Source organism: Poeciliopsis prolifica, unplaced genomic scaffold (assembly GCF_027474105.1).
Source record: "Poeciliopsis prolifica strain line A6 unplaced genomic scaffold, Auburn_PproV2 SCAFFOLD030, whole genome shotgun sequence".
In the NCBI taxonomy this organism is placed as follows: domain Eukaryota; kingdom Metazoa; phylum Chordata; class Actinopteri; order Cyprinodontiformes; family Poeciliidae; genus Poeciliopsis; species Poeciliopsis prolifica.
The window spans coordinates 802592-915783 of record NW_026562405.1 but is presented as its reverse complement, the minus strand read 5'-3'; the positions used below and the strand labels follow the sequence as shown (position 1 = coordinate 915783).

The 113192-nt window shown below is 36.8% G+C and overlaps 7 protein-coding genes across 15 annotated transcripts in view; 1 reads left to right on the top strand and 6 right to left on the bottom strand.

The window, feature by feature from the left end:
- Nucleotides 1-9754, bottom strand: part of arhgef10la (Rho guanine nucleotide exchange factor (GEF) 10-like a) — a 119627-nt gene extending 109873 nt beyond the window's left edge. For all 3 annotated transcript variants that reach the window (XM_055050212.1, XM_055050214.1, XM_055050213.1), the window contains exons 1-2: nucleotides 9334-9754; nucleotides 855-1121 (exon numbers count right to left, since the gene is read on the bottom strand). In XM_055050212.1, coding sequence (XP_054906187.1) covers nucleotides 855-1119 — 265 coding nt within the window. In that variant the 5' untranslated portion in view covers nucleotides 1120-1121; nucleotides 9334-9754. The remainder of the gene's footprint in view (nucleotides 1-854; nucleotides 1122-9333) is intronic.
- A 1595-nt stretch (nucleotides 9755-11349) lies between these two features.
- Nucleotides 11350-54668, bottom strand: chd5 (chromodomain helicase DNA binding protein 5). Of its 2 annotated transcripts, none has more exons than XM_055050235.1 (40): nucleotides 54263-54668; nucleotides 44517-44668; nucleotides 39291-39509; nucleotides 38225-38343; nucleotides 37409-37650; nucleotides 36754-36866; nucleotides 36497-36620; nucleotides 35988-36154; nucleotides 34978-35196; nucleotides 33697-33903; nucleotides 33153-33364; nucleotides 32697-32828; nucleotides 32410-32518; nucleotides 30952-31143; nucleotides 30545-30745; nucleotides 30288-30425; nucleotides 30051-30172; nucleotides 29233-29406; nucleotides 28860-29001; nucleotides 28278-28409; nucleotides 28025-28142; nucleotides 27801-27925; nucleotides 27465-27711; nucleotides 26073-26245; nucleotides 25392-25566; nucleotides 24370-24456; nucleotides 24146-24234; nucleotides 23693-23826; nucleotides 23010-23154; nucleotides 21124-21283; nucleotides 20922-21001; nucleotides 20541-20739; nucleotides 20361-20450; nucleotides 20072-20215; nucleotides 18939-19047; nucleotides 18606-18738; nucleotides 18320-18515; nucleotides 16907-17070; nucleotides 15696-15822; nucleotides 11350-15304 (listed from the first exon to the last, which is right to left on the bottom strand). In XM_055050235.1, the coding sequence occupies exons 1-40, from the start codon at nucleotides 54327-54329 to the stop codon at nucleotides 15177-15179; spliced, it is 6006 nt and encodes a 2001-aa protein (XP_054906210.1). In that variant the 5' UTR covers nucleotides 54330-54668; the 3' UTR covers nucleotides 11350-15176. The 2 variants fall into 2 exon arrangements, with proteins under 2 accessions (XP_054906210.1, XP_054906211.1); XM_055050236.1 differs by having other exon boundaries at nucleotides 24370-24435.
- A 967-nt stretch (nucleotides 54669-55635) lies between these two features.
- LOC129372773 (60S ribosomal protein L22-like) lies at nucleotides 55636-58339 on the bottom strand. Its single transcript, XM_055050277.1, has 4 exons — nucleotides 58266-58339; nucleotides 57869-57979; nucleotides 57480-57604; nucleotides 55636-55816 (listed from the first exon to the last, which is right to left on the bottom strand). Exons 1-4 carry the CDS (start codon nucleotides 58275-58277, stop codon nucleotides 55675-55677), a joined length of 390 nt encoding a protein of 129 aa, XP_054906252.1. The 5' UTR covers nucleotides 58278-58339; the 3' UTR covers nucleotides 55636-55674.
- Nucleotides 58340-58966: 627 nt separating this feature from the next.
- On the top strand, nucleotides 58967-75878 carry rnf207a (ring finger protein 207a). Of its 3 annotated transcripts, none has more exons than XM_055050390.1 (19): nucleotides 58967-58998; nucleotides 59355-59545; nucleotides 64088-64220; nucleotides 64452-64596; nucleotides 64903-64984; nucleotides 65083-65158; nucleotides 65376-65501; nucleotides 66437-66483; nucleotides 67567-67639; nucleotides 67954-68022; nucleotides 68462-68530; nucleotides 69906-70012; nucleotides 70889-70933; nucleotides 72341-72518; nucleotides 73404-73589; nucleotides 74120-74171; nucleotides 74278-74395; nucleotides 74713-74805; nucleotides 75100-75878. In XM_055050390.1, exons 2-19 carry the CDS (start codon nucleotides 59355-59357, stop codon nucleotides 75248-75250), a joined length of 1941 nt encoding a protein of 646 aa, XP_054906365.1. In that variant the 5' UTR covers nucleotides 58967-58998; the 3' UTR covers nucleotides 75251-75878. The 3 variants fall into 3 exon arrangements, with proteins under 3 accessions (XP_054906365.1, XP_054906364.1, XP_054906366.1); XM_055050389.1 differs by having other exon boundaries at nucleotides 58998-59049; XM_055050391.1 differs by lacking the exon at nucleotides 70889-70933 and having other exon boundaries at nucleotides 58998-59049.
- On the bottom strand, nucleotides 61844-63551 carry zpr1 (ZPR1 zinc finger). Its single transcript, XM_055050392.1, has one exon. It carries the CDS (start codon nucleotides 63424-63426, stop codon nucleotides 62095-62097), a length of 1332 nt encoding a protein of 443 aa, XP_054906367.1. The 5' UTR covers nucleotides 63427-63551; the 3' UTR covers nucleotides 61844-62094.
- A 4079-nt stretch (nucleotides 75879-79957) lies between the features above and the next one.
- Nucleotides 79958-89930, bottom strand: agtrap (angiotensin II receptor-associated protein). 2 transcript variants are annotated; one of them, XR_008607266.1, is made up of 6 exons: nucleotides 89689-89930; nucleotides 89070-89104; nucleotides 88754-88862; nucleotides 87188-87383; nucleotides 83691-83834; nucleotides 82525-82610 (listed from the first exon to the last, which is right to left on the bottom strand). XR_008607266.1 is itself a non-coding variant. In XM_055050015.1 (5 exons), the coding sequence occupies exons 1-5, from the start codon at nucleotides 89713-89715 to the stop codon at nucleotides 82486-82488; spliced, it is 492 nt and encodes a 163-aa protein (XP_054905990.1). In that variant the 5' UTR covers nucleotides 89716-89930; the 3' UTR covers nucleotides 79958-82485. The 2 variants fall into 2 exon arrangements, 1 of the variants encoding a protein (XP_054905990.1); XM_055050015.1 differs by lacking the exon at nucleotides 83691-83834 and having other exon boundaries at nucleotides 79958-82610.
- A 3934-nt stretch (nucleotides 89931-93864) lies between these two features.
- On the bottom strand, nucleotides 93865-110641 carry draxina (dorsal inhibitory axon guidance protein a). Of its 3 annotated transcripts, none has more exons than XM_055050297.1 (7): nucleotides 110480-110641; nucleotides 99300-99823; nucleotides 98408-98610; nucleotides 96964-97078; nucleotides 96038-96130; nucleotides 95748-95837; nucleotides 93865-94926 (listed from the first exon to the last, which is right to left on the bottom strand). In XM_055050297.1, the coding sequence occupies exons 2-7, from the start codon at nucleotides 99796-99798 to the stop codon at nucleotides 94814-94816; spliced, it is 1113 nt and encodes a 370-aa protein (XP_054906272.1). In that variant the 5' UTR covers nucleotides 99799-99823; nucleotides 110480-110641; the 3' UTR covers nucleotides 93865-94813. The 3 variants fall into 3 exon arrangements, with proteins under 3 accessions (XP_054906272.1, XP_054906274.1, XP_054906273.1); XM_055050299.1 differs by having other exon boundaries at nucleotides 96964-97075; XM_055050298.1 differs by having other exon boundaries at nucleotides 99300-99820.
- Nucleotides 110642-113192: the final 2551 nt, after the last annotated feature.

Here is a 113192-nt window from a genome sequence, read left to right as displayed (position 1 = left end):
TTCAGAAAATTAATTCTTACACTGAGACAAATTTGCCAGACACAAATTTTTTAATGGGGATTCAGGTGCTGATTGAGATATCTCTAATTGACTCACAGAAGCTTATTTTGTCTGACATGAGCTCTGTCAGATGGTACAATAAAATCATTTGCGCAGTTAATTTCTATTGTCTTTTTTTTTTTTTTTTTTTGTTATTTTCAAGCTCCACTATTATATTTCACTTGCAACCATCATCTTAGTAATAGAAACCTAAACATTAGAAACATTAGATGAGGCGCCTTTTATCAGTGTATAAATAAAATTTCAAGAGATTTATTGTGCAAAAGTTATTTAGTCTTGGCACTGTTTTTAGATATATGCTAGTTAGTACAGCTGAATCTGAGGTAATCAGATTTACTGACAAAGAATGAAAATGGGGCTGACACATCAATGCTGAACAACAAGGTAAGGGAAAACATAACATAATGGATGCACACTACAACATCATGTAATTTCTATCTGCAAATTGGTAATTATGTCTTTTTTATTGTTGTCTTTTACTTTTAACAAACAATAGATGCATGTTGTGTGAAATTCAAAACCCAAAGGAGGTTCAGTAATAGCTTTGCAGTGCAGATTAACTCAGTAGTTTTTTAATACTTGTCGAATTGTGTGTGTAAAAGACCTCAACATTGAGACCAGCATGCACCATCAGCTACTTGTGCAGGTTCAGCAACTAACTTTTAAGATTAACCATACTGAAAAAGATTTATAATCTACTGCTACAGCAGACTAAGCATTTAATCACCTCTAATAACACGTGGTGAAGATTCATTTAGCTTCAGTTTAAATAGAACAGTCTAAAAATGAGTTACCAGTGGTGGGAATTGAAGCCACAATGCTCTCTGGTCCAGCAGGAGGTGGATGTTTAACAGGCTGTGTGCAGTCTGCAGCTACAGCACCTGATGCCTCGTTGCTGTCATTTTTTGGCACACAGACAGGTGTAATACATTTCGAGGTGATGTCTTCCTGAGCTTTTTCCTCATCTGTGCTGTCATCAAACATAAACTCTTCCCCTTGCTCTTCATCATCCTCCTCTTCATCATCTTTTGGTGGTTGGTGAGATATCGTAGACGACATTACTGTAGAGGGAGTCAATATCAAGTATGCCAAAAGTTAGTTAGCAGGTAGATCTTTTATATCATATTTACAGGAAAATTAAAATAATTGTAAAATAGCAACAAATGGACCATGTCAGCATACCATTTATATAAAAATATCACATAGTACATTATATTTTTAAATGAACATGTACCAATCTGCTAATATTTTTTATCTAAAATGTATGACAATATGTACAGTCACACTGATAGACAGTAAGTTCTTATCGGTACATTGGTAGATGTTGTTTTATTTATGAAGTTAAGTGTGACAAACACTAATAAAAGAAAAAGAAGTTGCAGGTAATTTGATGAACGAGTTTTAAAGTAAGCAGAAAATGAAGAGAATTATTCTAGGATGTGATATGATTTCCACTGAGCTTAAAACTCAAAACAAAGAATATTTATGTGCAAAATGTGTACAGCAAATATATGGGCACAAATTTCAGTCTTAAATATTTGGTATTTTAAAATCTGAATTATCTGTGATTTGAATTTTGTAAACTTAAAAACAAAATGGCTAGTAAATTGTATTTTTGTGCATCCATAAGGAGCATGTTTATACAATATCAACCTATTGTAAGGGAAGAAAAAGAAAATATTTTCTATACATACAAACATTTATATACTGCTTTTTTAGTTGCTTTTTTTAATATCTCATAACATTTTTATTTAATGTCTGTAAGCTGCTAGCATGTAAAACCTAAGTCAAATTCCTTGTTTGTGTATTCAAACATGGCCAATAAATCTGATTTCTGAAGGAGAAAAAAATATTAAGACCACATTATAACCTACAACCTGCAGATTCACCTAATGTGAATTAACATGGAGACATAAATTATGTACCCATAGCTCCCACTCGTGTTATTTAAGGCACAGTAAAAAGGTAAATAGTCTGGAAGACTGGAATGTGCTCTTATCTCTGTAAACATGCCAAAGCTGCTTAACTAAATAGCCGCATACAAAATAAATTAGAGATAAAAATAAATAAATAAAAAATCTGTTGTACAGAACAGCACTGAACCGAAATGTACTTTTAGCACTTGAGCTCCCCATAAAAAAAGGTCCTTCAGTTCATGCAGAACTGACTGTTAAAAAAAGAAAATATATAAACACGACTTTTTATTAATAAGTAGTAAAAGTAATTTACATTTCAAGCAAATGCATAAAAATAAGGAATGAATTAAAATTCAAGCAGAGTAGTAACATAAAGACATTTGAGAAACTGGCTGCTTAATTACAAAGTCAAGAAAAGGCAGAGCTATAGATTAATTAAGATATTTCCAACAACCAACACAAGTTCTCCAAAGTTGTAGACCCCAATTACCTTGGAGGGAGATTTTATCTTATCAGTGAAAACATGCCCCAAAACTTCCTTGATGTTTTGGAATTTCAGTTTAGCTACGATAAAAATGTATTAACCAAGATTCAACATTAAGTTGTTTTTGTTCCCGGATGTGGGGTGCCATGTTGGGGCTTTAAAACTAAGCAGTTCAGTGCAGAGTTTTTCACAATTTACACAGCTGATGTAGAATTCAAATAAATACTAAATACATAAAAGTCTTTGCTCCTTATTGCCAAGTGACATAAATACCTTTTATATGACATTTAAGTTTAATTTCAGCATTAGCAATTGAGGAACTATACCATACATAATAGTATGGATTTTATTCACATAATAAAGTGGAAAATTGCTCTTTAAAAGTGTTTTGTAATGAAAACTTGTTGGTTACAAGTGAATTTTCATTAATTGAAAGAACAACATAACAATGTTCACCACTGTTCTGTGAATCCTTTCAAATCTTAATCTTGAATTATTCTTTGTAGTTGTAGAAAGCAGTCCTTCTGCTTTAAATTAAAATAGGTATTTTTCATGGAGCAGATTTCCTGGAGGTGTTAAATCTTGACCAACAGTTCTTTTGTGATTTTTCAAAATGGCTTTTTACCACTTCAGAATGTAGCATCTGCTTTCCTTGCTGAGGAACATTAATTGACGTGGTCAGCACACTCTGTGCAATTTCAACAATCATAAAGAACTTGCACATGTCACATCGTTCAAGTTTTAGAAAATCTTAAAAGTAACTAATTTCTCTATGTCAGCTGGATGATTTAATGAGACGTCTGATTGAACGATTTCTTGTCTACACTTTTATTTTGGAATACCTATTTGGAGACAATTTGGAAATTAAAATCTAATGTTAATTTGTTGTGCTTCTGATTATTTGAAAGAAAAAAAACCCTCAAAAGTCTTATGACAGTAATATGCAATATTTGAAAGCAAATAGAAAAAGGAATTCTTGTTTGGGGAAAAAAAACAACATAAGGATATTGCATTAACAAGTGAGGTTGCTTGTCTACACACTTAGTGATTCTTTTGTGGCGGCATTTTACATTTTTCCACTTTTTTCATATTTTGCATATTCTTTTTTTCAGTTCTCTTTTCTCAGTGTTAACATGCTGCTACTAGTATAAACTTAGACCCCGAGGGATGAACAGAGGCAACACTTATTCAGATGTACTGGGTTTTAGCAGCAGAACAAGTTTTCCCTAACCCTGTTGCTTGAAGCCAGATCGTAACTGAAAATCTGAAAATCCAGTTTAATAAACTGCACCACATCACTTTAAAAACAGTCATTTCAAAACAAACCATGTTCTGCCAACATTTCCTTTCCAAAGATTGAGAATTAATATGGGAAAACAACTTCTGCGTTGAAATAGAAACATAAGCGAGAAAATGCCTTCTGTTTGTTTTTAGGGTGGAGGCGGCATTTTTAAGATGAGCAATTCATTCAGAAATCACTCATTTGTGTGCAACTCCAGGAGACCACTACAGCCTTAGGACCATTTTTCTTCTTCTGCATCACAAACAAAGCTATGTTGTTTATGCCACTCACTAGTCAAAATCACAATGATCCTTTTGTGGCTGGAAAACTTCTCTTCTGTTCTCAGAATTCATTGTTTCCGCATTTATCAGAGCAGCAGAGATTAGCAACAGGTCATTTTGGGTGGTCATAGCCTGTGTTATGGCTAATGAAGAACATAACTTTGAGTTACTTTTTTATTCAAAAACCAGCAATGCAAAGTTTAATTCAATTCAAAGCTACTATCCTCAGACTAAAGCTATGCTGACTGAGCAACCATTCTCAATTGTGCACTTGAGTGAGATGGAGTGAGCAAAACAAATGGACAATCTCGGGGTTGTAAAAAGCTGGTATCTTGAATTAAAGTTCTACCGGCTAATAGAAATCTGCAACCTTGAAGTCTTGCTTCCGGTGAGTTAAAACGACAGGTATCTTCGATGGCTTTTTTTTTCCTTGTTCTTTTAAGCGTATAGGTATTTGGACAGCACATCAAAAAGATTGCTGCTTAGAAAAATAAAGAGCCCCAAGAGTGGAGCTGTGTGAAAGCTATTCTTATAGGGAAAATAAGACACATCACAGAATAGAGATGAAACTACTGATACACACCCTGTCTCTGGCCTACATAGAACAAAGAAAACTCCCTCAGTGTGTTTTCAGTAATGAGTGGTGAGATGTCAGATATATGCACTGGTATAGATAGATATTGCTTCGATTTACATGGATAATGTATGGCCCTTTAGGACATTCGTATGCAGTGTAATTCAATACCATCTTGCTTTCTGTGAGATATTTCTCTGATTTGCATACAAAAGTACTTGGTACTCCTCCACCTTCTTTCCATCCAGCCTTTGATAACAGTGGTGCATCTGTTCCGTAGTTGGCAGCTGATTTATGTTGCCCAAGTCCTTCTCAGCTCCCTGTTGTATACAACTCCAGTTTAACAAGTAGCAATCCTAGGAAATCTTTATTTTTATTATAAACTTTATACCACAAACAACGTATAAGAAGTAAGTTGCATTTGAATCCCCGAATGATTTGCTGTGCTCTTTGTAGCTCTTGCAATAGTTTCACAAAGAATGTTTAACCAATAGAAAACATTTCCAAGAAGGACTAGTAAGAAACAGACGGGTATATGGATAGACAACAGCAGACAACAGCAGCTGGTGATGACTAAAAAAACACCATTGCAAAACCTAACATAAAGTTACTGCAAGCAGAAACGCTTTAAGGTTTTCCTTTTGAGAAAGTGGCACACAAACATTCCATGACAGACCACTGACAACAAAATGTACCAGGAAGAAGCGATTCTGCCTCCGGCTCTACTTCCTTCTTCAGCATCCCTGCAGACTTGCTATCAAGAGATTCTGATGTTACTTGGCCAATTTACAAACTGCAAACAGCTACTTGAGAACAGATGGAATGTCTTTTTTTTTTGCTGTCAAAAAGCATGACAATCTAAGTGGGAGGCTGTTCACAGGCATTTGTGGATTCCATGGATTCGTTTCAACACAAAATTACCCTAACGATATTTTTTTTGAACACACAGGCCCATAACTCTATGGAATAGCTCTTACAGATGGTACAGGTATTGTATGCTTAACATTAATTTAATTTCAGGTTGCCAGCTGACATTTTAAATGCAGTAATAATTTTCATACACTGTGTGATGGGGTTATTGACATGCCTTGGAGAGCCTTTACTCTTACTTTTTTCTCAGGTTTACTTTTATTTTGACAACTTCCAAGACATGCAAGAATATATTATGCATTCGGGAGTCAGTTTGGCCTTCATTTGCCCTCTGCAGAAGAGAGTCGCGTCAGTCCACAACAGCAGTGTGATGCTGAAGAAATCCCATTAATCAAGGACACAGTGAGAATAACCTCTACCTCCTATCTGCCAATTGTTCTCATCTCACAACTGTGAACTGAATGTTTTTGTGCTGTACTGTTCACATACTGAACAGAGACAACAACACACCTCTGTCAACTACAGCATTTTTATTCATCATGGAATGCATAAAAAGCTGAAAATAAAAAAAACAAACAAACAAAAAAACTATTGTGGCACAGCATCCTTAAATTTTCTTGTAAAAATAAAATGTATATAGGGAGGTTCTAAATCTAAAACAGATTTTAGATGACAAAATTTATGGATTTAAGACAATAGTCTTGTTCCTGTTGTGTATCTACATTTTAAATGGCATTTTGTTGAACCAGCACTCAAACAATAATTCATTTTAAATATGTCCATAACATGAAAAAGTATCATCAATGTTTGGAGTCTTGTGTTGAATAAGCTCCAAAAATTATTCTACAATATGCAAATATGCAAAGGTTTAAGATGCTAAAGTGAAATCTTGTTTTTTGTCTGCCCGTTTGACTGAGCTGACATCAGTTATATTAGCAAATCCATCAACATGAATTTTAGATACTGCACAAACCGAAGTGCTTAAGGATGATTCCCTTTATTGATTGTCAGACTGTTATATCCCTAAGGAAGTTGTAATTAAACCACTGTTTAAAGGCCTTGGCTGCATCTTAATATTTTTACCATCATCCTTTTCCCAACCTCTCCTTTATACAAAAAACAGTAGTTATGTTCTTATTTACAGGAATAAAGGTTTTGAAAAGCATTATGAGAATTCAAGCTTCATCATACAAACCCAGCTGAATAAAAAGGTCACCAAAGAACTACTGACTGCATCTGAGAAAGGTCTTAGATCATTCAACAACATTGAAAACGATTCTGCACACTTACATGAGACTACTGATATTTTGGAAATAGCTCTTTAGTGATTTATTTTCTTATTAATAAGGTGAGTCTTTTCAAGTTTTCTTTTTACAAATGTCACTCATGGAGTTCCTCTGGGTTCCTTTCGGGTTACTTCACTGACTTTTGTCATTTGGCTAAAATACAAGCTTGTCCAAAGGAGATGAAAACCTGAATGTTGTATTGAGAAAATTCTACACTGTATATTTTCCTTTAACAGATTTGGTGATAAAAAGAAGTAGAAGCCAACCATTTCCAGGCAAATGCACTATTGCTGCAAGAGAAATGGTATAAAACTGATATCTGATAGCAGCTAAGTCAATAAGTATAACTCCTGCATCTTCAGCAGTAAACCTCCCAAAAGATATAATCTAACAGTACCTGTTTCAATAACAGCTTTAAGAAAAGCCCGATAGCCGTGTTTTGTTAGTCTGAACTTCCCTGAGTTGTGCTTCCCATGTGCGAAGTTTTGCACCATGCAAAGCTCCATTCTAATATGGTATGAATTTGCACAAGAAAATGTTAATTAATATAAGGTGAACCCAGACTGAAGCTGACATTTTGAGCAGAAACAAGTAGGAGCCCTGCACGAACAAACCCTGCTGCTGTAGGTGATCACCAAATAGTTGATCGCCAAATAAAAATGCTAAAATTGCCAGAAAGACAGAAATTGTTCAGGATTGCTGCTGAATACATTTGCATGGAACATCCTTGTTTACAATATATCTGTATGCACAAGATCCATGTTCTCCGTCAGATTTATTTAGAAATCACATTTAGAAACAAGAAATAATTACTAGATTTCAAACTGTTTATTTTTTGCATGGAATCATCTTTTATTTGTCCGTTAGTAGTAAAATTTGTTTGCATCAACACAAGGCTGAGCGATAAATGGAAGAACACAAGATAAGCAATTATAATAGAATAAAAATAATTACAGGACTGAATTAAGAGGTACATACTTCAGTGAAAGTTCGTACCTCTGATTGTTTTCCCAATTAGAAAAGTTACACACTTCTCTAAACAAAGGCTGAATAGTCTTCTACTTATTGTTTTTGCCTGAATTAAGAAAGTTACAATATTATCATCTTGTAATTGAGTTGTATTTTCTTTGCCCTCTTAAATAAAAAGAAAAATAAATCTTGAGGTATCAAAAATGGCATTGAGAATCAAGTATTTTTTTATATATTCCAGTCAATGGAAAACATGGTAAGCTGCTTCTTTTAAAGCCCCAGTCAAATCAGATAATGTGTATAAAAATATACCAGAAAAAAAAAAGGCTGTTGATCTTCAGAAGATTTCATGCATCAATACAATAAAATCTTCCTCCAACTGTGTGGAAATCTAGAATGGAGACTAACAGAGCACATCTATAGGTAATGTGTGCTTGATCTGATTGGATCTTGGATTGTGTTATTTGGAGAGATTATAGGAAAAACTGTGATTTGTGCTTGAATAGAGAGGTGGGAGCTTTACATGGAATTTTTTTAGATAAACATCAAGAAGCATTCTTGAATTTCCTCCACAAGGTTAATGATCAGACATTCTCAGATGACTGTTATGGGGTTGTTGTGCATTACACAACTGAACATGTGGAAGGCGTGTCAGCACTATCAAATGACTCATTGTGCACTTGGGCATCAAGGCCTTGTAAATGATGGCGTGACAGGAAGTTTTATCTATTGAAAGAACAAGGCTTTCATTTGACAGAAGCCTTTGTAATAATTTCAACCCATATATGCTTGGATTGTGGATGTTTGTTGGGAGTTCTGGACTGTAACTAAGGGATGAAAGTCTTGAGAGTTTCTTACATCCGGAAAAGAAGGCTGGAACAGTGCTTTAGCCTCAAAATGCAAATTTCTTTGGTCAGAACACAGACTGTGTCAGAGGTCCCTTAGCTCCCTCCCTCTCACCCCTCTGCCCTCTGAATCCCCCCACTCTTATTCAGTAGAACGCTGCAGTTCTACTGAACTGCAGCGTGAAATCCATCCTGGGAGGGGCTTTTGTACTCCGGGAAGCAACCGTCAAAACTGGAATGGTGTAGGCCGGACCCCGGCCAGAGGATCTCTTTTTATGGCTAGAGGGACAAGAAGAGTTGTGTAGTGAAGCTGAAAAACAGCCGGCTATAGGTGTGGATTTTGGATGAGCTCAAAATCCCTCACTCATCCTGCCTGGAGTCTGTCACAGAAATTGTGGCTATCATAACAAGGCCTCCTGCTCTGTATCCCTGCTGGCTCTCTGAGGCAGGCTTAAGGTTTAATTGTCCATGATGTTGTGTAGTTTGCTAAAGGGCTTCAGTTTATCGGCCATTCCCATCCTCTGCTCTCCTCCTCCACATTTTCTTGTGCTCTCAGCTGCCCATATAGCTGTCAGGCTGCAACACAGACAGGCACAAACCAGCACACCCACCCCCAACTCCACTCCATCAATAGCCCCATTTGGACAAAGCTGCTGTCTTTGCAACATGCTAAACGACATGACAGAGGAAGGAAAGCTAGAAAAACGACAGGATGGGGTACATATACAGGCAGTGTTTCAAGGAAATAAGTAAATACACATCTCACCTTCTTGACAGCAACAGTAGACTATGTCCTCCAAGAAGCTTCAGGCACTCCCTGGTGACCCTTTAATCCTGAAAACATCCCATAAACAGTCAGCTGTTACCACAGCACACTCATCTTTACAGTGTCCTTTGAGGGCTGTGAGTGGTTGAACACAGATTTGAATTCTCCTGTGCTGTTTACTTTCCCACAACTTCTCCCCGGCACCGTGTGCACAAGCAGCTCTAGATGAGGTAACCTTCTTAGCTCCCTCCCCTTTCTGCCGCTTCCTCTTTTGCCTGTCTGGTTCTGTCCTACACTAAATCTTTCCTCTCTCAGATTATTCTTTTTACATACCCCCACCCTATGCCCCTTAGCCCATATAGTTCCAATCTGTCCTTTCTTCAGTTGTTTACCTCCTCCCACTTCACAGACCCCTGCTGCTATCCACAGAGCAGCACAAAGAAGGGCGAAGGATCGCAGTCACAGCCGGCCAATAGGAGACATGCAAGGCCATGCAACTGGCCTATAAGAACGCAAAGGCAAGGAGTTTGAACCAATCGCGAGATAAAGTGGGAAGGCCATAAGGAATTAGGGGCAATGCTGTTTCTCAGAACTTCCTGTGTAGGGTAAATGTGCTCATGGACAATGCTAGAGTAAGTTATTTTAATTTCCAGCTAATGGTTGAGATTTTTCTCCATTGGTTTTGTGTGGGAAAAAAAAATATCTGTGTGTAAATCTTTGGTAAGAGATTTAAATGTCCTTCATTTAGCTTGAAAGTACAAAGTACAAGGCATTATATCTTTATTATCCCCAAGAGACAATTTGATTTACAGCTGGCTGTCATATATGAGCATTAAAAAACATAAGCAACTGCATTCAAACTGCTCATAGGTTATAAGTCAGAGGGGTTCTCACTGAAATAACATCCCTTTTAATGTTGAACACCTTGGCAGGTTGTTTTTCATTTTAATTGAAGAAAATCAAATTTCCTCTTCAATTAATAATGTAAGTCAGCCATCTGATTTTTTTCCAGTCTCTTTGGAAATTCCCACATGACGGGAAATGCAAGAACAGGTTCAATAAATTATGATTAATTAGGGTTTCATAAAAATGATGTTAATATTTAAACTACAAACCTGGACACAAGACTGCTTGTGCTGATATTTTTGATGAGACCATTGATGTAGGTTTCTGTTTGCTTAGCATAATTATTTATAAGGAGGATTTTTTTTGTCTGTCCTATAGAAAGTACACCTAGCTCCATGCTCCCATGTTCAACTGTGACTGTTTCCTCAAAAAACTTTGGTTGCTGTTCAATTTTCCAATATCCAAGCTGCTATGAACCTTTTGTTTTACTTTGCCATCAAAGATGAGATGTGTGTGTGTGTTTTCTGTTATGAGATCAAGACTTTGCCTCTGGTCACAATCTTCTTCCTATTGAAAGGCTTATATTCTTCTTCCCTGTTGCCACATGCTTCCTATGGAGGAGGAATTACTTAAATCAATGACAAATGCAATTGTCTGAGTTAAATAAATAACTTTTTACTATTTTTATTTCATATTAATCTAATGGTAAGATTTAATTGGTTTGGAATGAATGTGCTTTTATCTGAATTTGGACAGATTTGTATTCTGTATACTCTATTGAACTGATTTATATTTGATGTAAAATGGTGCAAAATATATTCATTTCATTCTATGAAATACAAATGAACTGTTGGAGGAACAGCAGAAAACCAGTATTCCTGAAAATAAGCTTCAAATATGTGTATCTGTGTGGATTTCATGATTTTGTTTTGTTTTTCAGCTAAATCAATGCTGTATTTCTGCTGTGAAGAATAATTGCAGCCCTACAAGGCTTGAAGCAATAGATACGACCACAAGGGAAACAAGGTAATGTGTGAAGTTTAGTCAGAGTTTTTGATTGCTTTAATTAAATGAAAAGTCTTTCTCAACTCAAGCTCAATAATTCATGTACATGTCTTTACATTTTTCTGCCAGAAAAACTCCAAAGCAAGAAATGATCACACACTGAGCCATCTTGTCCAGAATATTTACTAAAACACATTGAACAAATACACAGAATACAAATAAAAAGATGACAATTTCACTTTTTGATTCAATTGCCATACAGCACAATTATCCATAACCATAACACTGCTTGGAGCTCATTGTCTGTAAAGACATGCTGCCACCCCTGGAAAGTGAACCGTCAGACGCTTCACATGCTGTGCATTTACTGCAACAAAGGTGCCTTTTATCAGGGTCTTTTATTAGCTTTTAAAGCCATCATAATAAGGAATACATACATTGTTTGTTAACATCTTTATATTAGACTGAAGCCTTTTAAACGGACAGTACATTCATACTGACTTCAGTTTGATTGCATTTCATTGAAATATTGTGTTTGATGTCACCACTCCAGAGGAAAAAGACTTAAATTTGATTGATGAGCACGTCGTGCACATAGCAGTTCTATGGTAACACGATTCAATGGACATTCATGTTTTTTTTTCTTCATATTTTTTACAAATAGAAAAAGAAATCTATATGATACGAGCTTCATTCTGAAAAATCGTTCAAGTATTTACAAGTTCTGAGGTCCTATCTGTTAATAGCCTAATACATGTCATGGTCAAGTATTTGATGGAATGAGCAAAAACACAGATGACAACAATAAGCACTTAGAAACATTCCACAGAAACCGATTAGATGCATTTCCAGATACATCATTGGATGGTGTCAAAATTATAATGTCTGCAAAATGAATTGAGTTTCCAGCCAAAGCAAGTTGAGAGATTTTTGGGTAAGGATGCTGAAGGTATACAATCTGACTGAAGAATGAGAAATAAGCATCCTAAGGCAATTATTAAATTTACCAATGGAGGATTAAAAATACTTGGGATCAAGTTCATCTGACAATCTTTTCACTGGCAGAAAGCCATTTAAGTTAGGAATTAGTGACAGAAACACAGATTTGCACTGCACTTTGGGAAAAGAAAAAAAATAGACAAACACAATGTTGTATAATAGTATTTGCCCCCATACAGCTTTCTTCAATATGTGTTTTTGAAATTTGTAACACTGGATTTCAGCAACACAAAAAAGTCAGCATACATATTTTTTATACTTACAAATTTTGAGCTTAAACCGCAGAGGAAAGTGTAGAAGACTTTTTGGAGGTTAGTGATTTCATCATCTATGGAGCAACATGGTACAAAAAAAGCAAACACATAGATTTGAAGTGCCACCAAAACAAGGCCAAAGTATAGTAATATGGCTGTGACATGTCAGCCAGGTTATTCTGAAATACTTTTCTTTAATTCTAATGTAAAGACAAAATTGATATGTAATTCAAAAACAAACATATCAATCAATTAATTTCACGTCTAGCTTAAAATGTAATTTTTAATCATCAAAGATGATTAAAGTCTTGAGAGTAGAAGAATTATTATCACCTATTTTACAACAACATGGCTTCAGACTCCAAGATTTTGTGTCCTAAAGTGGCCTGTATGAATCCAGCCTTAGATAAAATCTGATCACTTTCAATTATGAAATTACAGCAAACAAGAATTGTCATTAAAATGCTCCAACAACAGTGGCAAAAGAAGCTTTCATGAAGTGGTTTTGTAATACCAGTCTTTAAAGACCAGTGTGCTGTACATTTCAGATGTTTCTTTGGTTCAACAGTGGTGCCCCCAAAAGGTGGCCAGGGGGGCCTTGACTACCCCGGACAATTTCTTGCCACCCCACTGACTGCACCAGCAGAAACCTTCAACCTGTTTAATAAGTTATATTCAATTCAAAAAAGGGCAAACAGACATCTTCTTCTATCAATGCATAAAATTAAAATGAAATAAATAGATACATAAATGAGTTACATAAATGTAGGCAAATATTTTGGGGATGCCACTGTGGTTCAACCAGGGAAGTTATAAGTAAGTATGAGACCCTAAGCAGAGCTTTATTTGGGGTTCATCTCAACATTTTTTGGCTGGATTTTTAAGCCCACCGTCTTTGACATTACCACGGATTACCCGTAACAGTATTCAATCTTAATATTATTTTTTGCCACACTGCAGAGCAAAGGGCAAGTTCAATGTTGTATTCACAAGCAACCACAGAAAAAAGCCAGCTACTCTGTAATCTAGATACAATTAAAGTGTGCACAAAACATATACCCAGCCAAGACAAATTCAGCATATAATTCAATCATGGAAGTGTTGAAACTATGAAGGGGTCTTTCTTATTATGTGTTTAATTGGTGCAAGATATCTAATTTTCCTTAGTTTCTCAGGTAAGCAAGGGTCACTAAGCAGTTGCAAGCGTTAATATAGTCAGTTTATAATAAGATTAGTAACAAAAATCTCTGTCTTCTGTTAAATCCAATGCTCCAAACACATTTTACAAGTCAAATAAAAGGATAGCAACACAAACAGAACAAATAGTAAAAAAAAAACAAGCAAAAAAGCTGCACAGAGTAACAATGTGCAACCCTGGTCCTTTAAAATTGGAATGAAGACACATGCAACTTTAGATTGTGGCACCACCTCTTTTACAATCTGTGCCTCAGCAGAGAAAAGACACTGCATCAAAGAGTGGGTTATTCCCTTATAATGGCATCAAGTAAGTTTATGCATCTGATTTTACTACAACTTAAATATAGGGATACAAAAACTTAGATCCTAACATGAGCTGAATGGGACAATGAGACAAAAGCATGTATTTTTGTTAAAAAGGGAAGAAGGAAAGTTCTTGGACATAAAAGAGAAAATGAAACTTGTTAGTTCTTACTCTCACTTGGTCTGAAGAGAGGCCTAGCAAAAAAGTTCCAGTTTATGGTCCCACTGTGGTTTATGTGGGTGGAGCGCTACAAGCAACACTAACATGCAAACAAAAAGTCACAAACTGTTTCCAGTAAAAAACAATTTAAAATTAAAAATCTATAACTTACATTTTTTGGCTGGATTTTTATGAATGATGCTTCGACCTGGACATCTGCTTTAGCTGTTGTTGTCATTTTCACTTTCATTAGACCTTCGTGATGTAAAATAAATTCCAGTCTCCTAATATGTACAGTAGAAGATGCCACCCTTGAAAGGTGATGGAGCCAGATGTAGCGACATGTTCGGCAAGAACTACTTTCTCAACGTTACCAGTAGGTGGCAGTCTTTATAGGATTCAAACTGTTTTGCAAAAGCATACAGTACATGGTAAAGGTTTTGATTTCCTCGATAACCAATATTCTATAACACAAAGGATAAAAACACATGTTCATGTACAGTAACTTTGAAGATACTGATGTTCGAAAACTATCGACTCAAACAACTGAATTTCTCTCCTCTTCACATAGAACAAGCTTCAGAGCAGCACAGTCACAGTGTAAAGGGGTTGGCAAATCCAGAAAAGCAAGGGGTTGCAAGCAGATTTACAAAGTCACAGCTTGCAAAAATTAAATAAATAAAACTTACATTAAAAGATAAAGACGAGCTCCAATAAAGAGCATCTGACTCTTGACTTGATTGAGTTTTACTTTATAGTGCAGACCTTCCGAAGTCCTCTTCTAAAAAAAAACTGCTTCATCTTCCCTCCTGATTCTCAGTTTTTCTACAAATGAAGCAAATACCTACTGAAACACCTCTATAGGATCCTTGAAAGATAAAAGTGCAACTTTTTTGATAGATACATGTATACGGATGAAAAAGTTAATTGCTTTATCCACTCACAGCTGAGCTTCAGTTAGCAGATTATGAGATAGGAGGGAAAAAATGAAGGATGTAGCATAAGACAAGGGCAGCAGTCATCCATTCATATTCCATCCCTGGGAGTTTCTGACCTCAGGTCAATTATACAGAGCTGGTCTAGTCCTCAATACAGATGACATCACTTGATTTGCCTGACTTGAGTTCAGGCGTGGCCACGTCTCTGAATGAGTCAAGTGATTTCTTGTCCAAATGGCTTGTAGGAGGTGGGGGGCCATTAGATGACACTGAGGAAGGAAATACTTCAATCTTTAGTTACTTGCATTTAAAATTTAAAAAGATATCTTCTGCACAAAGAGTAAAAAAATAGCTTGGTTTCGGTTATCCATTGGATTTCTTGTTTAAACTGTAGAAGCTTCTGGGAACTAAAGTCAGACCCAGTAATTAATCAGATTAAGATGGACAAAAATGCCAAAACAATATAGACACTGAAAAGTGAGAAACAGGACTGTTTTGCATTTATGACACTTTTCTAATCTGTTAAAATTATTGCTTTCAACATCTGTTTCTTTATACAAGTGTTATCTTTCACAGTAAATTAGTTTGCATTGCTTGTCGCAGCAGCTATTTTCCTCTTGCACTATGTCACTATGAATTACAGCGAGTGTTGCCTGTTACCGCTGACGTAAGGTCCAAGGGGCATCTGGCTGTAGTTGACCATAGGCTGTCCGCCTGGACCTCTGAATCCCCCACCAAAACCGCTGCTGTACATCTGGGAGCAGCCGAAGCCTCCCTGGCTAAAAGGCTGAAAAAAACAAAACAAAAGAAAAATGGATTATCCCGCTGTAAGCTGCAAGGTTATATGAATGATTTATCAGAGAAAAACAAGAGGTCAATCATCTTTGCATGTTGAAGCTGCAAGTACACAGTATGAATAACTGCATCTCATCAGTGTTACCAGAACTGTATTTTTCTTTTGGATGAATTGACTTTCTGAAGGAGGAACGCACATTAATAAAAACTGCTAATAAGGTGTGTCAAAATGACAAAGAGAAAAATGGCAACAAAACAGCAGTGTCAGACAAGACAAGCTATTTTGTCCTACTTTACAAAATAACCCGTTAAATAACAGTGAATCAAAACAAACACTTAAACTCTGCTAAGATGAGACACTAGAGAAGAAAACAATGCGACAAATCAATTTTTATTTAATCCTTAGGGAGAAAAATGTTGAGCTTGGTGATTAAAGAAAACAACATGAGTGGATTTTTTTAAATTCCCTTTTTGTCATCAGATGAAGGATGTCGTGCTCAAACTTTGGCTATGTTCAACACTTGAATTGGTTTGAGCTCTGAATTGAGTTGTAGTTCCTGTCGTATTTTGGTCATCTGGTTTCTCTATTTCACTGTGTTCTATTGCCTTCTTGTTTTCTTGAGTTGATTGTGACTTTTTGACATTGGACCATAAAGCCACCTGAGATGAAACTCATCAGCAGCTGTTCCATATTTATTTAACAATTGCAGCTGTTTGCAGTCAACACCCAATGCTCCTGTTTTTACCCTATCTGGTACTGAGTCACTTTGTATAAGCTTTGGAGTCTTTATTTATTAAAACTACTTAATTAATTAATCTTAATTAATTAATTCTGTCAATTTTAACACCTTAAAATGTTAAAATTAAATAGCTTTTTTATTAGTTTTTTTTTTACATAATGCTATTTTTGTGCACTTATTATTTTTGGGTTCTCTAGTAATGAGTCTGATTAGACTTTAGTGTTTGAAATATATTAGAGTATTTAACAGTTAAGGGAAGCCAAGAAAGGTAGTCAATAGGAAGCAGTATCCATTTTTAAAGCAATCTGACAATTTTCTTTCAAACTGTCATCTCACCTGCTGTGGTGGAGGTTCGCTGCCTCTGCTGGTGAGGCGGCTCAGGATGCTCCTTTCCGACATTTGCAAACGAGCCGACACTGGTGGGATTCTGGACAGCATGTTGGGAAGTCGTGTCACATCTGCTTTCATGTCACTCAGAAGTTCCTCTAGCTGGTTCAGCACTGCAGCAGCATGACAATACACAGTAAGCTTTTTTTGTAATCGAGCCCCTTCTTACTTATCTCTGATATTTAACCATGGTCCACAGAAGAAATGTTCAGTTCAGAACTGATGTCACCTAGTCCAAGATCTGAACCTAAATCCTGTGGAGCGTTCTATCTAACAGGCACTAGAATCTTGAATAGTGTGCCATTAAATATTAACTCTGCACAAACACTGGACATTTTTAAATCTCTACTGAAGGCACATGTTTGGCTTTTACAAATGTTTACCTAGACATTTTAATTTTTAGTTGCTCTTTTTATTCTCCTATAGTTTTTTTTATCATTCTCTGATAAATCATTCATATAACCTTCTACTATAGTCAGGAATTTTAATTTTTCAAGTCGCATTATGGTGTGTAAAGCACTCTGTGCAGCATAAGTTATTGGTAAAGTGCAATATAAATAAACTTGACCTTGACTTTGGCCAGTGGGAGGTATGATTATTTAAATAAATTTTAAAAAGTCAGGCAGAAAGATTAATATAAAATCTTAGAAAAACATTATTCAATCTTTAGGTCCATAAAAAAAAAAACAATTAATTGCTTTACGCAGAATTTTGAACCATAAACCATCAAGAACTGAAAGTCCCATTAAATGGGCACATCCAATCAGCACCATGCAAGTATATTATTTTTCTGACAGATAAACCCATTAGTGTCATCGACACATAATTTTCAAACAAAACTGCCTTAATGCCTCACTTTGATTTAGTGTTTGGCCTTTCCCTAAACTTTCATCCCACTAATCACTGTGAGCTTTTTTCTATGCTAGTCAAAATAACATGAAGTGAAACCACTGTGTGAAACAGGATCTTTGCTGCCCGCCTGTTGGGTTTTTTTTAGAGAACAGAGATATGGAAACATCTGTGTGCACTTCCTTTGCCAGCCCGTTTTTCTGTCTGTCTGGATGGAAAAAATTAACCTGTTTTATTAATGTGAAATCAGCTCATTTTGAGTATTTTAATGCACTGTCCGCATTTTTACACAAAAACAGTTTCAAAAGGATTATGTTTCATTTGTTGTCAATAAGAAGGAGGATTCATTGTTAAATGTTTATGCTTTCAAATCTAAGTGATATAAAAATATTTTATATAATTTTGCCCCCCCAAAAAATATACAGAACTTGTTTGCTTTCTTATCAGTTTTCTATAATAAATAAAAGAATTCCCGAGTCACCAGTGTTGCTTTTTTGGAGGGGGAGCACAGACCTTTATGAAGCACAGCATTGGCAGGCTTGTTCCCAGCCAGAGACTCTTTGGAGAGGTGTTGGTGGGACTCGGCCAAACATTCCACCTCAGCAAAGCGCGTGTTGAGAGCCATGGCAGGGTGACTGGGGTCCTGGGTCATGTTGAGGTAAGCTGCCCGTCGCAACTGCTCCTCAATCACCAATGCCTGTTCCAACAACTGCAGAGAGAAAAACGGAGCACATAACAACAAGAAAAACCTTTGAAAAGTTTAGATTCTTTTTTTTTTTAAATAGAGGCTGTGAACTGCCTTAAAGCGGCGCGCCAGGAACTTGTTCTTCATCTCCAAGTAGTTCCCCTTGTGCATCTCTGTTTTGAATGGCTCATTCAGAATAGCATAACGGGGGTCATTCTGAATGTCTTGCCAGCGAGCATAGCCATGTCTGACAGAAAGTCCCAGTCAAGAAAAACAGGCAGGAACACTTCAAATAAAAACAAGTTCATGGCTGTGTGGAAAAACTTGCATATCACTCATAACAATCTGAAAATATCAGCCTTCTTCCAAGGCAGCTCCTTCCTGTCATAGGTAATTATGTTACTTTGCGAGATGCAGAGCTTTCGGCTCTGACATGCGAAAGGATACGTTACGATGCCAGCCAGCAGCCAGTAGTCATGGCGACGATGCCAGATGTCATGCATTTTTCCAGACGAAAGAGCCGCTCGCTCCTCAGTTTGCCACAGGGTGTGCAACTCTGACAGCATGACAGTAAAAACAGACATTTTCTTTCAGACAAACACAAACAAAGATTCAAACTGCTCACATCACTGGAAAAAAAAAAAATCTAGACTTAAAAAAGAATTAATAAGAAACCAATGTTTCTCCAGCATGTCATTTAAATGAAAACATCCGTTGAACATTAAGATGTAAAACTGGGGCATGTAAAGAAAATAAAGAAATATTTAGTCAAAGAAACTGATGTAAATTGTCTTGACTTTCAAAAGCAAAATAATGAAATGTGAGCGTAGAAAAAACAACTTTTAACACATCAGTATTGAACACCAATAGTTCACCAGCTGCCTAATAAGTCCTCAAATCTCTGAACCTAATAAGTGCCATTAGTGTTATTCAAAACAATGTAATTGTATAATAAAGTATTATCCTCATATTTTGCACTGCCTACCACCTAATGCATTGTTCTGCTTTTGTGTGTAAAACATACCAAGCTTTGTACTTTCTGCCATCTGTACAAAATGTCCCTGTTTAAGCATGGTCAGTACAAAAATGACACAAACTGCAAACGTAAGAAATGGCCAGCAATTAGTAAGTCAGTTTTATTGTGGAAACACATTTGATTCAGAAAACCATGTGAGTGCTAAGATTTTCTAGTTGGTGGTGTCTGCACCACAAGAAATGTATCCAGCCAATTTAAAAATACATTCAGATTTATTTCCAACTAACAGAAGGAGTGACAGGTATATTAATAGTTGCATATGATGTTTTACTAAAATTTGTGTAAACTTCTTAAATAAAGAAATTTATTGTTATTTGTGACTTATTATTTTGTTACTTCTATAAAAATTTGGAAATTATTTGACAGTTTAATCAATATTGTATTAGATTGTTGAAGTAAAATGTACTGTTGAAGTTGTGTTTATTTTTTATGAATAAAATCCAACATTTAAATATATAGTTTTTCAGAGGAAGATTCAACACAGACAAGCAAACTCAATCTGCAGACATTTTTACGCTTGACACAGTCTCGTGCAATTTCTTACCCGTAAAACCTCCATCTGCGATATTAAACATGAACTTGGCTTTGAATCCATTTTTGTCCTCTCTTCTGCGTTCATCCAGCTCATCCAGAGTATCTTTGTCTCCGTTCAATCGACCCTCTAATGCATCTTCACTCTTCACATCGTCTGCGATATTATACAAAAGACAGAATGTTTTCATAAGAGATATGTGACTACACGCACTACAAACAGACAGTTGTTTCCTAGAGGAGCCCTGCTGTTGTGTCTTTTGTACTTCTTTATTTGAAAATTCATCTCACACGCTGTGTACCTGGCTTATTTTCTTTGTCTTCGGTTTTTTCCCGAGGAGAACCAGCCTCTCCTTTTTCAGAGGACTTCTCGGCTTCTTTACAGGGGTCCGCTGAGGATATAAGAAACAAAAGATTAAACATACAAAGCACAGCCTTCGCAAATGAATAATTTCGCAGTGCATGAATCATGCACCACTCACTCTTAGGTGAGGTATGACTAGATGGCAGCTCTGCCGGCTTGAAAGCAGACTCTTTTGGGTAGGCAGGTGGCTCGGCCTTTGTCATGGGGGATTTGGTTCTGTTCCTCTCATCTCCTGTTTTCTCTTCTGAGGTTGCCTTTGTCTCGTCACTGTCAGCAGCCTTCTCAGGTACAGATGCTAGCTCTGCACTGGGAGCTTGCTGTGGGGGCAATAGATGCAATGGAAGGGGAATAAGGACAGTTGGCAGAGGGCAGACACAACTTCAAAGGTGCTTTGGAGTGAAAGAACAAAGTCCATAGGATGTTAAGATGACAAACAAAATGTAATAACTTTTAAGAATATAGACAATATAGCAGAAGAGTGGGAGAAAAGAAGACTCACTTCCTGCTCAGATAGTTTCTTTCCATCTGTCTCTGTCATCTCCTTATCTTCAGCATTTCGTACCAAAGACTCAGCTTTATCTACAGCCCCCCAAAAAAATCACATCATAGCTTTTTGTCATATAGTTTTGTTCTGTGTATAAGAACCGCAATCACACAGTCAATGAAAAATAAAACATGACCACTGTAGAGACTGTTCCAACCTGGTGGGACGGGGGTGCTGGGCTGTGTAGCAACAGGGCTGGCTGGCACTGGGGTGTTGGGATCTGAAGACACGCTTTCAGTCAGTTTCTTCAGCTCCATTCCAATGGGAATCAGATCTGGAGAGCTCAGCTTCCCATTTACATGTTCAAACTCCTGCACCTAAAGTTAAAAAAATAAATAACATTGCCTTAACGGTAATAATGAAAATTCGACAGTTCCAAGAGATGCCCTACTTTCTTCAAGTGAGGGATTAGGAGGAACTCCACTGAGTCCTACAGACTCACTGGTTTAATTTTGCCTGTAGACAGCTGCACCAGCCCCTCCTGAGTTCGAACCTACCCAGCAATAATTTTCTGTTACGAACATTCAAATAACGTTTTTAGGAAGATTATCCTTATCTGGTGAGCTGAAAAAAATCTGTATATTTACCAAACACCAAAGGCTTGTAACCACAGATATCAGAAAGTGCAGATGGCATGTTCTGCCTTGGAAATATCAGCTGTGGCTCTTCAGTACTTTTGCTTTACAGCAGTAAGCATAATTTATTTCAACATTTATGCATGCAGTTACTGAAGCAACACATTTGAGAAAGTTCTGCTCTCACTGTGACTGCAGAATTCTTACGTCATTCCTCATGTTTTGATATTTTGCCTTCGTGGTCCCAGACCTTTTTGCATTACTTTAAAGTGGTCTTGATTTGTATTTTGTCAGGCTTCTGAAGTTTTGTTTTGGCTGCATTTTAGTACTTTTCAGTTGTAAAATGTATGTTTTTTTGTTACTTTTGATATTATCACTCAATGTCTTCTTATACTTTTGAGTATAATATCATTAACATAGACTGACAGACAGACAGAGAGTAGTATTAAACAATGCCATGCAATTGTATCTTTGAGGTTGCTAGTGAGATCATTGCTGGGATTTTTCAAAGAGTATTCTGTTCCTCTCTTAGACATATTATAGCCCTACATTGCACCACTGACATAAAAGAATGGATCCAAACATTGTAAAAAAAAAAAAAGCTGAAGTCAAGAGAAATATTTTTGAAAGGTTGGAAAACCACTGATGAAAAACACATTAAAAGATTACAAAACAATCTGTTTGGCTCGTTGGAAGCCATTACAAGTTTAAAAATACATTCAAATACATTCAACTCTATAATTGAGAAAACGACAATTGATTTGTCCTATCTTTCTTAATATTTAAGCCAATCAAATACTGACAAGTTTCTTTTATTTAGATAGGACATAAGATCATCTACATCTTTACTAATCTTTGAAGTTAAAATTCCTGCCAGAAGTCACTGACGCTAATTAGTTTTAACTAAGCTAAAACATATAAATTAATAAAAATAATTTGCCCGCTGTTAAATCTAAAAATAACAGACCAAAAAGCATGATTTATTTTTCAAACTAAAATAAAACTTTTTTTACTGCAATGATCAAAAGAAAACGTTTTTCAGCAACAATTCCACATAGTTACATTTCAAAATTACAATTCTGAACTTAATAAAAATAAAGGCAGTTAATAATCAACAATTAAATTTATCAAATGCAATTAGTCAGTGAAAGATTACTTAATAGGTTTCTACACCTGAGATGCAGTCAATAAATGATGACAGCGCAGAAAAAAAGTGGTAGAAAAACCGTGTTTACCAGGACTTTACCCACAAAGCTACTCCCATCTCTCAAGTGTGAACATGGCAAACAAATCCAACAAAACTAACATCTTTCTTGCAGGGGAGAGTTTATACCCCAACAACCATTTTTTTTCTCTGTGCATTTTCTTCTGCATAAATATGCTGACCTACTTTCTTCTAATCCCACAGAGTTCCAACACAGGACTTGGTGTTCTACGGAGAAAATTTCTGGGGTTTAACAACCGGTACCTTTTTCCTGACAAGCGACATGACTCCGATCCTGGTGAGAACATGCTGTCGAGACAGGCCCTCACGGGGGACTCCATCCGCAAAGGTCTCCGCTCCGTCTGCACCTGGCTCACATAAATGTCTCATAAACAGAGACACATAGGCCCTGGTACACAGAGACACACACTTCAACTGTTAGCGGGAAGAGAGATAGCCACACAAACAGGTGGAATAGTTACAAAAAGCTGTGGTAGTACCAGGAGATGTAGTGTTGGAATAAGAATTAATAAATATATGACATATTTATCAGATTAAAATGGAAATAAATTACAAAAGTACATAACTTTTCTTAAACTTTAAGTCATGTAAAAGTTTGTGTTGGTCTATTACATAAAACTCCCACAAAAAAGATTGTGAGTTTAAAGTGATGTGTATACTATAATGGGTAAGAACACTTTTCCAGGTATTATAGATAGTCATACAAGCACTGCATCACTGCTACAAACAGTTGTAGTAAGATTTACTAAATCACAAACTCAATATAAACCTGAATTCAGCAGTAAAGGAAAAACATGCAGTGAAAAGAACAACCTACAATGGCCTCTTAAGTTTTCTAGAAATCCTCTCGAGCATGGGAGAGCTGTTTGTGAAAATACCTGTCCACTGCATGTCACAGACAGATACAGACAATTGTAGGGCATCACCTAAACTCGCGTTCACTCTTCCCTCTGAGGTCCCGGACCAGCCAGTGCGAGTTGAAAGCATCCTGAGGAGGCATGCCCCAGCGCATAATGGCATTGAGGAAAGCTTTCCTCTGGCGAGTGTTGAACCCAAGGACCTTGAGATGGCGATAAGGAGAAAATGGTGTAAACACATATTGGATGGAGAAAGACGCAGGGCATGGAGCTAAAAAGTCAGGAGAGCAGCCAGAGTTAGAGATATCGTCCCATGCACTCAGAGATACCCTGACCTTTATAACATGGTATGATATAGCACACTGCTTTATGTTACTGTGACTGTTTCATTCTCAGTGAAGAGGGAACCGATAAATCCCGAGGAGTTTCTCAAAACTCTCTGACTCCAAAAAACCCAAAATTGAACAGAAATGACTGAAATTCTGGATCAGAGCACAAATCAAAAGGGAACTAATGAAATACCTCTATACTGCCTCCAACTCGTGCCAGTAAGGGGGGTAGAGGTTTGTCTTTCTCATTCTTAAGTTGTCGACGAGACTGTCTGCGTCCACCTACAAATGATCAAAATTCTAAGTTAAAAAGCTGTATTCATATGCTTACAGATTTTGTAAGCATATGTGAATGATGCAGTGTTTCAAAGGGAGGGTAAGCAGAGAAAAAGCATAAAAGTTTGTGTGGCTGCTTGCCTTCGGGCCTCTCTTCAAAATCTTCATCCTCATCTTCGGACCCCACGGAATACTCCGATTGATTGTCTGAAAGATCATCCTGCCATTCTGAGCAACACATCAAAGAAAAACAGTACATTGCGTTCGCTTCTGTTGGTGGCCACCTGAGGGCGCCATGGCACTGCAGATTACTACAGACCACTCATTTACAGCTGGGCATACATGTACACAGCACAGCTGTACAGAATTTATTTAAGCTCAGACAGCACATTGCTGCAGCTGGTTTTGTAAATTGCACTCATAAAAATCTACAGGAACAATTGGAATTTTTTCAGAAAACACAAAATTCTGGGGTTTACTTTATTATTGTATAATGAGGCACAAGACAATAGTTCCAAATTGTGCCATAATTCTGTCAGATTTGGAAGTTAGCCTAAAATCCTAGTAAAAAATAAAGAAGGGTTTTCTGTGCCTGCAGAAGGGCTTTTCACTATCAAGCAGCATGAACTGACTTGAATTGACAGCAAAACAATAAAATCCAATGGAAAACATGATTCTTCCTGTGACTCAAATTAGGAAATGGTTTTTCTGCTTAGATGTCATTTGGATAACAATACAATAAAAATCTGATATCTTTATTTATTTTTGTAGAAAAAAATATATATTTCAATAGATAAAATACTTAACTAACATTTAATTGTTGACATTTTATTCAGGCAACCAACTGTTGCACCAATTGAAAATAAAACATTTGTCAGCTGGCTGGACTTATACTCCCTCTAGAGGCAGGAGGAAAATCTGTACACCCAAGATGAAAACACGAGCCCACTAGAGTTGCCCAGTGATTTTCAATTTGTTAGAATATACATTCTGATGAGGCTTGTTTGTCAGATTAAAATACTTTATAAAAGTAACTTTTAAGAGGTATTAAACATGTTTTTTTTTTTACATTATACTACCAGAAAATTGTTTTCTAAATTTTAATAAATTAACACATTTTAGCAGACATATGTTCTTGTATGTTTTCAGCTGGCGCAGCCTACCTTGGTCCTCCTGAGTCGCGTCGTTGTAGTTGACCTGCTTCCGAATGCGTTTGCCTTTTCCCAGATTTCGGGCCAGGTCCTCCTGCTGCTGCTCATAGTGATGGCGGAGGAGCTTTTCCCAATAGTCTGGGTCCACATTCTCTTCTTGCTTGATGATTTCTCGCTCTACTTCCTCCTGATTATTGATGGACACAAACATCAGCAAAGCAAATTAAATACTGGCCACTAAGTTGAATTCAAACAAGGATTTTCTGTGCTTGTATTGCTAGATATTCCAGATTTGTTGTTTCAATATGTAATTATAATTATGCAAACTGAAGAGTAAGTCAGCCTGTTTGCCCCTTTAGAAGCATGTAAAAAATTTCCTTTACCAACAACTGCTGATTATATTTTATGTTGCAGTTACATATTTTATAGTGTTGACAAAGAATCTTAAGCCAACACTTATTCTGCCATATCATCATCAAATACTACAAGTTGCTCCAGATGTAATAATACTTTTACAAAAGTTAAAAGTATTATTTTACTTTTACTGTGATAAAGATGACAGAACATCTTTATCACAAAGTTTTGCTTTGTCTTTATCTACTAAGCTTAAAGGTTACTACTGAACCTTTCTCATGGTCTTCCAAAGATTCCCAACAGGTATTGTGAGGATGAAGACTAAAGTTAGGTTCTCACCTCTTCATCTTCTTCTTTCACCACATACTGTGCCACCTTGAATGAGCTCAGGTACTCGTTCATGTTCTGTATCTCTGTGTCCTCGGTGGCATCTTGGCTGCGGTCCAGCAGCTTTGAAATGGCATCGTCATCGTAGTGAATGACGTTGCCCTCCTCACCATCTTTGTTATCTCCTGGCAAGGTGAAAATGTTTATTAGTTTTCAGAGGGGTCATTCTAAATGAGACAAAAATGTATCAACTATGTTTCAAATAAAAGTTTTTGAACACCAAGGAGAAAACTCTTAATAGACTTTTTATTGTGTTCTGTATATTTATTAATTTATTGAGATTTATGTAGATATTTCTCAACAGAAAAAACTAGTTTAGTGGTCTTATAACAGTACTTTGGTATGTCTGGATATATATACATAAAAATCTAGTGTCTCATTCAAAATGTTTTGTATCAGGCCCAAGTACCAGGTGTCGTTTTATAAAATGCTTTCACTTCTCAGAAGTTTTGCTGATCACGTAAATTGTTTACCTAAATACAGGTTTACAAAAATGCCTTTAAATAGATAAAGATAAAAAACAAAATAAGTGTAATTCAGTTTACATTTTTCTGAACTACTATTGACATTACCTACATGAAATTTGATTTGCTATAGTTTAAATAAAAATACAAGCAAAGTTATGAAAAAGAACTTTGAGAAAGATGCAATAATAATCTGCAAATCCTTAAACTGACTCTGTAGAAGATGCTTTTGTTTTTCATTATAGTTTTCAGTCTTCTTGCGTGCACGCCTTCTATCAATTATACTGAAACTGGTTAACCCAAAATAAAGTGAAACTGTCTTAGTAGTTTTACTTTATTTTATTGCAGTGATTATTGGACTCACTGCATTGTGAGTCCAATAATCGTATAATTTATATTATTCAACAGAAGATTGATTTCATGGGTGGAAAAGTAAGATTTTGGACTTATTTAACTATAGTTAAGAGCCAAACATAGCTGAAATGTCCTTTGAGCAAGAGATTTTTTCTCACTTATGATACATTAAGAAAAGTTTGGCAAAGCAGAAAAGACAAATACTAAGTCAAAAAGTGGGATTCTTAAAGGCTCCTAAGATAGAAGACTAAATGTTGAAATTGAGGCAATTGTATTTTGGCCCACTTTTTCTTTTTTTAGTTATTTGTTAAAATTGTGGAATACTAATCTGATATGTTTAAAAGAATTAGAAGTGATATGTAATTTTTTACTCCATGACAAAATTCAATTTGAACAAGTCTGGATACCTTTGTGCCACTTAGCAAAATACACAATCCTTCAAGGTCTGAAACTTCAAGGACTCTGAAACCAAAAAATGTGTCTGACTTCACAAATGTGAATGTAGACGGTAGAAAAACACATGTACCCATGGTTCGTGCTGCTTCCATCTCATCCTTAAAAAGCTCTTCAGTTCCAAACTTGAGGATGTCGTCAAGTTCTTGCTTGGACATGGAACCAGTTTTGGAGCCCAGGCCGGGCCTCACCACCAGGTGAGTCAACATCATTTTTCTCTTTGCCACCTGAGTGATTCTCTCCTCCACAGATCCCCGAGTCACAAAACGATAGATCATCACCTTCTTGTTTTGGCCAATTCGGTGGGCTCTGCTAAAAGCCTGGAGTAATTAAAAGGATTGAATAAAACTGAAGAACACAGTGATCCACTAAATTCATGCAAGAACGTGCAGTTGTGAGATAGCCATACTTGGATGTCATTGTGTGGATTCCAGTCAGAGTCATAGATGATGACGGTGTCTGCACTAGCCAAATTGATGCCGAGACCTCCGGCTCGCGTTGAAAGCAAAAAGCAGAACTGCTGTGCCCCTGGAGCTGTGACGCAAAACAAAGTCGATCGTATCTTCATTTTCAGGAGAGTGCAACAAAGTGCCACATAGTTGAGAAAAATTGTTTAATAGAGAAAAAACCCACCATTAAAACGATCAATTGCTTCCTGCCGTAAGCCTCCAGTAATCCCCCCATCAATACGTTCATATTTATAGCCTTCAAACTCCAGGAAATCCTCAAGCAGATCCAACATCTTTGTCATCTGTGGATAAGATCAACTTTCTGAAAATTTTTTTATCTGGTTTGTTAAGCGGATTTGTAAAACTACTGCTGCAAGGTAGCCAGTCACTGAATATCATGGTCTCCTGCCAAATCACAGCATTTATTTGACTGTTACCTGAGAGAAAATAAGAACTCTGTGCCCTTCATCTTTGAGTTTCTTTAGCATTTTTTGAAGCAGGGTTAGTTTTCCTGAAGACTTCACCAGCAGGTTGCCATCATAAGAACCGTTAGGCAAAACAGGAGCCTCCTACAATATGAAAAACCCAGTATTAGTTGGTAAACGCAGTTTTATGAACATAATCAGTATTAAAACCAATTTGTAAATACAACTGATAATGCATTTTTAAAGGGAAAGTATTATGTAAAATCAACTTTTTTGAGCTGTATGTTACTCTGTCCAACTCTCTTAAGAACGGCTGTAAACGGCACAATAAGATTTATTGTTATGATGACGTGCTGAAGGCCAAGTGGCCGAAAGAGAAGAAGCTTCCTAAAGAGACAGAGGTCCAATTTCAAGGCTTCAAATTACAAAGATGGGTTTCTTTAAAAGTCATGTTTGATATACATAGAGGATTTTTAGGACAACTAAAGGTAACATTGTTACTTGATTGATCTATGAAATTGAAAATGACAAGAAAATGTCAGTTTCAAACTAATTTTGGCTAGAAAAATTCTATTTGAAGGTTAGGTGGCTTACCACAGCAGCAACAGGAAACAGGTAGGGGTGATTACAGCACTTCTTCAAGTCCATCATAATGTTGAGCAAGGACACCTGGTTTCCTCCCCCTTTGGAGTTCAGAGCCTCAAAATTCCGTGTCAAAATAAACTTGTAATATTTCCTGAAAGGTGTCAGATATTGATAAAATTTGAAAATTTGCAAAACAAAATAAAGGTGCTTTACTTCTGGCTGCTCAACGCTGATTTTAGATTAAACTGACCACCATGGTGTATAATAAAGTTTTGTCTTATCTCTTATCTTAAGATATCACTTGCTTCAAATGTTTATATTATTTCGATGGAACTAAAATCTGGTAGGCTTCATCATAAAATCCATTGTCCAAAATGCTTACTTCTGCATGGGGCTGAGCTCCACTCTGACAATGAGCTCTGTCTTCGCTGGCATGTTTTTGAAGACATCAGCTTTCAGCCGCCTGAGCATGTGAGGTCCAAGGAGGTCATGGAGCTTCTTGATCTGGTCTTCTTTAGAGATATCTGCAAACTCCTCAAGGAAGCCTTCCAGGTTGCTGAAGAGATCAGAGGTCACTTGAATGTACAAGAGTTCAAATGATAAAAGAATAAATGTATTTTTCAACACTCTCTTCAGTAACGCTGGAGATCAACACCAGGCTCCCATACAATCCGGCAAGCATAAACCAGATCAGATAATGGATAGATGAATGAATGGATATTTCAACATTTGATCAACACAATATCCGTCTTTTTGTCTCATCCCACTTTCATTGAAGTGATGACACAAGTGTACAGCTGATGAATTGTTGTGAGATTGCATCAGACTTGCTTGCATAAACACAACATCTAGCTGTTGAAACAGTCTAATTATTTTACACTGCCACGTGCTAGCCAGTGGTGAGAAATCCACACTGAAGACACACTTAAACAGAACACATTTAAACGTGCATTGAATAAAATTAGAAGAAAAACAATATAATATAATGTTGATAATATGAGGCAACACGGTATGATGATATTCTACCTGTGTCTTGAAATATTTGACTCATGAATGGTTTTAACAATTCAGATGCAGTCTGCGTGGAAGCCAAAATCAAAGTCATGATTTTTCATAAATGCTACACAGATGTCATGTCTTTGCATTCAAACTAGATTAAAGATGGTCAAGCAGATAATGATTGGAAGAGACAGGTCTTACTTGAAGCGGTCTGGGGTGAGGAAGTTAAGTAGATGGAAAAGCTCCTCCAGGTTGTTCTGCAGAGGAGTACCAGTGAGCAGCAGCTTGTAGTAGATCTTATACCCGTTAAGAATCCTGAAAAACTGAGCAAGACACATGAAGTGAGATGGTTAACCTCAATTACCGTTTCACAAAATTTCTGCTGTTTTTGCTTCCAGTACAAAGAACGGAAGGTACCTACACATCTAGCTCCCTTACCTTTGATTGGTTGTTCTTCAGTCTGTGAGCCTCATCTACAACCAGGCAGGCCCAGGTGATGGAGCCAAGAATGGCTTGATCTATAGTGATCAACTCGTAAGATGTCAGCAGCACATGAAACTTGATAGGAGAGTCTTTCTGCAAGAAGCAATGAAGAAAATCCTGAACTAGTTAACATGCACAGACATTATGAAACATTTATCATGCACAATTTCATTTATTCCAACCCGATTCTGTCAGAGCGTGAGGTGCAGTACCTTCATCCGGAACACCTTGCGTCCAGATTTTATTGCGCTGTCTTCCAAGGTGAATTCATTCTCTCTGATAATTGCCCTGCTGTCTTTGTCTCCGGTGTAAGTCACCACATAGAAATCTGGAGCCCACATCTCAAATTCTCTCTCCCAATTGATGATAGTAGACAGAGGTGCACTCACCAAGAAAGGCCCCTTAGAATGGCCCTGACAGATAGAAAAAATACAGAGTAAGCCACCCTTGCAGTGCTCCAGAGAAAAAAGGAAACCAGCTTTTATCATTTCTTTTTCTCACTGTCCAAATTGATTAGATCCAATATATATTACCATTTATATGACGAGGACCAGTATCACTACTCATGCCTATTTCGTTTCAAAAGCAATATGAGATTGATAAAAAGAGACACTCTTACCTCCTTATACAGTGAGTAGAGAAAGACTATTGTCTGAACCGTTTTTCCGAGGCCCATTTCATCTGCCAGGATGGTATCTGTTCCCTGAGCCCAGGAAAATCGTAACCAATTCAAACCTTCCAGCTGGTATGGGTGCAGCGTTCCCCCTGTGGCATTAATATACCAGGGCTGGTGCTCAAATTTGATGGTTGGCTGGTGGTGTGAAAATATAATTGTGACTTGTGGAACTGACATATGCTAATAAAAATGGCATCCTTGGTATAAAGTCTAGCAAAAGTATTTTAAAACTTCTTCCTTAAACTTTTTCAAGTTTTGTCATGTCACAAACATCAACTTCAATGTATGTTAGTGGTATTTTTTTTTTTTTTGATGAGATCATACAAAGAAGGACAAAACTGTATATGAAGGTAAAAGGTAGCTTACAATTTTTTGTTCAAATACCATACAATATAAAATTAATTGCCATTCAGCAAAATTTAAATGGCTACTTTAACCTGAAGTTCAGCTCAACTAATTGCCTTCAGAAGTCATTGAATTATTCAATAGAGATCATTCTTATACAAATACCTGTAATCATGAAAGACAAAGAGGTTTACTAAAGAATATTAGAAGAAAGAAACTGCATTATGAAAACAAAGAGAAAGGCCAGACAGGTCAATGACACAGTAGTGGAGACATTTAAACCAGGATTAAGAAATAACAGAACATTTCAAGCTTTGGAGAACTTTTTCATGAACTACTATTTAAATGGAACTGAATATGAAATAACTATAAACCAACCATGACATGGTCCCCATATAAATCGACAGGCTGACCAAGGACAGCATTTATTTAGAGAAAAGGCCAAGAGAACAATTGTATTTGTGGAGGAGCTGGAAAGATCCAGAGGCTGCAAACGGAGAATTTGTCAATGGAGTAGATAATAGTTGTGCACTCTACAATTCTAGCTTTTACAGAATATTGAAAAGAGTAAAGTCACTGTTGAAAGAAAAGTATAAGGAAGCCTTTTAGAAAGCATTCCATAAGACAAGCAAGAGACTCAGCAAACACTTGGAAGAAAGTGCTCTGATCAGAGGAGACCAAAATAAATATCTTTGACCAACATTCAAAATGCCTTATATCACAGAAAACTAACACTTCACATTACCCTGAACACATCGTTCCAACTGTGACACATGGTAGAGGGAGAACTATATGAGGGAAATGCTTTTCTGCAGAACGAATAACTAAAGATGGTCGATATATTAACAGAGTTTCTGTTGTAACTGGAGCAAAAGATTTTTCAGCAAACAGTAGCGCTGAATACATATAAACTGCGTGCAACTTTGCTTCCAATAAACAAGTATGGGCTACTTTGTGTTGGTGTACCCCATAAATTGGCATGGGTGTAACATGACAAAATGTGAATAAGTTAAAAAATACTTTAGCCAAGCACTTTATATATACTGTACTACTCACATCTATGATGGGGGCATCAGGAGGGACTTCCCTTTTTGGATAGTTCTCCTTTAGATTCTTCCCTTTTCTTACCACAAGAGGGCGTTGGTCCTCTCCTAAAATTTGCTCTCTGTAAAATAAATACAGCAACAATCTCCTGAGCAAAATGCCCTAAATGGGACAACACAAGTCAAGTTGTGATTTTCAAAAGACTTAAAGATATAAATATCTGTGTGAGCAGGAACTGTCTTTACCATTACTGACATTTTTCTAACTAGGAAAATTACTGCAACACATGGGTAACTCACCTGTGGTCCCAGTAAAAAGCTTTGTGGATCTCATACTCTGGGACGTCAAAATCATCTGCCTCCCAAGTGCATTGATCATAGGGTAAGTCTCTCCACTTGATTAGATAATGCACATCACCATCTTTATCAAAACTGAAAAAGACCAAGCACACACAAAGATTTAAAAACTCCAGAATTTGTTGGTAGAGTATCTCTCTTTTACAGTATGTCTTGTGAATGTTAAATATGGTGGATTATGGGGAAACTGTAAAAATAACTGAAAATGATAAACTATATTTTGTGTGTTTTAAAACAACAGGATGCTTATATTACGCATACAGAATGACTTCCATATAATGACAGAAAAGGAAAGCAAGTCAACCTTTATTGCAGTTCCTTTCAGTTGCAGGCCTGTGAGATGTGTGGCATTTTAGGAAAACTAGTGAAGTGAGAATGATTTTAGCTGTGAGCAGCCACCTGTGGTTGAGTATCCGGTGGATAACCATCCACTCTGGTTTAATGCCGTAGCGGTAAAAGCGCTCCTCCATTGCAGCGTACTGGGGGTCTTTGCTCTTCCTCTTCTCATTGTTGAGCTCCTCCTCTCCGGAGCCGTAATCGTATGGCGGGGGCTCGTCCATGTCGTTCTTCCGCTGGTAGTTCCGATACATGACTGTGTGGTACAGCTCTAACTGTAGAACCACAAAAGAAAAAATATATTAAAAATGTTCCTGCTATAAAATATTTTTTACTTTAAAAAATCCTAATACTACTCATCATTAGTTTTGAAAATTTTCTAATTATTTAAAAAGAAAAAAAAAATTTGCAAGCTGAACAGTAGTTGCATTGTTTTGTGTTTTTAATCTCAAACAATGACTATATACTTGTTAAAAGCCAAAGTGCTGAGACTTTTTCGTAAAATACTCTCCTAACTCTTTTTGTGCATCCCACATTTATCACAGAAGGCACATAGTTACTGATGCCAAATGTTGAGTTGAAACTGGCCTCACTCCTGGCATCTCACCTGCAGTTCGCTGACCCAGGAACAGTGCCAATATGAAAGGCCAGCCCACTTTACAAAGAATTCCCTCTCTGGGCGCCCCTTGAGCGGGGGCTTGGTCAGTGGATCAATTGGCTTGCCATCAGGGCCTGCGGGTGGCTCAGCTGGCAGCGGCGGTTCTCCCCACATCCAGTGGAGAATCTTCTGCACTTTACCTTTGAGAGGAGGGCACTGAGAGAAAACAGTTTAAATAAAATTCTCAAAAGAAATGTCAAAATTTGCAGTTAAAGCAAAATATTTACAGTTGCTGTATAAAAACACAACCTTTTTTCCCCCTCACTGTCTGACATTAAATCATACTGAATGTTCCCTTCTTAGGTTAGTTTTACCAAGATTACTATTGGGCATTGAGTTGGTTTGCTGTAAGAAGCACTGGCGCACTTTATAAAATAGAGAGCAAGAGGAAATAATATGATGTATTGTTTAAATAGACAACAGGCATCAAGAGATATGGTAGAGAAGTACAGGATGTTCTAGAAGATGGGCAGGGTCTGTTTCGGTAACCTACTAAAAGCATCTTCATGAAGTTAAAACTTGGATTCAAGTTACTCTCCCAAATGAACGATTACTCCAAGTAAGGGTTATAAGGTGGGTTAAGAACAACAAACTCAAGGTTTTGAAGTGGCAATCACAACACCCTGATGGGACATTTGTGTGTGGAGTTGACAAGGTGCATAGAAGCAATGCAGTCTACACCCCTGATTTGGTTATTCAAATTCGAGCAGAACAAATAGATAAAAATCCTAAAAGTCTGACAGTTTATCCAGTTCAAAATGTAACTCAATCAAATACTAAAGAAATGTAAAATTAAATATGATCATGTTCACTATTCTGGCATGTAATAAATAGATATCAAACTGGTAAACAGACAACATCAAAAAGCATTTAATTTATCTACTGTTCAAAAAGCGATGAAAGAAAAAATTGTGTTAAGTCAATTTTGTTGAAAACAGCGGAAGCTGTTTTCAACTGCATCTGTATTAGTTTGTCAAAAAGAAATTACAATATAATAAACAACAAAAAAATTAAAACAAACCAAAGTTAAAATATAAGAACAAATACAAATAAATCCCAGTGCAGTGGATGCATTCTGCTTTGACAAAATCAAACAACTGAATAAGTTTACACTAAATGTGCATTTGTAAAAGTTTAAGATAAATTGGCATACCTTTAAAAGGTAAGTTTATTGTTATTTAATATGGTCCAAGTGATACGTTATGGTGTACATAATGTAAAGGAACTCACCATGCAGCGAGGACACAACCACTCCCCATTTGGGATTTCAGGTAGAGGTGGATTGAGGCAATGGATGTGGTAGGATGATGGACAGGTGTCACAACACAGAAGTTCCCCTCCATCCTTGCAAACTCTGCAGAACTCCATATGGTCATCTTCTTCCTCACCTGCTGGCTCCTCCTCCTCTTCCTCTTCGTCTTTGGCCTCCCATTGTATTCCCTCCTTCTCCTGACCACCACAAAAGTCAATAGCTTATTTAAATATAACTTTAAAAACTTATGAAAGGCACTTAGAGGACAATCTGTAGAAATGTATATATTATTAAGAGCACAGCAGAAAAGCAGTATGAGCATTAATTTTTCTCTGAAAGAGTTTACTCCAAATTATTCCATTTATTTAACAAAAATCAAAAAGTAGAGCAGCTGCAGCCTCAGGTAAAACCCTGCAGCCCCCTCCATTCTTTTCAGCATGCTTGGTAAAGATGTGTAAGACCAGTTTTCAGAATGCATAATTACAAAGAAAAGTGTCAGACCCATAGCATCACTTACAAAGGAGACAAGCACACAAAAGACAAAGAAGCACACATTATGTCTTAACCGTAATATTCTTAAGTATAGAAAACAGATCAATAGTTCCATCACAATTATGAAATTCACAATGATGACATTTTTAGTTTTATTTTTGGCTTCATAAGTCAAAATTATGATTTGGATCTCATAAACATAACTAATGATTTCACAAATGAGAGATTTAGAGTGGAAATGATGACTTTTAATCTCATAATATTGAACTACATTATAATTTTAGTATTGTCTCTCATAAATATGACTTTGAATATGAAAATTCTGAGTGTCTGTAGGCAATAGAAAGGTGACATCTACTTTTTCAGAAGATGGCACCACATGTATTTTGCCTGTACTACTGCATAATATACCTATCAAATTGTTAAGCAGAAGCTTGATTAATTACCATGTTTCTACTGAAATATTGTGTTATTTTGAAATAATGGCTCTACTTACACAGTGTGGACAGCTCCATTTTCCCTCAGGTGCCTTTTCCAGCTCAGGGTCCAAACAGACAAGGTGGTAGGCTCTTGGACAAGTGTCACAGAGGATAATTTCTCCTCCCTGCTGGCAAACCTCACAGTAGTCCTGGTGGTCAGTCTCATAGCCATCGCCGTCCTCCTCTGTCATATTTAAAGGAATAATTGAAATAATATGACTGGGTCTAACATATAGAGAGTCATAGTGTCCTGATTCTCTACCAGCTATATGCAAAATACCACAGGAAAAAAAAAATCATATGATCTTGGACAACTACAGTAAATGGACAAACTCCATACGTATAGGAGAATCAAAGGCTGTATAAAAGCCTTATAAGTTTTCCCACAATAAACAAAGCTTTAAAGAAGTACATTTTAATTACCTCATTACAGAAAATCAAACAGTCTGGTTCGGTAGGGATTTCAGTCAAATTTTGGAGGGGAAAATAAACCACAGTGCTCTGAAAGAATAAACTGTAAACATACTTTTCCTTTTTTTCCGCCCACGTCGAGCCTTTTTCTTTGTGGCCCCAGAGGTATCAGAAAGCACAGAGGCACTGTGGATACTGATGTCATCAAAGTCTGACTCCTCCAGAAAGTCCTCCTCGCTCTGGAAAATCAAGCGCACCAAAATACACAAACTACAGAGCTTGAAGCAACACAAAGTCTGCTCAGTTTTATTTAAAGGAAAAATGTTGGGTTTAGAAGCTGTAAAGGTGAACACAAGGTAAAATAACACGTACAGAGGATGCTTTCTTTTTCTTCCCACTTTGACCAGATTTTGATTTGGTCTTCTTCGGCTTGGGTTTCTTCTTCACTTCTTTTAAGGTCTTGCTCTTCTTTCTAACTCCTGGCCCTAAGGCAGACAAACATACAGTATAGTGTCATGAACATGTAGCTGTCCCCTTATGCATTCATTATGCTTTACCTTCTTTTATTATACTTGAATGTAATTTTAATATCAACTATAACATAAGTCATTATAAAGTAGAATGATTTTGAGTACCTCGATTATCACAAATCCTTAATGTGATTGTCTACCATAAAGCTTATTTAAATTATGTTTTTATGCATTTTACTATTTAGCCCATTGAGTTCTGGCCAGATGATTATTTGTGTTGCACAACGGTCTCACTTCCGCCTCTGAGTTGTTAATGACTGCTAAGAACTATATGTATTAGCATGACATAGTAAAAAATAAGGTAGAAATTGATATTCTATATTAACACTTATGGCAACATTTACCAGTATTTTATTTTACCAAAATTGTTATTTGACTCCTGATTAATTATCAGAAAAATTGATGGATTACTTGGTTACTAAAATAATTCCCTATTTTATATTAGGGTTGTTGTAAAGTGTGGCACATGATAAGTGTCACACTTCAGAGGGTTTTACCTTTTCCTTCTTTGGTTTTGGCTTTTTTTAACGTGGCCTGCTGAGAGCTCAGCTGGCTGCTGCTGACAGATGTTGGCTGAGCTACAGTAACCGTTTCCACTGCAGCGGCCACCGCAGCGGCCACAGCGGTGGCAGATGCCCCTTTGAACGGGTTGTTGGCACTGAACTCACGCCACTTGGCTCCCAACACTGTCATCATCTTTGACATGGGAATCTTCGGATTCTTCTTGGCAATGAGGGGCCTGGGCGTAACCACAGGGAGAGGAGACAACAACAACAACAGCTTTATTATGTCACATTTCATTTCAGCTGGTGTAATTTTCTTCTCTCTCAGCACTGGAGGGAACTGGGTCCTGATTTACTGACACCCCATTGCCCTTTAAGTTTTATTTTCTATTCCTTGGTTTGAGTGTGTCATGTGTTAGATTTGTCGGGCAACAGCTTGAGGTTTGGCAGGCTGGTCTGTAAAAGATAGTGGGTCAGAGCACAGAGTCCCAAAGCCTCCCGGCTGTCACAGGCATCCAACGAGCAGCTGACTACACACAGGGGGCACCGCAGGAGCTCATGCTCCACTTTGTCAGAGCAGAGGCTTAGTCGAGCCAGACAGCCCCAGGTGAGACAGACTCTTTATAACAACAGCCGAGCTTTCCAGCTCAAACAAAAAGAGCAGTGTTGGCTTGTCACGCTGCACTCTGGTCTAACCGAGGAGTGTTGTGGAAGGTTCTAAGCTGGGAACTCTGTCAAACAACTGGAATTGAAAGAAAACAAAGCAATTCAACAAAGACAAAAATAATACAAAGGAATGTAAATGCTTGCCTGAGGAACTGGCTGAAAGCCTTGTAATTGGTGATTGTTTTGTAGTCATCCTCCGTGAACCCATACTGAACATCCTCAAGACCCCATTCTTGCATCAGCTGGCTGGAGGATTTGGGTTCCTAGAAGAGCAAAGACAAGAGCCACAATGTGTTTATTAAAAAACACAACATAATTTTATTTGGAGTCTTCACTTTCATGGAGATGATCAATGTGGTCTGATTTCAGTGCAATTGGTCTTCTGCTTTGAAAGACTCACTGTTAGATAATAGAATGGTTTGGAGAACTTTAGATCCAATATGATATTGTACTTCAAGTGTTGAAAAACATAATGTGCAGAATATTTGCAAATGGTTGGAAATGCAAAGGGATGAAGAACAAATTAAAAGAAAAATATTTAGGCAAAATCTAATGTCAATTTAGGCAACAGTGAAATATTCCAGTGTCTTAAATATGCAATAACAAAGATAAAAATACTTTTTAAAATTTTATGTAAAATGGAAAAATTGTTATTCCCTCCTAAAATAAAATGACCCAAAGCCACATTATACTGGGTGCTTTTTGAAAGATGGGGTTTTGAGTGCTGTTGAAGTGAGAGTTAATTCGTTCATAAATGAGGTTGCAGTAGGTCCTGGGTATGGACAGCAATTTTAAGGAGGTCTGAAAATAATTTTAAGTCAACCTTGTTACTGTCTATGAAACTGTCCAGAGTTCTGGAAACCCAAGCAAGTGTCCTAATCTTTCAGATAACTGTAGCTTTATTAAAATGTGCTTTTACTGTCACTGAATGTCATCTAATGTGTCTCTCATGCAACACTAAACATGCAGTCACTTTTTTTACTGAAAAGAAATCAACTGAAGTCAGAAGAGGGAGTTCCCACACGAGGTTCCACTTATTCTGAAGTACTCCATGTTCTGTCAGCTGTATTTGTACAAAACACCTTTAAGGTTTGTCAACTAAAATGCATATCCAGGATATATATATCAGGACTGAGAATCCTATAGATTTATAGGCATGAAATAGAAAATGCAATCTTCTTGTACATTAGATTTGTTACTGTGGACTTACTTTCATATTACCATCATCATCGTCATCCTCGTTGTCATCCTCATCTCTCTTCTTCTTCCTGGGCTTCCTTTCTTTTTTCTCCCTGGGTTTTTTCTTTTTTTTTTTGGTGGGGCCATATGCACTACTTTCACTCTCAGAGCCAATTTCTGGCCGTTCACATTCCTCCTCTACCTCTGAAATCTCCTCGAGGTCACTATCAAGTCTCGGCTGTATTCCTCCCTGGAATATAGTGAAAGACACAAAATATGCTTAAATACACATACTTAATGGGTACATTACATCTAATTCTACAGATAGTAACAATGTGAATGACCATGATTTTTCCAAAGCCATTTTTCCCCACAGAAAAATGCATATTTATTATTTTTTCATTGGTTATCTGTAGGTGCTACAGTCAAACTCAAATAATTAAGCTTAACTACAAAAAGACTGAACAAATTTCTCTTAGCTTAGTCTCTGTCTAGATTATCCCTAGTCTGAATTGTTTTAAGTTGTTATTTCATAATGACAAGCTTCGCTACAAATGCTTTGAGGAATGAACTTGTTATTTCAGAGAGAACATCTTCTCTTAATGTTACTTGTTGAAGGTGACTTTGGAGGAATATTATGTCTATCTTAAAAATAATAAGTCCAGTGTGCCATACATTTCATAATGTAGCAGCTCTACTGCTTGTGAATACACGTTAACAATGGAAACAGAGTTCATAAATTCTGCTGCATGCATTTTGAATCCTCTTACAGAGCTGAATATTAATTGAAACCAAGAAACAGAACACCTTTTGCTATGCTGCTAATCAAAAACTCAGCTGCACCCTGCCTGTTTAATTTGGGACATCTGGAAGGCTATATGGGCTTAACAGTTAACAGGTGTTGTTTGTGTGATCAAGAGAGTGGGAAATTCACTGGAGGTTCCTTATGTTGTGCGCATGTGAAAAAGCGAATGCTGTTTCTCTCCTTGTTTGTGTCAAACCCTATTAATTATTTTTTTATTTTATGAGCTGCAGATGTGTCCAAAATTTACATTCAATTTACAGACGTGTCAATTTAATATTTCCTTTTCCAATGTTTTGCAGTCGCATGGAATGTATGACAAAACAACATGTCTTACTGAACACGTGCGTCCACCAGAAGTAAAATGAGTGCACAGAGGCTTTGTGCAGTTCGCTGCCTGTTGCTCTGCAGGCCCGCCTGGCTCCATGGAGAGACTTGCAGGCGTTTTGCTCTGTAGTGCAGTGGTAAGACTCACGTTGCTGCAGCGCCCGCCAACCCTACCAGCAGCCTGGCTGTGTTGCCATGGTGACCGAATCTGAGCAGTGTCTGGCTCTCTCTCTTTCTTTCTAGATTTTGCCCCCCTCATCCCCCCCACTACTTCTCTTCATCTTCTTCCCACTTTCTCTTCTTCACATCTTATAGTTCTCCTCCCTCACCCCATCCACTCCTTTAAATTCTCTCTCAGTCTATACCCTAACTTCTCCATGGTTCTTTTTCCTCTCTCACTCTTCTTTTTTTTTTCTATCACACAACTCATCCTCCCCCCCACCACCAAGCACACACAAACTCACAAACACACACTCCATCACGGTGGCAGCCAATGGAACGGCGCCATCCAATCAGACACGTTTGCATAACGAGCTTGTTATGCAGAGGCCTGTGGTTGCGATGCCCGTGCTTCAGCACCCGTCTAGACAAATCTCATTTATGCATAAGAAGATGGAGAGAGAGAGCGAGTGAGAGAAGAAAGAGCAAATTGAAGATTGTGGATGGGGGATGGGGGTGGAGATGGAGGTGGAGGTGGAGGAGGAAAAAGCAAAGAAGCAGAACTGCCACTGTGAGCAGCCACAAGGACAAGCTGGAACTGGAACTGCAACAACCTGGTGGTGGCTCAGAGTTCAATGTTAAACACATATCATAGATGAAAAGATGATTCTCCAGCACAGCAGTAAAGTGGCTGCCTCTCCTTTCAAAGGGTGAGAAAATCAGATAAGTGCTGATAAGCTAATCAAATTAGCGGCTTTCCCTTAATGCTGCTGCCCTGGGGGAACTGGAATGGATGCTGTGGTAAATATCAAATAAATGAAGATGTAGACTTTTTTTAATAAAATCTAGCTCAATAAGAATTTATTACAATATATCTGCTGTGAGGGTTTTTTAGGGATGTAAAACAATGGCCGCCTCTTTTCTTCCATAAAATCAGAGCAGCTCTTTGTTGACTCACAATCCAAGGGAAAAAAGTCAAACCAGAAACCCTAATTTCCTTGTATTTGTTTTTTTTTTTCCTTGTAGATGAGAAAACGGGGAAGCAAATATACTGTGGCTCTCTTGAGCTTTTATTCCTCCCACCAGCAGCCCTAACCTCAGACTGGGATATGCCACTGACAGTTTCTGACCCCAATTGACTTATAGACCCTGTCTGACACCAAGCTTTGGGGAGCGATTGGAAGAGAATTACAGTGGCAGCAACCGCTCAGAGAAATGACAGAAGACAAAGGCAGAGAGAGAGAAAGCAGGAAATAAAGACAGAAAGAAAAAGAAAGAGAGAAAGATATTTGTGAAAAAGAGGAAAATACCAGAGTGTGTTCCATGGAGAGTGTTACAACAGAGAGAGTCAGAGGGAGTCTCCCCTCCTCATTAGCCCAGTGAGACCCAGCAGAGCTCAGAGTTTGCCATATAGAGCCAAAGGGCCGGGTGGCAGCCTGGCCAGTCAAGCTCCTTGCAGCGCTGCTGGCAGCTCCAGCTCAACACTGGGGAACATCCTGGCCATGACACTGGTGCTGTGAATGCCACTCTCAATGCAGGGGCAGAAAACACTGAGATCACACTGAATTACTGTAATTACTGAGGTTTTGTGTTTAGAAAACCAAGGAGGTGCAAGACAACTTGTTTAGATCCTGACTTATACACAATGCACAATTTAGGCAGTTAATTATTACTCTTTGTAATGTCGAACATTTCACCAGTCTTTTGGGGGCGTTGGCATATTTATTGATAAGGCCATGCACTGAGAAAATGACAGCAGTTTTCCTAACTGAGTTAGCCAGGGTAAAAGACTGCTGCACAAAAAACTCCTATGGGGTATTCTGTACGTCCTTCTTCTAGAGGACGTACAGAACAGAGGTACAGCTACACACTGCTACCAGTGTGATGTTGCAAATATATTTAAGGTAAAGTTACATTTTTGAGCTATTAGACACTAGAAATCACAGGAAAAGAGATAATGATGAATGAGTAAACAGAGGAATTATCAAGATGAAGATCTGAAACAAGAGGATAACACTATACCATGTTTGGTTTTGATCCTATTATTACATATCTGATTAATCTTTGGTACTTTTGCTGTCATCGTGACTGACAGAAGAGTAGCTTAATTGTATTTTGTCATCAGGCCTTGGCTTGGATTACATTTAGGTCTAAGAGTAGTGATAATACTTTTACATACAGGAGCTGGGCATTTCTTTTCAAAATTTAAAGTGGTTGAAAACAATGTCTCCGCCTATGCACACTAAAAAAAACAACTTCAAGGCACTTCTATAATTTCCTGAGGGAGTCTTCCCAAGGGATCAATAAAGTCAAGTCTAAGTCTCTAAGTCTCACGTTGGGCTTCGGTCACATATTAGCTGTAAGTTTTTACATTAAATCAGTGCTTCTCAATTTTTCCGTTACGCCCCCCCTAGCAAGAAGAAAACTATTCGCCCCCCATTCCCCACCGTGACTATCCATCTCTGCATAACATTTTTTCCTTATTAACATTTTTTTCGCTGAAAAAACTCTAGCGGCTTATCGGTGTGATTGGGATGTAACGTATTTAAGTGACGCGCTAATTTATTTGGCTTCATGCTGTCCGCTGCGAGCATTTTTAGACACAGCAAACACACCGGTCTTTCCTCTTCTCCAACTGTAGTCACAGTGAAGCCAAGCGCTAAATACGCTTCGTCGTATTTCCTCTTAGCTTTCGGTTGACTTTCTGTTGTCTCATTATCTTTGTCTCTCTCCGCTTTTCTTTTCATCCCTGTGAAAAACTTTTTCATGTTGGGGTTGTTGAATAACGGAGGCCATAGACAGAACGCAGTCGGAGCTTTTTGTTGACTTAACACTGCTAACCAAGGCAAACCTGTTGTCTTGTAAGTCGTAAAATGTTGCACTGTCGCAAACGTGACAGAAGTAACAATGAGAGCGCCACTGCCGCCTATTGTGCGCAATTACACTTTATACTAGTTCGGCCAAAAAAAAGCCTGTCCCCAGGATCACACGCGCCCCCCCAGGTATCGCACCGCGCCCCCCAAAGGGGGCCCGCCCCACTATTTGAGAAGCACTGCATTAAATGATTGTGGCATTTGCCATCAGTTAAAGAAAAGAAGAAAAATCATTACCTTGACATTACACGATTAGAGTCTAGCCCACTGATCCCCCTGTGTGACATCACTGTTATGCTTGTCTTCCAAGACAGATTTGTTTCTGGAGCATTCAATACTCCTGATGAGTTGCTGTTACATTCAGTAGAATGTGTGCACTGCTTTACCATGCTACTTTAAACTTTGATCTCCTGATCTATTTGTTGTTTCCTATTCCATCCTAAGTATCACACATACAGAAAAACATAAAATTATGATGAACACTATAGGAAATTGACATAAAAACCTCATTCTTCATCCTTATTCTGTAAATAGGTAATGTCTCCAGATATTCTGTGTTATCTGTCTACTTTTTAGGCCAATGTTCTCTTTGTCTTGTTGTCATTAAGAAGGCTGCTGGCTTATACAGCATCTTCACTGTTGAATAAGTTATTCTAAGGACAAGTTAATGCTGTTAAATGTTTATATAATTCTGAATAAGCCTTGATGTCAAATCACCTCTGTCAAAGCTCTGTGACTACAGTTGCTATATTGACTGAAACTCTGTCCCTTTGACCCCAAAGCCCCAGCCATAAGCACCAGCACCACAGGCACAAATCCACACTCTAAACTGGCACTTGGCGCCCACAGCTTACACTGGCAGTAACAGTGACTCTGCTGCCAACCTCCCCTAGGCCCGAAACAGTCCACTGCCTCTCATTTCGATTACAGAGGCAGTCCAGCAGCCAAAGCACAACTCTGCTCCAATTGCAAAAGCATCAAAACTGTGATAGCGTGAGAATCAAAGAATGAGGCCGCACAGCTTGAGCCAGAATTCCTGGCAAACCTTTGTGTTTGAGGTGATGACAGACGGGGCTGTGTGTGAACAAGATCTTACCTCTTTTTTCCTCTTCTTAACTTTGGGTATTTTCCCCTCTTTTATCTTTTTGGGCTTTTTCTTCTTCTGCTTTTTGAGGGAATCATCATCAGAGAAGAAGCTTGCAAGGGCCGTGAGGGGAACGGTGTTGCGCTCAGTTTCGTCATCTTCATCTGGACACAGAGAAAAATATGTTCATGTTCATACTTAAGAAAATATGCCATATAAACTGAAATAGTTTTTGTTAATAGTTCATTTTAATGTTCCTCAAAAAAGACATGAAAAAAGAGTGACTAAAAAGAAAAATATTTGTGGAAGAAAGAAATGAAATACAAACAACTTAAACACAACTTAAAGATTCACTGAGAGGTTTACATACATTTAGCACAGGTATTAATGTTATATTAATTCTGGTCTTTAAAAATATCTGGACTATTATATTTCAGGGTGGAATCCATGCTCAAGATAAATTTGGTATTTTTGAAAACAAGAATTGGGTTCATAAGTTTGAATTTTTATATATTATTTCTGTTTAGTACAGGGTCACATTTATAGGCTTAAATATCTAGACTCACATAATTGGTAAAATATTTCTGAATAAATTAAATATTTCTTGTGGTAAAAAAAAAAAAACCTCAAAATTTCAAGGCGACAATTTTCTACTTGTCACTATCAAAGTCAGTGGCTATGTAAAATGTTTTTCAAGGTGGACATTAACACTTCTGTTGCAGTAAGTTCAAATTCATTGAAGCAACACGTTTTGGTAGTCCCTTAGCCTGGCCGCTGTCTTCCGACACAGATCAGCTTGATTCTCATCTCACTTCAGTGCTCTGTCCGTGATTTCTACCATTTAACTTGATTCTCCCATTGTTGTCCAAGCAGGCCAATTCAGAAAACAGAAGGAGTTGTGAAAAATGACATACATTTTATGTGTTGTTTTAGAATTGTAGTCTGCCCTGGTTATAGTTTGGCAATGGTAACAAAGGAAGTGAATGAAGCCATTCAGTCCATGTTGGCCACGCTTCCAAATATTAAGCAACTAAAGTCAAAGCAAGACATTTACTTGCAGGCAAAGATGCTGTGGCCCTACTCCCCACAGGATTGTTACAGCACACACAATTTCTGAAAAATGTCATTAAGCTGGCACACACCATACATCACAGCCAAATGTTAGCAACTGGGTGTAATCGGATCCAGTCGGTTAAAAGTTCAATAGAATTCACGTTTCCAGTTAGCAATTGTTTCTCAATAGCTGAGGGTCCAGAGCCTCTGTATGGAGAAAAGGATAGAACAAGGGGTTGGTTTTTACCAGGCTAGTAGTTCCTGGGTTGTTACTTTACATTCCAATTATCCTTTTGTCTTAGAGTGACAGATACAGCATGGCATGCTAACAGGACAGTGATCATAAACACAATAACTTGTTTTTCAATGGATAGGATAGCTTTAGATTTCTGGAAAGCCCATATTCCACAGTCCCACAATTCTTGATATGAACTTTGTCAAAAATTTTCATTTAAAAGTTTGATCTGTCAATTCAGGTCATTTCAAGTCATTTCTGCCAAGAACTGATCAAATTTCCAGTTATAATTAAGTTGGAGGTTTAACTATGGTTTAGTGATACTGGTGTGGTTGAGGTGCAACTTGCTAAAGGAATTTTTAAAATGATTAGACACATTCTTAAAATTAATGAAAATCCCAAAATTAATCTATTTCACCCGCTTGGTGCTCTTGAAAACAGAAAAAAAAGCTACATACTGATTGGAGAAACAAGGAAATATTTATTGTAAGATTTAGCTCAATTTGTATTTGATGCCAGCAACACATATAAAAAAAGTGTTTGAAAGCTGAGAAGAATTTATTGCAGTTCTAAATATTAATTGTTTTCTCATTCTAGCTTGATATTAACAAATATGACAGCCAACTTGTGTGATTTATCATCTTGTGCCACAGCTATTTTTGCGGTGGCAAGTTATAGCTGCTTTGCATGCATCAGAAAAATATATAAACAGTCAAATACAAATTTTCTGCACTATCCTAAAAATACTGACTAGAAAACTGTTTGAAAAGTGTCAGGCTGCTGGATATCTGTCAAATTGTCTGAAGGAAATTGAAATGAGGATCTTGGGTTGTAATGTTTTGGAGAGTTTCAAAGTTAAAGTTAGAAAAACTGTAAAAGAAAAGGAATAATTGTCCTGATGCCATTGATACAAGCTGTTTCACAAGTTCTCCTTTAAATCCACTCCATTCTGCAAGGTATTGATTACTCTCTCTCAGGACGAGATGTTCTAGGACAAAGTGCCACCGAGACTTAAATGACCAGCACCATTCATGACAATAAGTCTTTTGCTATGCAGCACCATGCACTGTGAGGAGTAACTGTGGATAACATAGCTGCAAGTTGCCATTGACACATTCATTGTGCATTGGCAAGCTATACATTTAAATTTTTAAACAAAATAAAACAGAAGACTGCAAAATGTAAAAGGTACTGGTACCTTATACATTCTACAATCTCTACAATTTATAGCTATGATTATAGCTAATCATAGCTATAGTGAAAGGCAAAAGTTTTCTGCCATTGGAGTGAACTCAACATCGAGACGTGAGTGTAACAGCAACAAAAGGTAAATATGTCTATATTGCCCTGTGTGAGCACCATGTGAGCACATCTACGTGCACAAGCTCAAAATGTTACACGCACAAATTTCACTGTTTACTTGACTGGAGTAAGACAAGAGACAGTCACCTCCTCAGGCAAATTCCATAGGTAAGGAGAGTGGGTGACATTGCCTTCTGTGTCGAGTCTTTAAGAATTGCAAAGTCACAGTCCTTATTTTACTGAGAATTTGTAAAAAGACATAGATTTATAAAGCTTTGTTTGCAATGTCAGAAAGTGTGTAAAATTATGAGTCAGGCTACAGTTAAATTCAACAACTTAAATCTTAAAAGTCACTCTAAGCCTGCTGGCAATTTGATAATTTGATGTTTCAAATAAACTTGTAAAATTTTTTTTTTTTTTTTTGCCTTTGGTGAAATTGTGTTCAAATGAAGTGGATTTCTTAAGAGGTGTAACACATATAAATACATTTCAAAGAAAGAATTGTGTTTCTTTTAAATAGGCAGATTGTTTTTTCAACTCAGTAACGATTTTCATTTCTGACACCTTCAATTTCAAAACTTGAATCTTTTAATGAGCTTGCTTTCTTTCAAGGTTTCATTATTCTATCTAGTGTTAAACCAAATAGAACAATATAATTTTTCTATTATCATTACTTTTTTTTACATTGGAAAACACACTTCATTAAAATATACAATTATTCTCATTTGAAATAAACATGATGAATCAATATAAGACCAGCAGGGCATTTGGTGCAATGAGTCTCATATTCACACATCACTGAGTGTGGATCAACTTTAATCATCAAAACACAAATAAATGGAGTGCTCGCCTGCCGGTAAATGGTAACTCCCAGGAGGACCACTGAGGTACACAGTGCATGTCTTCTGCTTGCTGGGACTAAAGCGACTGGCTGCGGGTTGTCAGCTGTACAGTCTAACAGCTGCTGTGAACAAACGTGCTGACTGCTGAGTGCAGCAGACTTCAGTGATGCCAGAGCGGGTTACAGAGGAGTAAGTAAGGGAGAGAGACATCCCCAAACAACACATCAGATTCACATGGGATGTAACTGCTCTGTGGAGTTTGAGCAGATCTAATTCCTATTCTCAGTCTTTTCCTGTCTGTCTCTTTTGGTCCATCTATCTGCAAGCCTTCCTTCTTTCTGTGTCTTACACTGACAGACCGGAAGGCATCAAGTATGCAGCACATGTATCTAAGTCAATCAGCCAACACTAGCCCTGCAGTCTACCACTCCCCTGGGTAGCAGGAGTGTGAGACTGGGGAGGGGGGATCCCTTTGTAGTAGGCACACAAACCTCAACAACCACTTATCTGCTACTTAGCAAAGCTAGCAGGAGGTACTTATACTTACTGATTTTAAAGCTTTAATCAGAGGCAATGTCAAGTCCATTGTGCTATCTCTGGTTAGTCAGATTAAATTTGTCTCCAAAACTCTACTGTTAACTCGTGATCAATGTCTCCAGATAATATTTAAAGGTGAAACGTTAACCGAAATGGATAGGGCTGCCTACAAGTCTCCTGTGCACCTCTGCTAGACACACATGTTTCTTTCTTCTTAATATTTCTAACTTTCAAAGGATAACCTGCAGTGCACATATTCAGTATCTCAAACAGGGAGCTCTTTTATGTCTCAGATGCGTGCTTGGTGCCTGCCAGGCAAGACATGAGGGAAACACAGCAAGCCTTACATCTCTCTTAGATGCACAGTTGATGACATGGCTCAGACGTTGTAAGGTGACAGCTTTGGATTACACTGATCACATAGTGTTCAAATCTAGAAACTTTTTAAACTATCCTTGCAATGACAGAACAATGAATGAATGGCTGACCATAAAACACTGATTCAGTATGCCAATATGTGTCACATCACTCCTGGATCACTCCAGTGTGCTAAAAATAGGAAACTTGGACAACAATCAACAAAGAATCAGAAAAAAAAATAATACTGACAGACAAAATGCTGCATTGTAAACTGATTCTCAATTTTAGCGATGGCATTCGCATGGAACTGTCAAAAATTGAGACGTCAAAAAAGTTCATTATCTTCAACTGGTTTCTTGAGCATGTCAATAAGTTCACTCTACCCCAATGGCTTCCATAGTAACCAGATTTTAATCCAATAATGGACCTTTGGGATGTTGTGGAATGGAAGCTCATGCATCATGGATGTGCAGCTGACAATTATATACAATTATATAATCATAATTAAGACATTCCTAATTTAAAAAAAGGAATGTTTCCAATATTTATTTTTCCTGGTATCTAACCAAGTACTAACTGAGTGAATCAGATAAAGTACCCAGTCAGTGTATGTCTTTCTTGTTAAGGATCTAAATTTCCCATAACAACTTGGTCAAACCATTTTCTTTCTTTTTTTATTGCCTCAGAAGTTTATTCTAACTTGGATATGGTTAGGATAACATCAACGTTACCTTTATCTGCCATGTCAAGTTTTGATTTTAACATTTATGGTAAAGTTATCTTAGAAAGCACATGTACATGCATGTATATCCAATTGCTTTAGATATAGCAGTTTCTAAGATTATGAAAAAGAAATGCTCTCCTTGCTGCTCCTTGCTGACTTATCTACTAAGTCTACAGTTTTTCATGCGATTTACACAATTTATAGAAAATGATCAAGCATAGCAGTGAACGTACTGACATTCGAATTGAAAAAGTCTTGAAACATTCTCTTACTCTGGATCAGTGGGTTACACAATCCTGGGGAAAACAGCTGACTTGACAGATGTGCAGAAGACAGTCATTGACACAGTTTACAAGGGGGATAAGCCACAAAAGGTCATTGCCTGAAGAAGCTGGTTATTCACAAAGTTCTGTACCCTAGCACATTGACAAAAAATTGAATGGAAGGAAGGAACATTGTAGGAAAAGGTATACCAGCAATAGAGACAACAGCAGTCTTGAGAAGATTGTCAAGGAAAATCCATTCCAGAATACGAGACACGTGCTACAAATGTCACATTCCATATATCAAAACGCTCTCTTGATATAAAAAGCTCTACTTGTCTATCAGGAAATGTTAAAGCACTTCGTGTTTCTTTCTGCTGAAAAGCTGTATGGCGATGATGATTTTATTTTTCAGCAGGACTTGGTACCTGAACACACTGGCAAAGGTACCAAAATCTGGTTCTATGACCATGGTGTTCCTATCAAAGAGGGGAGATGAGCTGAAGGCAGCTATCAAAGCAATCTGGGCTTCCAATGCACCTAGGCTGTGCCAAAGACTGATCGCAGAACAAGACTTCTGAAATTATATTCTCTGGGCAGATTAGTCTAAAACTGAATTATCTTTACACAAACACAGAAGAATGTGAAGCATATACTTGGAGCTTCTCCTACTTGATTGGGAACTTTGTTATCAAGCAAATACACACGTACCAAATAAAAAGACCAATGAATGTAGCTAATGGTCCGTTAAGGCCCTGGAAGGAAAGCTGTGACAAAAAATGTTTTGTTTGGTGAGTGTACCAGGCTGTGCCAGGTGTTGGAAGAAGATGAGGTTGCTCAGTCACTTTCCCAAGGGAAATCTGGCATCGGTTTCAGTTAGGAAGATGACTAAAGCTCTACTTGCCAAACCGCCTGTCTGTAAAAATTTTAATTGGATAACAGAAACATTTCTGACCTTCCTCTAAGGACTTGGATAGCATACTGACCCATTCAAAAAGAGGTTCACATGCAAATCCTAAGCGAAGAAGTTGAAACGAACTGGAAGTAACATTATTTCCTTTTCTGTTGGCCATAATGCACACTCACCTCCACCAATTTATGCTGCTCAGCATTCCTACTCCATAAAAATCTAGACAGTAAAGATTTTCTTTCCTTATGGATGACTGCATGATTCAGACAAAGATACAAATATGCTATCAAAAACTAAAGTGCTCATGCTGATGGAAGGACAAAGCCAATAAGAAACAATGTCATCTAAATTCAACGAGTCCTGTAAAGAACAGAAAAAAACAGTACTGAAAAGAGGTACTGCTAATCTGAAAATGCACACGCACCCCAGAAAGATTCTCTTATTCTTAGGCTATGTGCACACACAGTCGGAAGAAAAATTGTGTCAACCTTCACAGTGAGTGATCCAAAAATAGACCCTTATCCAACCGAGGATTACATTTGCAGGAACACAAAAGCCCATGATAATCTTTTAATTTTAGTAAAGAACAAAGCAATTAAAGCAGAAAACATAACAAAACAGCCTGTGAGAGTGTAAGCTTCTTGAGGAACACAAAGGGGACTGAGGCCAACCCATGAGCTGTGATGAATGCAGACTTGATGGGACGGCATCTACGTTTATGAAGTCCCTCAAAGACAGACTCCCAAACTGTTGTGTTTTAGTTGAAAGAATGCCTCTTTAAAAAGGTGCTGGGCTTCTGACACAGAGCATAATCTTTGTTTTTTGACCAAAGTCAATTGTCTTTTGCATGTATTACCAAGAAAATAACAGATTTGCAATATCATGTGACATCATACTCATATGATATTACAGATCTGTTATATTCTTGGTACTTTCTGGACAAAATAGTTCTATGACAATATAAAGATAGTGCAAACAATATGAATCACTTTCAAACCTTGTGCAATATACACTGTTGTATATGTTGTATGAAGTGTGTCCTTAGACAGCCAAAAACTTGCTCAAATAATGACATTGAGCCAGGACTTAAAATTTCTAACCAATGTCACAAAAATGTCTTTTTTCAAATTGTATCCTTGCTTGGATATCTTCTGGCTTTCGACAGGCAAGTACATATTTATTTTTAAATGCATGTTTAATAAACAATTGGGTCACTGTGTTCCCTCTGTAGGTAAGCCTGCAAGTCAGAAGTGATATAATCATTTTTCTTCCCTTTCTTATTATCATTTTGTCTTTTCATGATTACAAGTTTATACAGATGCGGGTTGCCAATAATTGGAGCATTCATCAATATTTTGATAATCCATCCATCAATCCATGCGTTGTCTGTTCATCCAGGACTGCATTAAGAGGGGAACAGCTATGGATGGAAACACATACATCCATCTGCCATGTAGCCAGCTTATTCTGGAGGACATCAAGTCATTCTAATGATGTAAAATTTAGTCTCTCCAGTAGATCTGGTCCAGGTTCTGCTCCCAGTGGAAAGTGTCTGGGAAAGCCACCAACTGCAGGCTTCCTGATCAGATGCTCAAAGCACCTCAACTGACTTCTTCCAGTGCTGAGTAACAGTGGCTACTCAGCTCCCTCTCCATAGCACTCTGTCTATAAGGCTTGCATTTTACATGTTACAATCAGTTTTAGATATTTATGGACATATACACATGGAGGTGTATGCTATTTTGCCCAATATTAATACGGTAAAATATTTAAAAAAAATACTGCAAAAGGAGACTTTAATTAATTACTTCTCTCAAATTAAGTTTTAGTTGATAAGAGAAACAGTATTTCAAGTCTATTTGACCTTGAGTCTGTATCAGTAATGACAGGAGTCATTGTGCAGATATTTCTTGGAATTTTTCATTTGTAGATTTTCTTTTTTCACTCAGTCTGTTATAGATGCAACCTTTCAACACAGTGATCTGAGGTAGAAGCAGAAGATTTATTATTTAAGCGCTGTCTCAAGATTCAAACAAATAGATGCTCAAAGGCAGAATGAAATAAAATGGTGAAACATTACTGGTTTGAGCTGAGCTAAATTAGATAGTTTTATCAACTTAATAAAGAGAAGCAGAATTCAGCATCTGTGCTGTACTGGTTTCCCAATGGGTGACTGCGTGATGTGATGCCTTTACAACTGCTTTGTTGCCTTGTTGGAAACATGGTTTATTTTATTACCATGAAAATAAATCAAGTTTACTTTCATGGTACATGGAACACATAAACAAAAGCATATTAGAGAACTTAATTGATTTGACTACTAAATAGCAAACCAATTATTACTATTTATTCAGCTAAAAAATGTTACTTAAACATAACTCTTATTCTAATTTCAATGTCCCTCACTAGAGCAGTCCATTTTTGCAAGAACATAAAAAATAAAGGAATATCCTAAAGAAATAAAAATAAAACAAATATTTCCAAAGACCCCTATTAGATTTTGTAGGAGGTGAGAAAAAACTTTTGTGTTTTTTTCAGCAAGCTGCCTGGTAGCGCAAAGCAACAACAAAGAACAGTTTAAGCTTAGCACCCCCCATGTACCACTATTTAGATCTTGCCCTAAAACCTGTTAACAGTATTTGTTTGTTTGTTTTTTCACAAAAGACCACTGAGTAGTTGAGATTTGCTACAAGAATAAACGATATCATGAACCACAAAACTAAAAAAAGAAAAAGAAAACAGTTGCATCATCATACAGCAAAATATTAATTGAGCAAAAACAGAAAATACAGCAGGAATCTGTCTTGAGTGCAGCTTTGATGCGACTAGGCAGAGCTGCAGCTGAAGAATTTAGGTAGGTCGTAATTTAGGTTAATGCACGACCCATAGCTAACTGTGCTGGTGACATTGTCATGAGTGCGCAAAGCAACAGAACAAGCTGTTTATTGTAGCCCACACGTGGCTTTCACACCTCTGCGGCCATGCAGAGCCAGAAGAAATAAATAAAGAAATAAAGTTGGATCATAGTCGGCGGCGCATCTTCAACAACCCGACCAGGATGGCGTCTCTGCAGCCGATTTCTGGTCGAAGGCTCTGATGACAAAATCAGCACAAATAAAACTGACACTGCAGCGACAATAAACCGCTCCCAAGACACAACTTGTGTGTGTTTTTCTAATTATTTTATAGAGCGGGAAGCTGTTTACTTCTGAACGCATGTAGCCTGTGAAAGATACAACAGCTCGGGAAAAAAAAAAAAAACAAAGCTCGATTTCTATGGTACCCCCAAAGCAAGCTGGATGTTTGGGGACAGCCGGAGGCAAATCCAAAATCACCACCTTCAAACACCGGGTCGTAAAAGAGGAAGGGGGGGAAAAAAGGAATGACTCTGCTTATTGCACCGCTCCACTCTTCCTCCTCCTCCTCCTCCTCTTTGGTCTCAGGAACGCAGGACAAGCCCTTTTCCCCGCATTCAAGGCGTAGCGGCGCAAAAATAATGTGAAGGACACCCCGCCTCCCCTCGTTCCCTCACCTGGCATATCGTCTTCAAAATCCATGTCGTCCTGTCCCTCGTCTTCATTACTCAGCGACCCCGGCATCTTTATCTCATAGCCCCCAAACCCCTTTTAGGCTGAGAATACTGAAAGTTAACCCTCCAGACGCCGCAGCACAGTCTCTTTCTTCACCCTAAAAGAACTCGCTCAGTGGATTTTTTTTTTTTAAAGTCTTGCAGTCAAAACAGGCTTTTTTTCTACAGGCTAAAAACAAAATACAAAAATTAACATTTATATTCTTTTCCCTACAGATCTATATCCAGGTCTTCCAGTCTGAAAAATAAGAAAGACAAAAATGGAACACACATGCCCAGATTGTGACGTCTGGTCTGTTGCCATGACGATCCATCCCATAGTTTCTCCACAACTAGTTAGTCATACTCTCCTAGTTACTACTTTAACCAGTACTGTGGGGGGGAAAAAACGCCACGGAGCATCTCCTTGTGCGGCTGATAGAAGAATGCATGCCAGCGCCTGTCTGCTGCACGCTTCTGCTTGCAAGTCCGGGAAATTCAGAGCCAAACTTCTGCAGCTTTCTGCCACAGCTGCTTCACACATCGCTCACAGCCGCAGCTCTAAATGCACAAAAAGAGACGAGTAGAAAATCATAGACATTGATGAACGGTCGTGTTTTAGCACGCCAAGACCGAAAAGAAATATTCCACTTTAAAATGTTTTTGGAGCACATAAAATCAAGGATGTTTTACGTCCTGATTTCCGGTCGTTCGTTGTCTGTCGCTACAGCAGGTGCACAGCGGTACATCCCTCTACGGAAGCCTAGTTTCAGGTTTATCTAACTTATCAAACTACACAAAAAATAAAATAAGTGGAGACATTTTACAGTGATATTAATTTCTATTATTAAGACCTGAATTGCCTTTCTTAACTTTGTTTCTTACTGATTTTTTTTTTTTTTTTATTTGGCCTTAAGTGAGCCAAATAAGTAATCAAAATGATTTAACTCGGACAAGTACATTTATATGCAAACTATAAAACAACAGATGTTTTATTTATCTGATTTGTGAACTTTCCCAGTAGACTGTCAGAATATTTCCAAGGTTCAGATAGATTGACGAGAGCATGTTCCTTCTATTCATCACAGTCATGGAACAACCTATAAAAATGCTTAAACTAAAACCCCATAAATTTTTAAAGTTGGAATGCAGCTTTCTTGAGATCACTTTGTTTAAATTTCTGTAATTTTTGTTGTATTGCTTATTGCACAAGTTTTACATAGTTTGGACTTCTGTGGTTGCTAACATCTTACAGAGATTTCAAATCTTGAAGGAACTTTGTGAAATAAAGAGCTACGAAAAAGAAACAATGCAATCTGAAAAATATTCTGGACACATTTCTTTTGTCTGGTGACATTTTATTAGAGATTTTTGGTTTAATCTTCTTCCTCTTCTTCCTCATCCTGGTTGATCTGGAAGTAGCGAAGCTCGTAACTCTCCTTGGTGTTTGCCACAACCCGCAACCAATCCCTGAGGTTGTTCTTTTTCAGATACTTCTTGGTGAGATATTTCAAGTACCTAAAAGACAGAAACACATGACTTAGTTTGAGTTCAATTTAATGCATATTTAAACTCAATGCAACATTATTGTATTTATTGCAATCATGTTTTAACAGTACAAGACCTGAATGAATCACAAAAGCAATTAATTGTCCTCATAGTTGGATCAATAAGTTTTGTGTTTCACTTCAGGACATTTAGTTTACATCAAGGTTAGTTACAACATTTTTGATTGACTTCTTTCAGGCACAATGAAGAATGCTCTATTTAAGAATTGGCGCTCCAGTCGCCCTCTGGTGGCAGTGTTGTGAAAGCTTTGTGCATCTTGTTCCTTTCGAAAAAAGAAACAACATATACCTAAAAAGCAGTTCTAACGTTTGTTTTAAGTAATTCTATATTAATACAAATCTGACAAATGTCAAAACTTTCAGGTTTAACTGTCAAAACTCATAGTATTTACATGGAAGAATAGCTGACTAGCTAGTTCTTTAAAAAACTTAATGACTATATTTTGTCCCAATTTTAAAACGCTTCTCAATGCATTTTGAGAACTGTGGTTTACCATAAACTGCCACCCTCCCATAACCTGCTTGTTCCTCAGCTCATTCTGAACACCAATAAAAAGCTGATTTGAAGCAAACACAGCAAAGCAACAAATCTCATGCTCGTTTTTTAAACCATTTACAGGAGTGAAATAAAACAAGACCAATCCTTAAGCTATTTCCTCTCCTCTGGAACCAGCCCCAAGGTTCTGTCAATAAGGAAGACATCTCATTTAGTCAAAGAATAAGCTAAAACTTTCCTTCTTAATGAAGTTTATATTTGAAGTGTAGTAGAATCTGCTGAGCTATTTCTCATCAGACTGATTGAAGACACTTACCACCTTTTCTAACTTTTCTATTGTCTCCTACTACTTTCCACTGATTATTCATCTGTAGTTGTTATTGTCAATTTCTATAGATTAGTAGTTATGAACTGTTTTTCTTTTCAAAGTTACACTCAGCCTAGTTATTCTGTACAGCTGTCACAATTTCCTTGAGTGACATCAGATGAATTATTGTGATCAATAACTTCATGGTGTTTTTTATATATGACAAACCTGTCTGTTTAACCTAGAGACATGATGGAAGTTTACTCTTGTTAAAGGAGAGTTCTCCTCTTCACTGTTAGGATATGCATGCTCAGTATGAAGTAAAGTTAACATCAATGCAGTCCAGCTACCACTAGCTGCATTTCCTTTACAAATGTGAACCAAACTTTGTCAATAGTCGACTAATGTAAAAAAAGAAAAAAAAACACAAAGTCGCAATTGTGGTGTTACCATTAAACTAAAAACGCAATTAAAAACACATGACTAAGTTTGTTCAAGCAACAAGTCACTCCGAGCCATCATCCTCCAACTACTTCCTGTCTTCTTCTTCGCAGTTTGCATGTTGACCATGTGACTCATGTTATGTGAAATGGGTGTTTCCATTCCACTAAGCAATTAATCAAAAACATTGATTAGTCATATATCAACTTTGCTTCAATGGAAAGCATTCAATATGGAATATCTTTTGTGTTATATACAACTATCTTTCCACCACCTAAATACAACAACTGTCTAGACTGTGATTGTAAAGCACTGTTGTGTTTGTTTGACCACTTCTTCAGCACAACAGTGTTTTGATGCATTTTATACCTTTTTGAGAAGGGAACCTCTGAGTTCACAGCAATTTTGCTCTTGCTCCTCTCAATGGAGACCACTCCTCCACCAAGGTTTCCAGCTTTGCCGTTCACCTTAATACGCTCCTGCAAGAACTTCTCCTGCATACAAAGAGGACAAAGGAAGTAGCAAGCATCAGAAGTCAGTGAAAATAATATATTTATATTTATATTCCATATTCATGGAATATAAATAAATGGAATATAAATAATATTTGCCACTGAAAGGAGATGTGGTTTTCCCTTCAGTGAAAACAGAAGAGTATGGTAATAGCACATTGGGTTTGATCCAAATTAAGTTGGCCTATACCATCCAGCATACAGGTGTTACAAATATGTTATTGTAGTGTAAATGGAGGTTCTCACAAAGTTGGCAGCATCCATGATGCCGTCCTCCACGGGATGAGTGCAGTCCAGAGTAAACTTCAGGGTCTGCTTCTTCCGCTTTCCACCCGGTTTCCTGGCCACCAGCTTCTTCTACAATACAAACACAAATGTTTGTTTTAAACTCGTGTACCTTATGGCGGTAAATGGTAACGCGAAAGTGTTTTTTTTTTCTTTTCTTTGGGCACTTGTTAGGCTAACAACTGCTAACATTAGATGTACGTGCCCTCAAGTTTATACATTATTTAAAGCTAATAAAAAGCCTCAAACAGTCCAAAAGTCTGCGGCATGTTAGTCCGACTACAAAGACATATATGGATAACAAAGAGAGAAAAAGACATGTTCTCTCTGTACACTTTTCTACGGGACTACTACTCACTATTGGAGCCATGGCTGACACGCTGAGCTAAAAGGAAGGAGCTGCGGCTGCGCAGGAAGAAAAACACATCCCTGCAAAATCGATCGAATCACATTATCTGAAGTTGATTAAGTAAATCTCTCACACAATGAAATTATGTTTTCAAATGAAATTGCAAGTTTCGAATTTGCTGCTGGGTCACATTTTTATTTATCAGCAAGATACAAAACTGTTTATTGTATTTGAGTACATTCTCTTGAATATAAGATGAGTAATAGAAGAAAGACTGCATGTTTTTATCTGATATTTTGTCAAACATGATTGATTTTGGAGTCTACATTAGGCATTTGCAGATTACTGTGGTTGTGTTGATGTGATCTGGCTTTATATGGCACAGACACCATTAAAATATGTTTCAGAAGAATTTTACACAAAAGAGAAAAGTAAAACTAAAAATACAATTAGTAAATTACATATTTTATAGTTACTGGTAATGTAAAAATTTTTTGTTTAGTCTCATTTTACTCTTCTGTAGCACGAGGTGCAATGTCAGAAAGCTTTGTAATCTGGACAACTGCACTCACAGACAGCAGCAAGAATATTAAATGTCCCTTTTGAACTTTGGCAACATTGGGGGGCTGGCACGAGGTGTGAGTTGTCAGCTGCCTGGTGGACAGACCCCATCAGCCGACTATTGAAGAGTTTCTGCATTGCTGTCATTCCTGCTGGGGGTAGCTGATAGCACCACTGAAAGGTAAGACAGTGGCTCTCTGTTCTTTCTGCAGACAAGCCTGCTACATTTACAGTAAGTCTTATCTTGATGTTGTTCACAGTAACTCTGGTGTTGTGTATATTTTATGTAGTTACCAAATCTCTGTTCACTTAACACGTGATTGAGTGGTAAGAGTAAAAAGTTCTGCATGTTCAACTCATTTTCAGCTTGTTGTATCTATGTGCTTGCTATGTCTGCCAGCTTAGCCTCTCTTAAAATGACTGAAATATTTGGACTGTTATTTAACACCACGCCACATATGTTTTATTTCAAGTGATGAAATGATTTAAGCCATCCTATTCTCTTTGTTTGTCATTATTCACCTGTTCTGTCTTTAGATGGCAGGAGGGATCTTCACCAATGTTGTCAACCTGTTTGAGGTGGACTGTGCTAACGTCCACCCCCTGGTGTGTCACTTATGCCATGAGCAGTACAAGTCCCCATGTTTATTGGACTGCTACCATATCTTCTGCGCCCGCTGCCTAAGAGGTCGGACCAATGACTGCCGCCTCAGCTGCCCCCTCTGTGGGTAAGAGATGAAACTTTGCAGTTGGTCATGCTCAGTTTAGATTATGAGGCTTGCACTGGATACTTGATCCGCAACGTGACATATGATGGTAAACCACAAATCCTTAAATAAAGTGAAAACACTGAGTCCAAGGCCGAGAAGAGATGTTTTTGGTAGTCTACAGACATATTTCTTTGGCATTACAACCTCTGACAAGTTGCATTGGACCTTAAATCAATAGGTTCATACCTAGGTATGAGCAGTTGTCTAGTTTTACCTTCAAACATAAAGAGCCTCCCAACAAATTTTGTTATTATTTAGAGACTATTGTGATCTAAATCATGTCCAGGTATGGGTAGGTCAGAGTGGCTGAAGCAGCTGCAGGGTCACCCCACTCTCTTATTTAGCTTTTGGCTCTAACACTGAAAGGGGCGAAAAGTTCCATTAAGCCTGGTCACATAGCGAACAAAGCATACTGGTATTTGGCAGCAGTGCTGTCAGCTTAGGATAATCAAAAGCAGTCACATGATACCACAGCAACCTGTTTCATTCCTTTTATAGGGAGAAAGTGTGGTACACAGTCACCTTCAGGTCAGTCATATCAGTTTTCTCTGATAGAAGTGATAGTCAATATTAGATCAGACTGGCAAGACAGGCAAAAACAGAATCACAGTTCAAAATAGCAGATATTGATCTGAACAAAAAACAGTTTTAGGCTAAAAAAATAACTCCTATTCAAACAGCCTTTCTTGGAAAACTGTAGCTGGATAGTTACACATTTTTCCCACCTATATGATGTTATATTCCAGGACAACAAATTTCATTGTGCTGTATTTGTTGTTTGAGATGCTAACTGTTGCATTTTCACCTGTGGAGAGTTAGTCAGCACAAGCCCAGGTAATATCAATAGAAGATATATTGTCCACAGAACATAGAAGTATCAGTATGTTAGGAACAACAACCCTACAGGCATCAAATCAGTGCGCTGTTATTTGTTCTTAGAATACTGAATGCCAGTTTCTATTTTCATCTTTTTCTTCCACAACAGCTGCTCATTCGAGAGCCATGTAATTTAGCAATTCACTAATCTATTAGTGGAAGCCCAGTAATGAAAACAAGATAAAACATGTACAGCAGAGTGTTGGGAACAATTGCATCAGCGTAACTGAATCAAAACGAAGCAGACTTTGGACTATTTCAATTTAATAAGAGTGGTTAATGTTGCGAAAAATAGATACATTAGCTGGTAAATCCAATTTTAACATGATGTTAGCTCCTTTGGTGCTTACTGGTCTTACTTTGAACAAGGTTTTTGATTCACCAGTTTTTCACATATAAAATGTAATTACATTTTCAGGTAGAGCTGCATTATCTTAGCTTGCAATAATGTTTAATTTTCTAAACTATTCTTTTCCATTTTTGCCCCTATCATCTTCCTGAGTCACTCAGGTGGATAGGACTGTGGCTGTATGGCAGAGTAGTCGTCTTGCGATTGGCAGGTTGTAGGTTCCATTCCAGCTTCCTCCTGCCATATGTCGATGTGCCTCTGGGCAAGGGACTTAACCCCAAATCAGCATGTTGGTGTATGAATATGTGTGCAAATGGGTGAATGTGTAAAGCGCTTTGAGTCGTCAAAATGACTGGAAAAGTGCAATATAATTTCAGTCCATCCATTTACGGTGAACAGTTAAAGTTCCTCTGCCTGGCCAAAGACATCAGAAGGCGACTACAGTTTTAGTAAAATGAGGCAACAAAATTTTACGTCTAATCATGCTTTGGCAATAGCAAACATATGCATTGTAACACTGTCCACACATCTTGTACAGCTCTATTTTTATGCACAAATTCTTGCTCTGGAAAAAAAAAAGCTTGCTCTCTAGCAGCAAGTTTCTTTTTTTTCTACTTCCAATATTTTTATATCTTACATTTATGAATGGCAGCAAGAAATTATAAGATTAAGAAAACACTGCCAGCTATTCCATAAACCTTCCCAAGTAACCCAGACTTAAAGTATTTAAACATAAAGAACCTGTTCAGTGCATTGTACATGCTGGCTGTCAGAAGCAAATATGTAAAGAAAATGAACATTGAAATTTAATTCTAGATGTAAACCTTTATATTAACCACAATTGTCTGCCAAACATGAACAGAGCCAGCATCACATCAATTTATGTAATGTTATTTAGATTAAGGCACAATCTGGGGTGTATAAAAAGATTAATTTGTCTCACAGTGTGCGGTCTTCTGAAAGCTAAATCTTTAAATTCACAGTAAAACAGCGCCATCTTCTGGAATGCCACAGGAATGCACAGCTTTGAGTTGACATTTATCTTTATTAACTATAAGTGTTTTTGTTTTTACAAAGCAGGTTTTCTTTATATGAACTGTTTAATTACTACACATTACAACAACTTAGAATTGTTTAAGTTTACAACAAGGCTTTTTGAAAGCAATAATTCACCCAGTTTTTAAAATAAAACATGCAAATGAGAGAAAATATGGATACAATGTAACACTGGGTCTGTGCAGACGTTTCCAATTATCAGTTCATTCCAGCATTTGAGTTCAGTTCAGTTTTCTTCTTGGTAATTTTCAGTCTTCATGTCGTTTAGGCCCAACTCTTCATTCTGATCGAATGTGCGAGTGTACTTCTCCACAGTCATCTCAGGGTCCGCCTCTGGAGCGTACACATTCTGCATGTAGCTGTTCCCTGCTGGATCGTCCAGGATGACGTGCACTTTCATTTCTCCTGCCAGGATTTTCTCTATCTTCTGCCCAAACTCCTTTAGCTTCTCCAGCCGGTCAGTGGAGCTGCTGTCACCGCAGATGAAGGGGTTTTTGGAGACAGTCAGGTCCTTAATGTCTTGCAGCAGCCCCTCCAGCGTGGTGAACTTCCCACCCAGAGCTGCCATTCCCAGCTCAAATTCCAGCTCCGGGATGAGGACAGAGCATGTCTCTGACTTTAGCAAGTCTCTGGTCATGTCTGAAGCGTCAGTGACGTGCAGCGTGATCCTGGTGCCAAGTGGCTCCGTAGCTCCACCGGATTTGACCTCGTTGGTCCGGTGGCCACAGTTGTCACAGTTGGTGGCCATGATGATGACCTCCTTGAAGTGGGGGATCTGGACCAGCTTCATATTGGTGGATGCGGGCGCATTGCACTCTGGGCAGTTTGTGGGGAACACCAGGACCTCTCCTCTCATAGCTTCCAGGTCGTTCCCTGAATGCTCCTCCACCTGGTCATCCTCTGGCCGTATTCCCAGCTGCTGGTCCTGTTGGGCGGTCCTCTTGAACCGGGTCACTGTCAGAGCCTCGTCCTTTTGAGGCGCCAGAGGATTTTCCACAAAACTGTTCCCCGATGGATCCTCAATTACCAGCGTGAATTCGTGTTCAACATCTTTGAGCTTCTTCAGCTTCTGGATGAACTCGTCTATTTTCTCCGCCATCTGCGGTTCGGCAGCCCGTCTGGCAGGCTGGTCCTGCTCCAGCCCGGCTACTGCTCGGTCCAACAACCCCTCGATGGTAGAAAGCGAACCTTTCTGGGTAAAAGGAGGTATCTCGAAATCCAGCTCAGGGATCCTGGTGATCGCGCAGTCCGCCTTCACAACCTCCCGGTTCAAATCCTGCTTTGTTTTGACTTTGAGGGTGTAACGGACCCCCTGGTCCTGGATTCGGCCCGCAGACTGGATCTCGGTGTTGGACCAATCGCAGTGAGCACAGCTGAAGGAGCTGACGATGATTTCTTTGAAGAAGGGGATTTTAGTGAGGAGCATGCGGGTCGTGCCGTTTTGGTAGCAGTTCATACACAAGCTCTCTATCTCGGTGGGCTGCCACTCTTCGTCGTCCGCACTAAGATCCCTAAAAACGTTCCCACCGCGAACATTTTCCTCGGAAATAAGCGACATCTTAAACGCCGGATATAATCCTATCAGAGTGAAAACTTGCACGCTGTCATTTACTGGTAAAAGATTTCACTTGCCAGAACTTTCTGGATGACACACCGCTGAGAACACGCTTGATCGACTTCCGGGTTTTCTTATTCGGTGATTCATCTCATTTCGGAAGTCTCTGCTGCCCCCACTAGTATTGTTTTGAAACTGCTCCACAATGAACAACTTCCTTTTTAAAATTTTTTGTAAAACTGACAGCTTTGTAGATTTTCATCTTTATATAATTTTTTTTATAGAGTATCCATTTTCTTTTCATTTATTTATTTTTCAAGTGGTTTCTTCATATCAAGGAGAGTTTTCTTGCTTTCGTCGTACAAAATGCATTCCCTAAATTATTGTTTTTAATTTGACTTTTCAATTTTCAAAAATATAAAAACTTCCAAAAGAAAAAGAAAAAGATGAATATAATGTCTGAATTGTCTTGATGAACATTCATCCAATGAGAATTATGAGAATTTCTTACTCCAATGGTTTTGCATTCAAATTAATGTGCTGTCGGAAAAACATTAAAAATAAATTCTTATGCACTGAAAATGAGTAACGTAAAAAATAACAACAACTTTCCAATGAATGACTTATTTCTCCTAAGAGTTTGCTTTCTATCTGCTTTCTCTAGATACCACTCAATGATTAAAGGAAATAATGCCCTCCCACCAGAGGATCGTCTGTTGAAGTTCCTTGTGGACAACAACGCAGATGTTGAGGAGACGGTGCTTTGTGCCAACTGTGACCAAGAAAGCAACAAAAAGGTTTCATTTGCATCATTTTATGAACATTAAGACAAAAGCCCCCAAAAAATCAGTTTACAGTATTGTTGTAATTGAAAAAGTATTATGTTCTACATTATTACAAAAAATCATCTAGTTCTTTTATATTTTATTTGTAACATTTAGTCATGTTCTCCTAATCAGATGTGAACTTTGATCTCTTAATATGAATAATTATTTGTCTCTATGTTTTGCTTTCTCATCTGTACTCAGGACACAGGTCTGATGTACTACTGTAACACTTGCAGCCAGCCGCTTTGTACCACCTGCCGAGAGCTGACACACAAGGCCAGAATGTTTTCCCACCACGAGATTGTGTCGTTGGCCAAACGCACCAAAGCCAAACACAGAAAATGCTGTGAGTGCCACCTGTAATTTACTCCGCAGTAATTATAGACTAACAGGCAGAGAGCTGTGCACCCTCCTGGGCTCTGGATAGATTTCCTGCCCCATGTTAATCATATTCTTGGGCAAAATGGTTGGTTATTTGTTAAAGTGGTTCCAAACTTGTTGTTTAAATGTGTTACAACAAATATTTGTCAGTCTAAGAGTAAATTACGAGTTATATTCACAAATAACACTTTTATTGAGAGCCATGCCCTGCAATTTCTTATAAATCTTGACTTTTGTCCATGCAGCAGTTAAAACAAATTTCTCTCTGCAGCTCTACATGAGGAGCCCTACATCCTTTTCTCAACAGAGAATAAATCAATGCTATGCATCAAATGTTTCAGAGATATGCAAGTGTGAGTAAATTCATATCATGATTGTTATACTTTTGTTCCTCTATTATGAATTGGTGCAGGCAGTTTTGTTTTGTTTTTAAGTGACTATCTTTTTGCAGAGAGAGTCGTACTCACTGCATCGACATTGAAACAGCTTATGCACAGGGTTGTGAGATGTTGGACCAGGCTGTGCTGGTGAGCACCTCATGTCTGTTCTTTTACAAATTTATGATGCAGACAGCAACATGTTGTATTGTGAATTAGTTAAACTTTCAACAGTTGTAATAAAATAATGTTTAGCTGGTGTGTTTTCTAATTTTCATTAAGTATTTTTTTTTCAATACAAGTGATTTTTATGAAGATTTGAGTGCCTTCATTAACTGTTCACAATGACCTTGCCTTTTAACTGCAGGTGGTGAAGGAGCTGCAGACCTCAACTGGAGAAGCAATCCACCTGCTGAGGTCAATGATAGGGGAAGTGCGTCTGAATGTAGAGGAAGAAGAAAGTGCTATCTGTAGTCTGTTCAACAGTTTGCAGGTCTATTTCTTTATATTGTTCTTCCTTTTATTGCTCTCTTTGTTTCCTGAAACTATCAATATAAACTCTATTTATATATTTCCTGATCAATTATATGAATGGTATCCTGACATACATATTTAGAAGGGTTTATGTGTTTATAGAAATCACAAAATATTTGTTTTAATATTGCAAAACCTGAAATCAGCTGAGTTGAGAAAAAGACATAAAGAAAAAAATAAGGCACAAAACTGTTTTGAAGCATCTGAACAATTTAGTTTTCTAAATAAAACCACAAAAGATTAAATAACATAATAAATTGATAGACATTCTTGAGTAACTTTGGGGAAATTAATACCATGAATAATTTTTCTTTACATTCTCTTCTATATAAGTTTTAAAGTATTATTTTGAAGTAACATGACTCAAGTACAGTTTCTAGCTATGATACCCTCTTGTTAAAAACAATGTTTCTTTCACCATTATATTTTTAAAGAGTGAAGTAGAGTAAACATCCTCTTAAAATACACATCCTTCTTGAACCTTCCTAACATGATAACTACCCATGGTCCAAAAGTAATAAGAGGAAAAACTGTTCCCTCTTTTCAGATGTAAATTCTATTCCAGTTTTTTCTGTGGACATAGTAACCTGCACAGTGATTTCACATCTTTCTTCAAAACACAAGATTCAAATATGCCATCATTTTAGTCATTTGCAATTGCCATGTCCTCCATCTGGCTCCATTAGCGCTATTTGGCCACTGGATGTCTCTATTAATCTAAATGTTAGAAAACACAACTATTTTTAACAAATCAAGAGAACAGGGAAGTACACTGTACAATTTAAGCCATTTCTTTTCACAACCTTGAGAATTTATTAGGTACTGCAAAGCTCAAGGCCATTTTCACATCATTGTGAAGATAATGGGGGATTTTTTTCTCTTCTCATTTGACAGGAAAGGCTTGCAGAGAGGAAAAAGACTCTGCTGAAAGCAGCTCAGAGGTAAAATAAATATCTGTAAAGATGAGCATTGTCTCAATATATGTCTATGTTTTGCCACAATTGTGTATCATAGTGTTATTGTATTACTCTCATGACTTGAGTTGAGTTCATGTTTTTTATTGTTACACTTTGTTGCAATGACTTCAAAGGTGATGAATAGCACCTTATTTTTCTCAGAATAATCTGCTCAGCATCAAACACAATTTATTGGATAATTTCCATGTTTAATAATTGGAATGCTGAGTTAAAATCACTTCTGTAGAAATATGCTGTAATTTTAACAATAATATTTAGAACTTGTGTGAAGATAATAACTGAAAGTGAAGCCAGATGAAGAGCATTTTTACTTACAAAGGCTAAAGATTTATCAACCAACTGTGGCAGGAAACTTGAGGCAGCCTGCAGGCATTATAGTCTGTTTGTGTTTCCTCATTTCAGGTGATTTGGCAAAAACTATTACCTACATTATGGCAGACAGTGTTAGGCATTACATTATGAAAATATGACTTCTAAACTGCAATAAAGACTCACTTAAAGTTTGAATGAATGTTCTTTTAAGTTTAAATCTGGCTAGTTCATTAGGTTAGATTACCTTTTAAACTATAATTGGAGTTATTACTCAAGCGTACTGATATCAGGTGCTTTATGTATTCTGGCCATTCTTAAAAAACCTGCAAATTGTCATCTCTAATGAGTGAATCCAAAGCATAATCTTTAAAGTAACACCATCAGGAATTTGCTGTGTATTGAATGCCTTGTGGGTAAGTGTGTGTGACTGAATGAAAACAATTTTGAGATCCAGCAAAGTGCATCTATGTCTAAATCCATCTCGTGCTCTCTCTATTGCCTGGAAACCATCCAGTGGTTTGTGTTCCCAGAAGGATGTTAAAGGCTATTTATGTCATGCTTTGTGTGTCTGCATCTGTGCGTTTGTTATAGGAGAAGACAGATAGATTAACTCCTGGAAATACTGAGTGTGTTGTTTTTGGTTGCACCTCCTGAGCTGAATCCTCTGTGTACTGTGGCATGCACAAGTTTAAAGGTGTTGTCTTACATACTTGTGTGTGTGGTGTGTGTTTGCAGTCAGCACGAGGAGAAGGAGAAAGCATTAAAGGAGCAACTGTCTCACCTCACTGCTCTACTTCCAACACTTCAGGTGAGTTCAAGATCACAACTTGATACCAATGACGATGTCATACTAAAGGCCAAACATTTTACCACTATTGGAAAGACAACTCATCATTTACTTTGGATGGGGAATCAATACAGAAATATGACACAAATTAGAATTTAGTAAATGTAAGCAAACTTACATTTACTAAATGTTGTTAGGCCAACTTTCAATAACTCAAACAGATAATGACTCTGGAAACCAGAGCTAGATGTCGAAGGCCTTCGGTTATTATTTATGGAAATGTTCTTTCTTTTGTAGACTTTAATACTTTTTGTTCCTTCTTCTGATGTTTTTAGGTCCATCTGGTCACCTGCTCAGCCTTTCTCAGCTCAGCCAACAAATATGAGTTTCTGGATATGGGATATGTAAGTATCCTATATCCAGATTAACAACTGAAGGGTTTATTATTGCACTTAGTCAGAACAATGCAAAATGTAAAAATGGAGCAACACACCAATACAAGTTACAATGAGCTATGTATAAATATGCAGAATAAAAAAAATATACAGAAAACAGAGAAGTTCAAAACAACAATAACTTGCAGAAATAGAGAACAGACTCATAAGAAAATGAAAAAAGACCAAAAGATAGATACAGTGCTTTCTTTTAATAAATGACCTATGCTTTCTTAGCAAAAAACTCTGAAGACAAAAAGTTAACTGTTTTTTGAAGGAAGTTTTATTGGCAAGAGAAAGGTTACTGTATTTATTGGATTGAATTGGCTTTTAAATTGAGGCTGTCCATAACTCCTCATTGAGGTGAAGCAGGTCACTGAATCAAACCCGGATATTCTTGCTTGCACAGCAACTCATGGAGAGGCTGAAGAGGATTGCGAAACTCCCTCATCGACTGCGGCCAGTGCAAAGCAGCAAAGTGAGTACAAGGCACTCATCTAGAGCTAAAATGCATTGAAAATGCTGGCACACTGACTTTTTAAACAATTTGATGTTTGTCTCCTTAACAATGCAGTTTGACCTTTTTTCTTTTTAGCTCAGCACCACTGAAATGCCAACCAACTAATATAAGGTTTAGATTTAATCATAAATTTGTGTGTGCTACATGTTCATATTCAAATTCAGGTTTGAAAATGTAAATTTGACATTTGTAATGATGGGTTTTGCTTAAGGCCAAAATGCAAACAGGATTAAGATGTGATCACGGTGGGGAGAACCAAAACACAAACAGCTGTAACTTATGATAGCATTATGCATGCATTTAGAGGAAGCCCATCCATACATATAGTTAATAAATTACAGGCAGAAGGGATAGTTGCACATCTTCAAAGATGATTTTCTAAGATGAAAGCATTTTGTAAAATGTAGATTATGTGGGAAAATAGTGACTGCTGAAATCCTCTGTTATGCGGCACGTGTGCACACAGCCACAGTGCTAAAATAAATCAAAGAACATTTTTTTTGTAAACTGAGCAAAACTAAAACAGTGTAATGGTCCAGAAGTGTTTCTTTTTTAAGTTTCATACATTTTCAATGTAACCAATGTTATTTTTAATCTGTCAAAGGGTTGCATTATTCCACACATTCTTAATATCTAAGGCATTGATTATTGACTGAAAATTCCCTTGCTGGTGGAATTCCACCTTTCAGATGTTGTTCTGAAAGTTTGGAAACTTTCAGGACAAAGACCAGGTTCATCAAGTCAGAACCTGGAGTTTTGAAAATGAAAAAGTTCAAGCAAAAATAAAGCTTGCATCTGCTTGTAATTAGTGCAATCTGAGTTGTGAATCCAGTGCAAAATCAAAGCAAATGGTGCAAGCAAAACTGAAAGAAAAAAAATTAAGGAGATTGAATACTTCATGAACAAATTACGGAAAAAAACAGAAATTGTGTTTTGCCAAACTGAATTTCAAACTGTGAAAAACATAAGATGTTACTGTTTCAGCAGGTTTTTCTCTTTTATATTAAGTAATAGTTGACTGATTTGATAACTAACTCAGGGAAACATTTTTTGATATTTTGTTTTGATATTTTTAAAAGTAAAGCGACTTTACTTTTGCATAATTTTTTTTTACATTACGCAAAAAAAAGTGCCCTGAGCTGAGGTGTTGTTTTCTGTGAATAATAGACATTGTTTCTAAACTATAGAATTTTATAAAACCTTTCATGCTTCCCACATTGCTCTGCACTTGAAATAGTGCCATTTTCTGTTATGTGTTAATTTTTTGGGATTTCCCTGTTCTTTTGGAAGTATTTGTGACTGACTAACTTATTTTGTCTTTGTGCTCGTTTAGATCAATACTGAGTATAGGAGTGAGTTTGCTCGTTGTCTGGAGCCTCTGCTCCAGATAGTATCCCGCCGTCCTCCTTCTGTTGCCGGTTCCACAAGTGTTGTAACAAGGTAATATCTTCTCCTTTACATCTCTTTGCAGTGTTTTCTTCTGCTAATTGTCTGCATAGAAGTTTGTGTCATTGACATCCTTTAGGTTCTTTCGAGAAACACAATAATCTGGGCAGAAAATTCACACATATAAAGCTTCCAAGTTTACAATCCCCAAATGGTTTGCAAGTCCAGATGCAGCGGAAAGGAGGCGCCATGCTGAATCCCGCTATGTCAGTTATTTTGTCTACCTCCCTGTAAGCTTTGTACTCTGATATGTTTACGTAATTCACCTTGTTCAATGAGGGGCCTTGATTGGGAGAGCATTCCCAAATTAGAAAGCTGTGGACTTGTTGTGACCAGACAACATTCAGGTGATGAAAGAATGTATGGTTGCATATATAGATCATGGGCGGAGATTATCTAAAATATACTGACCATTTCCGGCTAGGATGTTCATTTAAAAAAATTGTTGAAATCATAAGTAGGTATAACCTGTTCCTTGTTTTTGTGCCCATCGCAGACAAACACAAATACTTTTTCCACATCAGTGTCTCTTAACTATTCACAGGTCCTTAAGCCTATCCTCTAATGCCAGCATGCTGACAACGTTTCTTTCCAACATGTTTAACGCCCCGCAAGTGCAAGACCCAAACTTGACAGGGATTGGTGTCCGGCCGCCTGAGACTATTTTTATCATAATTTCACAGAACTGTCTAGGATTCGGCTGCAGGTTGGCACTCAAGAGCGGTTGGACTGTTGATGTCACAGCTTTAGCACAGGAAAGGTTTTAAATTGGCGTCACCACTGTGAGGACATAGTCTGGGTGTGTGGGGGATGACTTGTGTGACAGTGAGAGGAGGATATATGTTTTGAACAGGTCTGTCACTGCATTAGTTCCGGACAGGGAAACTGGAGGCACAGGAGCCTAATGGATTGGAGGTAAATACTTGTTTATTTTATCACTTTTTGATTATTTGTACTAATGATGTGCATGATAAGCGACACATACACAAGCTTTAAATATCTCCTCAATACGCATTTGGCAAGATAATAGTTAAAGAATGAAGCAGAGATTTGTTTGATTTTGTTTTGAGGGCATAATCTCATCATAGATCAAATCTTTCCTTTCCACTCACCACTTTTTTGATTAACTTGCAAATGCGATGAATAGATGATAGAGTTGACAGATGAACGGGCGAATGGATTTTCCTTAGCATGTGGCAGTTTAACTACTACACCGCAGCCTTCTGCCTTCTCATAAATATTTTTTTGGCAGGTTTTGCCTCTGTCCTTTATGAATTTAAAATTCATATCTTAAAGCATCTTCTCCACAGACAGCAATGCTTTATGCAAACCAGGCAGGGGTTGATGATGGAAAGCCTGCTTGCTGACTGTATTTTTGTCATAATTTCCCTCTAAAGATCAGGGAAGTGCTGCAGGCTGGTTCATTTTAGGAACTGATGCTGCTTTACTGCTGTTATAATTTTCATCTGTAATAAAACCTCTGTGGTTATTAAATATGAAACAGAAGCACTTACGTCCAGCTATGCTTCTTTCAACATTAATAGTCACTGAGAAAGGGTTGAAGCCAGACCTGAATTTCTCACTCTTATAGCTGCAAGTTGTTTGAAATCTGGTGATATTGACTCTTTATTACAAAATTGAAATATTGCAAATCTGTTTGTGAAAATGAGATACCAATTTTTGCTTGCATTTTGATTGTCTGCTACACATAAATGTTTAGAAGATTGTGAGAAAATGGCCAGTAAGTCAGCTGACATGGAGCCCAAGACAACTACAAAGTTTTTGCTTCAGATCTTAGAATCTGTATAGCCGCCTGTGTATTCTGGTCTCTTGTGTTTCTGGTGAAATCAGTAGTGATACTGCATAGTTAGCACCAGGTAGCTGTTTCATTTGTTTAGTTCTGTTGTACTTTAATATATGTTTTTTACCCTCCACTTGAACTGCATAATTTTTTACTTTTAGAATTGTAGATTCACTGTGTTTTTGAAGGTTATACTTGGATTCTCAAAGTCTTATATCAGAGGCCTAATACCACAATCTTACAAATATTTATTGCATTTATTGCAATGCAGGAGACAACTCATTGTTACCTTTCAGCCTAACTTAAAAGCTGCCTATCAAACAAGAAAATGTAAAAATGGAACAAACTTTATGACTTATTGATTGAACAAGATGGTATGATGTTGCTTCACTGATGTTGACAGAATGAGAAAGGCTTGATATCATAGATTAAATTGCACTTACAGATGCATATTACAGGTTCAAAGTATATGTTTAAATGAGAAGCCAGGGTCTGTACTGGGTGTTTTGTGCTCTCTGCAGGCTCCAGTCCCCTCTCTCGTTACCCTGCCACTCGCCATCTCTTAGTGAGATGCCGGTGGGCTCGGTGTTTGGGCGAAAGCCGACATCTCACAGGAACATTTGCACTAAGGTCCTCCTGGCTGAAGGCAGGGAAACTCCCTTCACTGAGCACTGCCGCAACTACGAGAACGCCTACCGGGTGAGTGAAGAGTGTGAACACAAATCTCAAAAGAAAATAAACTAAAGCTGGCTTAAAAAAATGTCTTGCTTGAGAACCTTGTCAACATACACCAAGATTGCACCATGAATTCTGCTCTAATCCCCAAAATCTTGCAAGAGAATATCCAGCTATCACTTTACAGCTTTAAGGTGTAGTAAGTTTGCTTGTACAGCAGAACAGTTATCATAAGCACACCAGTAAATCCACCTCTTAATGGACTGAAAACAACAAAAAGAACATTCTAGAGTTCAAACATTCATTTGGAGGGAAATTTTAAAATGTCACAGGAGTTGAATATCACATAATCAGATTCCCTTTAATAAATCAAGATATTGTTTTTGCTTATGTTTATAAATAAGGAATTCTGTGTTTCTGATTTCTTATTCTTAGACAAAAGTAACATCTGAAAATTAATTCTCAGTTTGTTTTCCAGGAGCTAATTTTGTATGGTGAAACACAAAATTTAAGCATAATGTTTCTTAAGAATGTCCTGTTCTGCAAGTAAATTCAATATTCACTGTAAAGAGTTGTGTCACAAGCAGAGAGAAAAGGGTTTTGATTGTGACAGCTGTCATTGTGATCTGAGAACTCATATAATAAAAAATATTAGGGAAATGCAACACTGCACTTCGTTTGAAAAATACTTTAGTTATCTTAAAAGGAAGTTAAATGAACAGATTAATCAAAAATACTGACTTAAAAAAAAAAAAATCTGGGATCAAATGAGAGTCAGTATAAAATTAGCAACTTTCATTCCTTAAGATTTACTTTAAATTTTTGAAACAATGACAAAGTTTTCATATTCAGATGCACCAAAGCAAAAAGCTTTACATTCATGTTTTGTACCTGTGTCTGTGATTCTAGACTCTGCAGACAGATATTCAGAATCTGAAGGATCAGGTCCAGGAGATGCACAGAGACCTGACCAAGCACCATTCCATCATCAACACAGATAAAATGGGAGAGATCTTGGACAGATCCCTGAATATTGACAATCAAATTGCTGCTCAGTACTCCACTGTGGAAACCATGAGAGTTATGTTTGAAGAGGTGAGTATTTAAAGACCAGAGGTTTGAACTTTGTGCTTATGGTCACTGGCATTTCAAAAATGTCAAATGCACACACTTTGCTGAATTTCTGGTGTTATCCCTGAAATAATATAGAAAGATTTTTTTTATTTTAATATTAAATTAAATTGTAAGGAAACCCACACAACAGAAACATGAAAACGATCCCCATTTGCACAGGCTCTATTTACAGAATAATGAAACTGAAAATTTTTTTTACGTTGTCAGAACTCATGTTTCTACAAAAAAGTTTTGTTAAATAAAATTATTTAAAGACTTTATTAAATTGATTATAAAATCTTTTAAAGTACCAGATTCCAGGCATGGTTAAGGCAGAAACTTTTCGATTATTACTACAAAGTTGTGTAAATTATTTCTATTTAAAATATAAACGGTAGAACTTTTGTTTGACTTTAATGTGTTTCTTTCCTTCACATTATATTTGCCAACCGTGTCAGTTGTTTCCGATACACAATAAATCCATTAATGTAAATTTGTTCTTTTCTAAACAGATCTGGGATGAAACTTTGCAGATGGTGAATAACGAGCAGGAGATCTATGAAGGTTTTTGTCCAGCAGTGACAACACAAATTCACAGTTGCCTAATTCCCTAATTACTTCTCTTTCTTTTGTTGTGTAAAATCTGCCTTAATTCTTCTCTGATCTGTAGCTCAGCTTTATGACCTGATGCAGCTGAAACAGGAGAACTCTTACTTAACCACCATCGCCAGACAGATTAGCCCTTATATCCTGTCAATCGCTAAAGTCAAAGAGAGGCTTGAGCCCAGGTGTAGTAAAAGTTGTTACTATACTCATTATGTCATGACTGGATGTTTTTACCAGCATTTATTTTGCTGAAAAAAGTAGATAAATAAATCATGTGAATTAGTTACTTTATAAATTTATTTTATTTCTAATTTTTGCATTGCTTGCAAGTGTCTGCTTCTGGTTTATAGTAAATCCAACAAATTTGGATTAACAAGTTTATTTCTGCATGTTGCATTGATTTAAGGCTTCAACAGTCTTAGGTTATTTTACAGTGAGGTGTAGAATAAATGATCTGGAGTTCTAACGGCTTTGTATAAATGTATTGGTTTATTTTTAGGTTTCAGGAGCCTAAGGAGCATCTTGATGATCGCACCGAAACAATGCTGAAAATCTATGAGGACAGCACAGTGCCAAAGGACAGTCAAGACAGGTTCGGACCTAAACTTGTTGGAGATGTAGTTTTTCAATTTGTAGATAAAATTTATAGAGGCACAAATTGTTCTACTTTGTAAAGTGATTTCTTTCAAATAAAAAGATAAAGTAGATATATTGAAAGAAAAGTTAGCTATTTTGGGGTTTTCTTTGAACCAATTATTTGGACTGGATTTGTTCTAATTTTATATTTGGTATGTAGCTTTTAAATAATTATTTAAAGTATGGATTATTGAGAATATTGTGCATATTGGGATTTTAAGTAATTATTTATATGGGTTTTTTTTGTCAGCGACAACCACAGTTATGTCACAGATCAAGACAGAAACAAGAACAGCCGCAACCTGATGCTGGAGCCAGCAGAGATTTCTGCGAAGAGCAGTCGAGCTGGCAGGCAGCGGGGCCCTGTGGAGACATCCAGCAAAAATGACATTCCTTCGTAAACACCATGTCATTTCTTTTCTGAACTGGGTCCCTTCTCTAGTGGAACAGCATGCCTTAATTCAGCCATAACAAGCCCAAGATGGTATATGATGTCCTTGCCTGCTGACATATAGAGCAGTACATGACATTTTCTCTGCAGTGAGCTGTCAACAGCTCCAACTTGAGCTCTTGGATTGACACTAACTGGATATACGTGAAGGCCGGAAACTCACAGTTGTTTGAATCCAATGTTGACAATCTTCTTTGGTCTTCAAGAGCAAAGATGACAGTACTGCAGAAAATTACTTTATTTAGAGTAATGAACCACCTTATTGAAAGAGAGAGACCTCTCAGGACTATTTTTTCATGTTGTGTTTCTAAAATGTTAACAATGTGAAGTGTAGAGTCGTATGTGTTTGCTTTTTGCACAATGTATCCCTTGCATAAGTCACTTCTACGATGGATTGTGATAAATCACATATGACAGGTCAGTTTAATTTCCTCAAAAGACTGTTGGAAAACCTGTGACTGCACATTATTGCAAATGAAAATGTATGTTGATTGTGGCATATTAGAGGGCATACTAGACACGTCATTTGAATCACGCCCTGCATCCTTGAAAATAAAGCAACGTGGTGATACTTTTAAGCATGCAGTTGCTACATAAAAAAGGTTTATAGTGCGATTGAAAATGTTGCACACAAATAGAACAAGATTCTTCACCAGTTTTATTTTTTTTCCCACATCATTTTTACCTTCTATCATCCTGCTGATCAAGTTATCACAATAGTCTGTGTGACTATCTCACGTATTTCACACATCTTGAAGTTTGGATGATTCATCAGCAGTCTTAAATAAAATGTAGAGCCATTTCACTGTGCATGTTTTAGATGTCTGCTTGCTCAGCAGAAATGATTTCAAATGATGCATCTTCAAAAGGCTACTGCAGAACTAGCACTGTTTTCAAAGTCACATGTCAAACACTATATTTTGCAATATACTATATGGTGAGCTCTCTTTTTGTTCCAGTGTATAAAATCTCAACTTTGACATCTTACCAACTGTATAGTGTGCCAGAAAATTGCTATACAGTACAGCAATTATTTTGTACAGTGATTTTCGATCCATTAATCAATTGTTTTCCACAGATAACTGCAACAAATCTTGGAGGGAACCCCAGAGGGAACATCTATCTCCCCAATGACATCAGCATCCAGCCCATTCAGGGTGATCTCAGTGCGTTCCTAAACTATAGACCCTCCAGCTTGCCAAAGCTAATTTGGTTCCATGTCAAATGACTTCTATGCCAATTTGACCCTGTATGTTGTCACATAGTCAGAAACAAACAAAAATCATTTAAAGGTTTTTCTTTTTTTTTTGTAAATTAAGGAGATAAATAATAAATCGACCAAATTATCTTATCTCCATTCTGATTTCCGAAACAGCATTTTCCCATGCTGGTCCACTGATTGTGGTGTATATACAGCAGGATTTGCACTGCTAATAGATCTGCAACTTAGCACAAAACAGTAATTCAAGGTGAAATTTCTCCACAGCTGCCACAGGCACAGAAAGCTAAGGTGGCCCCTATTCTCGGTGCAGGTACGTATGGATAATAATATGGAAGTGGACTGATGGCCTCAGCAAACAGAAGGAGAAGGCTATTTACATTGCACAGCCAGCGTAAAAGTGGGTTTGTTCACTTCCCTGGAAATATTGGGGTCACACTGGCCTTAAGGAACAGCAGTGCTCTGCAGAGGAGTCAGAGGTGCAGATTCATTAAAAATACATTTGTGACAGTGGAGTAACAAATAGCTGTGCTTGTGCTCTGGTCCTTTACTCCCTCCCCATGGTCATTCATCATGTGCACTCATCGAACTACCAGCCTCATGTTGGCGGTTCATTATTCTCCCCTTCTCTAAGTTTCTCCTTCCTCACCCACTGTGTGCAGGGGCAGAAACAAAAACCATGAAAGCTGTTTCACTTCTCAGAAAGATTTATTTTGAAAGGCATTCACAGTGCATGGCTCTCATTTCTGTAACAGCTGGACAAAAACTGCCCAATTCTCTTTGAAAAACAGGTAGTGAACGAGACACTGCCCAGACACTGATGAGAAAGAAAAAAGAAACAAAAGTAGTAGAGAATAATAAGAATATGAGAGGGAAATAAAAGTTTAATGAGCTGCATGCAAAAATGGGTCACTGAAAGCATAAAAGTAAAGCACTGAAATGAATACAATTAAAATAAATACAGCAAATTAAGAATAAATTGCAACTGCTATATAATTATAATGGCAATATAAATATGGTGAATACAGAACTCTAATTACCCTTATAATTTTCTGGCTGGTGATAGATGTATTTTTAGATCTTTTTATATTTTATCAGTTAAATTAATCTTTTATATACTATAAAATAATAAGATCTATTCCGGAAAGGGTTTTTCTGGGTTCTGAATCACAGTTATCATCATACCCGTGTTTAGTGTCTTGTGGGTCGTTAAAAAAGGCAGTGAATTCAGTGGTAACAGCTCACAGTACAAATAGTATAACGTCTTTAAAAATCAGTTTGCACAAATTGTTATATTAAGAGACAACATCCAATTCCCTACTGGTATAGTAAAACAGTTTTCTCAGCAGAAGCTTGTTTTCCTGCATGGGGCCAGGTAAGTTCCTATTGGCTCTTTTTCTCAGACCAAAATTAAAAAGCGAGGCCAATACATTAATGAGTTGTTGCTACATTTTCAAAGAGCAATTTCTTGTTTGCGTGTTAAAATACCATCACTGGCCAATTCATTAGGCACACCTTACTAGCATCTGGTTGGGTCTTCTTTTCCTAATTGCCTAAAATATTTGCAATTTAAATTCAACAAGGTATTGGAAACAAGGTATTGGAGATTTTTGTCCATGATAGTGTCACAAGTGAAGCTGTTGTTTTTGCCGCATGCCCATCATATCCAACAGGGACTCTGAGAGTGTGGAAACCAATACAGTCCAAAAATCTCATTGTTGTGTTCAAGAAAAGCTTTGATAGGCTATAAGTCTGTTTCTTTTTGTTTGCTTTGCTTCTTCTTCTTTGTTAACAAATGAAACCAATCTGTTCCTTCTAAATAGGGGGAAAGCTGTTGACCTCCCTCTTCCCTGGAAATTGAAGACTGAAGAGTTAGTTTGAATCAATTTTGATGTCATTATTGCTGATGGCAGATGACCAAGTGTATGGTGTGAAAAAGGTCAAGGGTTGGATGTGTCTTCTTTGGGAACTCAAGATGCTTGAGGCATAAAAATTTAATCAATAAATCACATGTGAACATTCCCATCTCTCCCCCATCTTTGTGAGCTCTAAGCAAGACTGCTTCTTGTGATAAACCCACAGTCGAAAAAGGTGTGATTTTGTCACTCTGTATATCAAAATCTTATAATCTGCTCAAAATATTCTTCTTTCTTTGACCTTGAAACAATTTAAAAACATTTAAAAAGAAAAATGGCAGCCAGGTTGTATAAATCTTGGAGCTGCTGTTATTGTTGCATTTTCACAATTGCATCATTTCTGGCTACACTTTCAAATGTTTCTAAAAATCTTTTGCCATATTTGGATTCATGAGGAGCATACATTTATTCATAATATTTAAATATGCAGCAGTATCTTAGGAGTTTCATGCTTTACTTGCTTTTTTTTTTTTTTTACCAAGTTCTTGTTATTTTTGAATCAAAAACAGCAGCAGATCAGACAGTAGTGTCACAATTGAAGCTGCAGAGCAGACGAGAGAATAGGGGCCATAAATTGTGAATTAGACCGAAATCCTGATTGTTGTTCAGTTTGAAAATAATGAAGTAAAAGAATATGACAAGCAACTTGGGGAAAACTGTCTATAAGGTGAACAATTATTTACTGTTAAAGTGTCGCAGCCAAGCCACTTGGTTCATATGTGGTAGATTTTCTTTCAGAACACCGGAAATTTAGGGATATATAAAAATTACATTAAGAGATGCGTGTCCTAGTTGTGTGTAGAAAGTTGGCACACCTGAAGCCAATTCCATCATTCTCTCAACCCTCTCCAGAGATCATCATCACTAATGCAGTAACAAAGCTGACAAATTGAGTTCCTATTGCTGCACTGAGTGAATGTGTCCTTGACTCAGAGGAATCACAAGTGTGAGCCTGAGGAGGTGTCAGAGCTGTGCACATATGCATGCATGCTCAGGAGACGCAGCCCAGCAGCTCCTTATTAATCAACAGCTTGTTGAGCTGCTGCCTGTACCTTCGCTCCCCCCGGTTCCCTCACCGCTCCTGTCCACCTTCAACCCCCGCCTTCTCACTTCAGCGCTGCCTCAGAGCCACGGCATCGATCTTTGCACAAATGAGTCATTAACATTGGCTGCCTATTAATTACACAATAGAAAAGAGAGGAACTCAAATGGCCTCCTGCATTGTAGTTGTTTCGAAGGAAAGATAGCAATAATTCCTTTACAGGTAATTGTAATCGCGGTCCTTCTGATAGCATCAGATTAAACATCCAGTAAAAGCTGCGCCATCAACTGTTATATTTGTTGATGCTTGTAGAATATTCTGGCTGTGATGGGAATATTAGTTACATCTTGATAAAATAGAAAATAAGAAATGTACGTTTTTCAAATTGTAGATGAAGACTGGAGGCTGTTATTAAAGCAACTATGCTAAACGAGACTACTATTTTTCTTTCACACATTTTTGACATCTGAGGAAGTTTTGTAGCTTTACTTTAATGCAGGTGAGTTAGTAAGTGTAAGACAGAAGGAGAGCAAAGAGTGTGTTTGTTACTTTGTCCTCCATTCATGCTTCCCCCAGAGGTCTGGGGAAGCAGAGCAATTTACAAACAGGTGACAAGATTCTTACCCATAAACCCATAGAGTTTCTAAACCTTGTACAGAAAATCAGGAAAAAAAATCTTTAGGGTAACATTACAGTCGATGGACACTGTATCTTGTAATGCATTGAGGAATTCTTACTTTTTTTTTAGAGGTGTGATGAACGTGAACTTATATCGTTAGTAAAATTTTCACATTCAAATTCTGTTAACAATAAATTCATGCTTCTTATAATTCCCCTCAGTATCGCCATTATTTCCATGCCAGCTGTGTCAGCCTCAGAATAGCTTTAAAAAGAAAATTACTTCAGAGTGAAGGTGTTCTGGTTCTCCTAGGAGACAGAATGTGAAAAGCATTTACCACAACAAAAACACACCGATAAATGTGCTGTCTGGCAGTATAAATAAAAAGGCAAACAACAAAAATGTTTCTGAGAGCAGAAGGGTAAGGGGAAACAGATATGCGACAAAGGAAGAAAAAAATGAAACAAGCATTTGCCAAGATGTAACTCGCTTCAGTAGCAAACTGCAAACTGTGACTAAACTCCAAACAGAGATCTAAATCACAGCTGCTGAAAATTCATTTGAGACTATATTGTACTTCGTTATTCAACTTTTAAAAGAAAATGGCTAAATTGTTTTATTTTGAGAACTCAAAAACTAACAAAAACAATGTGATCAACGTTCGACAAAATATTCAGTCAGAGAACAGATACAGATAAAAAAAAAATCATGGTGCAATAAATTAACTGTGTGTTACAAAACAAAATGTTGAAGAATCCAGCAGGTACAGATTGTTCAGATTGCTCTGTAAATAGTATACTAAACATTGCCATGTTGTAAAATGAACCAGGTCCTTAAAGATTTCTTCTGTTTTTCTCTCATCGTAACACTTATTTTGATTTCATTTAAGAAAAATTTTATCCAAATAAACTTTGCTCAAATTGTATGCAAACCTTAAGTAGGCTGAAAGATTTCAAAGAATATTGCTGACATCAATCTGTACTGCAATAAACCCATTTTTAAGGTTTCATAAAGCCACATCCAACCACATCAAAAGCAGTGATCCACAAATTGAGAAAACAGGAACAACACTGTTTGGAACAGTGTTGAGCTTTTCCCTCATGGCTGCTCTACTAAAGTTATTTCAAGGGTTCATCAGTTTCTCACCCATGCAGCATAAAAATAACCAAGAACATTTAAAGTGCTGCTGTCATCTGCCTCAGTTGAGGTCATTGCCTATCAATACATTACTTTATTTCACATAATGTTTCATGATTTAAAACATGGAGGGTGACAGGCAAAACAGAAGAAATGTTTAACATTTTTTCACAGGGGTAAAACTGCATGTAGAAGTAAAGAAGTGAGATAACTATTTGTGTTCTCAGATACAGTTGAAATGTTGTGGTAAAATGTATTTTCACACAGATACTGCAGTTACTTTAGACAGACATGTTAAAAAAGGTTTGACCCAGTTTAGCTGAGCACTGACAGTTTCACACACCTAAAACATGATCAGCAGAGTTACATCCCCATTCTGAGGCATACCTCAGGTTGGCAACAAAAAAAACCTCTGACAGATATAAAAACTGAAAGAAAAACAAAAATCTGATCAACAGTACATAAAACACACTTTGAATGAAAAAAAAAAATTCTTGAACATGAGTCTATATGACACCATTTATTATTTGTGGGCAAATTCACATAGTAATTGGTATTCTAAGATGAAGTGCCATTTTATGACAGCATTTTGAAAGCAGGTTAGAAACCCTTCACTTTAAAAAGAATAAGTGAAAGATCAACAAGACTGTTATCGAGTCAGCGTGGTGTTTAAAATTGATAATTGTGTTCGAACCATCACACCAATGATATTTGGTCATTTTTACATGATGTGTTTATAAGAAAACACATAATGGTGCATTTTCTTATTAGCTAAACATATACAAAACTGTACCCATCTGTGAAGAGACTAATATCTCATCTATATGAAAACTTATTTCAATTCAGTATTGACTATCAAGTCTTGAATGTACATTTTAAAAAATCCAAAGAAGTGTCTGTAAGCCTATGTATGTTTTGTTTTTTTACATGTTTTCATGCATCAGAAAAGTTTTGACTGCACATCAAAAACTTACTTATTTATAAAAGAATGAGAAACCTGCGTCTAAGCATCACTGTAAACCATTGCTTGTTGTTCGATTGTATTCTTCTGTGACACTGAAGTAGAAATCTTTCAGAACCTCAGCTTAAAATGTAATGTCATATATTTCACTATAAAACCCAAACAGATTGTTTCAGTTGTCTTCGCTGAGTGACCTCACGATACTATTTCAAATTGATTTTAAAGGACTTTATAACTGCATTTAAAAAGTGAGAAACAAAACCAGACTGCATTTTTAATAATGTACTTTTCTCAATAAGTGCGGACTCCTGGTTTAGAGTCCTTTGCCTGGTTGAAGGAATTTGTTTCACTTGAAGGTTCATCCTGCTGGTCGATGGACTGATAGGCATCTCTATTTCGAGATACAGAAGGGAAACCTGCAGAGAAACATCAAAAACACAGACTTACATTATGAAATGCAGCATTTTAATCACACCTTGAAGCCATACAGCTTTATGAAAGCCATATATATTTATTCTACTTGTTTTTCCTCCATTACCCTGAAAAATCAAGCTGTCACAGGAATGTTAGTCAGGCACAGATTCATCCCATATTTTCAAGTTATCCCTCCTTTCAGAACTGTTTGATAAAATGTGTGTACTGCAGTTATTTTGAGAAAGGTAACCACTTCAGTAAGTTCTGGCTTGAGATTTTGTATTGTAGCAGTGCGTCTCTAGTAAGTCATATAATTTGGTTTTCAGTGGAAACAGCTTCACAGGTTCTTTATATCAGATGTTAACATGCTTTACAGTGACTTCTGGAAAGGCACACGATTTTATGTGACGCTTTGCAAGTGAAAGCATTAGCTCCACCATGGCCAGAATACCAATGATGTTACTTGTACATTTAAATGCTAATTAAATAAGAAGTTTTTTTTTTTTTTTTTTATTTCAGAGGAATAGTATGGAATAAGAAGACTGGACATGCATCTCATGTGAATAAAATATTTGTATATATATAAATTAGACCTTGGTTAACCTTAATTCTGTCCCATTTTAGAAACTGCAATGTCATTGTGCACTGATTAAATACACAAAGTACCCAGAGATAAATGAGGTATCTGGAGACTGGAATTTCAGATAAAAGATGCACAACATGCAAACTTGAATACACGATGAACAACAATTAAAAAAAATATAAATACAGCATGTAAACCACAAGGCATGCAAGTATGGGATGTTAATGAGGAGCTACTGATGATGAAAATTGATTGATCAGACTAGACTCACAGACATACATGACTACATAGTTAAGCACAAAAAGTCCAAATAGCAGTACTAAAATTAAAAAGAAATGCAACAATTAAACAAAAGGAAAACCCTGCACTTTTCTTTTGTGTCCTTGAGCAGGTGAGAAAAGACAAAAGATATTATATATATTGCAAAGAGTCTCAAAAATATAAACATTTTTGGAACTGTAAAGTCTCTTGTGTCCTGTCAGTCTATTAGTTATCTTACTTCTTGGGTGAAAGGATATGGAATAGGATGATTTGGAAAGAGAAATGGTAGAAAAGGAAGAAGCCTGGGCTCAGAAGCGACGGCCAAAAAAGGTACTGTCTGCACTGTCCGTTGTGCACCGACTGTCCACAGAGGTCTCTAAGTCTGAGAGGGAAGAAATTAGTGGCAAAAAGATGAGAGAGAAAACATAGATGATGAAAACATGTAAAAAAAAAACTGGTGTGACAGAGAAACAAATAACATGCAAGAAAACAAAACAGCCACATTCAGGCTGACAAACTACAAAATACATCTGAAGGAATTAAATTTACAAAGCTAGATGTAAGATTTTATCGATTTTTTCCCCCTCTAATTAGTCAGTGATGTTTGAAAAAGAATGCATGTTTCAACAGAGAGGTTATTGTTTTCTTTGTGCTTGACTGTTTTTTCTAGAGATAAAAAACCCCCAACATTTGCGTGTTTTAGCCAGTCGGAAATACAGCTAAAACCAAAAATCTGAGCTTCAATGTACTGCAAAGACAATGTACACATGAAGAACAAACTAGAAGATTAGATTAATTTGTAAAAAAAAATGGGTCATTGGAAGTAGATGCACATAAAGCTTCTCTGTATTTCAGTTCATTAAAAATAAATTGACTTAAGTGGTCTGTCTTGAAGTGCAAGTTAATAAATCTTCAAATTCCCTATTGGGGGAAAAAAAAAAAGAACAAGGACAGCATCTCCTCCCGCTTAATATAAGGATGAATTTATAATATTGGTGTACGTGAGAATGGCAGCAGTTTTTGTGGTTTTTAAATACTTCTTCAATTGGAGGATAGACATTTTATTTCACAGTGAGTTTCTGACTAAAGAATCAAAGCAGGACACTAAATATAATTTCAAAGCAAACAAGTCATTGGGTTCTTAAAATCTTGGAGACCGAAGTATGTCTAGAGAATTCAAAACCTAGAAAATCCATTCTAATCTGTCTGGAGCCGACCTGATGTTTCTAGTGTCTTAAATGCTACACAACAAGTGTGTTTGCTAAAAACATGATAGCTACAGAATGATCAAGGGACATCAGGCTTATTCTCACACAAAAACTCTATGACAGGAAATAACTTTGGTATGAGGAAAAAATATATCAAAACATCCATCTGCAGTACCCTCTCCAGACATTTAATCTTTGGAGGGTCAGAAGAGGTCTGGTGCCCATCTCCAACAGTTATTAGTTCAGAGGTGGGGCATACACATTGGACAGGTCACCAGTCCATCAGAGGGCAATGTAGACAAACACATAGACACACATCTACCAACTAGAGGCAGAGAATTAACATATTACTGGGAGAAAATCAAAGTACCTGCAGGGATGCACATGCAGGGAGAACATACAAGCTCCACAGAAAAAAAATAATAATCCAGCTGAGATGTTAACTCAGGCCCTTATTTCTCGATAGGGAACAAAACCTCGCAGTGTTGGCACCTGATAGATAACACATTTCAAAGGGAAGACCTTTCACAGGAGTACAATCCAAAGACAAATTAAGACATGTAATATTACCACAGCTCCCCAGTAAGCATAAGGACACTGAAATGAGTGATGTGAAGTCCAGACACATGCCTTTAGAAAATCAACATGCAATAAAACACATTTCACACAATCAGATCAGTTATTTCCAAGATTGAGCAGCTTACAATCTTTCCCCCCTGCAAGTAACATGAGATGCGTTTGCTCTGATTTTGTGCTGGCTGCTCTCTTTGATGGGAAGCAACAGCAGCAACCTGTTTCATAAACACAATGTAAAAATTAACCTGAAATTTATTTTAACAATTACTTTTAATTGCATCTGAGCAGCAAAAGCATTTAGTGTACAAGCTACTACATGTGTTCTTGATAATACCTTTCTAATCTCATTTATGTATTTATACAAAATAAAGAAAAAAGCAGAAACCTAAAAACTTATTACGACTGGTTATGCAAATGGAATCAACTTTTAAGAAATTCTCACTTTCAAAAGTTTAACAATATTGTTTTGGCACAAGGACTTTTTAAACTATTTGAAGCACCCAACCCCATGAGTCACTGTAATCCCATTTTGCAGCTCTTTTAGGCTGTAAACACAAAGCTCATTTTCGCTCATAAAAACATTCACACACTAATGACGCATTCATTATCTTGCTGAAATACTTTTTAGCACTCAATGGATAAAGCTGCTTTATACTTTCCTCAAACTGCCACCCCGCTTGCCTACACAGTTTATGTGTTTGGTCAGAGCAGAAAATGGACACTTTTATTGGACCGTCAGTTTGAGGCCAAATTAGTGACAGTTCAAATTTTTTGAATTTATTAAGAAATAAAAAGATGAACTTAATGTGCAATCAAAATTCAGAGATCGCCGGCAGCCCAATTCAGCAATCCATTTCCCATCACCCCATTGTCTGGTTTCCATCACGGTCAGTTGTGTAAAGCCCGCAATGCAATCAGACAGCAATTAAACTGCTCACTGTCAGAGTGTAACATTAGCTGCTTTCATCAGTCACAACAAAGTCTAATGAATGTTCCCTGCTGTGCAAAGTAAAACCATAAAGAGACCAGATTCATCAATATTCAATTATCTCTCCCAGAGCAAAGAGATATGTTTCATCAACTGCCGTTTTGAGTTGCATCGAAAAACAATTAGCGCCGCACAACCCCGACCTCCTGGTTTGTTCTTTTATTACCATTTTTTCTGTTCCACTTCTCATCAGGAAAAACATGAAAGCACTCCAGTCAGGAAAGATTAAATATTTTTAATAAATAAAACTACTAGACATATGTGAAATCCAAGGATTTTCATATCCATCGTGCCTTAGTGAGTTTTAAAATAAAACGGCTCATAGCTGAATGGTTTAGGCTAACAAATCAATGGCTCCAAGTAATGGATTTGAAAAATGTGTCTTCCGTCTCACCAGCAGTTACTCGTCCGTTTCTTTGTCAGAGAAAAGAAACTAATTAACTCAATACTCATAATGACAAATCTTTTTCTGTGAATCAGGACTGATCTATATATGTTCAGAATATAGACAGTTAATTTCACCCTCTGTGACGGCTTTAGCATGTTTGTCCATGAAGTACAATCCCATGTTAAAAGTGACTCAAATTTATGAGCAACTCGTGGGGAGGGGGCTTTTGGCCGAGTTGGCTACCTCAGTGCAAAGAAAAAAGGTCATGCGACTGTAACTAATAAGTAAGATGTGGAGTCATTTACTGGTTGTTTGAAACAAAGTTTTCCCAGAAAGAGCAGTTTTCAGTTGAACAGAGCAAAAGTAAATGGATAATAATAAAAAAAGTAAAATGGTGAATAAAAAAGGTAAATTGGTATTAGAAGAGTTGGAGTTGTTTAGAATTTGAACCAGTACAAAAATTCCAAATATGTTTAGAGGCATTTAAAATTCAGTTATTGTCAAATGGTTTCTCATTTTTTACTCTCAAAGGTCTGCAAGCTCATTCAGTCAGCATATTTAACTTTGGTTCTTACCAAAGTTGACGTTGTAATCTCCTCCTCGTTCACGGTACATTTGGTAGACAAAGAAACAAGTAACAGGTTTAAGCAGCAGGTTGAGGATAGCCATGCCTGCGGAAAAGCTCCTTTCGGCCACAAGCTCCATCCGTGGATAAAAGATCCCAAAATGGATAATGTCGGTCAGTATCGTGATAGCCATTCCCACAAGAAACTGGAACAACAGGATGAAAAAAATAGAGAACAGAACAGGTCAATGGAGTAGCTCTTCAAAAGTAAAGATCTCAAAATAACTGAAAACACAAAGCCAGTGTCATATTCTGATCTTAAGCAAATGAACACCAATATATATATATATGCGACTGGAAAGTAGTTCAGTAATTTGTAAACTAACAGAAGCATCTTGTTGTCTATTTTCTGAGCAACAGAGAGTTGGTATACACTCTGTCGAACTTTAAAACTGGGTGGCATGCTCTACTATCCAAGTCTTGGTGAATAAATTAAATATAAGTTTAATTCTTGATTAAATAAATAATAGCCTACCACTTTTTGTTGATTCTGAATGAAATCAGCTGAAATGGGGGAACCATTTGATGAACTATTAGCCTTCAACCACAGTAAAGAATGTTTTCACTTTTCTACAAACTCAGCAATCCTCACTTTAAATACAGAAAACCCGTAAAGTAGCATTTTAAAAGACAAGAAATTAATAACTGGGTCTCTGATTAAATAAATGACCTTGACTTTGCAGAATAAGGGCTCAGGTTAAAAGTTTCTTGCTCATCAGTTTTCCTTCTTAAAGATGCATTCAAGGTACAACTAGTTCCATTTCAGTTGCAAAAAAGTTTCAAAAGTTCTGCTAAGAGTTCACAGAATTAAAACTTTGCCATATTAAGAGGATAGAAAATCTTTTCTTGGTTTTAGTAACCTAAAACCCAATAGAGACAGACTTTGAATGTAGATTTGACCAATTAGATTCTCACATTTCAAAATTTATTTCTGATTCATTCACAGAGAAACACATTTTTACTTAGAACAGCTTAGGTAAAATAATGGAAAAAATATCCCTTTGTTAGAAAAGAAATATCTTCTGCTTGAACTTTTACTTACACCAATTCAGCTTAGTTTGTAGAATAAACACTGCATTTGTATCCAGTTCTCCAGAGACCAGAAGATAATTTTGTTTGGGAAAATGAAACATCTAATCATGCTTTAAGTTTAAAAATCTATAATTTATTTGTCCTTTTTGTTACATAATTGTCAAAAAACACCAGAGAAAGTGTATAATGTGAAGAGGCAACATACGGTATAAGGACAGTTACAACTTAGTTTGAAAAGAAAAACTAAATTAACAGTTCAACAAGAGAACATTAGAAGATATTCAAAGAATATTTTCTCCTTCAGTTGTATTGAATTGGAAATGATCAGACATTCAAAGACAAGGGAAGGATATATTTTTTAGAGAGATATTCACAGAACCCCTGAGCATCCACCGGTTAGTTTGGATATGTCGGGTCTATTGTTAGACTTCTGCATGTGTCACATGATAGTAAGACAACTTTTAGAAGAAGAAAAAATAGTCACCATGAGAACAGCATCAATGGAGTCCCTCTGTGCAATCGCCCACACTCCAACTGCTAAAACACTGAAGTTCCCCCATGCATAAGAGGAGGTAAAGAAGGTCATGGTGCCCCTGAAACAATAGACTATTTTTAAAATATATAAGTCACAAAAGATTATAATTTGACATACTCTCAGGGAGTTATTTATACACAAATAAGTGCGGTATGTGTAAAAGTTAGGCTAAGACAAAAGAGAATGTGTGCCTATGTGTGCTCAGACTAGAGAAATTCCTCAGATGTATGACAAAAAAAAAAAAAAAAAAAGAGCTCACACTCACCACACGGTGAGCAACCAGTGTGCCAGCACTATTGCCTGGAACAAAGAAGAACATCCTTAAGATTTTCACCTTTTTTAGGCTTTTGGCTTATTTCAAAAATATTTAATAAGGAAGAAAACAACACATTAATTGAGAATAAAAGAAAAATTACATGCAGGCTTTTTTCAGCTATGATAAGCAGGAAATTCCACAACTAAATGGGAAGTGTGTGATCAGTTGTATCTGAATGGATTCAGAAACATTGTTTTCCCATGTTTAATCATCTTGGACCAAATAAGAAAGAGATGATGAGATTAGAATTTCTGATCTTGAAAGCGTTATTTTTGTCATAGTTTTTTCTGTTATGACTTGTGCCAATGCTAAATACAAGGAAGTGACAAAAATTGACTACATATTTGCCAACTGTGAGAATCTATAATGCCTTTATCCTCAACACAATTCTTGTCTGTCTTAACAAAATTCCTGGCTCTGTGTTTCTTAATCAGGGGAAGTTGGTTAGAATTACCAAAGAGAACCGTGACACATAAAATTTAACGTTAGTCGTTGCTTAAAACTAGTCCAAACACAACCTTTGAGATTTTTTTTTAAATAAACCGTCGACAACAATTGACAAACTCACCTTTAAGTTTATTGCAGGGATATCCATAATAATGTTGAGTTTTTTTGTTTTGTTTTGTTTTTATCAAAAGCAGCACCTCCCCGCTTTATTGTTCAGTGTTTCAACTTGTTGAAAGGCCACATGAAAAATGCTGCAGTTGTTCCTCTTTCTAAAAGTTCTGTGCAAACTCCTCCTCCGCTTTAACTCAACTTACAAACACAAACCATGTGACAGCAGCCTGACTGCTTCCCATGTGATCTCCTCCCCTCTTCCTGTTCCTGCTGCTTCCACTACAGATCCCAGGAGAATCCACTTCAGTCACAGCTCCACTTGTGTCTCTTAAAGAGGTTTGCCATGATTGATCAGGAATCTAGCATGTCGGTTTCCCAATTAAAATGGCAAATAGGAACATGTATATTTCTTTGCTATGCAATGCTTTACATCACAATTTTTGACCTCAGAACATAGCAATATTCAAACTAAATATCTTTTAATTTTTATGGATACATTTATATATATGTATATATGTTTAAATCTTTTTTTTTCTTTTTGACAAAGTCTGGTGTAATCTTGTTGTTTAACTGCAGACTTGAAGGAAATTAAATGCAGAAAGCAAAACGCTGGAGGGGTGCTTATACCAAGGACTATAATCGTTGATGTGGTTCAGGTTTGCTAATTAGGTGATGAAACCTGGCGTGAAAGCAAATCAGGAACCAACTCAGCTGAATGTACCACGGTTCATATCTACAAAATGCAATAGAAAACAAAACTACTTTAATGGTTTATGCCAAACTGGCTTCTAAAATGCAGATAAATATTTTAACCTATTTATAGTGCAAAAAACATAAGTAAACTAAGCAAATGCTTTTTATTGAAATTTGAAGCTACAAATCAACAGCAAGTGGCACATTTGTGGGTAAGGAAAGGAAAAGATGGTTTTAAACATTCCCCAAGGTCAAACACATATTTCTAGACGCAAACAATTCTGAAGCTGAATCATCAAAATATTGATATTACAAATAACTTTTTGAAATGCCATAAGTGATAATATATATTCCTAGTGTCATGAGTTGACATTTTGCATATCATATATAGCTTGTTGGATCATGCCTCTTTGTCACCTGACATAAATGAAAGCACAAAATGTGCTAAAGGTCACAAAGAAATTGAAGAACAGATGAGAAAGACAGGAAGGAAACATGGATTTATTGCAACTGCTTTTGCCATTTCAACATTTATAACATATCCTTGAATGATAATCATTTGTAACATTTGTAACCCTGGAAAATACTTCAGTCTAAATCATTCCATTGTGACTCTGGCTGTACTATATTAAGTGTCGTGTTTAGATGGAAATCTTTCTCTCTGGTCTCAACTAAATTTCTACCTCTTCAAGCTTTTCTGATAGGAGTACCCTGTGCTCATCTGCATCCATCTTCCATTAATTTTGTCCCTGTTGAACAAAACACGATGGTCCGAGTTTTAGGAGTGACAAACAAATAGTTATCCAGTCAGCAAAATCTCCCACTTGATTGAAGAATCTCCGCAACTCATCCAGAGTTATATAGAGTCTCGTGGTTGCTGGTTAATTGCATAGATTAACAACCATGTGTTGGTAGGCTTGTAGGCTTGCCATAGTCTTTCCACTTTTGTATGATGAACTGATCAATGTTCGTGAGTTATTTAAATCTTAGGAAATTGGTTTCCCAACATAACTATTCTTTAAGTTTCAACACAGCTGATCTTTTTGCCGTTCTTTGATCTTCTTGCTGTTTGTTCTTTCATAAATCTTAATACATTATCATGCCACACTTTTCACACGATGTACTGCATATTTAAAGAAAATAAAAATCATGCATTATTCCCCTTGTTTTTTACAATTACCAAAGGGATGAATAATGATCATGCTAGATGAACAGTCAAATAATTATCTCCATCTCTTAGATGGACAAATGAGTGAACCAAAAGTCCATTGTTGAGTCTAGAAAATAATTGTATGGTTTTCAAACAAAATGATAAAGTCAGAACCTGCATTTTAAAAATCATCCCAAAATTAACCTATTAGCAATCTTAAGATGGTAGGGTATTCTGGTTTGAAATATTGTTGGACAAAAAGTCACATATATCAACATAAAGTCCTAAATTACATTAAAATAATTCAATATTTTGTTTTAGAAGAGTAAATGCAAATTAACATCAAGTTTTTTATTTTCTTGATAAAACTGATGATTCTTTTCTAATAGTCATTGCCAGAATCTGAAGAAGTTGCCAGAATTCAGGTCTGTATATAACCTGCTATGGAGTTTGAATTGATATAAAATGTACTCTTCACCGCTTTCATTAAAACATCAAATCCTTTGTGAGCAACCTTTTTCATCTTCAGATTTTAGCAGGCTCTCACAAGTGCTGCTCTGAAACAGGATATACTCTGGCTCTCTGTGTTTTCATCATAGTGTTTTACTGGGATGTATTCACTCAACACACCCACTGCATTATTTAAAGTGTTATGCTAAAATCATGCTAAAGTTAGATTAATGGAGCAGCAGCATCTGTAAGTAGACATAAATCGGGTTTTAAAGCATCTCTAAAAAGGTTCATTCCTTAGGAGTAAAAGTCTGCAGTGACAATAGAAATAGTTTCTTCAACTATGAAAAAGTGAAGTTCAAATTAAATTGGTTTTGTAAAGCCAAACACACCATAATTGATTTTTGTTTCCAGATTTTTATTTTTCCTGTTAGATAAAGACCAGCCATGAATATTCAAAGGGTTTTCATCTCCTGAAGGACAGCGACAATACTTCATTCTGTGAGCTAAATTATATTATGGCTGCTTATCCCTGCTGAAAATAAGCAATGTATATTAGTTTAAACTTTAATATTCTCTAATACTGCACTGCCAACAAAGTATGCATCTGTGTAACTGTCATATTTTTAAATAAATTGCCACATAGTAATATGCAAACTGTAGCATTTTCCCTTTTAACTGCTAATTGATGGAAATGATCAACCCTGAACCCTAACATAAATGATGTGGGCATCAGCAGCAGGCCTTTAAAATGCTAATGTAATATGCACTTCTGCTGACCTTTTTCTGTAGTTTTAATCAGTCCTCATCCTGCCGCCTCTGCCCTGTTTACCTAAACAAAGTTGATCTTTTGTGTGCAGCAAGCAAGGCAGATGGTCCCTGCACCGTCCTTTGTGACCCCGGGGCCCGAGTCACCTCTGAAACCATGTGACACCTCATAACTCTTTTGTTGCTGACCACAACAAAAGAGTTGTGGACATTTCTGGTAAAATTAACTTACATGTGAAATTACATATAAGATTTAACTTGTGCTGAATGTCTGACGCCTTTTTTCTTGAGTTTTAAAGTGTAATGTTGGAACAGAGGATATTTTACTCATGCAAAATTTATAATGTTATTCATATTTTTTACTTGATTTGTTACCCTTGCTAAAAAAAAATGAAGGTGAAAATGAAAAGTTTTATGTTGAATACATTTTTTACTATTTCACCTCAAGGTTATCACCTTGAGCTGCGAATCAATGGTTTAAATAACTACATTTCAAATATGATTAAAAGTTTGTCTACTGCAGATTAAGACTGCAGATAATTACACCGCCAAGCTTTACTTAAAAATCTCTTTACATCTTGAATTTATGCCAATAATTTGACTGTTATGTTTGAGGTCACTGTATGCTTCAAGTCTATCGTTTTCTGACTCAATTTTTTAAACAACATAGCGCCCAACATAAGTATGACTTCTAAATGAAAATGTTTTACATTTCGTCAGCATTTCATTTTTCTTGTCATTGATTTGTTCAAAGTAACATATTTCTGGAATGTGGAAATGAAATGGTATGGTACACGACTATCAATAATTTTAAACCCCTAAATAAAATCCTGTGAAAACCAACTGGCTTCAAAAGGAATAAACTCGTTAACATGACATATATTTGCAATCCACAATTCTCCCCTGCATGAAGATTTTGAAAAACATAGAAATAGCCATCAAAGCGATGTGCAATCTTAGCAGTAGTACTTCAGTTCAATTAGGTAATGAGAACTTTTGAAATATGAAAATCCAGATTTGTATTTTACAATTTGCATATGCAGCTGATACTGAATGAATTCTGTGCAGGAGCAACTTTTTTTTAAATCCAATGTCATTACATAGGAAAAGATGCATTACACACAGTTCCTTTGCAACTGTTTAATCATGAAAGGCGAACAACTGAAATTATAGACAAATATATGCAAATACAGAATAAATACAAAACAAATATTAGGACATGGATGACATTAGACTGAAAAGTAAAACGGTATCATTGTTTATTCAAGTACCATTAGGAAACCTCGAGCTGTGGCATCATTTTTAAGAATATTCTTGGGATTTAGATCAGCCTTATACTCGTATATTAGACCAATTGAAATAGTATTCATGACCAACATAGTGAACCTGCGCAACATGGTGGCCACAAGCTAAACGTAAAAAAAACTAAATAAATAAAATCATTCCAGATTTTTAAAACATATTCTAGTGAGTGATTGGGTTTAAAGTAATCAACTTGCAGATATTAAACTCTAAATAAATTAAACCAGGATTATAAAAATATTTCAAGAGGTAAGTCAATTGGATTTTGTATAGGATTGTTGCTAAAATTAAAAACAAACAAAAATTTTGCATGACAGACAACATCAAAGTCAATCAACATCTAAAAACTGTGACAATTACTAATTTAACTTGGTGAATCAGATTGAATTTGATCAATCAAATAACATGAAAACAGCAACACATTTTCAAACAACCAGTGGGCTTGGTACATTTTGCAAAGAGTCTTGTTGTAGAAACCTTTTTAAAATAATTTATTAGAGTAAAACCAGGTGCTTGAAGATGCTGACTTGTGGGGACATGGCACACAGATTATCCCATAATGAAACATTAAAGGATTTTTAATTAGCTGCAACTTTGACATAATGGCCCAGATATTTTTGTCCAATCAGCTAACATTTGCAGATTTATTTGATGAAAAAAAAACACAGCAAGGGATCACCTTTAAGCACTTAGTTCTTTAGAAGTGTCATGGCTGTCCTGTTGTATTGATGTAGTCACAAGTTTCTTCTCCATGCTTATTCCTCTCTCCTCTTCATATGGTGATAAAGCCTCCGTGGTCGTTGCTGACTGAGTCTGGGACGACGCACCGGCCCTTCCTCCTGGTCACACGTCTCTTCCGATGAAATTTAGCATAACAACGAAATCCTGAAAGATATATTCATAAAGGACTTTTGCCCATATCTAAATCAGCCAAATGTAAGATTACAGAAACATTGTGAGGAAACTTTCAGTTTTCAGTCATGAAAGTTAAGGAACACTCTTCATAGGTTCTCTGTCTAGCCGAAGAAAACACAGAGAAACACAGGATGATGGGCAAGCAATGTTGCACGCACACACTGCACTTTGCAATACAACATAACTATTTAACCAAACATGCATGTTTTGTAGTCTGACAGGAAGTCAGGGTATCTGCAAAGAACCAATGCATACACATGGGGAACAATCAAACTCCGTGCAGTTAGACCCATGGCTGGGATTCAAACCTCAAGACCTTGGATGAAGTTGGATAAAATATCTGAAAACCCACATATTGTGTCTCACTCTACAGAAATTCAAGAACTGATAGAAACTGGACTTTGACATCCATCAAACAGAAAAGGGTCACACAGCAGGCTTTGAGACTCCAGGAAATCACAGTCACAGCCCCCATTCATAAATAGAAAAAAACACAGAACAGTGATGAATACATTTATGTGACTTGGTATTTTATAGGAGCAAGCACAAGTGAAAAAAATAAAATCTTTGAATGGAAGAACCAAAGAAATCTGAGTAATTGACTCATGTTTATTTTAAAAGTAAATCATTCTATTGAGTACCTGTAATTGTGTTTCACAGAATAATTTTGCATGCTTGACACAACTTTAGTCAAATTCTTTTGGAATTATTCATAATAAAATTGAGATGTTGATTTAAGTCAACAATAAAAAATAATTAAAATCACATCTTCTGTGACTGGATCTACTTACCTTCCTCACACATGCAATCATCGTAACATTTGTTGTTCAGGCCCCTGTTGTGAGGTTTGCACTCATGTTGTCTCAGGTCACAACAGGAACCTGATGCACAAGAAACACACAAATTATAACATGAAAATTAATACACATTTTGGATGGCTCGAAGCATTTTTTGTTTTATGACAAAGGTGATCTAAAAGATGTTTATTTTGGAGTGATCAAGTAATTTGTTGAGTTAAGAGATGTGTGAATTAAATAATCAAATTCAATCTAATTAAAGAGTTATTTATGTTCACACTGACCTGGAAGACAGTCCAGATGGTGGTCACATGGCTCAATTGCATCCACAGCTGCTGTCAAATTTCCATTGCTGAGGTTTTTACTCCGTCTCTTGTCTGTAGCAGGAAAACCATTTCAACACAACAGATTAATTTTAAACAAAACTGAGCAGAGGTTGCAACAAAGGCAATTATCTTTTCTTCACGGTTTTCTTCATGGTTTTTAAAATTTATTTTCATGGTTTTAACAAGACATAATTCATCTGTCTTCTCGGCTCAGCCACAACTTCAGTGATCCCAAACACTTTCCAACGTAAACATTGCCTTTATTTTGTAATAAGATATCATAACTATTTCTCCAAAATCTGTAATAGAAGTTTTCAGTTCTTTAACTGAATTAGCTTAAGAATAATTTGTCTGTAAGAGGAAATGTTTCTTTAAAAGTCAGATAATTGTTTTCATGGAAATTATGCTGTGTATGCCCTTTTAAAACACTGAGTGGAATTTAAAGGTTTAGATTTTAAAAACTTCTCTTTAGACAATTCTTAGAGTTCTGGCACCCCATAAATCTATCTTAAATTAGATTTTTTGTTTAAGTGACTTTTCCAAATTTGAACTGCAAAGCTGTGATTTCACAGGTGAAATCAAAACTGCAGTGACCATGACCAAAGCCTCAAACTCTGTGCTTATAACAGAAAACTAATGTGACAATTCTGTTTACATAATTAATTATTTGTGCTGTAAAATGTATACCTATTGTGAAACCCATGTGTGTTTCAGCCCTACTACAATATCAAAAAATAAATAACTATTAAAAATTTTGTAGAAAAAATTGTGCAGTGATATAGACCAGAAGGTTGTTTTTTTAATCAGACAGACCATGTCCTTAATCGGATTTTCCCCGTCAATTAAAATCTTTAATAAACCTGCATTACAGTGACATTATGAACCTTTCTTTCTGGAAGGAGGCCAGGAATCCACAGGCTTCATGTCTTCATAATCTGTCCAGTCAAAGAGCGTCATGTCCAACGTTGGCATCACATCTCCTTGACCTTGTCCAGACTTCTGAAAGTCAAACTTAAATTGAAACTCCAAGGCCACAGTATTTTTAGTCATTTCAGAGGAATCATTATTAGTAAGTCTCACATGGATTTTGTGCAAAAAAAATGATAGAAAACTATTGATTGGTAGCAGAGAAAATGTCTGCCCACAGACCAGCATACAAATAAACTTTACACTGCTTCTGTGTTTTAAATAAACTGTTTAGAGACTGAAGCTTACAGATCATTAACCGCATATGCATACTTCATTTGTTTTTATTATGGAACAACAGAGACTAGTGTGTGCCTTAAGTGCTTCAGGAGCAGAGCTTGTGTGTTTTATAACATTTATAAAACACTAGATGATAGTGAAGGCTTAAAAAAATACAATATGCCCCCATTAGGTCTCCAGTTTTAAAAGCAATATCTCAGATTAAAAATTAATGATCTCTCTTTCACCTTACTGTTTAAATTTTTTTAATCTTCGGCCTGAGTCGTGCTTATTTAAGTAGAAGTGCTTTAAAATTGAAATATTCTTCCTTTAATTAAATAATATTCAGATGTGAAATATGTGTCACTTCAGCAAAACAAATCCCGAGCTTCTTTGAAATAAAAGCCATGAAAAAGATTTCAATTCCTTCATGGAAAGCAAATGCCTCACTGTGTAATTCAGTCAACAGGACTTTGAGATGTTTCAAATGAAATACTTTAAACAATAACCCCCTGGTGAAACAAGAACCATACTTTTCTTCAGCCTCTGGAAATAGACTATTGGAAATATCAATTAGTTTAATAGCAAGAGGTACCTGTTTCTGCACAGAAGCTTTTATAATTTAATTGGTGCTGAGAAATCAATTTTCTCTTTTACTCTTCACCCAAAGATGGGCGCATAATCAGCTTCATACCCAGAAATGGAAAGATCTTGTTGAAAACATGTATGTCTCATTCTGGGTGGATGTGACAGGTGGTCAATGTCGGCCTCTGCACCCTGCAGTTTCTCCAGAACCCACGCCCATAATAGAAGAAAAAAGCCAGAATGGTGGTGACACATGGACAAAAAGGTGCTCACAGAAAACATGCTCTTGAACTCAGAGACCCAGCAGTCCGCTACTATTACAATGAGCATGGTCATACCTCTCAAACACACTACAACTAAGAGCCAGAGAGGTTGGATTGCTGGAGGACATTTTTCAACAGCAGCGTTCAGCTTCACAGTTTCTTTTCTAAGACGAGCTAAGAGGTTTGGAGCAGCATAACTGCAGCAATGGGGTCCCATTTTCATTCCATTTCCCTGGCACACTGGAGTCACAGGAGACACAGCCTTTAATAAGCACTCCAGTTTTGTTGAGGTTACCTGGGGTTTGGCAGAGCCGGGGGGAAGCGTTGGGGGATGCTCATCCGTCGCCGTGGTAACAATGGAGGAGTCAGAGTCAAAGTGGCTGTCAATGGGGGAGGGGGGTTCACTGGGTGGGGTCACGCCAAGGAAGGGGGAGGTCGATGGTGAGGATGAAGAAGGGGGAGGATCCTCAAATTGGTCTCTGTCCTTGAACGGAAACCCTGACAAGATGGAAAAACTGTTGTTCAGTTTTGAATCTGAACAAAATCTACAATCTCAGATCGCTTTGTTTTTCATAATTCCCATTTCATTTGTACAGATGTTGTTTTCAAAAATATTTCCTCCTGAGCATTATTATTGCTGATCATACCAAAGTTATGCATACATTTAAGGCCCAAACTATTCATACACTGGGCAGATTTAGGTTTAATAAAAACCTCTCCTGTTTCTTTAGGTTGGAAATAATCTTAATATTTTATAAAAGCCAGTCCTGATTTCAATTTAGTAGCGAATTATGAGTTAACTGAACAATTTTCTTTAAAACTCAAAATGTCACTAAATGAAATGTTTTTCTGTCTTTTTAATCCATTATAACATCACCAACTTGTATTATGCACATTTCATAATAAACTCCATGAATTTATTGGTTCTTTTGTTTGAGTAAAGGTGAATTAAATGATATTGAGGACAAATGCCTTTTGTGCAGTAGATTTTTAGACCTTTAATTATAATAGAGTTTACTTTTTCTGTGACATTTTAGGCTAGTCTGCAGCTTGTAATGACATTAAAATTAAACATATTTGATTTGAGAATTATAGCACAGATTTGCTACAATTTTCAGTCCAGAATTGAAAATTGTTCAACTGAAAGTTCTGTTTAAACACTTGACCTGAACTTGTGCAAATCTCACCTTTTTTGTGTCGCACCTTGTCTCGTCGATTCCCTTGCTTCTTGTTCTCAAAAAGATTCCTGTGTCCATTGCCGTGGCCTCTTCCCTTGCGTGTTCCTCCAAGCTGGTTTTCCTGGTTCTTGCTTTCCTGGTTCTGGGATGAGCTCTTTGCACTCTGTCGAGCTCTGTCCCTGCTTGGGCCCATTTCAACTCTCACTGGGTTCAGGCCCTCCAGGCCCGTCTCCTCATCATCAGGCCTGGGCAGAGGATGCAGGCCCCTGTGAGAGAGGATTCCAGCTTCGCCTTTAGCGTAGCGGCTCCTCTGGCTGCCGTGCCCCCTGCGATCCCTCCCATAACTTTGGCTCTGCAGAACTTGACCAGGGTACTGCAGGGCATTACTGCTACCTGCTGAGGTTTGTGCCTTTCTCCTCTTGCCATGTGGAGCAGCAGGATCAGCACCTTGTGACAGAGCCAGGATGGTAAACAGGAACACCAGCAGCAGACTCCAGTGGAATGTCATTTTCTCTCCAACACGGCACCACCTGCTGAGAGATAAAAACAGATCTAAGTACTGCTCATTTTCTATTTTTTTTATTAAATGTAAATTACTTAGAAGTTCTTAAACACAAGCAGACTCCATCTTGTTAAAACTTTTACTGAGTTTTCAACGGTCCTTTTGTTTTAGTCACCTTTACATAGAGTTTAGTAATTTTCAGCCATAAAAACATACTTAAATATGATTTGACAACCATAATTTTATTTTTCACGTCAAGAACATAGACGAGTCAAAATTTTTAGTTAAGCTTTTGCACTTCATGTTTGGCATCTTGTCCTTTTTTTGGAACAAATGCAGCATCTGCATTTTGAACTGCCAAGTCATCAGTTTGTTCTGGTTAATAAGAGGTTTTGCATCTGCTTTAACAACCAACAATTTTGTCATTTTTCTTTTTACAGAAAACAAGATTTGTTTTATGATCCCAATATAAATTAGAGGTGGTCTGAAGTTGACTTGTTTTGCTCAAAGGTGCTAATGTGTCAAATTGAATAAGAAACAACTGGACCAAACAGAAATAGGATTAAAATAAATGGAAACAGGGTGTAATTCAAAGTCTAATAATATTATACAATTAAACATGTGAAATAAAACAAAAATTGTCATTTAAAAAAAGTACAGTAAAGAAAATAGACTTGCATGCAAGTCTACAATTTGTTTTGACAACTGCAGCAGTAGTAGTATTAGTATTATTTTATTAAGCTTGCAAGGATTAATTTTTATTTAAATTTTAAGTGTTTTACAGAAAAACTGCAAATCCACTGAATTTATTTTATTGAGCTCATTCAGTCCAGACTAACATTTCTAGAGATTATATTTTTTTAATTGTAACTATTTAAAAACATATTTGTTTTGCATTTTCATTGTGTAACCTAATTTTAATTGTTGTGTAACTTTTGCTGTCTCTTGGTCAGGACTCCCCTGAAAAAAATAGGTTTTTAATCTCAATGGGACTTTACTGGTTGAGCAATGAAAAACCTGTTCCTCTTTTTCACAATGCTTCTTACATTTTCACTCCTGTGCCTTCATACATAACTCAAAATAAGACACTGCACTGCGCACATCTTTCATCACTGTCTATTCAGGGGTCTCAGGAGCCCTCCAGCTGCACCTTTCATTATGAAAGTCAACATATCTGTGAGATGTGACTGAACTGAAATATGAGGCTCAGTATATCTACATTATTGGTGTGTCACTGCAACCAAATGTGAATAAAATATGTGAAGAACAAAGCAGTGGAGTGGAACATTTATTCTTTTTTATCACCGCCTCGAGGCCCACTACCTTATAGGACAATACGGCAAAACATTTTTTAGCCTACATTCCGATTTAATATTAGTAGGCAGTTACTTGCATCTGCAGTGGCATATTTAAATGTAATTTAGTTTATTTAACTTTGATCTTGTTAATGCAAAGCATAACTAGGATAAATACATTACAATACAAAAGGTACCATAAAAAATGAAATATAATGTGTACCTAAGTCTTTGCCTTCATGATTTAATGTACTAAAATTTACATGTTTAAGACAGAGGAAGAACCACATAGTAGGAAAGCTACAAAGATGGTTATTTAGTCATTTTTATCTCAGTATATGAGATAAAAATAATAAAGCATGTTTAACTCCGGTATGTATTTTGCATTGCTTGACTGTATAGCTTTCCTTTTATCGAGATAAGTTTTTATTGTTTAAACTGTCACAAATTATTTTAAAAAGTCACGGCTCGATCTCAGTTGCTTTAAACTGGTCCCTGCATGCATTCAAAACTCCACAAAAACACATACTCTGCAGATAACAAGTGAAGCATGTTATGTTACTATTATTTCCTGAATACAGTGAATGAAAACATGTCAGATTACAATATTAAATCAGACCAATATTTTTAATACAGTAATGTGGGCTTAATGAAATAATGTGTAACACCTGCTTAAAAACAATAAAAAAAAAAAAAAACATTTAAAAGAAATTATCTGAAAAGTGAGCCTCAATTGAATGCATTTTCTAATTTGTTTAGCATGACTGTACATAAGAAGTAGCTGCCTAGCTTCCTAAAGGGATGTTTTTTTTTAATATGACATATAGATTATTGCCTCCTCAGATCATTGTATTTGTGCCATGTGTTCTCATTATTATTTCCAGCGCCACACAACAGGCACAGAAGTGGTTTTTCTCCTTAGTAAAACTCAAGATGACATAGTTAAAAATTGTTTTGTTTTGTCCTCTTAAACTGATACAATTCTTTGCTGCAGATAGTATACACAGCTGTTATGGTGTTGCAGCAGGCAGGTCTCTTGTGTTAAAAGACAAACAGCGGTGCAGGGTATACAGAAAATCAATGAACAAGAAGTATTGAGCTGTTAGTGATGGTGAGTGTGTGCTCTCTCTGAGCCTGTAAGGCTGAGTTGTGAGGGGGGCTGGGACCTGATGAGGTCTTTGGTCTTTCATCACACTAAGTTGAGAAAGGCACATGTGTACCATTGGTACACATGGGACATTTAAGGGTTTCTAGAAATAACAAAAAAGAATAGTCTGCTTTGTGTGAGGTGTGTGTGTGTGCGTGTGTGTGCGTGTGTGTGCTCGTAAATTGGGCAGAGCACAGTGCTGATGTCAGGGGAAATTTGCAGTGCGAGTGCAAGTATCACTCATGGGATTTAGAGCTGGAGTATGTCAATGGACCTCTGGGAGTTCAACCAGCTGGACTCTTTGAAAACTAGTGCGTGTGGCTCTTCACTGGGATGAGATCTTCATTTTTAAGTAGGCCTTTGGGGTGTCAAAGGTCAGGGTTATCAGCTGTGTGACATAGTCAAAGCTTAGCTAGACCAGGAATCTGTTTGTTTGACATATGAAGTGTTGCTGATGTTGAGTGCTTAACCCTGTAAGACCAAAACAGAGATATAGTTGACAAATAAACTAAAACTTAAATATACATGTTTAAATGGCTTAAACATGATTATTCTGATGTAACTGTTTGAATTTTTTAAGCACATTTAAGTGAGATTGATCAAGAATTGGTTGATTATTTTCATGGCTGTTTGAAAAAAAGTTGAACAATTTTTTAAAAATTTCAAATTTCTTTTTCATCACCTTCTCTGGTAAAAATTATCACCTTTTATACTTTTTCAAAATTTTGGACTCACGATAGTATTAGATGACTCATGTTGAAGACAAAATTTATTGGCAATTTCTTTAAAATTTTTTATTGCAGCATCTTTTTTTTTTACCAGCATCTTTATGTAGATTTACTTACTCCAAAGTTACGTCCTAATAGGTTTAATTAAGATGCTAGTGACAAACCAGCTGCCTAGTAAAATGATCCAAAAATTGACCAAGTGAAAATATGTTTGATCGCAGCAGGTACATAAGTATTAAAGGAATAACAGTTTTGGATATATATATATATATATATATATATATATATATATATATATATATATATATATATATATATATATATATATATATATATATATATATATATATATATATATATATATATATATATATATATATAGCTAGTATTTATAAACAGCGTATAATGTTAGTATTCTGGAACAATTATCAGTAAAGGAAAATAATCCACCAGCAAAGTCAACCCTTTTGGAAACAAACAAGCAACTGAAGTGCATTTTTACACAAATCATTGAGATTTTTTAATCTAAATGGTTCAGTGAATTGTTTTGTTGCAAAAATGTTCAAATTATTCTAAATTAATGCAAAACTGCCATTTACTTGTAACACTTATTGAAAAGAATCATCCTATCAAGGCAGAGACAGTCACTGAGAGGTTCAAATGTCGTTCTCTGCATGCATACATGATTTCTTTTGATTCTTTGCATCTCCAAAGGAAGCAGAAGCAGCTGCAGGAGGAAGTTTTCATCTAAGTATAATTTTACCTTGAGAACGTAATCTTCTTTTCTTGTTTGTCTGTTTTAGTCTTTTTTAATTGCTTAGTCACAACTCAGTTTAATTGTTTTTAGATAGTAAAAAAATTTAAGTGGTTTTGATTGAAAAATAAAAGCGCAAATCTAGCCTTACACTGTCTCTTGCATGCTAATGACCAAATGCCAAAGTGATTAGTTACGGGTGACGCATATCCAATAGCTAGATCAATACTTTATCCTGAACTGTGTGTCTGCTGCCTGTACATTATCATTAACAGCTCTTTGGTAAACCTAGCTGTAAATACATTCATAGACAAAAACAAAAACAGGCCAATGTCACATGAATACAGAAAGGTTGATGATCACTGTTAGCAAAACCTCCCAACGTGTGTGATAATGTTTAGTAAATTTTTATAGAGCGTCCTGCTGGTGTCATACAGGAGTAATTTGGGCCACAAACATTATTTTGACAAGTCACAAAAGCTCCAAAATGTCTCTTCTGGAAACAACAAAAAAATGCAAGCTGTTTTAAAGTAGTTCAGAACAACCATAAATGTTAGAAAACAACATTCCAATTTATGTTGAATATAACGTTAGAGCAATATATGTGTTTGAATATAAATGGCATAAGCACATAATGTCAGGTTTTACAGCAGGATCAGTTTGCACGTGATTCCTTTTTTGTATGGCATTGTGATATCAAAATCCCACATTTTACAGGTACTAAAGAGGCAGATGTGCATTTAGACAAGCATTAAGGGAATTAAATATTCAACACCAATAAAATTCATGTATTGAATCCTTCTTATTAGTCATAAGGAATTAAAGCTATATGGGACAAACTATTTTCATTCAAAGAAAAGTACCAGTACTGTGGAAAAACTGATGGTGTTTTGCTTGTTTTTCAAAAGAAAAATTCTCAAAGGATGACTGAAAAAAATATGAAAACAAGATTTCATGACTTGAAACACAGCAATGCAAAGAAATTTTGGCTTTCAGCCCACAATTAACCCAAACTGTGTCTTTTAGATAAGAAAAAGAAAAGCAAAATAAATAAATAATTAAAAATCTTATAATGGAACCAGATAATGGGCACATTTTTTATTTATTTTTTTGCTATGCAAGAAAATGCTATGCTCCATTTTCACAAATAAGAGCAAAAATTGTCTTTCCAGAAGTATTTATTCTCAACCTGACAAAAATTGTTCTTTGTTTTTCTTTTGAGTGGAAGAAATCAAAGGATAAATGCTCTGTTTGCAGAAACAAGTGCAAATCAAAATCACCTGCACAGCAGATAAAAGCAGAAGCTTCACAACAACATGACCCTTCTAAGAAACCAGTTTCTCAACAAAAAAGAAAAGAGAAAAATGTGACGCTTATGTAGGAACAGAAGGTCTCCCCATCAAATCTGAGGCCTGAATAGAGCTGTCAACTGAAAGGGAAAGCGACTGACTATCTAAGCGCAGCGGCACCCTGTTTCCCTCTCGCAGACTTTCATGTGCAACTAAACAGGTGGCCCTTTGACGAGGCGCGGGGTGAGGGTGATAATGGAGCACTCTGGGTGGTATTCTGGGTTTCAAGTGCGGCATCTAGTGTGTAATAAACAACCACAGCCTCCTGCTGGTGCTGTGTATTAAAACAAGCCTAGTGAAGCACAGCAGGATGAGCATCTGCACTGAGGTGATGGGACGCCACAAACTGGTGACCTGACAGGTTTCTTTATCAACTTTCCCAAAGGGGATAATCTACCACTTGAATGGCGACCATTATTCCAAAAGGAGCTATCGATAAAGCATTTCAAGAATCACCTCGGACTTTAGGATATTAGGAGAGTTCTTATCAAAAGAACTTAATATTCTGTCTAAATCATACTCTATATAGAGGGATAAAAAATTATGTCTGCCAGATTTTCTTTAATACAAGCACCCGTTTGCTGAATGTTAGCTGTTTCAATCAACTACTTCTCAAAGAGCCGCAAAAAGGTAATTTTAATCTCTGAATGACACAATGTAATCTTTTTGTTTCTTTGAGAAAGACAAACAACGATACACTGCTGGATTTCATCATAAACAACTGGAAGTTTCTGAGAGATGCACCAATATGTTTTATTGGTGATTTTAACTAATTTGCAGTCTTATTTGCTTTGTTTCCATACGTAGAAATATTTGCGATAAAACTGAGATAAGTTTCAATACATTTGCATTAGGGGTGCACCGATTTCTGTTTTCTGACCGATCTCAGATTATCGATCTTTAAAAAGCCTGACCTGCTGATTCTGATTTTGTCTGATGCCAATTTTTCAGAAATGCCACAATATATAGCAAGAAAGTTGCTGAGTTGGCTGAACGTGCTTAATATTATTATCTGCAAACGTGCAGACATGACCTGGTGGGCTATCAGTGAAACCTCTCACTGACGAGCAGAAGAGTGTTTTGGTTGACTTTTACACCTTTGCTGAAGTAGATAAGGTCAGGGGATAAGATAGGCTTCACATGTAAGTATCAACCAATTGCCATGCTCCCAAAATTAAAGAAATCAGCGCCGATAAATCGGCTGGATGATAAATTGGTGCACCCCTATTTTGGATGTATGTCCCTCTTGAAAACAATCACATCTACATTGAGGAGTTACACAGTTTCAACCTTAACTAAAGGTTTCAAAAACATTCAATTTCAGACTTTCAAAGAATGCACTCACTCCAGAACATGTCTATCTAAGCTGGTCATTTATGTAAGACTGTCGGTTTGTCATTCTTACCTTCATGAAAAACTTTACTTACTTACTTAAATCTATTTACCACACCTTGCTTTCATGCATGCATGACATCATTTAATAAAATACAGTTAAACATCAAAACATTGCAGGTATTTTTCTTTTTTAGTACTTATTAAAAAAATAGATTAAAAGCTCAATTGAAAAAAAAAAGCACACAAATTTTTACATTGAACATTTGCTTTAAAATGTACTAATTTAATCATTTGTCAAACTCTTTCAAGGCTCTTGTTTGACACATTTTACATTAGATAACGCCGCGGCAAAACGTGGCTTAATTCTTCTTTCGGCTCAATGAAACAACAAAATCCTCACAAAGTAACAGCACATCTGCCCTCCTGCTGCTTTTAAACATTGTAAATTGAAAATTAAATGGAAATACAAATGGTGCCGTTTGGTGGATGATATTTACCCCACGTGAAATGTTCCTTAAGGCATTATGCAATATAAAATCAGATTTTTGTTTATTTAACAAAAAAAATTATATTTGCGGTTAATAATCAAATAATTCTCTCTTTTCTTTTTTCTGTTTTTTGTTTTTTCACAAATACGTGGATTCTTTCCTGTACCAGTAAGCAGTACAAATGGATATTTTTATCAAATTAAACATAATTTAATTTTACTTTAAAAGTACACTTCTCCATCATTTTTATGAAAAAAATTACATAATTTGAATGTTTTTAAAATGAAAAAACAAAACATGAATGGAGGAGTGTTTTGTGATGCTCACATAATCCAAAATTACAATTGCAACATCAATTAGCTTGCTCTGAACAATTCAGTTGTTATTGAATCAGTGCATCTTATGTGAAGGTGAGATTATAGCTGTGATTTTTACAGCATGGGAGTGACAAATATTTACATTTCGACAGATGAAAAAAATCCTAAAATAAACATTACGCAATTCACACAAATTTGATCTCTCTTAGACTCAGACTGAATTCTTGATCTGAATCTCTGCTTCTGACCATCTGATGCTGAATGTTTAAACTCAGCACTCGGCTGAAGGGAAAAATGTGAGCTCTAATATAAAATGCTATAAAATCTTAAAATCAATTCTACATTTTTCGGAAGCCAGGGTAGGGAGGCTGAAATTGAGCTGTAATAGTTTACATTTGTAGAAAACACAATTTATATGTATGAGCGTGTGTGGTGGGAGCTTTCATAAGCACAGCACATGGCGAGAGATGGCCACCCGGGAGACATGAATCAAAGTAGTGTGTAAGTGTAAAATGATTGGTAATCTTGCAACAAATTGCAAAGCGGGCCTTATTGGAGTGCTGGATGATTAAGCTCTGATGAGATCAGAGACCTCTCTCCAGTCTGTGATCAACTGGTCAGTCCCTTAAGCAAAGCTGTGCTCCAGTGACAGACTCGTTATAAAAATATACTTAACAGAGCCTGAACCCGGATCCGTGGCAGAGACAGAGAAGGTTGGAAAAAGAGAAGCGACGGGGCGGAACAGGAGGCGACCCTGGTATTAAACTGCTGCATGTGTGCATCTTTCAGCTTCTCCTGCTGTGACACCAAACCACGAGGAGCCATCTGCTCCCGTTGTTTTATCTCTCGGAGGAACCAGCAGGGCCATAAGGATCCAGCAAACAAAGACTCCAGAAACAGGCTGTTCAAGGAGACGCGTCATGTTACACAGACACCTTGACACTGTTTTTTTGTTTGTTTTTTCTGTATATGTACAACGACTTGAATTTAAAATTAAATATATATTTTATGATAAAATACAATCAGCTCAAAAGACAGCTCTTTTCTAGTCTTTTGAGCTATGCATAATTTCCTAATTTAAAGCACTCTGTCAGAAAGAAACCACAGGTCACAATGTGGGTGTATGGCTTCAAACTAACAAAAAAAAATTTCCTTCACGCTGCATGGATCACTGAAGTGTACACTTAAGACAGACTTAACAAAACATTAGAGGGAAAATGTAAAATTAACTGCAGTAATCACAAGGAAAAATTTATGCTGAAAACACAAACAGGCTTTACTCTGCATAATGCAATATCACTGTGCAATCAAGTAATAATGAAGCATGTTTGATTCATAAACACTTACCTCTACATCTCTTTGTTTGGCTATAATATGTCTATTTGGTGCAGCATGGGTGATCAGAAATATCACCTCAATAAAATTGGAGCAAAATACTGAGATAGTTAATGGCACTGCTCAGTAAACATGGCTGCCAAGCTGCAGCTAACACCATAAAACTTCATTTCCTCAGGGACAAATTCCACTGACTTCAGCATAATAAAACTGCTTTGTCTGTCAAATCCTCCACAGTCTTTGGTAGGATTCACACATTGACTGGAGAGGATTTCAGTAGCTCATAGGTGTGGAAAGCCAAGGCCATTGGAAGCAGTGATTTATTTTTATTTTTTTAAAAAGAGCCATAAGGAAGGTCCATCTGTCAGCAACAGAAGATGAGCAGTGAGCAGGGAAGACACAAAACAATTAGGTGGTAATTTGGTTGCAGGTACAACAGATGCAGGATAAGATCAGAACATTGTCTCTGAAGCAACATCTTGTGAGAACTCGTGCCAGTGCAGCAACACTTTAACTCTGCTTAAATAACTGCATGCACACAACTCACAGCAGGGAGACCTCCTCTGACACCCACACAGAGGCATGTTCCAGAAATGTTGCGAGACACAAGCACCACCAAGAAGCGAAACAAGAGACAAGCCACTGAGAGAAGTGAGAACGAGAGAGACAAATGGAAGGAGGAGGAGGAGAGTGTGAGAAACTGGAAGGAAAATGAGAAAATGAGATGCAACACAGAAAGAGTAGAGGTGGTAAAGAAATAGAAATTGAGGGTTTATCTCATTTAAGAAAAGTGTCTAAGACACCAATTTATTTATAGCAGGAGGGAACACCAACTGAATCTACTCAAACACAACAAAGCTTTGGCTGCTTTAACCACCAGCAAAACTTGTTTCTTCTACTGACCCCTGAAATGTGGACACCTGTGTCTGTATGTGGACATTCCACATGGGAACAGTTTGACCCACCAGCAGGGGGGAAACGCTCCTGTTTGGACATTATGAAGTGAAGCATGCAAACTAATTATATGAACCCCAAACTTTCTCTCCCCCTCGGCTACACCTCCTCCTGCCTTCCATGGAGTGAGCAGCACTCGCTGGCCTGCCAGTGCTGAGGGATCAAACGGATGCAGCCACATTTGGAAGCACTCAACACAAGTTGTGAAACACGGGTGCGCGAGAAGAATGGGTGATCAACAACGATCTCTCTCAGGTTGAAACATTGCAGGGGTGCAGCTCGTGCTGAGACCAAATGCAAAATTCTGAAAAAAATTGTGAAATGGAAATAGTTTGCAATCACTGAAATAAGAAGGCTAGAAATAGTGTTTTAAAAATCCTTGATAATACTTTACAGAAACATTTTTATTGACCCTCAAAAAAGAGATTTTAGTGAGAAACTTCTTCATTTACAGAAAAATAACTCAGAAAAACTGATATTCAGAGTTCACTCAACATTTAAAGAGGATTTTTTTTTCTGCTGATTGAATTCCACTGAACTCAGTCAATTTTTGCAATGAATTTGTCACAATTGTTCCATCTCTCACTCACACACTGCAACACTCTTTGGTGTGGAGGACCAGCAACAAACTGTGAAGAAGAGATAAGCTTTGCTATTCTTCATAATTTTTCATGAAATTCCTGCCACATTTCTTTGCTTTTTGGAAAAGCTATTGAGCCACCTGAGCTTGGTAGTGTGAATTCAAATCGGATGGGTTTGCAAATTTTGATTAAGTTACTCTCTTCAAGTCAGTTTTTTTTTTAAATCAGGGAAACTCAGTGGACAAATTTCCATGAATAAAGTTACATGCCACTGTAAACTCGCGCGAGCGAGTAAAAAAACGCTTCAAAGCGTGAAAAAAAGCTGCTCATTTACATTATAACATGCAAGGTAAACACAATAACATGGCATCTAAACGCAACGCTTGTGTTGAGATTGTTCTTACTTTACGTTGGTTTGTCGTTTTCCTTTGATTTCGTCTCGGATTTAAGCGGCAGTTGGGTCATAAGGCTTCAGGTGGGACAGAAACGCCGCGCAGCAGCAGAAGCAGAAACAGAAGCAACACCCCGGTGGTCCGCTCTCCAAGATGATGTGCCGAGCATCCGGACACTCTCCTCCCACTTATGGAAGAGAAAAGACGCCAGATCGGGGTGCGCGCTCACGTTCGCGTGTCCGCGGAAGGACTGAATGTGGTGAGCTTTGATTGCAGTGACCACAATGGTGTTACTGGAGAAATAAGAAGGGAAAGGTTAGATTAAAAAAATATATATATATATATATATATATATATATATATATATATATATATATATATATATATATATTTATTATATATATATATATATATATATATATATATATATATATGAATACATTTTTATTTTCTGTGCTAACCTGAATACAGAGCATAGCTGAAAAATCATTACAAATGCATTTATTAAAACAAATATATATTAGTACATTTGTATTATGCACACACCTCAGATGCAAACTGCAGCAGCTCTGTTTGCAGATCAATTCATATTATGTCAAGTTTTTTTTGTTTTATTAAATATCTCTTAATGATCCTTCCAAGCTCTTGCCTGCTTATAGTCTAGCTCCAACTATACAAATAAATAACAAACTTATTTATTTATTTTTTTATTGATGTTTCTTGCAATTCTTTACTAAAGTCTCAAAATACCTTTTCAAATTCTGAGAAATACAACTGGGGTGTCAAAAGTGAGTCCTCAAAGGCCAGTATCCTGCATGATGTCTCCCTGGTTCAACACAGCTGGATCAAATGATAGCTTGTTAGCAGCTCCCAGCAGAACATTGACATGCTGAGGAGGAGGAAGTAACTATTACCAGAGACAGAACTACAACATACAGGATACCGACCCCTGAGGACTCACTTTGGACACCCCTGATCTACAACAATGAATCATAATGTGGAAAAGGAAATAATTCATCCCTTAGATTATTTTTAAGGGTTAATTTTATGCATAAATAAAATGCACCCTTTCTGAATATCACCATATATTTCATAAAGATTCATTTTTCAGATTAGTTTCTTACTTCCAATATTGGACAGTCCTCCGATAATGTGATCCTCTTGATCATTCACGTTGAATGTCTTCAACAAAAAACTAAAACTTGGACAAAGCATTGGGCATCAGAACTGTGCTTCTCTTTTGAAGAAGAAAATGTTGCTAGTCAGTCCAAACAACTGGATAAAATTCATTAAAGAGCCTGCAATCAAAACTTTTGCCATAAGAAGAGATCAATGTACTGCTGTTGTAGTTAATTTGTGACAAATACATTTATCTAGAATTATTGAAATAGCTTAAAATAGTGGAAGAAGCTAAATTTGTTGGTCAAATAATTTTCTGTTTCAACCAAGCACTTTCAGACACTTTGCACCGACATGAAAATAATCATGTAGTAAATATTGCATGCCAGAATCTATGGGTGCATCTGAATGAGTAATAAATGTTTTCAAAGTCAATAATCAGAGAAAAAATGTGAGAAATACTTCTACTGATATTCAGTAGAAAGTAAGGGTTTTCTACAATAGATATTCTCTGCAGTTATACCCGGTCACTAAATCTTTCATAGGCTGCTTCTCCTCAAGAAGAGCTGCAGAGACTCCAACCACACTCAATCTGAATTTACACCCTGAGCCTTTTGTGTCCTGGCAGAGTTAATGCTGTGTATTTGCCAAATAATTGTGCATAAATCACTTTTGGGAATCGGATGACATTTAGAAATGTAGGGTGCTGTTTTGCTGGTGACAAAACGAGCTTGTTAGCTTTATTGGAACAAGTGGAAAAGCTCTGTAGGCATGTAATCTTAATGCAAACAAAATGACATAGAAATTGGATGCAACCAAAGGAGACTGAGTGAGCCTGTTGAAGAAGATAACATAGATTTATAATCCCATGAATATAAGTCTGTGGGTTTAGTTGTCATCACTTCAAATACTTAGGTTCTTATACTTAGGTTCTTTTTTTAGGCATATACTTATGAGCTGCCTCAAACTTTGCTGTGAGATGAGGAAATTGGATTTTAACTTGAAGTTCAGAATACCACCAATATTTCTTATTTAAAACAACTGTGCAAAATTGGTAACTATACAGAAAAAAAGATGACATTTAAAGAGGAATTCCTGCCGAGTGTGTGACTTCCCTGAGACAAAATGTTTTTTTAGAGATCATTATGGGAGTCAGTGACACATTTGTAGGAATCAAGACGTGTCTTTGTGAGAACATGTTGTCACACGTCTGTATTTAACTGTGATATCAGAAGTCTTTCCACTTTCTCTTCTCTGCAAAAGCAAAAAAAAAAAAAAAAAGCTGTTAGTTTTCTCAATAATTTTCTGTCATGGAAACTTGAGATTTGAAAAGTGTTTTTAGAGGCTGTATGATAACATTTAAAAGAAATTGTGTAAAACACTGTCTTAGTTCTAAAGACCATTAAGAACTATTTTCAGTATGTGATAACAAATTCTAAATGATGTATATTGTTAATGTGATAATATAATGTAATAAAATGTTTTTATATTTTAGCTACTAACTTCAACAAGAAACTGGGAGGGGAATTTTTATGATAGACAAAGATAAAATTAATGCCGGCCCAAGCCATAAAGCGACTCCTCATGTATTCTGGTCAACCTGTCA

What these genes read in the sequence shown, in the direction of transcription:
- zpr1 (XM_055050392.1), bottom strand. Translation starts at nt 63,426, where the DNA reads ATGTCGCTTATTTCCGAGGAAAATGTTCGCGGTGGGAACGTTTTTAGG.
- agtrap (XM_055050015.1), bottom strand. Translation starts at nt 89,715, where the DNA reads ATGGATATCCCTGCAATAAACTTAAAG. An exon ending in TCCCTGCAATAAACTTAAAG is followed by an intron (nt 89,105 to 89,688) that starts GTGAGTTTGTCA and finishes TCTTTGTTCCAG; the next exon opens with GCAATAGTGCTGGCACACTG. An exon ending in CACTGGTTGCTCACCGTGTG is followed by an intron (nt 88,863 to 89,069) that starts GTGAGTGTGAGC and finishes CTATTGTTTCAG; the next exon opens with GGGCACCATGACCTTCTTTA.
- LOC129372773 (XM_055050277.1), bottom strand. An exon ending in TCATGGATGCTGCCAACTTT is followed by an intron (nt 57,605 to 57,868) that starts GTGAGAACCTCC and finishes CTTTGTATGCAG; the next exon opens with GAGAAGTTCTTGCAGGAGCG. An exon ending in GAGGTTCCCTTCTCAAAAAG is followed by an intron (nt 55,817 to 57,479) that starts GTATAAAATGCA and finishes TCTGTCTTTTAG; the next exon opens with GTACTTGAAATATCTCACCA.
- chd5 (XM_055050235.1), bottom strand. Translation starts at nt 54,329, where the DNA reads ATGCCGGGGTCGCTGAGTAATGAAGACGAGGGACAGGACGACATGGAT. An exon ending in TGTTTCCTGTTGCTGCTGTG is followed by an intron (nt 28,410 to 28,859) that starts GTAAGCCACCTA and finishes TTCATATTGTAG; the next exon opens with GAGGCTCCTGTTTTGCCTAA. An exon ending in AGCAATTGATCGTTTTAATG is followed by an intron (nt 27,926 to 28,024) that starts GTGGGTTTTTTC and finishes TTTGCGTCACAG; the next exon opens with CTCCAGGGGCACAGCAGTTC.
- draxina (XM_055050297.1), bottom strand. Translation starts at nt 99,798, where the DNA reads ATGACATTCCACTGGAGTCTGCTGCTGGTGTTCCTGTTTACCATCCTG. An exon ending in GCCTCCTTCCAGAAAGAAAG is followed by an intron (nt 96,131 to 96,963) that starts GTTCATAATGTC and finishes TTCCTGCTACAG; the next exon opens with ACAAGAGACGGAGTAAAAAC. An exon ending in CCATCTGGACTGTCTTCCAG is followed by an intron (nt 95,838 to 96,037) that starts GTCAGTGTGAAC and finishes CTTGTGCATCAG; the next exon opens with GTTCCTGTTGTGACCTGAGA.
- rnf207a (XM_055050390.1), top strand. Translation starts at nt 59,355, where the DNA reads ATGGCAGGAGGGATCTTCACCAATGTTGTCAACCTGTTTGAGGTGGAC. An exon ending in AAAGAGAGGCTTGAGCCCAG is followed by an intron (nt 74,396 to 74,712) that starts GTGTAGTAAAAG and finishes GTTTATTTTTAG; the next exon opens with GTTTCAGGAGCCTAAGGAGC. An exon ending in CCAAAGGACAGTCAAGACAG is followed by an intron (nt 74,806 to 75,099) that starts GTTCGGACCTAA and finishes TTTTTTTGTCAG; the next exon opens with CGACAACCACAGTTATGTCA.